At 51.1% G+C, this 144,179-nt stretch overlaps 1 long non-coding RNA gene across 1 annotated transcript; it reads right to left on the reverse strand.

Annotated features, from left to right (window-relative positions):
• Positions 1–56,172: 56,172 nt before the first annotated feature.
• On the reverse strand, positions 56,173–77,304 carry LOC144724760 (uncharacterized). Its single transcript, XR_013586575.1, has 3 exons — positions 77,196–77,304; positions 76,377–76,497; positions 56,173–56,591 (listed from the first exon to the last, which is right to left on the reverse strand). It is a non-coding gene; the product is annotated as an uncharacterized LOC144724760 (long non-coding RNA).
• Between the last annotated feature and the right edge of the window lie 66,875 nt (positions 77,305–144,179).

The raw sequence follows: 144,179 nt of genomic DNA on the forward strand, positions 1-144,179 counted from the left end.
CTACACACACACCTACACATGCACCTCTATACACTTACACAACTACACACACACCTCTATACACTTACACACACCTACACACAAAACACCTCTATACACTCACACACACCTACACACACCTCTAGACACTTACACACCCCTACACACACACCTCTATACACCTAAACACACCTACACACACCTCTATACACTCACACACACCTACAAACACACACACCTCTATACACTTACACACACCTACCTCTATACACTTACACACACCTAAACACACCCCTATATACACTCACACACACCTACACACACACCTCTATACACTCACACACACCTACACACACACCTCTAGACACTTACACACACCACCGACACACACACCTCCACACACTTACACACACACCTCTATATACTTACACACACCTACACACACACCTATATACACACACCTACACACAGACCTCTATACACTCACACACACCTACACACACACCTCTACACACTTACACACCCTTACACACACACCTCTATACACTTACACACACCTAGACACAACACACCTCTATACGCTCACACACACCTACACACATCTCTAGACACTTACACACCCCTACACACACACCTCTATACACCTACACACACCTACACACACCTCTATACACTGACACACACCTACACACACACCTCTATACACTCACACACACCTACACACACACACCTCTATACACTCACACACACCTACACACACACACCTCTATACACTCACACACACCTACACACACACACCTCTATACACTCACACACACCTACACACTCACAAACACCTACACACACACCTCTATACACTCACACACACCTACACACACACACCTCTATATACTTATACACACCTACACACACACCTCTAGACACTTACACACACCTATACACACCTCTATACACTCACACACACCTACACACACACACCTCTATACACTCACACACACCTACACACACACACCTCTATACACTGACACACACCTACACACACACCTCTAGACACTTACACACACCTATACACACCTCTATACACTCACACACACCTACACACACCGCTCTATACACTTACACACACACCTCTATACGCTTACACACTCCTACATACACACACACCTCTATACACTTACAAATACACCTACCTCAATACACTTACACACACCTAAACAGACACCTATATACACTCACACACACCTACACACACACCTCTATACACTCACACACATTACCGACACACACACCTCCACACCCTTACACACACACCTCTATATACTTACACACACCTACACACACCTCTATACACTCACACACACCTACATACTCACCCTTACACACACACCTCTATACACTTACACACACCTAAACTCACACCTATATACACTCACACACACCTACACACACACCTCTATACACTCACACACACCTACACGCACACCTCTAGACACTCACACACACCTACACACACACATCTATACACTTACACACACCTACACACACCTCTATACGCTTACACACTCCTACATACACCTCTAGACACTTACACACACCTACACACACACACCTCTAGACACTTACACACACCACCGACACACACACCTCCACACACTTACACACCCTTACACACACACCTCTATATACTTACACACACCTACACACACCTATATACACACACCTACACACACACCTATATAGACTCACACACACCTACACACACACCTCTACACACTTACACACCCTTACACACACACCTCTATACACTTACACACACCTACACACAACACACCTCTATACGCTCACACACACCTAAACACATCTCTAGACACTTACACACCCCTACACACACACCTCTATACACCTATACACACCTACACACACCTCTATACACTGACACACACCTACACACACACCTCTATACACTCACACACATCTACACACACACCTCTATACACTCACACACACCAACACACTCACAAACACCTACACACACACACACCTACACACACACACCTCTATATACTTATACACACCTACACACACCTCTATACACTGACACACACCTACACACACACCTCTAGACACTTACACACACCTATACACACCTCTATACACTCACACACACCTACACACACACCAATCTATATACTTACACACACCTCTAGACACTTACACACACCTCTATACACTTACACACACCTACACATACACCTCTATACACTTACACAACTACAAACACACCTCTATAAACTTACACACACCTACACACAACACACCTCTATACACTCACACACATCTACACACACCTCTAGACACTTACACACCCCTACACACACACCTCTATACACCTAAACACACCTACACACACCTCTATACACTCACACACACCTACAAACACACACACCTCTATACACTTACACACACCTACCTATATACACTTACACACACCTAAACACACACCTATATACACTCACACACACCTACACACACACCTCTATACACTCACACACACCTACACACACACCTCTAGACACTTACACACACCACCGACACACACCTCCACACACTTACATACCCTTACACACACACCTCTATATACTTACACACACCTACACACACCTCTATACACTTACACACATATACACACACCTCTATACGCTTACACACTCCTACATACACCTCTAGACACTTACACACACCTACATACACCTCTATACACTTACACACACACACCTCTATCCACTTACACACACCTACACATGCACCTCTATACACTTACACAACTACACACACACCTCTATACACTTACACACACCTAAACACACACCTCTATACACTCACACACACCTACACACACACCTCTATACACTCACACACACCTACACACACACCTCTAGACACTTACACACACCACCGACACACACACCTCCACACACTTACATACCCTTACACACACACCTCTATATACTTACACACACCTACACACACCTCTATACACTCACACACACCTACACACACACCTCTACACACTTACACACCCTTACACACACACCTCTATACACTTACACACACCTACACACACACCTCTATACACTTACACACATATACACACACCTCTATACGCTTACACACTCCTACATACACCTCTAGACACTTACACACACCTACATACACCTCTATACACTTACACACACACACCTCTATCCACTTACACACACCTACACATGCACCTCTATACACTTACACAACTACACACACACCTCTAGACACTTACACACACCACCGACACACACACCTCCACACACTTACACACCCTTACACACACACCTCTATATACTTACACACACCTACACACACCTCTATACACTCACACACACCTACACACACACCTCTATACACTTACACACACCTACACACACACCTCTATACACTTACACACACCTACACACACCTCTATACGCTTACACACTCCTACATACACCTCTAGACACTTACACACACCTACATACACCTCTATACACTTACACACACCTACACACACACCTCTATACACTTACACACACCTACACATGCACCTCTATACACTTACACAACTACACACACACCTCTAGACACTTACACACACCACCGACACACACACCTCCACACACTTACACACCCTTACACACACACCTCCACACACCTCTATACACTCACACACACCTACACACACACCTCTACACACTTACACACCCTTACACACACACCTCTATACACTTACACACACCTACACACACACACCTCTATACACTTACACACACCTACACACACCTCTATACGCTTACACACTCCTACATACACCTCTAAACACTTACACACACCTACACATACACCTCTATACACTTACACACACCTACACATACACCTCTATACACTTACACAACTACACACACGCCTCTATACACTTACACAACTACACACACGCCTCTATACACTTACACACACCTACACACAAAACACCTCTATACACTCACACACACCTACACACACCTCTAGACACTTACATACCCCTACACACACACCTCTATACACCTAAACACACCTACACACACCTCTATACACTCACACACACCTACAAACACACACACCTCTATACACTTACACACACCTACCTCTATACACTTACACACACCTAAACACACATCTATATACACTCACACACACCTACACACACACCTCTATACACTCACACACACCTACACACACACCTGTATACACTCACACACACCTACACACACACCTCTAGACACTTACACACACCTACACACACACCTCTAGACACTTACACACACCTACACACACCTCTATACACTTACACAACTACACACACGCCTCTATACACTTACACACACCTACACACAAAACACCTCTATACACTCACACACACCAACACACTCACAAACACCTACACACACACACCTACACACACACACCTCTATATACTTATACACACCTACACACACCTCTATACACTGACACACACCTACACACACACCTCTAGACACTTACACACACCTATACACACCTCTATACACTCACACACACCTACACACACACCAATCTATATACTTACACACACCTCTAGACACTTACACACACCTCTATACACTTACACACACCTCTATACACTTACACACACCTACACATACACCTCTATACACTTACACAACTACAAACACACCTCTATAAACTTACACACACCTACACACAACACACCTCTATACACTCACACACATCTACACACACCTCTAGACACTTACACACCCCTACACACACACCTCTATACACCTAAACACACCTACACACACCTCTATACACTCACACACACCTACAAACACACACACCTCTATACACTTACACACACCTACCTATATACACTTACACACACCTAAACACACACCTATATACACTCACACACACCTACACACACACCTCTATACACTCACACACACCTACACACACACCTCTATATACTTACACACACCTACACACACCTCTATACACTTACACACATATACACACACCTCTATACGCTTACACACTCCTACATACACCTCTAGACACTTACACACACCTACATACACCTCTATACACTTACACACACACACCTCTATCCACTTACACACACCTACACATGCACCTCTATACACTTACACAACTACACACACACCTCTATACACTTACACACACCTAAACACACACCTCTATACACTCACACACACCTACACACACACCTCTATACACTCACACACACCTACACACACACCTCTAGACACTTACACACACCACCGACACACACACCTCCACACACTTACATACCCTTACACACACACCTCTATATACTTACACACACCTACACACACCTCTATACACTCACACACACCTACACACACACCTCTACACACTTACACACCCTTACACACACACCTCTATACACTTACACACACCTACACACACACCTCTATACACTTACACACATATACACACACCTCTATACGCTTACACACTCCTACATACACCTCTAGACACTTACACACACCTACATACACCTCTATACACTTACACACACACACCTCTATCCACTTACACACACCTACACATGCACCTCTATACACTTACACAACTACACACACACCTCTAGACACTTACACACACCACCGACACACACACCTCCACACACTTACACACCCTTACACACACACCTCTATATACTTACACACACCTACACACACCTCTATACACTCACACACACCTACACACACACCTCTATACACTTACACACACCTACACACACACCTCTATACACTTACACACACCTACACACACCTCTATACGCTTACACACTCCTACATACACCTCTAGACACTTACACACACCTACATACACCTCTATACACTTACACACACCTACACACACACCTCTATACACTTACACACACCTACACATGCACCTCTATACACTTACACAACTACACACACACCTCTAGACACTTACACACACCACCGACACACACACCTCCACACACTTACACACCCTTACACACACACCTCTATATACTTACACACACCTACACACACCTCTATACACTCACACACACCTACACACACACCTCTACACACTTACACACCCTTACACACACACCTCTATACACTTACACACACCTACACACACACACCTCTATACACTTACACACACCTACACACACCTCTATACGCTTACACACTCCTACATACACCTCTAAACACTTACACACACCTACACATACACCTCTATACACTTACACACACCTACACATGCACCTCTATACACTTACACAACTACACACACGCCTCTATACACTTACACACACCTACACACAAAACACCTCTATACACTCACACACACCTACACACACCTCTAGACACTTACATACCCCTACACACACACCTCTATACACCTAAACACACCTACACACACCTCTATACACTCACACACACCTACAAACACACACACCTCTATACACTTACACACACCTACCTCTATACACTTACACACACCTAAACACACATCTATATACACTCACACACACCTACACACACACCTCTATACACTCACACACACCTACACACACACCTGTATACACTCACACACACCTACACACACACCTCTAGACACTTACACACACCTACACACACACCTCTAGACACTTACACACACCTACACACACCTCTATACACTTACACACCCTTACACACACCTCTATATACTTACACACACCTACACACACCTCTATACACTCACACACACCTACACACACACCTTTACACACTTACACACCCTTACACACACACCTCTATACACTTACACACACCTACACACACACCTCTATACACTTACACACACCTACACACACCTCTATACACTCACACACACCTACACACACACCTCTACACACTTACACACCCTTACACACACACCTCTATACACTTACACACACCTACACACACACCTCTATACACTCACACACACCTACACACACACCTCTAGACACTTACACACACCACCGACACACACACCTCCACACACTTACACACCCTTACACACACACCTCTATATACTTACACACACCTACACACACCTCTATACACTCACACACACCTACACACACCTCTACACACTTACACACCCTTACACACACACCTCTATACACTTACACACACCTACACACACACCTCTATACACTTACACACACCTACACACACCTCTATACGCTTACACACTCCTACATACACCTCTAGACACTTACACACACCTACATACACCTCTATACACTTACACACACCTACACACACACCTCTATACACTTACACACACCTACACATGCACCTCTATACACTTACACAACTACACACACACCTGTATACACTTACACACACCTACCTCTATACACTTACACACACCTAAACACACACCTATATACACTCACACACACCTACACACACACCTCTATACACTCACACACACCTACACACACACCTCTAGACACTTACACACACCACCGACACACACACCTCCACACACTTACACACCCTTACACACACACACATCTATATACTTACACACACCTACACACACCTCTATACACTTACACACTCCTACACACACCTCTATACGCTTACACAATCCTACATACACCTCTAGACACTTACACACAGCTACACATACACCTCTATACACTTACACACACCTACACACACACACCTCTATACACTTACACACACCTACACACAACACACCTCTATACGCTCACACACACCTACACACATCTCTAGACACTTACACACCCCTACACACACACCTCTATACACCTACACACACCTACACACACCTCTATACACTGACACACCTACACACACACACATTTAGACACTTACACACCTACTCACACACCTCTAGACACTTACACACACCTCTATACACTTCTACACACTAACACACACACCTCTATACACTTACACACACCTACACACACCTCTATACACTTACACACACCTACACATACACCTCTATACACTTACACAACTACACACACACCTCTATACACTTACACACACCTACACACAACACACCTCTATACACTCACACACACCTACACACACCTCTAGACAATTACACACCCCTACACACACACCTCTATACACCTAAACACACCTACACACACCTCTAAACACTCACACACACCTACAAACACACACACCTCTATACACTTACACACACCTACCTATATACACTTACACACACCTAAACACACACCTATATACACTCACACACACCTACACACACACCTCTATACACTCACACACACCTACACACACACCTCTAGACACTTACACACACCACCGACACACACCTCCACACACTTACATACCCTTACACACACACCTCTATATACTTACACACACCTACACACACCTCTATACACTTACACACATATACACACACCTCTATACGCTTACACACTCCTACATACACCTCTAGACACTTACACACACCTACATACACCTCTATACACTTACACACACACACCTCTATCCACTTACACACACCTACACATGCACCTCTATACACTTACACAACTACACACACACCTCTATACACTTACACACACCTAAACACACACCTCTATACACTCACACACACCTACACACACACCTCTATACACTCACACACACCTACACACACACCTCTAGACACTTACACACACCACCGACACACACACCTCCACACACTTACATACCCTTACACACACACCTCTATATACTTACACACACCTACACACACCTCTATACACTCACACACACCTACACACACACCTCTACACACTTACACACCCTTACACACACACCTCTATACACTTACACACACCTACACACACACCTCTATACACTTACACACATATACACACACCTCTATACGCTTACACACTCCTACATACACCTCTAGACACTTACACACACCTACATACACCTCTATACACTTACACACACACACCTCTATCCACTTACACACACCTACACATGCACCTCTATACACTTACACAACTACACACACACCTCTAGACACTTACACACACCACCGACACACACACCTCCACACACTTACACACCCTTACACAGACACCTCTATATACTTACACACACCTACACACACCTCTATACACTCACACACACCTACACACACACCTCTATACACTTACACACACCTACACACACACCTCTATACACTTACACACACCTACACACACCTCTATACGCTTACACACTCCTACATACACCTCTAGACACTTACACACACCTACATACACCTCTATACACTTACACACACCTACACACACACCTCTATACACTTACACACACCTACACATGCACCTCTATACACTTACACAACTACACACACACCTCTATACACTTACACAACTACACACACACCTCTAGACACTTACACACACCACCGACACACACACCTCCACACACTTACACACCCTTACACACACACCTCTATATACTTACACACACCTACACACACCTCTATACACTTACACACCCTTACACACACACCTCTATACACTTACACACACCTACACACACACACCTCTATACACTTACACACACCTACACACACCTCTATACGCTTACACACTCCTACATACACCTCTAAACACTTACACACACCTACACATACACCTCTATACACTTACACACCTACACATGCACCTCTATACACTTACACAACTACACACACGCCTCTATACACTTACACACACCTACACACAAAACACCTCTATACACTCACACACACCTACACACACCTCTAGACACTTACATACCCCTACACACACACCTCTATACACCTAAACACACCTACACACACCTCTATACACTCACACACACTTACAAACACACACACCTCTATACACTTACACACACCTACCTCTATACACTTACACACACCTAAACACACATCTATATACACTCACACACACCTACACACACACCTCTATACACTCACACACACCTACACACACACCTGTATACACTCACACACACCTACACACACACCTCTAGACACTTACACACACCTACACACACACCTCTAGACACTTACACACACCTACACACACCTCTATACACTTACACACCCTTACACACACCTCTATATACTTACACACACCTACACACACCTCTATACACTCACACACACCTACACACACACCTTTACACACTTACACACCCTTACACACACACCTCTATACACTTACACACACCTACACACACACCTCTATACACTTACACACACCTACACACACCTCTATACACTCACACACACCTACACACACACCTCTAGACACTTACACACACCACCGACACACACACCTCCACACACTTACACACCCTTACACACACACCTCTATATACTTACACACACCTACACACACCTCTATACACTCACACACACCTACACACACCTCTACACACTTACACACCCTTACACACACACCTCTATACACTTACACACACCTACACACACACCTCTATACACTTACACACACCTACACACACCTCTATACGCTTACACACTCCTACATACACCTCTAGACACTTACACACACCTACATACACCTCTATACACTTACACACACCTACACACACACCTCTATACACTTACACACACCTACACATGCACCTCTATACACTTACACAACTACACACACACCTGTATACACTTACACACACCTACCTCTATACACTTACACACACCTAAACACACACCTATATACACTCACACACACCTACACACACACCTCTATACACTCACACACACCTACACACACACCTCTAGACACTTACACACACCACCGACACACACACCTCCACACACTTACACACCCTTACACACACACACATCTATATACTTACACACACCTACACACACCTCTATACACTTACACACTCCTACACACACCTCTATACGCTTACACAATCCTACATACACCTCTAGACACTTACACACAGCTACACATACACCTCTATACACTTACACACACCTACACACACACACCTCTATACACTTACACACACCTACACACAACACACCTCTATACGCTCACACACACCTACACACATCTCTAGACACTTACACACCCCTACACACACACCTCTATACACCTACACACACCTACACACACCTCTATACACTGACACACCTACACACACACACATTTAGACACTTACACACACCTCTATACACTTACACACACTAACACACACACCTCTATACACTTACACACACCTACACACACCTCTATACACTTACACACACCTACACATACACCTCTATACACTTACACACACCTACACATACACCTCTATACACTTACACAACTACACACACACCTCTATACACTTACACACACCTACACACAACACACCTCTATACACTCACACACACCTACACACACCTCTAGACACCTACACACCCCTACACACACACCTCTATACACCTAAACACACCTACACACACCTCTAAACACTCACACACACCTACAAACACACACACCTCTATACACTTACACACACCTACCTCTATACACTTACACACACCTAAACACACACCTATATACACTCACACACCAACACACACACCTCTAGACACTTACACACAGCTACACACACACCTCTAGACACTTACACACACCACCGACACACACACCTCCACACACTTACACACACCACCGACACACACACCTCCACACACTTACACACCCTTACACACACACCTCTATATACTTACACACACCTACACACACCTCTATACACTCACACACACCTAAACACACACCTCTACACACTTACACACCCTTACACACACACCTCTATATACTTACACACACCTACAAACACCTCTATACACTCACACACACCTACACACACCTCTACACACTTACACACACACCTCTATACACTTACACACACCTACACACACACCTCTATACACTTACACACACCTACACACAACACACCTCTATACGCTCACACACACCTACACACATCTCTAGACACTTACACACCCCTACACACACACCTCTATACACCTACACACACCTCTATACACTGACACACACCTACACACACCCCTCTATACACTTACACACACCTACACACACCTCTATACGCTTACACACACCTACATACACCTCTATACACTTATACACACCTACACACACACACCTCTATACACTTACACACACCTACACACAACACACCTCTATACACTCACAGACACCTACACACACACCTCTATATACTTATACACACCTACACACACCTCTATACACTCACACACACCTACAAACACACACACCTCTATACACTTACACACACCTACCTCTATACACTTCCACACACCTATATACACTCACACACACCTACACACACACCTCTATACACTCACACACACCAACACACACACCTCTAGACACTTACACACACCACCGACACACACACCTCCACACACTTACACACCCTTACACACATACCTCTATTTACTTACACACACCTACACACACCTCTATACACTCACACACACTTACACACCCTTACACACACACCTCTATAAACTTACACACACCTACACACACAACTCTATACACTTACACACACCTACACACACACACCTCTATACACTTACACACACCTACACACACCTCTATACGCTTCCACACTCCTACATACACCTCTAGACACTTACACACAGCTACACATAGACCTCTATACACTTACACACACCTACACACACACATCTATACACTTACACACACCTACACAAACCTCTATACACTTACACACACACACCTCTATACACTTACACACACCTACACACAACACACCTCTATACGCTCACACACACCTACACACATCTCTAGACACTTACACACCCCTACACACACACCTCTATACACCTACACACACCTCTATACACCTACACAAACCTCTATACAATGACACACACCTACACACACACCACTCTATATACTTACACACACATCTAGACACTTACACACACCTCTATACACTTACACACACTAACACACACACCTCTATACACTTACACACACCTACACACACACCTCTATACACTTACACACACCTACACATACACCTCTATACACTTACACAACTACACACACACCTCTATACACTTACACAACTACACACACACCTCTATACACTTACACACACCTACACACAACACACCTCTATACACTTACACACACCTACACACAACACACCTCTATACACTCACACACACCTACACACACCTCTAGACACTTACACACCCCTACACACACACCTCTATACACCTAAACACACCTACACACACCTCTATACACTCACACACACCTACAAACACACACCCCTCTATACACTTACACACACCTACCTCTATACACTTACACACACCTAAACACACACCTATATACACTCACACACCAACACACACACCTCTAGACACTTACACACAGCTACACACACACCTCTAGACACTTACACACACCACCGACACACACACCTCCACACACTTACACACACCACCGACACACACACCTCCACACACTTACACACCCTTACACACACACCTCTATATACTTACACACACCTACACACACCTCTATACACTCACACACACCTAAACACACACCTCTACACACTTACACACCCTTACACACACACCTCTATATACTTACACACACCTACAAACACCTCTATACACTCACACACACCTACACACACCTCTACACACTTACACACACACCTCTATACACTTACACACACCTACACACACACCTCTATACACTTACACACACCTACACACAACACACCTCTATACGCTCACACACACCTACACACATCTCTAGACACTTACACACCCCTACACACACACCTCTATACACCTACACACACCTCTATACACTGACACACACCTACACACACCCCTCTATACACTTACACACACCTACACACACCTCTATACGCTTACACACACCTACATACACCTCTATACACTTATACACACCTACACACACACACCTCTATACACTTACACACACCTACACACAACACACCTCTATACACTCACAGACACCTACACACACACCTCTATATACTTATACACACCTACACACACCTCTATACACTCACACACACCTACAAACACACACACCTCTATACACTTACACACACCTACCTCTATACACTTCCACACACCTATATACACTCACACACACCTACACACACACCTCTATACACTCACACACACCAACACACACACCTCTAGACACTTACACACACCACCGACACACACACCTCCACACACTTACACACCCTTACACACATACCTCTATTTACTTACACACACCTACACACACCTCTATACACTCACACACACTTACACACCCTTACACACACACCTCTATAAACTTACACACACCTACACACACAACTCTATACACTTACACACACCTACACACACACACCTCTATACACTTACACACACCTACACACACCTCTATACGCTTCCACACTCCTACATACACCTCTAGACACTTACACACAGCTACACATAGACCTCTATACACTTACACACACCTACACACACACATCTATACACTTACACACACCTACACAAACCTCTATACACTTACACACACACACCTCTATACACTTACACACACCTACACACAACACACCTCTATACGCTCACACACACCTACACACATCTCTAGACACTTACACACCCCTACACACACACCTCTATACACCTACACACACCTCTATACACCTACACAAACCTCTATACAATGACACACACCTACACACACACCACTCTATATACTTACACACACATCTAGACACTTACACACACCTCTATACACTTACACACACTAACACACACACCTCTATACACTTACACACACCTACACACACACCTCTATACACTTACACACACCTACACATACACCTCTATACACTTACACAACTACACACACACCTCTATACACTTACACAACTACACACACACCTCTATACACTTACACACACCTACACACAACACACCTCTATACACTTACACACACCTACACACAACACACCTCTATACACTCACACACACCTACACACACCTCTAGACACTTACACACCCCTACACACACACCTCTATACACCTAAACACACCTACACACACCTCTATACACTCACACACACCTACAAACACACACCCCTCTATACACTTACACACAGCTACCTCTATACACTTACACACACCTAAACACACACCTATATACACTCACACACACCTACACACACACCTCTATACACTCACACACACCTACACACACACCTCTAGACACTTACACACACCACCGACACACACACCTCCACACACTTACACACCCTTACACACAAACCTCTATATACTTACACACACCTACACGCACCTCTATACACTCACACACACCTACACACACACCTCTACACACTTACACACCCTTACACACACACCTCTATACACTTACACACACCTACACACACACCTCTATACACTTACATACACCTACACACACCTCTATATGCTTACACACTCCTACATACACCTCTAGACACTTACACACAACTACATACACCTCTATACACTTACACACACCTACACACACACCTCTATACACTTACACACACCTACACATGCACCTCTATACACTTACACAACTACACACACACCTCTATACACTTACACACACCTACCTCTATACACTTACACACACCTAAACACACACCTATATACACTCACACACACCTACACACACACCTCTATACACTCACACACACCTACACACACACCTCTAGACACTTACACACCCCTACCCACACACCTCCATACACCTAAACACACCTACACACACCTCTATACACTCACACACACCTACAAACACACACACCTCTATACACCTACACACACCTACCTCTATACACTTACACACACCTAAACACACACCTATATACACTCACACACACCTACACACACACCTCTATACACTCACACACACCTACACACACACCTCTAGACACTTACACACACCACCGACACACACACCTCCACACACTTACACACCCTTACACACACACACCTCTATATACTTACACACACCTACACACACCTCTATACACTCACACACACCTACACACACACCTCTACACACTTACACACCCTTACACACACACCTCTATATACTTACACACACCTACACACACCTCTATACGCTTACACACACCTACATACATCTCTATACACTTACACACACCTACACACACACACCTATATACACTTACACACACCTACACACACACACCTCTATACACTCACACACACCTACACACACACACCTCTAGACACTTACACACACCACCGACACACACACCTCCACACACTTACACACCCTTACACACACACCTATATACACACACCTACACACACACCTCTATACAATCACACACACCTACACACACACCTCTACACACTTACACACACCTAGACACAACACACCTCTATACGCTCACACACACCTACACACATCTCTAGACACTTACACACCCCTACACACACACCTCTATACACCTACACACACCTACACACACCTCTATACACTGACACACACCTACACACACACCTCTATACACTCACACACACCTACACACACACCTCTATACACTCACACACACCTACACACACACAACTCTATACACTCACACACACCTACTCACACACACCTCTATACACTCACACACACCTACACACACACCTCTATACACTCACACACACCTACACACACACCTCTATACACTCACACACACCTACACACACACCTCTATACACTCACACACACCTACACACACACACCTCTATACACTCACACACACCTACACACTCACAAACACCAACACACACACCTCTATACACTCACACACACCTACACACACACACCTCTATATACTTATACACACCTACACACACACCTCTAGACACTTACACACACCTATACACACCTCTATACACTCACACACACCTACACACACACACCTCTATACACTCACACACACCTACACACACACACCTCTATACACTCACACACACCTACACACACACACCTCTATACACTCACACACACCTACACACTCACAAACACCAACACACACACCTCTATACACTCACACACACCTACACACACACACCTCTATATACTTATACACACCTACACACACAACTTTAGACACTTACACACACCTATACACACCTCTATACACTCACACACACCTACACACACACCTCTATACACTCACACACACCTCTATACACTGACACACACCTACACACACACCTCTAGACACTTACACACACCTATACACACCTCTATACACTCACACACACCTACACACACCGCTCTATGCACTTACACACACACCTCTATACGCTTACACACTCCTACATACACACACACCTCTATACACTTACAAACAGACCTACCTCAATACACTTACACACACCTAAACACACACCTATATACACTCACACACACCTACACACACACCTCTATACACTCACACACATCACCAACACACACACCTCCACACCCTTACACACACACCTCTATATACTTACACACACCTACACACACCTCTATACACTCACACACACCTACACACACACCCTTACACACACCTCTATACACTTACACATGTAGTGGTGGTGTTGACGTGCGCCAACTGTGACAGTGATGGATCACGTGGCGGCACGGGGTGCGGGGTTAGGCACGCGATGTGGGCGTGGTATGGACGCGCGCGCAGGGAGTGAGGGATGACGGGCGGCGCGGCGTGGGTGTTGAGGCGCGCTGACACGAGATGGGGAAAAGAGGATCGTAGCCAGCGCCGGGTGATTGGTCGAAGGGGAGGGGCTCTCAGCGACGTCCGCAGGAGGGGTATAAAGGGTTACGCGCAAGAGCACTCGAGGCAGTTAGCCAGTTAGAGATCAGAGACGGAGTGGAAGGGGTAGGGCCTGTGTGGCTCGAAGGCGAGACCGTGGGACCCGAGGTTCGACGCCCATGTGGGTCGAGACTGTGGGACCCAGGGTCGAGACGGACACCCCAGCTGGGTGTGTTCCGAGAGGCTACGGGGCGTTAGTCGCCCGTGTAGCTAAGTGGGCGTTAGTCGCCCGGGTAGCTAAGTGGCGTTAGTCGCCCGTGTAGCTAAGTGGGCGTTAGTCGCCCGGGTAGCTAAGTGGCGTTAGTCGCCCGAGTAGCTAAGTGGCGTTAGTCGCCCGAGTAGATAGTCGAGTAGCTAAGTGGGCGTTAGTCGCCCGAGTAGATAGTCGAGTAGCTAAGTGGGCGTTAGTCGCCCGAGTAGATAGTCGAGTAGCTAAGTGGGCGTTAGTCGCCCGGGTAGATAGTCGAGTAGCTAAGTGGGCGTTAGTCGCCCGGGTAGCTAAGTGGCGTTAGTCGCCCGTGTAGCTAAGTGGGTGTTGGTTAGCTAAGTGGGCGTTAGTCGCCCGGGTAGCTAAGTGGCGTTAGTCGCCCGAGTAGCTAAGTGGGTGTTGGTCACCCGTGTAGCTAAGTGGGTGTTGGTCACCCGTGTAAATACAGTTGGTTCAATAAAAGAGTGTGCTACCCGTGAAGTCGTCTCCCGCCGAGTTACTACATTACAACTGGCGTCAGAAGTAAACCTGTCTTCAAGAAGGATGGACACTAGGAAGACTACCCGTACCCACGAGCGAGGTCGGGAAGACGACGGCGTACCGGGGACACCAACCTCGGGAGGAGAGGACGAGGAGTTGCCGCCGATGCAGCCCTTCGCAGAGATGGCCGGCGCTCCGCTCGCCTCCGACATCAGCCTGCAGGACGCACACTCCCGGTTGGCGGAGTTGCTGCTCGCCGCCGCTGCAATCTTGGCGGAGATCTCCGTTCCAGCGGGCGAGAAAACGGCTGCGGGGTTGGAGGAAGGAGCGAGGCTGGCGGGATCCCGCCAAAAGGCGCTTCGCGCCAAAAGTTTTGAAGTTGGCGCCGTTTTTGAGGGTCCGCCATCGTTTGGCGGGAAACATGGACACCACGTGGCCGGAGACCTCCACTCAGCGCAGCCCACGTCATCAGCGCGCGCCGGAGCTCTCCATTTTGCGCCTGCAGACGGAGCCGACATTTTCTACAACCACAGCGGGGCGCGGGAAAATCTCTCCGACATCGACGACGATCGGGTCCTCCAGCAAAGATTGCCCGCGCTGTCGGCGTTCAAGGCGGATGGGGGCGACTGGGGAGCCTTCCAACGAAGATTCCTCGCACATCAGGAAATGTCGGGGTGGTCCGACACCACTGCCCTGCGTGCGCTGCCGGCGATGCTCGACGACGACGCGCTTGCAGCCTTCACATCTGCTGCGAGGTCGTCCCGCTCAACGCTCCAGGCCGCACTACACCTAATGGCGAAGGTGTTCGGGCCGCCCTCCACCTGTCGCCACCAGTTCTACGATCGGCGAAAGGCGGTTGGAGAAACGACGCTCGCCTATCGTACGGCGCTGCTCGCCTTGGCGGATGCAGCTTTTCCCCGCATGAACAAGGAGGGGAAGGACGCCATGGTGACGGAGCAGCTGCTGGCGTTGGCTCACAATTTGGGAGTCCCCATTAATGTGGCGGACGAGATGGACATTTGTTCCCTGGAGATCGCCACGAGCATTCATGCCTACGAAGTCCTCAAGCGAAAGTCGACGGTCGTCTGTGCATTGGCGGGGAACGGGCCACCGACCGCCACGGTCACCGAGCCTCAGCCTGCTGCGGCTCGGGAGGAGGCTTTCACCGTATCGAGACCGGGGGACTGGAGGACGGGGGGTCGTTCGCCCACACGCTCATCCCGCAAGCTGGAGCAACCGAAACCTACGACGTCCCTCATCGTCTGCTACAACTGCGGGCTTCGGGGTCACGTCGCGTCCGGGTGCCGGGCTCGGCGTCAGCGCGCTGCGGGACCACGTCCGGACGAGGACCAGGGCCACAAGCCGTCCCAGCTAAACCCGGCAAGTCGCGGCACCTCACACGCTCGGTCCACGCACGGGGCACGTTCGGGTCCGCGTATGGGCACCGGGGGTTCGGTCCGGCGAGGGGGGTTCGTACACGGCCCGAATGCAGTTCAATGGTCCGAATTGGCCCATAGGATGGTGGCTGCGTCGGCCGGGTCGTCCGTGGTAACGGGGTTTATTGACGGGGTTGAGGTCCGGGTGCTTGTGGATACGGGTGCGTCGGCCACTATCATTTCGGACCTTATTTATAACATTCTTCCCGTCCAATGTCGACCCCTTCTGCCTGTAGACGTGCCATTTTACGCGGCGAACGGGGGTTCCTTGGGGATTATCGGCCAGATTCGGGCGTCTATTTGTATTGGCGATATCAAATTGGCGGGTCCTATTTTTGTATCATCATCGCTGGCCGTTCCTTGTTTGCTAGGCACGGACTTTCTGTCTAAAATGCCCATCAAAATTCTCATAGATCAGGCCTGCATCGAGCTTCCATCGGGTCGGCAGGTTGCGTTTTTGACGAGTCCTACTAAGATACGCACGGTTTGTGCGACGGTGCAGGCGTTGGCGACTCGGACCGTACGGGTGCCCCCGGGATCGCAAATGTTGGTACCCCTTCGGTTGAGGAAACCCCTCAAGGTGTAAGCGGGGGCACAGGGAGTTCTGTTGGGGCCGTCTAATAGGGCACAAGGGGGCCTCGGGTTGGCGGTAGCTCAGACCATGGTGAGGGGGGACAGTGAGCCGTTCGTTATGGTCCTGAATACGGGGTCGCGGCCGGCCGTGATTACACAGGGAACGGTGCTGGCTCACGCCGCGCCGCTTCCCGAAGTGGAACAGCTCGTTGCTCACACAGATTCGGGTACCGATACGCATCCTCAAAGCGAGGAGGGGACTGAGTGGTTGGACTCGTTGTGCGCCGGGTCTGGTAACTTGTCCAGTGTGCAGTTGGGAGCATTGCGGGCCTTGCTGCTTGAGTTCGCTGACGTGTTTAGCAGACACAAATATGATATTGGCTGCACAGACCTTTTGCGCCACCACATAGCTACGGGGGACGCGGCCCCCATTCGACAGAATCCCTTTCGGCTCAGCCCGGCCGAAAAGGAGCATGTGCAATCGGCGGTTAATGACATGTTGGCGGCAGACATCATTTCGCCCTCCTCCAGTCCGTGGGGGGCTCCCATCGTCCTTGTTAAAAAACAGGACGGATCCTTGCGCTTCTGTGTCGATTTCCGCCGCCTAAACAAAATCTCGATGGCCGATGCTTATCCGCTCCCCAGAATGGATGAGTCGCTGGATGCCTTGGCGGGAGCACAGTTTTTTTCGACGCTCGATTTGCTTTCGGGTTTTTGGCAATTGCCCCTCGATGACGAATCGAAACCTAAAACCGCTTTCCGGACACCGGGTGGCCTATTTGAATTCAATCGTTTGCCCATGGGCTTACATTCCGCTCCCGCCACGTTCCAGAGGCTCATGGAATTGGTTTTGTCAGGCCTCCAATGGGACACCTGCTTGATCTATCTCGATGATATCATCGTTTTCAGCCGGACTTTTGAGGAACACCTCCAGCGGTTGAGAGGGGTGTTCCTCAGGATGCGTTCCGCCAAGCTTAAATTTAAACCGGCTAAATGTTTCCTGCTTCGGGAATCGGTCAGGTACTTGGGCCATATAGTTAGTCGGACAGGGATATCGACAGACCCTGCTAAGACGAAATGCGTCAGCTCGTGGCCAACGCCAACCTCGGTCACTGAAGTCCGCAGCTTCATGAGGATTCGCTTCCTATTACCGATGTTTTGTTAAACAGTTTGCCACCATAGCCAGGCCCCTACACGCTTTGACGGCTAAAGGTGTGCGCTTTCACTGGGGGCCCGAGGAGGAGGCTGCCTTCTGCTCCCTTCGTGACGCCTTGGTGCAGGCTCCCCCCCTGTGTTACCCCGATTTTACGCAGCCGTTTTTGCTCGATACGGATGCCAGTGACACGGGTATCGGGGGAGTGCTCTCACAGGTGGTCGGGGGTGTAGAACGGGTGGTCGCCTACGGTAGCAGGGTCCTGTCCCCTGCGGAACAACGCTACTGCGTGACACGTCGTGAATTGCTGGCAATTGTATTTTTCATACAGCAATTCAGGCCGTATCTTTACGGGCGTCATTTTACGGTTCGTACGGACCATGCGGCTCTCCAATACGCGATGCGGGTGGCGCAGCCGTCCGGCCAATTGTCCCGATGGCTGGAGGTCCTTTAGGACTACCAATTCACGACGATTTACCGCAAGGGTTTGCGCCACTCGAATGCGGATGCCTTGTTGCGGTTGCCACCACGCAAGGAATGCGCGTGCCTGCTGGGATCGGCGCGGTGTAGACCTCCTGTCGCCGTATCCGGGGAAGTTGTGCTCGCCGCCACTCACACTACGGGAGTCGACGCTCCCGCGGAGAAGGACTCGCTGTTAGCGTTACCTCTCATCGAGTGGGGCCGTCTTCAGATGGCCGACAGCTCCCTACTCACGCTACGTCGGAAGGTTGACGCGTCGGAAGGGGGGGAAACGCGGCTGGGTTCCTGGGTGTGCAGGCAGGGCCTCTTGATGAAGTGGGACAACATGTCCCGGCGTCACGCGCTCGTTGTGCCTTTTGCCATGCGGGGTAGAGTCGTCCTGGCTGCCCATGAACGCCTCATGCATCTGGGTTTTCACAAAACGCTCGCCCTAGTTCAGCGAGACTATTATTGGCCGGGGATGGGCAACGACGTGGCGAACATTCTTAAGGGTTGTGTAGGGTGCAACCAGAGGAAACCGCCACCGATTGCGGCTAATCCGCCACTGCAATCCATTCAGGTTTCGCGCATAAACGAATTGGTTGCGTTAGACATCTTGGGGCCCTTTCCCGCTACACCCAGGGGAAATAAGTTCCTGCTGGTTGGCGTAGAGTATTTCACACGCTGGCCCATGGCATGGCCACTCGCCAACCAGTCGGCTGCGGCGGTGGCGGACGCCTTTGTCCAAGGTTATGTCATGGACAAGGGCGCCCCCGAACGCTTGCTGACGGACCAAGGGAAAAATTTTGAGAGCGGTTTGTTGCGCGAGGTGTGCGACCTGTTGGGTGCAAAGAAGGTTCGTACCTCCCCGTACCACCCGCAGACTGACGGAATGGTTGAACGTCTGAACAGGACGATTACGTCTATGCTGTGCCAACAGGTCTGTGACGATCAGGTGGATTGGGACTTACAGGTACCGGGGGTACTCGCGGCCTATAGAATGGCCCCTCATGCGGCGACGGGGTTTTCCCCACTTTTTCTTATGTACGGGCGGGAGGCCGATCCGGCCATGGACGTCCAGCTGGGGATTTCCCAGCCACGTGCAAAATCTAAATTGGCAGACCACATCAAGTTTAATATCGCCAGATTGGCTGAAGCGCGAGAGGCTGCGAGATTGAATTCGCGGTCTCGGCAGATCGCGAACGAGAGATTGCATGCACGGAGGGTGCATACGCACGATTGGAAACCAGGCGATAAGGCCTGGCTGCATTGTCCACATGCACCGTTGGCTACGTCCCCCAAATTGTTGAGGCCATGGAGGGGACCGGTGGAAATTGTGCGGGTTGCACGACCCCAGAGTGTACTGATTAAACGGGAAAAACGCCGTTGGTACGTGCACGCCTCCCGACTGAAACCCTACGCGGCACCGCGTGACCCCGCTTTGTGCCGTAGCGACCGGGCGTGTGACGTGACCGTCGACTCGGGGGGGGATGTGTCGCAGGCTGATCCTCACGTGTCTCCACCTGACCCACCCCCAGGTGACTCGGGCTTGACGGCTGCAGACCGTCGGGAGCCGGAACCCCGCTGCACGCGTGGATCCCCGATGCCTGGCCCGTGCCTTCCTGAACCGCCGGAACCATCGGGCGGTCAACCACGTCGGGTGCCATACGACGGACCGGCTAGGCGGACTCGGGCTAGGACACGACACTTTTTGTGAAAAAAAAAAAAATAATATTTTTGGTGTTCCCTCTTCTTCAAACCTGAGCTCGCCGCCGTGTTCCCCCTCTCCCGGGGTAATGTCCCGTTCAAGGGATGCTCGGAAGGAGGGGGACGCTACACGAGCCGAGGAAACACATTTTTTTCCGCATACACATTTATTGTTGTCACTCGCCGGATTGTACATATTGTCTTGTTGCTGTAGTGGCATTTGCAGATCCTTGCGGACTGCGGCGTTCGTGTTGTGTTATGTTGTGTGGTTATGGTTGTTGTTGTGTTACGGGGCACACATGGGGGATAAGGGAGTGTTGTTATTTTGTAGCAGCCGGGTCGGCTGCGAGCTATGTGGTAGGGGGTGATGTAGTGGTGGTGTTGACGTGCGCCGACTGTGACAGTGATGGATCACGTGGCGGCACGGGGTGCGGGGTTAGGCACGCGATGTGGGCGTGGTATGGACGCGCGCGCAGGGAGTGAGGGATGACGGGCGGCGCGGCGTGGGTGTTGAGGCGCGCTGACACGAGATGGGGAAAAGAGGATCGTAGCCAGCGCCGGGTGATTGGTCGAAGGGGAGGGGCTCTCAGCGACGTCCGCAGGAGGGGTATAAAGGGTTACGCGCAAGAGCACTCGAGGCAGTTAGCCAGTTAGAGATCAGAGACGGAGTGGAAGGGGTAGGGCCTGTGTGGCTCGAAGGCGAGACCGTGGGACCCGAGGTTCGACGCCCATGTGGGTCGAGACTGTGGGACCCAGGGTCGAGACGGACACCCCAGCTGGGTGTGTTCCGAGAGGCTACGGGGCGTTAGTCGCCCGTGTAGCTAAGTGGGCGTTAGTCGCCCGGGTAGCTAAGTGGCGTTAGTCGCCCGTGTAGCTAAGTGGGCGTTAGTCGCCCGGGTAGCTAAGTGGCGTTAGTCGCCCGAGTAGCTAAGTGGCGTTAGTCGCCCGAGTAGATAGTCGAGTAGCTAAGTGGGCGTTAGTCGCCCGAGTAGATAGTCGAGTAGCTAAGTGGGCGTTAGTCGCCCGAGTAGATAGTCGAGTAGCTAAGTGGGCGTTAGTCGCCCGGGTAGATAGTCGAGTAGCTAAGTGGGCGTTAGTCGCCCGGGTAGCTAAGTGGCGTTAGTCGCCCGTGTAGCTAAGTGGGTGTTGGTTAGCTAAGTGGGCGTTAGTCGCCCGGGTAGCTAAGTGGCGTTAGTCGCCCGAGTAGCTAAGTGGGTGTTGGTCACCCGTGTAGCTAAGTGGGTGTTGGTCACCCGTGTAAATACAGTTGGTTCAATAAAAGAGTGTGCTACCCGTGAAGTCGTCTCCCGCCGAGTTACTACATTACACACACACCTACACACACACCTCTATACACTTACACACACCTAAACTCACACCTATATACACTCACACACACCTACACACACACCTCTATACACTCACACACACCTACACGCACACCTCTAGACACTCACACACACCTACACACACACCTCTAGACACTTACACACCCTTACACACACACCTCTATACACTTACACACACCTACACACACCTCTATACACTTACACACACCTACACACACCTCTATACGCTTACACACTCCTACATACACCTCTAGACACTTACACACACCTACACACACACACCTCTAGACACTTACACACACCACCGACACACACACCTCCACACACTTACACATCCTTACACACACACCTCTATATACTTACACACACCTACACACACACCTATATACACACCTACACACACACCTCTATACACTCACACACACCTACACACACACCTCTACACACTTACACACCCTTACACACACACCTCTATACACTTACACACACCTATACACAACACACCTCTATACGCTCACACACACCTACACACATCTCTAGACACTTACACACCCCTACACACACACCTCTATACACCTACACACACCTCTATACACTGACACACACCTACACACACACCTCTATACACTCACACACACCTACACACACCTCTATACACTCACACACACCTACACACACACACCTCTATACACTCACACACACCTACACACACACACCTCTATACACTCACACACACCTACACACTCACAAACACCTACACACACACCTCTATACACTCACACACACCTCTATATACTTATACACACCTACACACACCTCTATACACTGACACACACCTACACACACACCTCTAGACACTTACACACACCTATACACACCTCTATACACTCACACACACCTACACACACCGCTCTATACACTTCCACACACACCTCTATACGCTTACACACTCCTACATACACACACACCTCTATACACTTACAAACACACCTACCTCAATACACTTACACACACCTAAACACACACCTATATACACTCACACACACCTACACACACACCTCTATACACTCACACACATCACCGACATACACACCTCCACACCCTTACACACACACCTCTATATACGTACACACACCTACACACACCTCTATACACTCACACACACCTACACACACACATTTACACACACACCTCTATACACTTACACACACCTACACACACACCTCTATACACTTACACACACCTAAACACACACCTATATACACTCACACACACCTACACACACACCTCTATACACTCACACACACCTACACACACACCTCTAGACACTCACACACACCTACACACACACCTCTAGACACTTACACACCCTTACACACACACCTCTATACACTTACACACACCTACACACACACACCTCTATACACTTACACACACCTACACACACCTCTATACGATTACACACTCCTACATACACCTCTAGACACTTACACACACCTACACACACACACCTCTATACACTTACACACACTAACACACACACACCTCTATACACTTACACACACCTACACACACACCTCTATACACTTACACACACCTACACATACACCTCTATACACTTACACAACTATACACACACCTCTATACACTTACACACACCTACGCACACCTCTATACGCTTACACACACCTACATACACCTCTATACACTTACACACACCTGCACACAACACACCTCTATACACTCACACACACCTACACACACACCTCTATACACTCACACACACCTCCACACACTTACACACCCTTACACACACACCTCCATATACTTACACACACCTACACACACCTATATACACTCACACACACCTACACACACACCTCTATACACTCACATACACCTACACACACACCTCTATACACTCACACACACCTACACACACACCTCTAGACACTTACACACACCACCGACACACACACGTCCACACACTTACACACCCTTACACACACACCTCTATATACTTACACACACCTACACACACCTCTCTACACTCACACACACCTACACACACACACCTCTACACACTTACACACCCTTACACACACACCTCTATACACTTACACACACCTACACACACACCTATATACACTTACACACACCTACATACACCTCTATACGCTTACACACTCCTACATACACCTCTAGACACTTACACACAGCTACACATACACCTCTATACACTTACACACACCTACACACACACCTCTATACACTGACACACACCTACACACACACACATTTAGACACTTACACACCTACTTACACACCTCTAGACACTTACACACACCTACACATACACCTCTATACACTTACACAACTACACACACACCTCTATACACTTACACACACCTACACACAACACACCTCTATACGCTCACACACACCTACACACACACCTCTACACACTTGCACACACCTACACATACACCTCTATACACTTACACAACTACACACACCTCTATACACTTAAACACACCTACACACAACACACCTCTATACACTCACACACACCTACACACACACCTCTACACACCTACACACCCTTACACACACACCTCTATACACTTACAACAACAACAACAACAACCGCCATTCGCCACTAAGTGGCGGTGACGTCACCACGACGCTTGTGCCAGGCCAAGTGCACCTTGAGGCCACGTGAAGTGTCGAACGCCCGCTGGCAGGAAGTCACGGGCAGACCCAGCAGGTGCCACGGGTCGACTGACCGAGTTGACCGTGATGACTGGCTGATGCACCACCTGTGCTCCCTACTGTGCCAACACTTACACACACCTACACACACACCTCTATACACTTACACACACATACACACACTTCTATACGCTTCCACACTCCTACATACACCTCTAGACACTTACACACAGCTACACATACACCTCTATATACTTACACACACCAACACACACACACCTCTATACACTTACACACACCTACACACAACACACCTCTATACGCTCACACACACCTACACACATCTCTAGACACTTAAACACCCCTACACACACACCTCTATACACCTACACACACCTCTATACACTGACACACACCTACATACACACCTCTATACAATTACACACACCTACACACACCTCTATACGCTTACACACACCTACATACACCTCTATACACTTACACACACCTACATACACCTCCATACACTTACACACAACACACCTCTATACGCTCACACACCTACACACATCTCTAGACACTTACACACCCCTACACACACCCCTCTATACACCAACACACACCTACACACACCTCTATACACTGACACACACCTATACACACACATTTAGACACTTACACACCTACTCACACACCTCTAGACACTTACACACACCTCTATACACGTACACACACTAACACACACACCTCTATACACTTACACAACTACACACACCTCTATACACTTACACACACCTACACACAACACACCTCTATACACTTACACACACCTACCTCTATACACTTACACACACCTAAACACACACCTATATACACTCACACACACCTACCTCTATACACTTACACACACCTATATACACTCACACACACCTACACACACACCTCTATACAATCACACACACCTACACACACCTCTAGACACTTACACACACCACCGACACACACACCTCCATATACTTACACACACCTGCACACACCTCTATACACTCACACACACCTACACACACCTCTAGACACTTACACACACCACCGACACACACACCTCCATATACTTACACACACCTACACACACCTCTATACACTCACACACACCTACACACACACCTCTATACACTTACATACCCTTACACACACACACCTCTATACACTTACACACACCTACACACACGCCTCTAGACACTTACACACAGCTATACATACACCTCTATACACTTGTAGTGGTGGTGTTGACGTGCGCCGACTGTGACAGTGATGGATTACGGGGCGGCGCGGGGTGCGGGGTTGGGCACGCGTTGTGGGCGTGGTGTGGACGCGCGCGCCGGGAGTGACAGATGACGGGGCGGCGCGGCGTGGGTGGTGAGGCACGATGAGATGTGGGAAAACAGGATCGTAGCCAGCGCCGAGTGATTGGTCGAATAAGATGGGTGCTCGCAGCGACGTCCGCAGGTGGGGTATAAAGGGGGAAGCGCGAGAGCACTCGGGGAGAGTTACCCAGTTGAAGACCCGAAGACGGAGCTGAAGACCTAGTGCCCCGAGACCCCTAGTCCCGCCGCCCTTGTGGGGACCGGGGCCCTGTGTGGCTCGGAGGCGAGGCTGTGGGACCCGGGGTCCGACGCCCACGTGGGTCGGGCTGGGGACCCACAGTCAAGACGGATACCCCGGGCAGGGAGTGTCCCGAGTAGCTCAGTGGCGTTAGTCGCCGAGTAGCTAAGTGGGTGTTGGTCACCCGAGTAGCTCAGTGGCGTTAGTCGCCGAGTAGCTAAGTGGGTGTTTGTCACCCGAGATACTAAGTGGGTGTTTGTCACCCGAGATACAAAGTAGGTGTTAGTCACCTGTGAACGAGTTTGGTAAAATAAAGAGTGTGTTACCCGTGAAGTCGTCTCCCGCCGAGTTACTACATTACACACTTACACACACACCCCTCTATACACTTACACACACTTACACATAACACACCTCTATACGCTCACACACACCTACACACACACCTATATACACTTACAGACACCTACACATACACCTCTATACACTAACACAACTACACACACACCTCTATACACTTACACACACCTACACACAACACACCTCTATACACTCACACACACCTACACACACCTCTATACACTCACACACACCTACACACACACCTCTATACACTTACATACCCTTACACACACACCTCTATACACTTACACACACCTACACACACACCTCTATACATTTACACACACCTACACACACCTATATACGCTTACACATTCCTACATACACCTCTAGACACTTACACACAGCTACACATACACCTCTATACACTTACACACACACACCTCTATACACTTACACACACTTACACACAACACACCTCTATACGCTCACACACACCTACACACATCTCTAGACACTTACACACCCCTACACACACACCTCTATACACCTACACACACCTACACACACCTCTATACACTGACACACACCTACACACACACCTCTAGACACTTACACACACCTATATACACTTACACACACCTACATACACACCTCTATACACTTACACACACCTACACACACACCTCTATACACTCACACACACCTACACACACCTCTAGACACTTACACACCCCTACACACACCTCTATACACCTAAACACACCTACACAGACCTCTATACACTCACGCACACCTACAAACACACACACCTCTATACACTTACACACACCTACCTATATACACTTACACACACCACCGACACACACACCTCCACACACTTACACACCCTTACACACACACCTCTATATGCTCACACACACCTACACACATCTCTAGACACTTACACACCCCTACACACACACCTCTATACACCTACACACACCTACACACACCCCTATACACTGACACACACCTACACACACACACATTTAGACACTTACACACCTACTCACACACCTCTAGACACTTACACATCTACTCACACACCTCTATACACTTACACACACCTACACATACACCTCTATACACTTACACAAACCTACACATACACCTCTATACACTTACACAACTACACACACACCTCTATACACTTACACACACCTACACACAACACACCTCTATACGCTCACACACACCTACACACACCTCTATACACTTACACACACTAACACACACACCTCTATACACTTACACACACCTACACACACACCTCTACACACTTACACACACCTACACATACACCTCTATACACTTACACAACTATACACACACCTCTATACACTTACACACACCTACACACAACACACCTCTATACACTCACACACACCTACACACACACCTCTACACACTTACACACCCTTACACACACACCTCTATACACTTATAACAACAACAACCGCCATTCGCCACTAAGTGGCGGTGACGTCACCACGAAGCTTGTGCCAGGCCAAGTGCACCTTGAGGCCACGTGAAGTGTCGAACGCCCGCTGGCAGGAGGTCACGGGGCAGACCCAGCAGGTGCCACGGGTCGACTGACCGAGTTGACCGAGATGACTGGCTGATGCACCACCTGTGCTCCCTACTGTGCCAACACTTACACACACCTACACACACACCTCTATACACTTACACACTCCTATATACACTTCTAGACACTTACACACAGCTACACATACACCTCTAGACACTTACACACACCTACACACACACCTCTATACACTTACACCCACCTACACACAATACCCCTCTATACGCTCACACACACCTACACACACCTCTATACGCTTACACACACCTACATACACCTCTATACACTTATACACACCTACACACACACACCTCTATACACTTACACAAACCTACACACAACACACCTCTATACACTCACACACACCTACACACACACCTCTAGACACTTACACATACCACCGACACACACACCTCCACACACTTACACACACACCTCTATACACTTACACACACCTACACACACCTCTATACGCTTACACACTCCTACATACACCTCTAGACACTTACACACACCTACACACACACACCTCCAGACACTTACACACACCACCGACACACACACCTCCACACACTTACACACCCTTACACACACCTCTATATACTTACACAGACCTACACACACACCTATATACACACACCTACACACACACCTCTATACACTCACACACACCTACACACACACCTCTATACACTTACACACACCTACACACAACACACCTCTATACGCTCACACACACCTACACACAACACACCTCTATACGCTCACACACACCTAAACACATCTCTAGACACTTACACACCCCTACACACACACCTCTACACACCTACACACACCTACACACACCTCTATACACTGACACACACCTACACACACACCTCTATACACTCACACACACCTACACACACACCTCTATACACTCACACACACCTACACACACACACCTCTATATACTTATACACACCTACACACACCTCTATACACTGACACACACCTACACACACACCTCTAGACACTTACACCCCTACACACACACCTCTATACACCTACACACACCTACACACACCTCTATACACTCACACACATCTACACACACACACACCTCTATACACTTACACACACCACCGACACACACACCTCCACACACTTACATACCCTTACACACACACCTCTATATACTTACACACACCTACACACACCTCTATACACTCACACACACCTACACACACACACACACCCTTACACACACACCTCTATACACTTACACACACCTACACACACACCTCTATACACTTACACACACATACACACACCTCTATACGCTTACACACTCCTACATACACCTCTAGACACTTACACACACCTACATACACCTCTATACACTTACACACACCTACACACACACCTCTATACACGTACACACACCTACACACACCTCTATACGCTTACACACTCCTACATACACCTATAGACACTTACACACACCTACATACACCTCTATACACTTACACACACCTACACACACACCTCTATACACTTACACACACCTACACATGCACCTCTATACACTTACACACACCTACACATGCACCTCTATACACTTACACAACTACACACACACCTCTATACACTTACACACACCTACCTCTATACACTTACACACACCTAAACACACACCTATATACACTCACACACACCTACACACACACCTCTATACACTCACACACACCTACACACACACCTCTAGACACTTACACACACCACCGACACACACACCTCTATACACTTACACACACATACACACACCTCTATACGCTTACACACTCCTACATACACCTCTAGACACTTACACACACCTACATACACCTCTATACACTTACACACACACACCTCTATCCACTTACACACACCTACACATGCACCTCTATACACTTACACAACTACACACACACCTCTATACACTTACACACCCTTACACACACACCTCTATATACTTACACACACCTACACACACTTCTATACACTCACACACACCTACACACACACCTCTATACACTTACACACACCTACACACACACCTCTATACACGTACACACACCTACACACACCTCTATACGCTTACACACACCTACATACACCTCTATACACTTACACACACCTACACACACACCTCTATACACTTACACACACCTACACATGCACCTCTATACACTTACACACACCTACACATGCACCTCTATACACTTACACAACTACACACACACCTCTATACACTTACACACACCTACCTCTATACACTTACACACACCTAAACACACACCTATATACACTCACACACACCTACACACACACCTCTATACACTCACACACACCTACACACACCTCTAGACACTTACACACACCACCGACACACACACCTCCACACAATTACACACCCTTACACACACACACATCACTATACTTACACACACCTACACACACCTCTATACACTTACACACTCCTACACAGACCTCTATACGCTTACACAATCCTACATACACCTCTAGACACTTACACACAGCTACACATACACCTCTATACGCTCACACACACCTACACACATCTCTAGACACTTACACACCCCTACACACACACCTCTATACACCTACACACACACACATTTAGACACTTACACACCTACTCACACACCTCTAGACACTTACACACACCTCTATACACTTACACACACTAACACACACACCTCTATACACTTACACACACCTACACACACCTCTATACACTTACACACACCTACACATACACCTCTATACACTTACACAACTACACACACACCTCTATACACTTACACACACCTATACACAACACACCTCTATACACTCACACACACCTACACACACCTCTAGACACTTACACACCCCTACACACACAGCTCTATACACCTAAACACACCTACACACACCTCTATACACTCACACACACCTACAAACACACACACCTACCTCTATACACTTACACACACCTAAACACACACCTATATACACTCACACACCTACACACACACCTCTAGACACTTACACACACATACACACACACCTCTAGACACTTACACACACCACCGACACACACACCTCCACACACTTACACACCCTTACACACACACCTCTATATACTTACACACACCTACACACACCTCTATACACTTACACACACCTACACACACCTCAATACACTCACACACACCTACACACACACCTCTACACACTTACACACCCTTACACACACACACCTCTATACACTTACACACACCTACACACAACACACCTCTATACGCTCACACACACCTACACACATCTCTAGACACTTACACACCCCTACACACACACCTCTATACACCTACACACACCTACACACACCTCTATACACTGAGACACACTTACACACACCCCTCTATACACTTACACACACCTACACACACCTCTAAACACTTACACACACCTACACACACACCTCTATACACTTACACACACCTACACACACCTCTATACGCTTACACACTCCTACATACACCTCTATACACTTACACACACCTACATACACCTCTATACACTTACACATACCTACACACACACCTCTATACACTTACACACACCTACACATGCACCTCTATACACTTACACACACCTACACATGCACCTCTATACACTTACACAACTACACACACACCTCTATACACTTACACACACCTACACATGCACCTCTATACACTTACACACACCTACACACACACCTCTATACACTTACACACACCTACACACACACCTCTATACACTTACACACACCTACCTCTATACACTTACACACACCTAAACACACACCTATATACACTCACACACACCTACACACACACACCTCTATACACTCACACACACCTACACACACACCTCTAGACACTTACACACCCCTACACAAACACCTCTATACACCTAAACACACCTACACACACCTCTATACACTCACACACACCTACAAACACACACACCTCTATACACTTACACACACCTACCTCTATACACTTACAAACACCTAAACACACACCTATATACACTCACACACCTACACACACACCTCTAGACACTTACACACACCTACACACACACCTCTAGACACTTACACACACCTACACACACACACCTCTAAACACTTACACACACCACCGACACACACACCTCCACACACTTACACACCCTTACACACACACCTCTATATACTTACACACACCTACACACACCTCTATACACTCACACACACCTAAACACACACCTCTACACACTTACACACCCTTACACACACACCTCTATATACTTACACACACCTACAAACACCTCTATACACTCACACACACCTACACACACACCTCTACACACTTACACACACACCTCTATACACTTACACACACCTACACATGCACCTCTATACACTTACACACACCTACACATGCACCTCTATACACTTACACAACTACACACACACCTCTATACACTTACACACACCTACCTCTATACACTTACACACACCTAAACACACACCTATATACACTCACACACACCTACACACACACACCTCTATACACTCACACACACCTACACACACACCTCTAGACACTTACACACCCCTACACAAACACCTCTATACACCTAAACACACCTACACACACCTCTATACACTCACACACACCTACAAACACACACACCTCTATACACTTACACACACCTACCTCTATACACTTACAAACACCTAAACACACACCTATATACACTCACACACCTACACACACACCTCTAGACACTTACACACACCTACACACACACCTCTAGACACTTACACACACCTACACACACACACCTCTAAACACTTACACACACCACCGACACACACACCTCCACACACTTACACACCCTTACACACACACCTCTATATACTTACACACACCTACACACACCTCTATACACTCACACACACCTAAACACACACCTCTACACACTTACACACCCTTACACACACACCTCTATATACTTACACACACCTACAAACACCTCTATACACTCACACACACCTACACACACACCTCTACACACTTACACACACACCTCTATACACTTACACACACCTACACATGCACCTCTATACACTTACACAACTACACACACACCTCTATACACTTACACACACCTACCTCTATACACTTACACACACCTAAACACACACCTATATACACTCACACACACCTACACACACACCTCTATACACTTACACACACCTACCTATATACACTTACACACACCACCGACACACACACCTCCACACACTTACACACCCTTACAAACACACCTCTATACGCTCACACACACCTACACACATCTCTAGACACTTACACACCCCTACACACACCTCTATACACCTACACACACCTACACACACCTCTATACACTGACACACACCTACACACACACACATTTAGACACTTACACACCTACTCACACACCTCTAGACACTTACACATCTACTCACACACCTCTATACACTTACACACACCTACACACACCTCTATACACTTACACACACTAACACACACACCTCTATACACTTACACACACCTACACACACACCTCTACACACTTACACACACCTACACATACACCTCTATACACTTACACAACTACACACACACCTCTATACACTTACACACACCTACACACAACACACCTCTATACACTCACACACACCTACACACACACCTCTACACACTTACACACCCTTACACACACACCTCTATACACTTACAACAACAACAACCGCCATTCGCCACTAAGTGGCGGTGACGTCACCACGACGCTTGTGCCAGGCCAAGTGCACCTTGAGGCCACGTGAAGTGTCGAACGCCCGCTGGCAGGAGGTCACGGGGCAGACCCAGCAGGTGCCACGGGTCGACTGACCGAGTTGACCGAGATGACTGGCTGATGCACCACCTGTGCTCCCTACTGTGCCAACACTTACACACACCTACACACACACCTCTATACACTTACACACTCCTATATACACTTCTAGACACTTACACACAGCTACACATACACCTCTAGACACTTACACACACCTACACACACACCTCTATAAACTTACACCCACCTACACACAACACCCCTCTATACGCTCACACACACCTACACACACCTCTATACGCTTACACACACCTACATACACCTCTATACACTTATACACACCTACACACACACACCTCTATACACTTACACACACCTACACACACACCTATATACACTCACACACACCTACACACACCTCTATACACTCACAGACACCTAAACACACACCTCTATATACTTATACACACCTACACACACCTCTATACACTCTCACACACACACACCTCTATACACTTACACACACCTACCTCTATACACTTGCACACACCTATATACACTCACACACACCTACACACACACCTCTATACACTCACACACACCTACACACACACACCTCTATATACTTATACACACCTACACAGACCTCTATACACTGACACACACCTACACACAAACCTCTAGACAGTTACACACACCTACACACACCTCTATACACTCACACACTTACACACCCTTACACACACACCTCTATACACTTACACACACCTACACACACACCTCTATACACCTAAACACACACCTCTATACACTCACACACACCTACACACACACCTCTATACACTCACACACACCTACACACAACACACCTTGAAACACTTACACACACCTACAGACACCTCTATACAATCACACACACCTACACACACCTGTAGACACTTACACACACCACCGAAACACACACCTCCACACACTTACACACCCTTACACACACACCTCTATATACTTACACACACCTACACACACCCTATATACACTCACACACACCTACACACACACCTCTATACGCTCACACACACCTACACACACCTACATACACTCACACACACCTACACACCTCTATACACCTAAACACACCTACACACACCTCTATACACTCACACACACCTACAAACACACACACCTCTATACACTTACACACACACACCTATATACACTCACACACACCTACACACACCTCTATACACTGACACACACCTACACACACACCTCTACACACTTACACACCCTTACACACACACCTCTATACACTCACACACACACCTCTACACACTTACACACCCTTACACACACACCTCTATACACTTACACACACCTACACACACACCTCTATACACTTACACACACCTAGAAACACCTCTATACGCTTACACACGCCTACATACACCTCTAGACACTTACACACAGCTACACATAGACCTCTCTACACTTACACACAAACTACACACACACACCTCTATACACCTAAACACACACCTCTATACACTCACACACACCTACACACACGCACACCTCTATACACTTACACACACCTACCTCTATACACTTACACACACCTAAACACACACCTATATACATTCACACACACCTACACACACACCTCTAGACACTTACACACACTACCGACACACACACTTCCACACACTTACACACCCTTACACACACACCTCTATATACTTACACACACCTACACACACCTCTATACGCTTACACACACCTACATACATCTCTATACACTTACACACACCTACACACAACACACCTCTATACACTCACACACACCTACACACACACACACACCTCTAGACACTTACACATACCACCGACACACACATCTCCACACACTTACACACCCTTACACACACACCTCTATATACTTACACACACCTAAACAAACACCTATATACACTCACACACACCTACACACACACCTCTATACACTCACACACACCTACACACACACACCCCTAGACACTTACACACACCACCGACACACACACCTCCACACACTTACACACCCTTACACACACACACCTCTATATACTTATACACACCTACACACACACCTCTATACACTCACACACACCTACACACACACACCTCTATATACTTATACACACCTACACAGACCTCTATACACTCACACACCTACACACACCTCTAGACACTTACACACCCCTACACACACACCTCGAAACACTTACACACACCTACACACACCTCTATACACTCACACACACCTACACACACACCTCTAGACACTTACACACACCACCGACACACACACCTCCACACACTTACACACACACACCTCTATATACTCACACACACCTACACACACACCTACACACACCTCTATACACTCACACACACCTACAAACACACACACCTCTATACACTTACACACACCTACCTCTATACACTTACACACACCTACACACACCTCTATACGCTTACACACCCTTACACACACACCTCTATATACTTACACACACCTACACACACCTCTATACGCTTACACACCCTTACACACACACCTCTATATACTTACACACACCTACACACACACCTATATACGCTTACACACCCTTACACACACACCTCTATATACTTACACACACCTACACACACACCTCTATACACTCACACACACCTACACACACCTATATACACTCACACACACCTACACACACCTCTATACACACACACACCTCTATACACACACACACCTATATACACTCACACACACCTACAAACACACACACCTCTATACACTTACACACACCTACATACACATCTAGACACTTACACACAGCTACACATACACCTCTATACACTTACACACACCTACACACACACACCTCTATACACTCACACACACCTACACACACACCTCTATACACCTAAACACACCTACACACACCTCTATACACTCACACACACCTACAAACACACACACACCTCTATACACTTACACACACACACCTATATACACTCACACACACCTACACACACCTCTATACACTCACACAGACCTACACACACCTCTATACACTTACACACACCTACACACAACACCTCTATACGCTCACACACACCTACACACATCTCTATACACTTACACACACTAACACACACACCTCTATACACTTACACACACTAACACACACACCTCTATACACTTACACACACCTACACACACACCTCTATACACTTACACACCCCTACACACACCTCTATACACTTACACACACTAACACACACACCTCTATACACTTACACACACCTACACACACACCTCTATACACTTACACACACCTAGAAACACCTCTATACGCTTACACACTCCTACATACACCTCTAGACACTTACACACAGCTACACATAGACCTCTATACACTTACACACACCTACACACACACCTCTATACACCTAAACACACACCTCTATGCACTCACACACACCTACACACACACACACACCTCTATACACTTAAACACACCTACCTCTATACACTTACACACACCTAAACACACACCTATATACACTCACACACACCACCGACACACACACCTCCACACACTTACACACCCTTACACACACACCTCTATATACTTATACACACCTACACACACACCTCTATAAACTCACACACACCTACACACACACACCTCTATATACTTATACACACCTACACAGACCTCTATACACTCACACACCTACACACACCTCTAGACACTTACACACCCCTACACACACACCTCGAAACACTTACACACACCTACACACACCTCTATACACTCACACACACCTACACACACACCTCTAGACACTTACACACACCACCGACACACACACCTCCACACACTTACACACACACACCTCTATATACTCACACACACCTACACACACACCTATATACACTCACACACCTACACACACCTCTATACAACTAAACACACCTACACACACCTCTATACACTCACACACACCTACAAACACACACACCTCTATACACTTACACACACCTACCTCTATACACTTACACATACCTACACACACCTCTATACGCTTACACACCCTTACACACACACCTCTATATACTTACACACACCTACACACACACCTATATACGCTTACACACCCTTACACACACACCTCTATATACTTACACACACCTACACACACCTCTATACGCTTACACACCCTTACACACACACCTCTATATACTTACACACACCTACACACACACCTATATACGCTTACACACCCTTACACACACACCTCTATATACTTACACACACCTACACACACACCTATATACACTCACACACACCTACATACACACCTCTAAACACTCACACACACCTACACACACACCTCTATACACTCACACACACACCTACACACACCTATATACACTCACACACACCTAAACACACCTACACACACCTCTATACACACACACACCTCTATACACACACACACCTATATACACTCACACACACCTACAAACACACACACACCTCTATACACTTACACACACCTACACACACCTCTATACGCTTACACACTCCTACATACACATCTAGACACTTACACACAGCTACACATACACCTCTATACACTTACACACACCTACACACACACACCTCTATACACTCACACACACCTACACACACACCTCTATACACCTAAACACACCTACACACACCTCTATACACTCACACACACCTACAAACACACACACCTCTATACACTTACACACACACACCTATATACACTCACACACACCTACACACACCTCTATACACTCACACAGACCTACACACACCTCTATACACTTACACACACCTACACACAACACCTCTATACGCTCACACACACCTACACACATCTCTATACACTTACACACACTAACACACACACCTCTATACACTTACACACACTAACACACACACCTCTATACACTTACACACACCTACACACACACCTCTATACACTTACACACCCCTACACACACCTCTATACACTTACACACCCCTACACACACCTCTATACACTTACACACACTAACACACACACCTCTATACACTTACACACACCTACACACACACCTCTATACACTTACACACACCTACACACAACCCACCTCTATACACTCACACACACCTACACACACACACCTCTATACACTTACACACACCTAGAAACACCTCTATACGCTTACACACTCCTACATACACCTCTAGACACTTACACACAGCTACACATAGACCTCTATACACTTACACACACCTACACACACACCTCTATACACCTAAACACACACCTCTATGCACTCACACACACCTACACACACACACACACACACCTCTATACACTTACACACACCTACCTCTATACACTTACACACACCTAAACACACACCTATATACACTCACACACACCACCGACACACACACCTCCACACACTTACACACCCTTACACACACACCTCTATATACTTACACACACCTACACACACACCTCTATACACTCACACACACCTACACACACACACCTCTAGACACTTACACACCACCGACACACACACCTCCACACACTTACACAACCTTACACACACACCTCTATATACTTACACACCTACACACAAACCTATATACACTCACACACACCTACAAACACACCTCTATACACTCACACACACCTACACACACACCACTATACACTCACACACCTACACACACCTTCACACACTTACACACCCTTACACACACACCTCTATATACTCACACACACGTACACACACACCTCTATACACTCACACACACCTACAAACACACACACCTCTATACACTTACACACACCTACCTCTATACACTTACACACACCTACACATGCCTCTATACGCTTACACACCCTTACACACACACCTCTATATACTTACACACACCTACACACACACCTATATACACTCACACACACCTACACACACCTCTATACACTGACACACACCTACACACACACCTCTAGACACTTACACACACCTACACACACACCTCTAGACACTTACACACCCTTACACACACACCTCTATACACTCACACACACACCTCTACACACTTACACACCCTTACACACACACACCTCTATACACTTACACACACCTACACACACCTCTATACACTTACACACACCTAGAAACACCTCTATACGCTTACACACTCCTACATACACCTCTAGACACTTACACACAGCTACACATAGACCTCTCTACACTTACACACAAACCTCTATACACCTAAACACACACCTCTATACACTCACACACACCTACACACACGCACACCTCTATACACTTACACACACCTACCTCTATACACTTACACACACCTAAACACACACCTATATACATTCACACACACCTACACACACACCTCTAGACACTTACACACACTACCGACACACACACTTCCACACACTTACACACCCTTACACACACACCTCTATATACTTACACACACCTACACACACCTCTATACGCTTACACACACCTACATACATCTCTATACACTTACACACACCTACACACAACACACATCTATACACTCACACACACCTACACACAACACACCTCTATACACTCACACACACCTACACATACACACCTCTAGACACTTACACATACCACCGACACACACATCTCCACACACTTACACACCCTTACACACACACCTCTATATACTTACACACACCTAAACAAACACCTATATACACTCACACACACCTACACACACACCTCTATACACTCACACACACCTACACACACACACCCCTAGACACTTACACACACCACCGACACACACACCTCCACACACTTACACACCCTTACACACACACCTCTATATACTTATACACACCTACACACACACCTCTATAAACTCACACACACCTACACACACACACCTCTATATACTTATACACACCTACACAGACCTCTATACACTCACACACCTACACACACCTCTAGACACTTACACACCCCTACACACACACCTCGAAACACTTACACACACCTACACACACCTCTATACACTCACACACACCTACACACACACCTCTAGACACTTACACACACCACCGACACACACACCTCCACACACTTACACACACACACCTCTATATACTCACACACACCTACACACACACACCTCTATATACTTATACACACCTACACAGACCTCTATACACTCACACACCTACACACACCTCTACACACTTACACACCCTTACACACACACCTCTACACACTTACACACCCTTACACACACACCTCTATACACTTACACACACCTACACACACACCTCTATACACTTACACACACCTAGAAACACCTCTATACGCTTACACACTCCTACATACACCTCTAGACACTTACACACAGCTACACATAGACCTCTCTACACTTACACACAAACTACACACACACACCTCTATACACCTAAACACACACCTCTATACACTCACACACACCTACACACACGCACACCTCTATACACTTACACACACCTACCTCTATACACTTACACACACCTAAACACACACCTATATACATTCACACACACCTACACACACACCTCTAGACACTTACACACACTACCGACACACACACTTCCACACACTTACACACCCTTACACACACACCTCTATATACTTACACACACCTACACACACCTCTATACGCTTACACACACCTACATACATCTCTATACACTTACACACACCTACACACAACACACATCTATACACTCACACACACCTACACACAACACACCTCTATACACTCACACACACCTACACACACACACCTCTAGACACTTACACATACCACCGACACACACATCTCCACACACTTACACACCCTTACACACACACCTCTATATACTTACACACACCTAAACAAACACCTATATACACTCACACACACCTACACACACACCTCTATACACTCACACACACCTACACACACACACCCCTAGACACTTACACACACCACCGACACACACACCTCCACACACTTACACACCCTTACACACACACCTCTATATACTTATACACACCTACACACACACCTCTATAAACTCACACACACCTACACACACCTACACACACACACCTCTATATACTTATACACACCTACACAGACCTCTATACACTCACACACCTACACACACCTCTAGACACTTACACACCCCTACACACACACCTCGAAACACTTACACACACCTACACACACCTCTATACACTCACACACACCTACACACACACCTCTAGACACTTACACACACCACCGACACACACACCTCCACACACTTACACACACACACCTCTATATACTCACACACACCTACACACACACCTATATACACTCACACACCTACACACACCTCTATACAACTAAACACACCTACACACACCTCTATACACTCACACACACCTACAAACACACACACCTCTATACACTTACACACACCTACCTCTATACACTTACACACACCTACACACACCTCTATACGCTTACACACCCTTACACACACACCTCTATATACTTACACACACCTACACACACCTCTATACGCTTACACACCCTTACACACACACCTCTATATACTTACACACACCTACACACACACCTATATACGCTTACACACCCTTACACACACACCTCTATATACTCACACACACCTACACACACCTATATACACTCACACACACCTAAACACACCTACACACACCTCTATACACCCACACACACACCTCTATACACTTACACACACACACACCTATATACACTCACACACACCTACAAACACACACACACCTCTATACACTTACACACACCTACACACACCTCTATACGCTTACACACTCCTACATACACATCTAGACACTTACACACAGCTACACATACACCTCTATACACTTACACACACCTACACACACACACCTCTATACACTCACACACACCTACACACACACCTCTATACACCTAAACACACCTACACACACCTCTATACACTCACACACACCTACAAACACACACACCTCTATACACTTACACACACACACCTATATACACTCACACACACCTACACACACCTCTATACACTCACACAGACCTACACACACCTCTATACACTTACACACACCTACACACAACACCTCTATACGCTCACACACACCTACACACATCTCTAGACACTTACACACCCCTACACACAACTCTATACACTTACACACACTAACACACACACCTCTATACACTTACACACACCTACACACACACCTCTATACACTTACACACCCCTACACACACCTCTATACACTTACACACACTAACACACACACCTCTATACACTTACACACACCTACACACACACCTCTATACACTTACACACACCTACACACAACCCACCTCTATACACTCACACACACCTACACACACACCTCTATACACTCACACACACCTACACACACACCTCTAGACACTTACACACACCACCGACACACACACCTCCACAAACTTACACACCCTTACACACACACACCTCTATATACTTACACACACCTAAACACACACCTCTATACACTCACACACACCTACACACACACCTCTAGACACTTACACACACCACCGACACACACACCTCCACACACTTACACACCCTTACACACACACCTCTATACACTTACACACACCTAGAAACACCTCTATACGCTTACACACTCCTACATACACCTCTAGACACTTACACACAGCTACACATAGACCTCTATACACTTACACACACCTACACACACACCTCTATACACCTAAACACATACCTCTATACACTCACACACACCTCTATACACTCACACACACCTACACACACACACCTCTATACACTTACACACACCTACCTCTATACACTTACACACACCTAAACACACACCTATATACACTCACACACACCTACACACACACCTCTAGACACTTACACACACCACCGACACACACACCTCCACACACTTACACACCCTTACACACACACCTACACACACACCTCTATACACTCACACACACCTACACACACACCTCTATACACTCACACACACCTACACACACCTATATACACTCACACACACCTCTATACACCCACACACACCTACAAACACACACACCTCTATACACTTACACACACACACCTATATACACTCACACACACCTACAAACACACACACACCTCTATACACTTACACACACCTACACACACCTCTATACGCTTACACACTCCTACATACACCTCTAGACACTTACACACAGCTACACATACACCTCTATACACTTACACACACCTACACACACACACCTCTATACACACACACACCTACACACACACCTCTATACACCTAAACACACCTACACACACCTCTATACACTCACACACACCTACAAACACACACACCTCTATACACTCACACACACCTACACACACCTCTATACACTCACACAGACCTACACACACCTCTATACACTTACACACACCTACACACAACACCTCTATACGCTCACACACACCTACACACATCTCTAGACACTTACACACCCCTACACACAACTCTATACACTTACACACACTAACACACACACATCTCTATACACTTACACACACCTACACACACACCTCTATACACTTACACACCCCTACACACACCTCTATACACTTACACACACTAACACACACACCTCTATACACTTACACACACCTACACACACACCTCTATACACTTACACACACCTACACACAACCCACCTCTATACACTCACACACACCTACACACACACCTCTATACACTCACACACACCTACACACACACCTCTAGACACTTACACACACCACCGACACACACACCTCCACAAACTTACACACCCTTACACACACACCTCTATATACTTACACACACCTACACACACACCTCTATACACTCACACACACCTACACACACACCTCTAGACACTTACACACACCACCGACACACACACCTCCACACACTTACACACCCTTACACACACACCTCTATACACTTACACACACCTAGAAACACCTCTATACGCTTACACACTCCTACATACACCTCTAGACACTTACACACAGCTACACATAGACCTCTATACACTTACACACACCTACACACACACCTCTATACACTCACACACACCTCTATACACTCACACACACCTACACACACCTCTATACACTTACACACACCTACCTCTATACACTTACACACACCTAAACACACACCTATATACACTCACACACACCTACACACACACCTCTAGACACTTACACACACCACCGACACACACACCTCCACACACTTACACACCCTTACACACACACCTACACACACACCTCTATACACTCACACACACCTACACACACACCTCTAGACACTTACACACACCACCGACACACACACCTCCACACACTTACACACCCTTACACACACACCTCTATATACTTACACACAACTACACACAAACCTATATACACTCACACACACCTACACACACACCTCTATACACTCACACACACCTACACACAAACCTATATACACTCACACACACCTACACACACACCTCTATACACTCACACACACCTACACACACACCTCTATACACTTACACACACCTACACACAACACACCTTTATACACTCACACACCCACACACACCTCTAGACACTTACACACCCCTACACACACACCTCAATACACTCACACACACCTACACACACACCTCTATACACTTACACACACCTACACACAACACACCTCTATACACTCACACACCTACACACACCTCTAGACACTTACACACCCCTACACACACACCTCGAAACACTTACACACACCTACACACACCTCTATACACTCACACACACCTACACACACACCTCTAGACACTTACACACACCACCGACACACACACCTCTATACACTCACACACACCTACAAACACACACACCTCTATACACTTACACACACCTACCTCTATGCACTTACACACACCTACACACGCCTCTATACACTTACACACCCTTACACACACACACCTCTATATACTTACACACACCTACACACACACCTATATACACTCACACACACCTACACACACCTCTATACACTGACACACACCTACACACACACCTCTAGACACTTACACACACCTACACACACCTCTATACACTCACACACACACACCTCTACACACTTACACACCCTTACACACACACCTCTATACACTTACACACACCTACACACACACCTCTATACACTTACACACACCTAGAAACACCTCTATACGCTTACACACTCCTACATACACCTCTAGACACTTACACACAGCTACACATAGACCTCTATACACTTACACACACCTACACACACACCTCTATACACCTAAAAACACACCTCTATACACTCACACACACCTACACACACACCTCTAGACACTTACACACACCACCAACACACACACCTCCACACACTTACACACCCTTACACACACACCTCTATATACTTACACACACCTACACACACCTCTATACGCTTACACACACCTACATACACCTCTATACACTTACACAAACCTACACACACACACCTCTATACACTTACACACACCTACACACAACACACCTCTATACACTCACACACACCTACACACACCTCTATACACCTAAACACACCTACACACACCTCTATACACTCACGCACACCTACAAACACACACACCTCTATACACTTACACACACCTACCTCTATACACTTACACACACCTACACACACCTCTATACGCTTACACACCCTTACACACACACCTCTATATACTTACACACACCTACACACACACCTATATACACTCACACACACCTACACACACACCTCCATACACTCACACACACCTACACACACACCTATATACACTCACACACACCTACACACACCTCTATACACCTAAACACACCTACACACACCTCTATACACTCACACACACCTACACACACACCTCTAGACACTTACACACACCACCGACACACACACCTCCACACACTTACACACCCTTACACACACCTCTATATACTTACACACACCTACACACAAACCTATATACACTCACACACACCTACACACACACCTCTATACACTCACACACACCTACACACACACCTCTATACACTTACACACACCTACACACAACACACCTCTATACACTCACACACCTACACACACCTCTAGACACTCACACACACCTACACACACACCTCTAGACACTTACACACACCAACGACACACACACCTCTAGACACTTACACACACCACCGACACACACACCTCCACACACTTACACACCCTTACACACACACCTCTATATACTCACACACACCTACACACACACCTCTATACACTCACACACACCTACAAACACACACACCTCTATACACTTACACACACCTACCTCTATATACTTACACACACCTACACACGCCTCTATACGCTTACACACCCTGACACACATACCTCTATATACTTACACACACCTACACACACACCTATATACACTCACACACACCTACACACACCTCTATACACTGACACACCCTTACACACACACCTCTATACACTTACACACACCTACACACACACCTCTATACACTCACACACACACCTCTACACACTTACACACCCTTACACACACACCTCTATACACTTACACACACCTACACACACACCTCTATACACTTACACACACCTAGAAATACCTCTATACGCTTACACACTCCTACATATGTAATGTAGTAACTCGGCGGGAGACGACTTCACGGGTAGCACACTCTTTATTTTACCAAACTCGTTCACAGGTGACTAACACCCACTTAGTATCTCGGGTGACAAACACCCACTTAGCTATCCTGGCGACTAACGCCCACTGAGCTACTTGGGTGACCAACACCCACTTAGCTACCCTGGCGACTAACGCCCACTGAGCTACTCGGGTGACCAACACCCTCTTAGCTACTCGGCGACTAACGCCCACTGAGCTACTCGGGTGACCAACACCCACTTAGCTACTCGGCGACTAACGCCCACTGAGCTACTCGGGTGACCAACACCCACTTAGCTACCCTGGCGACTAACGCCCACTGAGCTACTCTGGACACTCCCTGCCCGGGGTGTCCGTCTTGACTGTGGGTCCCCAGCCCGACCTACGTGGGCGTCGGACCCCGGGTCCCACAGTCTCGCCTCCGAGCCACACAGGGCCCCGGTCCCTACAAGGACGGCGGGACTAGGGGTCTCGGGGCACTAGGTCTTCAACTCCGTCTTCTGGTCTTCAACTGGGTAACTCTCCCCGAGTGCTCTCGCGCGTCCCCCTTTATACCCCACCTGCGGACGTCGCTGCGAGCACCCATCCTATTCGACCAATCACTGGGCGCTGGCTACGATCCTGTTTTCCCACATCTCAGCGTGCCTCACCACCCACGCCGCGCCGCCCCGTCATCTGTCACTCCCGGCGCGCGCGTCCACACCACGCCCACAACGCGTGCCCAACCCCGCACCCCGCGCCGCCCCGTGATCCATCACTGTCACAGTCGGCGCACGTCAACACCACCACTACACACACACCTCTATACACTTACACACACACACCTATATACACTCACACACACCTACAAACACACACACACCTCTATACACTTACACACTCCTACATACACCTCTATACACTTACACACACCTACACACACACACCTCTATACACTTACACACACCTACACACACCTCTATACGCTTACACACTCCTACATACACCTCTATACACTTACACACACCTACACACACACACCTCTATACACTTACACACACCTACACACAACACACCTCTATACACTCACACACACCTACACACACACACACCTCTATATACTTACACACCCTTACACACACACACCTCTATATACTTACACACACCTACACACACCTCTATACACTTACACACACCTACACACACACCTCTATACACTCACACACACCTACACACACACACCTCTATACACTTACACACACCTAAACACACACCTATATACATCACACACACCTACACACACACCTCTAGACACTTACACACCACCGACACACACCACCGACACACACACCTCCACACACTTACACACTCTTACACACACACACACCTCTATACACTGACACACCTACACACACACACACACATTTAGACACTTACACACCTACTCACACACCTCTAGACACTTACACACACCTACACACACACCTCTATACACCTAAACACACCTACACACACCTCTATACACTCACACACACCTACACACACACACCTCTATACACTTACACACACCTACCTCTATACACTTACACACACCTAAACACACACCTATATACACTCACACACACCGACACACACATCTCTATACACTCACACACACCTACACACACACCTCTAGACACTTAACACACCCCACCGACACACACACCTTCACACACTTACACACCCTTACACACACACCTACACACACACACACACCTCTATACACTTACAACAACAACAACCGCCATTCGCCACTAAGTGGCGGTGACGTCACCACGACGCTTGTGCCAGGCCATGTGCACCTTGAGGCCACGTGAAGTGTCGAACGCCCGCTGGCAGGAGGTCACGGGGCAGACCCAGGTGCCACGGGTCGACTGACCGAGATACACTTACACACACCTACACACACACACCTCTATACACTTACACACACCTACACACACACACACCTCTAGACACTTACACACACCTACACACACACACCTCTATACACTTACACACCCTTACACACACCCCTCTATATACTTACACACACCTACACACACACCAATATACACTCACACACACCTACACATACACCTCTATACACTTACACACACCTACACACAACACACCTCTATACGCTCACACACACCTACACACACACACATCTCTAGACACTTACACACCCCTACATACACACACCTCTATACACCTACACACACAACACACCTCTATACACTCACACACACCTACACACACACCTCTATACACTCACACACCTCTATATACTTACACACACCTACACACACCTCTATACACTGACACACCTACACACACCTCTATACACTGACACACCTACACACACACACCTTTAGACATTTACACACCTACTCACACACCTACACACACCTCTATACACTTACACACACTAACACACACACATCTATACACTCACACACCTACACACACCACTATACACTTACACACACCTATACATAAACCTCTATACACTTACACACACCTACACACACACACCTCTATATACTTACACACACCTACACACACACACCTCTATATACTTACACACACCTACACACACCTCTATACACTGACACACCTACACACACACACCTTTAGACATTTACACACCTACTCACACACCTACACACACCTCTATACACTTACACACACATCTATACACTCACACACCTACACACACCACTATAGATTTACACACACCTACACACACCACTATACACTTACACACACCTACACACACCACTATACACTTACACACACCTACACACACCACTATACACTTACACACACCCACACATACACGTCTATACACTTACACACACCTACACACACCTCTATACACTTACACACACCTACACACACACACCTCTATACACTTACACACCCTTACACACACCCCTCTATATACTTACACACACCTACACACACCAATATACACTCACACACACCTACACACACACACACACCCTTACACACACACACCTCTATACACTTACACACACAGCTACACACATACACCTCTATACACTTACACACACCTACACACAACACACCTCTATACGCTCACACACACCTACACACACACACATCTCTAGACACTTACACACCCCTACATACACACACCTCTATACACCTACACACACCTCTATACACTGACACACACCTACACACAGCACACCTCTATACACTCACACACACCTACACACACACCTCTATACACTCACACACCTCTATATACTTACACACACCTACACACAGCTCTATACACTGACACACCTACACACACACACCTTTAGACATTTACACACCTACTCACACACCTACACACACCTCTATACACTTACACACACTAACACACACACATCTATACACTCACACACCTACACACACCACTATACACTTACACACACCTACACACACACACCTCTATATACTTACACACACCTACACACACACACCTCTATATACTTACACACACCTACACACACCTCTATACACTGACACACCTACACACACACACCTTTAGACATTTACACACCTACTCACACACCTACACACACCTCTATACACTTACACACACATCTATACACTCACACACCTACACACACCACTATAGATTTACACACACCTACACACACCACTATACACTTACACACACCTACACACACCTCTCTATACACTTACACATACCTACACACACCTCTATACACTTACACACACCTACACATACACCTCTATACACTTACACACACCTACACACACCTCTCTATACACTTACACATACCTACACACACCTCTATACATGTACACACACCTACACATACACCTCTATACACTTACACAAACCTACACACACCTCTATACACTTACACACACCTACACACAACACCCCTCTATACGCTCACACACACCTACACACACCTCTAGACCCTTACACACCCCTACACACACACCTCTATACACTCACACACACCGACACACACACCTCTACACACTTACACACCCACCTCTATACACTTACACACACACCTACACACACACCTCTATACACCTACACACACACCTCTATACACTCACAAACACCTACACACACCTCTATACACTCACACACACCGACACACACACCTCTAGACACTTATACACACCGACTCACACACCTCTACACACTTACACACCCACCTCTATACACTCACACACACCGACACACACACCTCTAGACACTTACACACACCACCGACACACACACCTCCACACACTTACACACACCACCGACACACACACCTCCACACACACCTCTATATACTTACACACACCTACACACACCGACACACACACCTCTGCACACTTACACACCCTTACACACACCTCTATATATTTACACACACCTACACACACCGACACACACACCTCTGCACACTTACACACCCTTACACACACACACCTCTATACACTTACACACACCTACACACACCTCTATTGGGTACGAGATTGAATGGGTGGCTGGCTGAGTGGTTGAGAAGATGGGTATGCGAATTTATGGGTGAGTGAGTCGGTGAGTGAATGGGTGAGTGTTTCGGAGGGTTCATGAGTGAGTGGATGGGCTATGGGTGAGAGGGTGGGTATTTGAGTAAGTGGTGCGAGTGAATCGGTGAATGGGTGGGTGTTTGAGTGAGTGAGTCAGAAAATGGGGTGCCACGGGGGTGAGATGTTAACTTCCTCACCTAGTGTATACAGAAGGTTGTCGATTCGATCCCGACCCTGTCGCAAGTATATTTGATTGTGCTTGTTCTCCTCGTGGTCGCGTAGATTTTTCTCCAGGTCCACGGGGTTTTCCCTCTGCATTGAGAATAAAATTGCATTCAGAGGATTTGGCTGCAATGCATGTGTATGTGATAAGCGACATCGTTAACCTGTCATTTGTAACAAGGTCACTTTTGAAAAAGATCTATATAGCCCTGTAGGTCTTATCTGGTAAAATAAAAACAGTTTAGTTTTTGTTTTGTGGGTGAGTGGATGAGTGAGTGAATGGGTGGGTTGGTGGTTGGGTGGTTGAATGGGGGTTGGGTGGGTGAGTTGGTGGGTGGCTGAGTCAGTGGCTGGGTCATTGTGTGAGTGGATGGGTATTTGAGTAAGTGGTGTGAGTCAGTAGGTGAATGGGTGGATGTTTGGGTGAGTGGCTGGTGGGTGGGTGGGTAAGTTAGTGTAGGAGGTTGAGTGGATAAGTTAGTGTGTGAGTGGGTGGGTGGGTGAGTGAGTCAGAGAATGGGGCACCACGGTGGTGAGATGTTAACTACCTTGCCTAGTATACAGGAGGTCATGGAATCGATCCCGACCCTGCCGCCTGTATATTTGGAGTTTGCATCTTATCCCTGTGGTCACCTGGATTTTTCTCCGGGTCCTCCTGTTTTTCCCTCCACATTTATAATCAACACACGTTTGGAGTATTTGGTTGCTATGCATTTTTACGTAATTAGCCACTTCGTTGAGCTATCATGTGGCCAAGTTGATTCTGAAAGAAGAGCTGCATAGCTCAGTGAGCCTTACCTGCTAAAATATATATTTTTTCATTCCCCCTCCCTCTGTCCACTCAGCAGTATAAATGGGAACAGTGCAGTCGATGGGCAATTTGTGTGTAGTGGGATACAGTGTGGGTAATCCCACCTCCTATACAATGTCTGGCCAGCAGGGAACAGGAGGCCAAAACTATCTCGAGGGGCTTTCTCGAGCTCCTCGAGTGGAGGTCCATCTGTCAGCATTGAGGAAGCAATTGCTGGGCTGCATGCACTTCAACTTAAGTAGTGCCACCTCAGGTGATATCAATACGCGAATAAGTAGAATAGTTGCTTAAACTGAGAGTGGCTGTTTAGAATAAACTATTAAACAAAATGAAAATGGCTTCAAGTGGAAATGTGTAGCAATGTATAGCACTCTTTAAACACATTTTTTTTTATGTGGAGGTAAAAATTGGAGTACCCAGAGAACAATCCACACCACCACAGAGAGAACATGCAAACTCCAAATACACAGGTGGCAGGGTCGGGATCAATCCCACGGCCTGTATACCAGACGAGGTATTTAACATCTGTACCAGGGCAAGCCATACATGGAGCTGGAGTGGACCGTGTGCCCCACTGCACTATGAACCCAACATGACCAGGCTGTGGTCCCTCTCGCCTGGCTCGTTGAGAGGCTCGCCCACCCCACGGGCGTCGTCATGAAGAAGCTGCTGGAAGGAAGAATATCTCACAATACCAGAAGAGGTGAGCACTACACATAGAGTGGGTGATTAACTGGGTGGGTCTGTGAGTGAGTCAGTGGGTCAGTGGTTGAGGGAGTCGGTGAGTGGGTGAGTGTGTTAGAGATTAAGTGGGTTGCAGGGTAAGTGGGTGGGTGAGGTAGTGAGTCAGTGGGTGGGTGAATAGATGAATAGATGGGTTTGTGAGTGGGTTGATGATTGCGTTAGTGGATGGATGGGTGAGGGAATATGGGAGGTTGAGTGGGTGAGTCAGAGATATACAGGAGGTTGTGTATTTTATCCCAGCCCTTCCGCCTGTATATATGGAGTTTGCATATTCTCCCTGTGGTCACGTGGTATTTTCCCGGTTTTCCGGGTTGTCCCTCCACATTTGAAAATGCATTTATAGAATTTGGTTGATATTCTTGGTTCTTTCAATAAAGTCACGTAGAAGGGAAATAATAAAATTATTAAAATAAAACAATAAAATTCTCACATTTCAATTGCAACACAAGCAATCATCAGGTGTGAAAACCACAGCAAGAACATTTCTGAAAAAAGTGGCGTTTTTTTTTACTTTAGTACAACGGACAGCGACGAGTGTTGTTCAGACGGACGAGTCCATCTATGCTCGGAACGGAGAAGGGTGGAGAGGAGAATGGAATGCGGTCTGAAATTCACCGTAAACGTGAATACAATAAATCAAGACCCGAAATGGTTTATCACATCCTTGCAATGATTGCTAAGCCAGAATCCATCTACTCGGTTGAAATTGTGTGTGTTTGTAGATGTGGATCGCCTCATGAACGAATCTCTCATGGTAGCCGGATGGCTTGCACAGAACCTCCATCTTGGAGAAGTCAATGTCATGTGAGCCCACTGAATTCTAACAATGGTCTGCCATGGCTGAGGTGTTGGTCCAACAGTGTTTTAGGTCTGCCCTTGTGTTCACGGATGCGGTCTGAGACAAGTCGTTTGGTTTTCCAATGTAACTGCCACCACAGAGGCGAGTTGAGGTGATAGGTGAAGAAGACAAGGTGAGGTGATGGTTGAGGTGGGGGACGAGCTGAGGTGATGGGTGACGAGGTGAGGTGATGAGTAAGGACAGACGAGGTGATGGAGCTTAACGAGACGAGGCGATGAGTGAGGAGGATGAGGTGAGGTGATGAGTGAGGAGGGGGACGAAGTGAGGTGATGGGTGAGGAGAGACGAGGTGAGGTGATGGTTGAGGAGAGACGAGGTGCGGTGATGTGTTAGGACAGACGAGGTGAGGTGATGGGTGAGGAGGGGGACGAGGTGAGGTGATGGGTGAGGAGGGAGAAGAGGTGAGGCGATGGTTTAGGTGAGGTGATGGGTGGCGAGGTGAGGTGATGGGTGAGGAGGGGGACGAGGTGAGGTGATGGGTGAGGAGGGGGACGAGGTGAGGCGATGGGTGAGGAGGGAGACGAGGTGAGGTGATGGTTTAGGTGAGGTGATGGGTGGCGAGGTGAGGTGATGGGTGAGGAGAGACAAAGAGAGGTGATGGTTGAGGAGGGGGACGAGGTGAGGTGATGGTTGAGAAGAGACGAGGTGAGGTGATGGGTGAGGAGGGGGACGAGGTGAGGTGATGGGTGAGGAGGGGGACGAGGTGAGGTGATGGGTGAGGAGGGAGACGAGGTGAGGTGATGAGTGAGGAGGGGGACGAGGTGAGGCGATGGGTGAGGAGGGAGACGAGGTGAGGCGATGGGTGAGGAGGGGGACGAGGTGAGGTGATGGGGGAGGAGGGGGACGAGGTGAGGTGATGAGTGAGGAGGGGGACGAGGTGAGGTGATGGGTGAGGAGGGAGACGAGGTGAGGTGATGGGTGAGGAGGGAGACGAGGTGAGGCGATGGGTGAGGAGGGGGACGAGGTGAGGCGATGAGTGAGGAGGGGGACGAGGTGAGGCGATGGGTGAGGAGGGGGACGAGGTGAGGTGACGGGTGAGGAGGGAGACGAGGTGACGTGATGGGTGGAGGGGGACGAGGTGAGGTGATGAGTGAGGAGGGGGACGAGGTGAGGTGATGGGTGAGGAGGGAGACGAGGTGATGGGTGAGGAGGGGGACGAGGTGAGGCGATGGGTGAGGAGAGGGATGAGGTGAGGCGATGAGTGAGGAGGGGGACGAGGTGAGGCGATGGGTGAGGAGGGGGACGAGGTGAGGCGATGAGTGAGGAGCGGGACGAGGTGAGGTGATGAGTGAGGAGGGGGACGAGGTGAGGTGATGGGTGAGGAGGGGGACGAGGTGAGGTGATGGGTGAGGAGGGGGACGAGGTGAGGTGATGGGTGAGGAGGGAGACGAGGTGAGGCGATGGGTGAGGAGGGAGACGAGGTGAGGTGATGGGTGAAGAGGGGGACGAGGTGAGGTGATGGGTGGGGAGGGGGACGAGGTGAGGCGATGGGTGAGGAGGGGGACGAGGTGAGGCGATGGGTGAGGAGGGGGACGAGGTGAGGTGATGAGTGAGGAGGGGGACGAGGTGAGGTGAGGGGTGAGGAGGGGGACGAGGTGAGGCGATGGGTGAGGAGGGGGACGAGGTGAGGCGATGGGTGAGGAGGGGGACGAGGTGAGGCGATGGGTGAGGAGGGGGACGAGGTGAGGTGATGGGTGAGGAGGGGGACGAGGTGAGGCGATGGGTGAGGAGGGAGACAAGGTGAGGTGATGAGTGAGGAGGGGGACGAGGTGAGGCGATGGGTGAGGAGGGGGACAAGGTGAGGTGATGAGTGAGAAGGGGGACGAGGTGAGGCGATGGGTGAGGAGGGAGACAAGGTGAGGTGATGGGTGAGGAGGGGGACGAGGTGAGGCGATGGGTGAGGAGGGGGACAAGGTGAGGTGATGAGTGAGGAGGGGGACGAGGTGAGGCGATGGGTGAGGAGGGGGACGAGGTGAGGTGATGAGTGAGGAGGGGGACGAGGTGAGGTGATGGGTGAGGAGGGGGACGAGGTGAGGCGATGGGTGAGGAGGGGGACGAGGTGAGGTGATGGGTGAGGAGGGGGACGAGGTGAGGCGATGGGTGAGGAGGGAGACAAGGTGAGGTGATGAGTGAGGAGGGGGACGAGGTGAGGCGATGGGTGAGGAGGGGGACAAGGTGAGGTGATGAGTGAGAAGGGGGACGAGGTGAGGCGATGGGTGAGGAGGGAGACAAGGTGAGGTGATGGGTGAGGAGGGGGACGAGGTGAGGCGATGGGTGAGGAGGGGGACAAGGTGAGGTGATGAGTGAGGAGGGGGACGAGGTGAGGCGATGGGTGAGAAGGGGGACGAGGTGAGGTGATGAGTGAGGAGGGGGACGAGGTGAGGTGATGGGTGAGGAGGGGGACGAGGTGAGGTGATGGTTTAGGTGAGGTGATGGGTGGCGAGGTGATGGGTGAGAAGGTGAGGTGATGGGTGAGGAGAGACAAGGTGAGGTGATGGTTGAGGAGGGGGACGAGGTGAGGTGATGGGTTAGGTGAGGTGATGGGTGGCGAGGTGATGGGTGAGGAGAGACGAGGTGAGGCGATGGGTGAGGAGGGGGACGAGGTGAGGCGATGAGTGAGGAGGGGGACGAGGTGAGGCGATGGGTGAGGAGGGGGACGAGGTGAGGCGATGGGTGAGGAGGGGGACGAGGTGAGGTGATGAGTGAGGAGGGGGACGAGGTGAGGCGATGGGTGAGGAGGGAGACGAGGTGAGGCGATGGGTGAGGAGGGGGACGAGGTGAGGCGATGAGTGAGGAGGGGGACGAGGTGAGGCGATGGGTGAGGAGGGGGACGAGGTGAGGTGACGGGTGAGGAGGGAGACGAGGTGACGTGATGGGTGGAGGGGGACGAGGTGAGGTGATGAGTGAGGAGGGAGACGAGGTGAGGTGATGGGTGAGGAGGGGGACGAGGTGAGGTGATGAGTGAGGAGGGGGACGAGGTGAGGTGATGGGTGAGGAGGGGGACGAGGTGAGGTGATGGGTGAGGAGGGAGACGAGGTGATGGGTGAGGAGGGGGACGAGGTGAGGCGATGGGTGAGGAGGGGGACGAGGTGAGGCGATGAGTGAGGAGGGGGACGAGGTGAGGTGATGGGTGAGGAGGGGGACGAGGTGAGGTGATGGGTGAGGAGGGGGACGAGGTGAGGTGATGGTTTAGGTGAGGTGATGGGTGGCGAGGTGATGGGTGAGAAGGTGAGGTGATGGGTGAGGAGAGACAAGGTGAGGTGATGGTTGAGGAGGGGGACGAGGTGAGGTGATGGGTTAGGTGAGGTGATGGGTGGCGAGGTGATGGGTGAGGAGAGACGAGGTGAGGCGATGGGTGAGGAGGGGGACGAGGTGAGGCGATGAGTGAGGAGGGGGACGAGGTGAGGCGATGGGTGAGGAGGGGGACGAGGTGAGGCGATGGGTGAGGAGGGGGACGAGGTGAGGTGATGAGTGAGGAGGGGGACGAGGTGAGGCGATGGGTGAGGAGGGAGACGAGGTGAGGCGATGGGTGAGGAGGGGGACGAGGTGAGGCGATGAGTGAGGAGGGGGACGAGGTGAGGCGATGGGTGAGGAGGGGGACGAGGTGAGGTGACGGGTGAGGAGGGAGACGAGGTGACGTGATGGGTGGAGGGGGACGAGGTGAGGTGATGAGTGAGGAGGGAGACGAGGTGAGGTGATGGGTGAGGAGGGGGACGAGGTGAGGTGATGAGTGAGGAGGGGGACGAGGTGAGGTGATGGGTGAGGAGGGGGACGAGGTGAGGTGATGGGTGAGGAGGGAGACGAGGTGATGGGTGAGGAGGGGGACGAGGTGAGGCGATGGGTGAGGAGGGGGACGAGGTGAGGCGATGAGTGAGGAGGGGGACGAGGTGAGGCGATGGGTGAGGAGGGGGACGAGGTGAGGTGATGGGTGAGGAGGGGGACGAGGTGAGGTGATGGGTGAGGAGGGGGACGGAGTGAGGTGATAAGTGATGAGGGAGACGAGGTGAGGTGATGGGTGAAGAGGGGGAGGAGGTGAGGTGATGAGTGAGGAGGGGGACGAGGTGAGGTGATGAGTGAGGAGGGAGACGAGGTGAGGTGATGGGTGAGGAGGGGGACGAGGTGAGGTGATGGGTGAGGAGGGAGACGAGGTGAGGTGATGGGTGGGGAGGGGGACGAGGTGAGGTGATGGGTGAGGAGGGGGACGAGGTGAGGCGATGGGTGAGGAGGGGGACGAGGTGATGAGTGAGGAGGGGGACGAGGTGAGGCGATGGGTGAGGAGGGAGACGAGGTGAGGCGATGGGTGAGGAGGGGGACGAGGTGAGGCGATGGGTGAGGAGGGGGACGAGGTGAGGCGATGGGTGAGGAGGGGGACGAGGTGAGGCGATGGGTGAGGAGGGGGACGAGGTGAGGTGATGAGTGAGGAGGGGGACAAGGTGAGGTGATGAATGAGGAGGGGGACGAGGTGAGGCGATGGGTGAGGAGGGGGACGAGGTGAGGTGATGAGTGAGGAGGGAGACGAGGTGAGGCGATGGGTGAGGAGGGGGACGAGGTGAGGTGATGGGTGAGGAGGGGGACGAGGTGAGGTGATGGGTGGGGAGGGGGACGAGGTGAGGCGATGGGTGAGGAGGGGGACGAAGTGAGGTGATGAGTGAGGAGGGGGACGAGGTGAGGTGATGGGTGAGGAGGGGGACGAGGTGAGGCGATGGGTGAGGAGGGGGACGAGGTGAGGTGATGGGTTAGGTGAGGTGATGGGTGGCGAGGTGATGGGTGAGGAGAGACGAGGTGAGGCGATGGGTGAGGAGGGGGACGAGGTGAGGCGATGAGTGAGGAGGGGGACGAGGTGAGGCGATGAGTGAGGAGGGGGACGAGGTGAGGCGATGGGTGAGGAGGGGGACGAGGTGAGGCGATGGGTGAGGAGGGGGACGAGGTGAGGCGATGGGTGAGGAGGGGGACGAGGTGAGGCGATGGGTGAGGAGGGGGACGAGGTGAGGCGATGAGTGAGGAGGGGGACGAGGTGAGGCGATGGGTGAGGAGGAGGACGAGGTGAGGCGATAAGTGAGGAGGGGGACGAGGTGAGGCGATGGGTGAGGAGGGGGACGAGGTGAGGCGATGGGTGAGGAGGGGGACGAGGTGAGGCGATGGGTGAGGAGGGGGACGAGGTGAGGCGATGGGTGAGGAGGGGGACGAGGTGAGGCGATGGGTGAGGAGGGGGACGAGGTGAGGCGATGGGTGAGGAGGGGGACGAGGTGAGGCGATGGGTGAGGAGGGGGACGAGGTGAGGCGATGGGTGAGGAGGGGGACGAGGTGAGGCGATGGGTGAGGAGGGGGACGAGGTGAGGCGATGGGTGAGGAGGGGGACGAGGTGAGGCGATGGGTGAGGCGATGGGTGAGGAGGGGGACGAGGTGAGGCGATGGGTGAGGAGGGGGACGAGGTGAGGCGATGGGTGAGGAGGGGGACGAGGTGAGGTGATGAGTGAGGAGGGGGACGAGGTGAGGTGATGGGTGAGGAGGGGGACGAGGTGAGGTGATGGGTGAGGAGGGGGACGAGGTGAGGTGATGAGTGAGGAGGGGGACGAGGTGAGGCGATGGGTGAGGAGGGGGACGAGGTGAGGCGATGGGTGAGGAGGGGGACGAGGTGAGGTGATGGGTGAGGAGAGACAAGGTGAGGTGATGGATGAGGAGGGGGACGAGGTGAGGTGATGGGTTAGGTGAGGTGATGGGTGGCGAGGTGATGGGTGAGAAGGTGAGGTGATGGGTGAGGAGAGACGAGGTGAGGCAATGGGTGAGGAGGGGGACGAGGTGAGGCGATGAGTGAGGAGGGGGACGAGGTGAGGCGATGGGTGAGGAGGGGGACGAGGTGAGGTGATGGGTGAGGAGGGGGACGAGGTGAGGTGATGGGTGAGGAGGGGGACGAGGTGAGGTGATGGGTGAGGAGGGGGACGAGGTGAGGTGATGGGTGAGGAGGGGGACGAGGTGAGGTGATGGGTGAGGAGGGGGACGAGGTGAGGTGATGGGTGAGGAGGGGGACGAGGTGAGGTGATGGGTGAGGAGGGGGACGAGGTGAGGTGATGGGTGAGGAGGGGGACGAGGTGAGGTGATGGGTGAGGAGGGGGACGAGGTGAGGTGATGGGTTAGGAGGGGGACGAGGTGAGGTGATGGGTGAGGAGGGGGACGAGGTGAGGCGATGGGTGAGGAGGGGGATGAGGTGAGGCGATGGGTGAGGAGGGGGACGAGGTGAGGTGATGGGTGAGGAGGGGGACGAGGTGAGGCGATGGGTGAGGAGGGGGACGAGGTGAGGCGATGGGTGAGGAGGGGGACGAGGGGAGGCGATGGGTGAGGAGGGGGACGAGGTGAGGCGATGGGTGAGGAGGGGGACGAGGTGAGGTGATGAGTGAGGAGGGGGACGAGGTGAGGCGATGGGTGAGGAGGGGGACGAGGTGAGGTGATGAGTGAGGAGGGGGACGAGGTGAGGCAATGGGTGAGGAGGGGGACGAGGTGAGGTGATGGTTTAGGTGAGGTGATTGGTGGCGAGGTGAGGTGATGGGTGAGAAGGTGAGGTGATGGGTGAGGAGAGACAAGGTGAGGTGATGGATGAGGAGGGGGACGAGGTGAGGTGATGGGTTAGGTGAGGTGATGGGTGGCGAGGTGATGGGTGAGAAGGTGAGGTGATGGGTGAGTAGAGACGAGGTGAGGCGATGGGTGAGGAGGGGGACGAGGTGAGGTGATGAGTGAGGAGGGGGACGAGGTGAGGCGATGGGTGAGGAGGGGGACGAGGTGAGGTGATGGGTGAGGAGGGGGACGAGGTGAGGTGATGGGTGAGGAGGGGGACGAGGTGAGGTGATGGGTGAGGAGGGGGACGAGGTGAGGTGATGGGTGAGGAGGGGGACGAGGTGAGGTGATGGGTGAGGAGGGGGACGAGGTGAGGTGATGGGTGAGGAGGGGGACGAGGTGAGGTGATGAGTGAGGAGGGGGACGAGGTGAGGTGATGGGTTAGGAGGGGAACGAGCTGAGGTGATGGGTGAGGAGGGGGACGAGGTGAGGCGATGGGTGAGGAGGGGGACGAGGTGAGGCGATGGGTGAGGAGGGGGATGAGGTGAGGCGATGGGTGAGGAGGGGGACGAGGTGAGGTGATGGGTGAGGAGGGGGACGAGGTGAGGTGATGAGTGAGGAGGGGGACGAGGTGAGGCGATGGGTGAGGAGGGGGACGAGGTGAGGCGATGGGTGAGGAGGGGGACGAGGTGAGGCGATGGGTGAGGAGGGGGACGAGGTGAGGTGATGGGTGAGGAGGGGGACGAGGTGAGGTGATGGGTTAGGTGAGGTGATGGGTGGCGAGGTGATGGGTGAGAAGGTGAGGTGATGGGTGAGGAGAGACGAGGTGACGTGATGGGTGAGGAGGGAGACGAGGTGACGTGATGGGTGGAGGGGGACGAGGTGAGGTGATGAGTGAGGAGGGAGACGAGGTGAGGTGATGGGTGAGGGGGACGAGGTGAGGTGACGGGTGAGGAGGGAGACGAGGTGACGTGATGGGTGGAGGGGGACGAGGTGAGGTGATGAGTGAGGAGGGAGACGAGGTGAGGTGATGGGTGAGGAGGGGGACGAGGTGAGGTGATGAGTGAGGAGGGGGACGAGGTGAGGTGATGGGTGAGGAGGGGGACGAGGTGAGGTGATGGGTGAGGAGGGAGACGAGGTGATGGGTGAGGAGGGGGACGAGGTGAGGCGATGGGTGAGGAGGGGGACGAGGTGAGGCGATGAGTGAGGAGGGGGACGAGGTGAGGTGATGGGTGAGGAGGGGGACGAGGTGAGGTGATGGGTGAGGAGGGGGACGAGGTGAGGTGATGGGTGAGGAGGGGGACGGAGTGAGGTGATAAGTGATGAGGGAGACGAGGTGAGGTGATGGGTGAAGAGGGGGACGAGGTGAGGTGATGAGTGAGGAGGGGGACGAGGTGAGGTGATGAGTGAGGAGGGAGACGAGGTGAGGTGATAGGTGAGGAGGGGGACGAGGTGAGGTGATGGGTGAGGAGGGAGACGAGGTGAGGTGATGGGTGGGGAGGGGGACGAGGTGAGGTGATGGGTGAGGAGGGGGACGAGGTGAGGCGATGGGTGAGGAGGGGGACGAGGTGAGGTGATGAGTGAGGAGGGGGACGAGGTGAGGCGATGGGTGAGGAGGGAGACGAGGTGAGGCGATGGGTGAGGAGGGGGACGAGGTGAGGCGATGGGTGAGGAAGGGGACGAGGTGAGGCGATGGGTGAGGAGGGGGACGAGGTGAGGTGATGAGTGAGGAGGGAGACGAGGTGAGGCGATGGGTGAGGAGGGGGACGAGGTGAGGTGATGAGTGAGGAGGGGGACGAGGTGAGGTGATGGATGAGGAGGGGGACGAGGTGAGGCGATGGGTGAGGAGGGGGACGAGGTGAGGTGATGAGTGAGGAGGGAGACGAGGTGAGGCGATGGGTGAGGAGGGGGACGAGGTGAGGTGATGGGTGAGGAGGGGGACGAGGTGAGGTGATGGGTGGGGAGGGGGACGAGGTGAGGCGATGGGTGAGGAGGGGGACGAAGTGAGGTGATGAGTGAGGAGGGGGACGAGGTGAGGTGATGGGTGAGGAGGGGGACGAGGTGAGGCGATGGGTGAGGAGGGGGACGAGGTGAGGTGATGGGTTAGGTGAGGTGATGGGTGGCGAGGTGATGGGTGAGGAGAGACGAGGTGAGGCGATGGGTGAGGAGGGGGACGAGGTGAGGCGATGAGTGAGGAGGGGGACGAGGTGAGGCGATGGGTGAGGAGGGGGACGAGGTGAGGCGATGGGTGAGGAGGGGGACGAGGTGAGGCGATGGGTGAGGAGGGGGACGAGGTGAGGCGATGGGTGAGGAGGGGGACGAGGTGAGGCGATGAGTGAGGAGGGGGACGAGGTGAGGCGATGGGTGAGGAGGAGGACGAGGTGAGGCGATAAGTGAGGAGGGGGACGAGGTGAGGCGATGGGTGAGGAGGGGGACGAGGTGAGGCGATGGGTGAGGAGGGGGACGAGGTGAGGCGATGGGTGAGGAGGGGGACGAGGTGAGGCGATGGGTGAGGAGGGGGACGAGGTGAGGCGATGGGTGAGGAGGGGGACGAGGTGAGGCGATGGGTGAGGAGGGGGACGAGGTGAGGCGATGGGTGAGGAGGGGGACGAGGTGAGGCGATGGGTGAGGAGGGGGACGAGGTGAGGCGATGGGTGAGGAGGGGGACGAGGTGAGGCGATGGGTGAGGAGGGGGACGAGGTGAGGCGATGGGTGAGGAGGGGGACGAGGTGAGGCGATGGGTGAGGCGATGGGTGAGGAGGGGGACGAGGTGAGGCGATGGGTGAGGAGGGGGACGAGGTGAGGCGATGGGTGAGGAGGGGGACGAGGTGAGGTGATGAGTGAGGAGGGGGACGAGGTGAGGTGATGGGTGAGGAGGGGGACGAGGTGAGGTGATGGGTGAGGAGGGGGACGAGGTGAGGTGATGAGTGAAGAGGGGGACGAGGTGAGGCGATGGGTGAGGAGGGGGACGAGGTGAGGCGATGGGTGAGGAGGGGGACGAGGTGAGGTGATGGGTGAGGAGAGACAAGGTGAGGTGATGGATGAGGAGGGGGACGAGGTGAGGTGATGGGTTAGGTGAGGTGATGGGTGGCGAGGTGATGGGTGAGAAGGTGAGGTGATGGGTGAGGAGAGACGAGGTGAGGCAATGGGTGAGGAGGGGGACGAGGTGAGGTGATGAGTGAGGAGGGGGACGAGGTGAGGCGATGGGTGAGGAGGGGGACGAGGTGAGGTGATGGGTGAGGAGGGGGACGAGGTGAGGTGATGGGTGAGGAGGGGGACGAGGTGAGGTGATGGGTGAGGAGGGGGACGAGGTGAGGTGATGGGTGAGGAGGGGGACGAGGTGAGGTGATGGGTGAGGAGGGGGACGAGGTGAGGTGATGGGTGAGGAGGGGGACGAGGTGAGGTGATGGGTGAGGAGGGGGACGAGGTGAGGTGATGGGTTAGGAGGGGGACGAGGTGAGGCGATGGGTGAGGAGGGGGACGAGGTGAGGCGATGGGTGAGGAGGGGGACGAGGTGAGGCGATGGGTGAGGAGGGGGACGAGGTGAGGCGATGAGTGAGGAGGGGGACGAGGTGAGGCGATGGGTGAGGAGGGGGACGAGGTGAGGCGATGGGTGAGGAGGGGGACGAGGGGAGGCGATGGGTGAGGAGGGGGACGAGGTGAGGCGATGGGTGAGGAGGGGGACGAGGTGAGGTGATGAGTGAGGAGGGGGACGAGGTGAGGCGATGGGTGAGGAGGGGGACGAGGTGAGGTGATGAGTGAGGAGGGGGACGAGGTGAGGCAATGGGTGAGGAGGGGGACGAGGTGAGGTGATGGTTTAGGTGAGGTGATTGGTGGCGAGGTGAGGTGATGGGTGAGAAGGTGAGGTGATGGGTGAGGAGAGACAAGGTGAGGTGATGGATGAGGAGGGGGACGAGGTGAGGTGATGGGTTAGGTGAGGTGATGGGTGGCGAGGTGATGGGTGAGAAGGTGAGGTGATGGGTGAGTAGAGACGAGGTGAGGCGATGGGTGAGGAGGGGGACGAGGTGAGGTGATGAGTGAGGAGGGGGACGAGGTGAGGCGATGGGTGAGGAGGGGGACGAGGTGAGGTGATGGGTGAGGAGGGGGACGAGGTGAGGTGATGGGTGAGGAGGGGGACGAGGTGAGGTGATGGGTGAGGAGGGGGACGAGGTGAGGTGATGGGTGAGGAGGGGGACGAGGTGAGGTGATGGGTGAGGAGGGGGACGAGGTGAGGTGATGGGTGAGGGGGACGAGGTGAGGTGATGGGTGAGGAGGGGGACGAGGTGAGGTGATGAGTGAGGAGGGGGACGAGGTGAGGTGATGGGTTAGGAGGGGAACGAGCTGAGGTGATGGGTGAGGAGGGGGACGAGGTGAGGCGATGGGTGAGGAGGGGGATGAGGTGAGGCGATGGGTGAGGAGGGGGACGAGGTGAGGTGATGGGTGAGGAGGGGGACGAGGTGAGGTGATGAGTGAGGAGGGGGACGAGGTGAGGCGATGGGTGAGGAGGGGGACGAGGTGAGGCGATGGGTGAGGAGGGGGACGAGGTGAGGCGATGGGTGAGGAGGGGGACGAGGTGAGGTGATGGGTGAGGAGGGGGACGAGGTGAGGTGATGGGTTAGGTGAGGTGATGGGTGGCGAGGTGATGGGTGAGAAGGTGAGGTGATGGGTGAGGAGAGACGAGGTGAGGCAATGGGTGAGGAGGGGGACGAGGTGAGGTGATGAGTGAGGAGGGGGACGAGGTGAGGCGATGGGTGAGGAGGGGGACGAGGTGAGGTGATGGGTGAGGAGGGGGACGAGGTGAGGTGATGGGTGAGGAGGGGGACGAGGTGAGGTGATGGGTGAGGAGGGGGACGAGGTGAGGTGATGGGTTAGGAGGGGGACGAGGTGAGGTGATGGGTGAGGAGGGGGACGAGGTGAGGCGATGGGTGAGGAGGGGGATGAGGTGAGGCGATGGGTGAGGAGGGGGACGAGGTGAGGTGATGAGTGAGGAGGGGGACGAGGTGAGGCGATGGGTGAGGAGGGGGACGAGGTGAGGCGATGGGTGAGGAGGGGGACGAGGGGAGGCGATGGGTGAGGAGGGGGACGAGGTGAGGCGATGGGTGAGGAGGGGGACGAGGTGAGGTGATGAGTGAGGAGGGGGACGAGGTGAGGCGATGGGTGAGGAGGGGGACGAGGTGAGGTGATGGGTGAGGAGGGGGACGAGGTGAGGTGATGAGTGAGGAGGGGGACGAGGTGAGGCGATGGGTGAGGAGGGGGACGAGGTGAGGTGATGAGTGAGGAGGGGGACGAGGTGAGGCAATGGGTGAGGAGGGGGACGAGGTGAGGTGATGGTTTAGGTGAGGTGATTGGTGGCGAGGTGAGGTGATGGGTGAGAAGGTGAGGTGATGGGTGAGGAGAGACAAGGTGAGGTGATGGATGAGGAGGGGGACGAGGTGAGGTGATGGGTTAGGTGAGGTGATGGGTGGCGAGGTGATGGGTGAGAAGGTGAGGTGATGGGTGAGTAGAGACGAGGTGAGGCGATGGGTGAGGAGGGGGACGAGGTGAGGTGATGAGTGAGGAGGGGGACGAGGTGAGGCGATGGGTGAGGAGGGGGACGAGGTGAGGTGATGGGTGAGGAGGGGGACGAGGTGAGGTGATGGGTGAGGAGGGGGACGAGGTGAGGTGATGGGTGAGGAGGGGGACGAGGTGAGGAGATGGGTGAGGAGGGGGACGAGGTGAGGTGATGGGTGAGGAGGGGGACGAGGTGAGGTGATGGGTGAGGAGGGGGACGAGGTGAGGTGATGAGTGAGGAGGGGGACGAGGTGAGGTGATGGGTTAGGAGGGGAACGAGCTGAGGTGATGGGTGAGGAGGGGGACGAGGTGAGGCGATGGGTGAGGAGGGGGATGAGGTGAGGCGATGGGTGAGGAGGGGGACGAGGTGAGGTGATGGGTGAGGAGGGGGACGAGGTGAGGTGATGAGTGAGGAGGGGGACGAGGTGAGGCGATGGGTGAGGAGGGGGACGAGGTGAGGCGATGGGTGAGGGGGACGAGGTGAGGCGATGGGTGAGGAGGGGGACGAGGTGAGGTGATGGGTGAGGAGGGGGACGAGGTGAGGCGATGAGTGAGGAGGGGGACGAGGTGAGGTGATGAGTGAGGAGGGGGACGAGGTGAGGTGATGGGTTAGGAGGGGAACGAGCTGAGGTGATGGGTGAGGAGGGGGACGAGGTGAGGCGATGGGTGAGGAGGGGGATGAGGTGAGGCGATGGGTGAGGAGGGGGACGAGGTGAGGTGATGGGTGAGGAGGGGGACGAGGTGAGGTGATGAGTGAGGAGGGGGACGAGGTGAGGCGATGGGTGAGGAGGGGGACGAGGTGAGGCGATGGGTGAGGGGGACGAGGTGAGGCGATGGGTGAGGAGGGGGACGAGGTGAGGTGATGGGTGAGGAGGGGGACGAGGTGAGGCGATGAGTGAGGAGGGGGACGAGGTGAGGCGATGGGTGAGGAGGGGGACGAGGTGAGGTGATGGGTGAGGAGGGGGACGAGGTGAGGTGATGGGTGAGGAGGGGGACGAGGTGAGGTGATGGGTGAGGAGGGGGACGAGGCGAGGTGATGGGTGAGGAGGGGGACGAGGTGAGGTGACGAGTGAGGAGGGGGACGAGGTGAGGTGATGGGTTAGGAGGGGAACGAGGTGAGGTGATGGGTGAGGAGGGGGACGAGGTGAGGCGATGGGTGAGGAGGGGGACGAGGTGAGGCGATGGGTGAGGAGGGGGACGAGGTGAGGCGATGGGTGAGGAGGGGGACGAGGTGAGGTGATGAGTGAGGAGGGGGACGAGGTGAGGCGATGGGTGAGGAGGGAGACGCGGTGAGGCGATGGGTGAGGAGGGGGACGAGGTGAGGTGATGGGTGAGGAGGGGGACGAGGTGAGGTGATGAGTGAGGAGGGGGACGAGGTGAGGCGATGGGTGAGGAGGGGGACGAGGTGAGGCGATGAGTGAGGAGGGGGACGAGGTGAGGCGATGGGTGAGGAGGGGGACGAGGTGAGGTGATGGGTGAGGAGGGGGACGAGGTGAGGTGATGGGTGAGGAGGGGGACGAGGTGAGGCGATGGGTGAGGAGGGGGACGAGGTGAGGCGATGGGTGAGGAGGGGGATGAGGTGAGGCGATGGGCGAGGAGGGGGACGAGGTGAGGCGATGGGCGAGGAGGGGGAGGAGGTGAGGCGATGGGTGAGGAGGGGGACGAGGTGAGGCGATGAGTGAGGAGGGAGACGAGGTGAGGCGATGAGTGAGGAGGGGGACTAGGTGAGGCGATGGGTGAGGAGGGGGACGAGGTGAGGCGATGGGTGAGGAGGGGGACGAGGTGAGGCGATGGGTGAGGAGGGGGACGAGGTGAGGCGATGGGTGAGGAGGGGGACGAGGTGAGGTGATGAGTGAGGAGGGGGACGAGGTGAGGCAATGGGTGAGGAGGGGGACGAGGTGAGGTGATGGTTTAGGTGAGGTGATTGGTGGCGAGGTGAGGTGATGGGTGAGAAGGTGAGGTGATGGGTGAGGAGAGACAAGGTGAGGTGATGGATGAGGAGGGGGACGAGGTGAGGTGATGGGTTAGGTGAGGTGATGGGTGGCGAGGTGATGGGTGAGAAGGTGAGGTGATGGGTGAGTAGAGACGAGGTGAGGCGATGGGTGAGGAGGGGGACGAGGTGAGGTGATGAGTGAGGAGGGGGACGAGGTGAGGCGATGGGTGAGGAGGGGGACGAGGTGAGGTGATGGGTGAGGAGGGGGACGAGGTGAGGTGATGGGTGAGGAGGGGGACGAGGTGAGGTGATGGGTGAGGAGGGGGACGAGGTGAGGAGATGGGTGAGGAGGGGGACGAGGTGAGGTGATGGGTGAGGAGGGGGACGAGGTGAGGTGATGGGTGAGGAGGGGGACGAGGTGAGGTGATGAGTGAGGAGGGGGACGAGGTGAGGTGATGGGTTAGGAGGGGAACGAGCTGAGGTGATGGGTGAGGAGGGGGACGAGGTGAGGCGATGGGTGAGGAGGGGGATGAGGTGAGGCGATGGGTGAGGAGGGGGACGAGGTGAGGTGATGGGTGAGGAGGGGGACGAGGTGAGGTGATGAGTGAGGAGGGGGACGAGGTGAGGCGATGGGTGAGGAGGGGGACGAGGTGAGGCGATGGGTGAGGGGGACGAGGTGAGGCGATGGGTGAGGAGGGGGACGAGGTGAGGTGATGGGTGAGGAGGGGGACGAGGTGAGGCGATGAGTGAGGAGGGGGACGAGGTGAGGCGATGGGTGAGGAGGGGGACGAGGTGAGGTGATGGGTGAGGAGGGGGACGAGGTGAGGTGATGGGTGAGGAGGGGGACGAGGTGAGGTGATGGGTGAGGAGGGGGACGAGGCGAGGTGATGGGTGAGGAGGGGGACGAGGTGAGGTGACGAGTGAGGAGGGGGACGAGGTGAGGTGATGGGTTAGGAGGGGAACGAGGTGAGGTGATGGGTGAGGAGGGGGACGAGGTGAGGCGATGGGTGAGGAGGGGGACGAGGTGAGGCGATGGGTGAGGAGGGGGACGAGGTGAGGCGATGGGTGAGGAGGGGGACGAGGTGAGGTGATGAGTGAGGAGGGGGACGAGGTGAGGCGATGGGTGAGGAGGGAGACGCGGTGAGGCGATGGGTGAGGAGGGGGACGAGGTGAGGTGATGGGTGAGGAGGGGGACGAGGTGAGGTGATGAGTGAGGAGGGGGACGAGGTGAGGCGATGGGTGAGGAGGGGGACGAGGTGAGGCGATGAGTGAGGAGGGGGACGAGGTGAGGCGATGGGTGAGGAGGGGGACGAGGTGAGGTGATGGGTGAGGAGGGGGACGAGGTGAGGTGATGGGTGAGGAGGGGGACGAGGTGAGGCGATGGGTGAGGAGGGGGACGAGGTGAGGCGATGGGTGAGGAGGGGGATGAGGTGAGGCGATGGGCGAGGAGGGGGACGAGGTGAGGCGATGGGCGAGGAGGGGGAGGAGGTGAGGCGATGGGTGAGGAGGGGGACGAGGTGAGGCGATGAGTGAGGAGGGAGACGAGGTGAGGCGATGAGTGAGGAGGGGGACTAGGTGAGGCGATGGGTGAGGAGGGGGACGAGGTGAGGCGATGGGTGAGGAGGGGGACGAGGTGAGGCGATGGGTGAGGAGGGGGACGAGGTGAGGCGATGGGTGAGGAGGGGGACGAGGTGAGGTGATGAGTGAGGAGGGGGACGAGGTGAGGTGATGAGTGAGGAGGGGGACGAGGTGAGGCGATGGGTGAGGAGATGGGTGAGGAGATGGGTGAGGAGATGGGTGAGGAGATGGGTGAGGAGATGGGTGAGGAGATGGGTGAGGAGATGGGTGAGGAGATGGGTGAGGAGATGGGTGAGGAGATGGGTGAGGAGATGGGTGAGGAGATGGGTGAGGAGATGGGTGAGGAGATGGGTGAGGAGATGGGTGAGGAGATGGGTGAGGCGATGGGTGAGGCGATGGGTGAGGCGATGGGTGAGGCGATGGGTGAGGAGATGGGTGAGGAGATGGGTGAGGAGATGGGTGAGGAGATGGGTGAGGAGATGGGTGAGGAGATGGGTGAGGAGATGGGTGAGGAGATGGGTGAGGAGATGGGTGAGGAGATGGGTGAGGAGATGGGTGAGGAGATGGGTGAGGAGATGGGTGAGGCGATGGGTGAGGCGATGGGTGAGGCGATGGGTGAGGCGATGGGTGAGGCGATGGGTGAGGCGATGGGTGAGGCGATGGGTGAGGAGATGGGTGAGGAGATGGGTGAGGCGATGGGTGAGGAGATGGGTGAGGAGATGGGTGAGGAGATGGGTGAGGAGATGGGTGAGGAGATGGGTGAGGAGATGGGTGAGGCGATGGGTGAGGCGATGGGTGAGGCGATGGGTGAAGAGATGGGTGAGGAGATGGGTGAGGAGATGGGTGAGGCGATGGGTGAGGCGATGGTGAGGAGATGGGTGAGGCGATGGGTGAGGCGATGGTGAGGAGATGGGTGAGGAGATGGGTGAGGCGATGGGTGAGGCGATGGGTGAGGAGATGGGTGAGGCGATGGGTGAGGCGATGGGTGAGGAGATGGGTGAGGCGATGGGTGAGGAGATGGGTGAGGAGATGGGTGAGGAGATGGGTGAGGAGATGGGTGAGGAGATGGGTGAGGAGATGGGTGAGGCGATGGGTGAGGCGATGGGTGAGGAGATGGGTGAGGAGATGGGTGAGGCGATGGGTGAGGAGATGGGCGAGGCTATGGGTGAAGAGATGGGTGAGGCGATGGGTGAGGCGATGGGTGAGGAGATGGGTGAGGCGATGGGTGAGGAGATGGGTGAGGCGATGGGTGAGGCGATGGGTGAGGAGATGGGTGAGGAGATGGGTGAGGAGATGGGTGAGGAGATGGGTGAGGAGATGGGTGAGGAGATGGGTGAGGAGATGGGTGAGGCGATGGGTGAGGCGATGGGTGAGGAGATGGGTGAGGCGATGGGTGAGGCGATGGTGAGGAGATGGGTGAGGAGATGGGTGAGGCGATGGGTGAGGAGATGGGTGAGGCGATGGGTGAGGCGATGGGTGAGGCGATGGGTGAGGAGATGGGTGAGGAGATGGGTGAGGAGATGGGTGAGGAGATGGGTGAGGAGATGGGTGAGGAGATGGGTGAGGAGATGGGTGAGGCGATGGCTGAGGAGATGGGTGAGGCGATGGTGAGGAGATGGGTGAGGAGATGGGTGAGGAGATGGGTGAGGCGATGGGTGAGGAGATGGGTGAGGCGATGGGTGAGGAGATGGGTGAGGAGATGGGTGAGGCGATGGGTGAGGAGATGGGTGAGGCGATGGGTGAGGAGGCAGGTGAGGTGATGGGTGAGGAGGGGGACGAGGTGAGGTGATGGGGAGAGGTTGATGAGGTTGTGAGGATGGTGAGGAACGAGATGCACAGATTCCAACCTTACTGATGTCGATGGCGGTCCGCGGGGCCCCCGTGGTGCCCGAGGGCGGCATCGCCGAGGCGGCGCTTGGGCCTCCACGCGGGCGGTGGCGACCACGAGGACGACTCGGAGACAGCCGCCATCGCTGAGGGGGGGGGGGGGTTTCCCGCGCTTTTAGAGACGTGTGACGTCACCCCCTTGCCCCCGTTCACCCCCTCCCCTCCCTTCGTCGCTAAGCGATGGTGACGTCACCCCCTTGCCCCCGTTCACCCCCTCCCCTCCCTTCGTCGCTAAGCGATGGTGACGTCACCACGGTGCCTGCTGTGCCAGGCGAGTTGCAGGATGAGGTCACGGGACAGGTGAGGAGATGGGTGAGGAGATGGGTGAGGAGATGGGTGAGGAGATGGGTGAGGAGATGGGTGAGGAGATGGGTGAGGAGATGGGTGAGGAGATGGGTGAGGAGATGGGTGAGGAGATGGGTGAGGAGATGGGTGAGGAGATGGGTGAGAAGATGGGTGAGGAGATGGGTGAGGAGATGGGTGAGGAGATGGGTGAGGCGATAGGTGAGGAGATGGGTGAGGAGATGGGTGAGGCGATGGTGAGGAGATGGGTGAGGAGATGGGTGAGGAGATGGGTGAGGCGATGGGTGAGGAGATGGGTGAGGCGATGGGTGAGGAGATGGGTGAGGAGATGGGTGAGGCGATGGGTGAGGAGATGGGTGAGGCGATGGGTGAGGAGGCAGGTGAGGTGATGGGTGAGGAGGGGGACGAGGTGAGGTGATGGGGAGAGGTTGATGAGGTTGTGAGGATGGTGAGGAACGAGATGCACAGATTCCAACCTTACTGATGTCGATGGCGGTCCGCGGGGCCCCCGTGGTGCCCGAGGGCGGCATCGCCGAGGCGGCGCTTGGGCCTCCACGCGGGCGGTGGCGACCACGAGGACGACTCGGAGACAGCCGCCATCGCTGAGGGGGGGGGGGTTTCCCGCGCTTTTAGAGACGTGTGACGTCACCCCCTTGCCCCCGTTCACCCCCTCCCCTCCCTTCGTCGCTAAGCGATGGTGACGTCACCCCCTTGCCCCCGTTCACCCCCTCCCCTCCCTTCGTCGCTAAGCGATGGTGACGTCACCACGGTGCCTGCTGTGCCAGGCGAGTTGCAGGATGAGGTCACGGGACAGGTGAGGAGATGGGTGAGGAGATGGGTGAGGAGATGGGTGAGGAGATGGGTGAGGAGATGGGTGAGGAGATGGGTGAGGAGATGGGTGAGGAGATGGGTGAGGAGATGGGTGAGGAGATGGGTGAGGAGATGGGTGAGGAGATGGGTGAGGAGATGGGTGAGGAGATGGGTGAGGAGATGGGTGAGGAGATGGGTGAGGAGATGGGTGAGGAGATGGGTGAGGAGATGGGTGAGGAGATGGGTGAGGAGATGGGTGAGGAGATGGGTGAGGAGATGGGTGAGGAGATGGGTGAGGAGATGGGTGAGGAGATGGGTGAGGAGATGGGTGAGGAGATGGGTGAGGAGATGGGTGAGGAGATGGGTGAGGAGATGGGTGAGGAGATGGGTGAGGAGATGGGTGAGGAGATGGGTGAGGAGATGGGTGAGGAGATGGGTGAGGAGATGGGTGAGGAGATGGGTGAGGAGATGGGTGAGGAGATGGGTGAGGAGATGGGTGAGGAGATGGGTGAGGAGATGGGTGAGGAGATGGGTGAGGAGATGGGTGAGGAGATGGGTGAGGAGATGGGTGAGGAGATGGGTGAGGAGATGGGTGAGGAGATGGGTGAGGAGATGGGTGAGGAGATGGGTGAGGAGATGGGTGAGGAGATGGGTGAGGAGATGGGTGAGGAGATGGGTGAGGAGATGGGTGAGGAGATGGGTGAGGAGATGGGTGAGGAGATGGGTGAGGAGATGGGTGAGGAGATGGGTGAGGAGATGGGTGAGGAGATGGGTGAGGAGATGGGTGAGGAGATGGGTGAGGCGATGGGTGAGGCGATGGGTGAGGCGATGGGTGAGGCGATGGGTGAGGCGATGGGTGAGGCGATGGGTGAGGCGATGGGTGAGGCGATGGGTGAGGCGATGGGTGAGGCGATGGGTGAGGAGATGGGTGAGGAGATGGGTGAGGAGATGGGTGAGGAGATGGGTGAGGAGATGGGTGAGGAGATGGGTGAGGAGATGGGTGAGGAGATGGGTGAGGAGATGGGTGAGGAGATGGGTGAGGCGATGGGTGAGGCGATGGGTGAGGAGATGGGTGAGGAGATGGGTGAGGAGATGGGTGAGGCGATGGGTGAGGAGATGGGTGAGGAGATGGGTGAGGAGATGGGTGAGGAGATGGGTGAGGAGATGGGTGAGGAGATGGGTGAGGAGATGGGTGAGGAGATGGGTGAGGCGATGGGTGAGGCGATGGGTGAGGCGATGGGTGAGGCGATGGGTGAGGAGATGGGTGAGGAGATGGGTGAGGAGATGGGTGAGGAGATGGGTGAGGAGATGGGTGAGGAGATGGGTGAGGAGATGGGTGAGGAGATGGGTGAGGAGATGGGTGAGGTGATGGGTGAGGTGATGGGTGAGGAGATGGGTGAGGCGATGGGTGAGGAGATGGGTGAGGAGATGGGTGAGGCGATGGTGAGGAGATGGGTGAGGAGATGGGTGAGGCGATGGGTGAGGAGATGGGTGAGGAGATGGGTGAGGAGATGGGTGAGGCGATGGGTGAGGAGATGGGCGAGGCGATGGGCGAGGAGATGGGCGAGGAGATGGGTGAGGAGATGGGTGAGGAGATGGGTGAGGAGATGGGTGAGGAGATGGGTGAGGCGATGGGTGAGGAGATGGGTGAGGAGATGGGTGAGGCGATGGGTGAGGCGATGGGTGAGGAGATGGGTGAGGAGATGGGTGAGGCGATGGGTGAGGCGATGGGTGAGGCGATGGGTGAGGAGATGGGTGAGGCGATGGGTGAGATGGGTGAGGAGATGGGTGAGGCGATGGTGAGGAGATGGGTGAGGAGATGGGTGAGGCGATGGTGAGGAGATGGGTGAGGCGATGGGTGAGGCAATGGGTGAGGCGATGGTGAGGAGATGGGTGAGGAGATGGGTGAGGCGATGGGTGAGGCGATGGGTGAGGCGATGGTGAGGAGATGGGTGAGGCGATGGGTGAGGCGATGGGTGAGGCGATGGGTGAGGCGATGGGTGAGGCGATGGGTGAGGCGATGGGTGAGGAGATGGGTGAGGCGATGGTGAGGAGATGGGTGAGGCGATGGGTGAGGCGATGGGTGAGGCGATGGGTGAGGAGATGGGTGAGGAGATGGGTGAGGCGATGGGTGAGGCGATGGGTGAGGAGATGGGTGAGGAGATGGGTGAGGCGATGGGTGAGGCGATGGGTGAGGAGATGGGTGAGGAGATGGGTGAGGCGATGGTGAGGAGATGGGTGAGGCGATGGGTGAGGCAATGGGTGAGGCGATGGTGAGGAGATGGGTGAGGAGATGGGTGAGGCGATGGGTGAGGAGATGGGTGAGGCGATGGTGAGGAGATGGGTGAGGAGATGGATGAGGCGATGGGTGAGGAGATGGGTGAGGCGATGGGTGAGGAGATGGGTGAGGAGATGGGTGAGGAGATGGGTGAGGAGATGGGTGAGGCGATGGGTGAGGAGATGGGTGAGGCGATGGGTGAGGAGGCAGGTGAGGTGATGGGTGAGGAGGGGGACGAGGTGAGGTGATGGGGAGAGGTTGATGAGGTTGTGAGGATGGTGAGGAACGAGATGCACAGATTCCAACCTTACTGATGTCGATGGCGGTCCGCGGGGCCCCCGTGGTGCCCGAGGGCGGCATCGCCGAGGCGGCGCTTGGGCCTCCACGCGGGCGGTGCGACCACGAGGACGACTCGGAGACAGCCGCCATCGCTGAGAGGGGGGGGGTTTCCCGCGCTTTTAGAGACGTGTGACGTCACCCCCTTGCCCCCGTTCACCCCATACCCTCCCTTCGTCGCTAAGCGATGGTGACGTCACCCCCTTGCCCCCGTTCACCCCCTCCCCTCCCTTCGTCGCTAAGCGATGGTGACGTCACCACGGTGCCTGCTGTGCCAGGCGAGTTGCAGGATGAGGTCACGGGACAGGTGAGGCGATGGTGAGGAGATGGGTGAGGAGATGGGTGAGGCGATGGTGAGGAGATGGGTGAGGAGATGGGTGAGGCGATGGGTGAGGAGATGGGTGAGGAGATGGGTGAGGCGATGGGTGAGGCGATGGTGAGGAGATGGGTGAGGAGATGGGTGAGGCGATGGGTGAGGAGATGGGTGAGGAGATGGGTGAGGCGATGGGTGAGGAGATGGGTGAGGCGATGGGTGAGGAGATGGGTGAGGAGATGGGTGAGGCGATGGGTGAGGAGATGGGTGAGGCGATGGGTGAGGAGATGGGTGAGGAGATGGGTGAGGCGATGGGTGAGGAGATGGGTGAGGCGATGGGTGAGGAGATGGGTGAGGAGATGGGTGAGGCGATGGGTGAGGCGATGGTGAGGAGATGGGTGAGGAGATGGGTGAGGAGATGGGTGAGGAGATGGGTGAGGCGATGGGTGAGGAGATGGGTGAGGAGATGGGTGAGGCGATGGTGAGGAGATGGGTGAGGAGATGGGTGAGGCGATGGGTGAGGCGATGGTGAGGAGATGGGTGAGGAGATGGGTGAGGCGATGGGTGAGGAGATGGGTGAGGCGATGGGTGAGGAGATGGGTGAGGAGATGGGTGAGGCGATGGGTGAGGAGATGGGTGAGGAGATGGGTGAGGCGATGGGTGAGGAGATGGGTGAGGCGATGGGTGAGGAGATGGGTGAGGAGATGGGTGAGGCGATGGTGAGGAGATGGGTGAGGAGATGGGTGAGGAGATGGGTGAGGAGATGGGTGAGGCGATGGGTGAGGAGATGGGTGAGGAGATGGGTGAGGCGATGGTGAGGAGATGGGTGAGGAGATGGGTGAGGAGATGGGTGAGGCGATGGGTGAGGAGATGGGTGAGGAGATGGGTGAGGCGATGGTGAGGAGATGGGTGAGGAGATGGGTGAGGCGATGGGTGAGGCGATGGTGAGGAGATGGGTGAGGCGATGGGTGAGGAGATGGGTGAGGCGATGGGTGAGGAGATGGGTGAGGAGATGGGTGAGGCGATGGGTGAGGAGATGGGTGAGGCGATGGGTGAGGAGATGGGTGAGGAGATGGGTGAGGAGATGGGTGAGGCGATGGGTGAGGAGATGGGTGAGGCGATGGGTGAGGAGATGGGTGAGGAGATGGGTGAGGCGATGGGTGAGGAGATGGATGAGGCGATGGGTGAGGCGATGGGTGAGGAGATGGGTGAGGAGATGGGTGAGGCGATGGGTGAGGCGATGGTGAGGAGATGGGTGAGGAGATGGGTGAGGCGATGGGTGAGGCGATGGGTGAGGAGATGGGTGAGGCGATGGTGAGGAGATGGGTGAGGCGATAGGTGAGGAGATGGGTGAGGAGATGGGTGAGGCGATGGGTGAGGCGATGGTGAGGAGATGGGTGAGGAGATGGGTGAGGAGATGGGTGAGGAGATGGGTGAGGCGATGGGTGAGGAGATGGGTGAGGCGATGGTGAGGAGATGGGTGAGGAGATGGGTGAGGAGATGGGTGAGGCGATGGGTGAGGAGATGGGTGAGGCGATGGGTGAGGAGATGGGTGAGGAGATGGGTGAGGCGATGGGTGAGGAGATGGGTGAGGCGATGGGTGAGGAGATGGGTGATGCGATGGGTGAGGAGATGGGTGAGGCGATGGGTGAGGAGATGGGTGAGGCGATGGGTGAGGAGATGGGTGAGGCGATGGGTGAGGAGATGGGTGAGGCGATGGGTGAGGAGAGACGAGTGGACGGCGGGGGACAAAGCCTGGCTTGATTGCCCCCAGGTGCCAGTGTCCACGTCAACCACACTTCTTAAACCATGGCGGGGCCCCGTCGAAATTGTTGAGGTTCGGCCCCACTGCATTAAAATCCGATGGGGAAAGCGTCGTTGGTTTGTCCACCCCTCCCGGTTGAAGCATTTCGTTGCGCCGCGCGTTCCCACGTCACACACATCATGGGGGCCGAGCGTGCGACGCATCCGACGAGCCGAGTGATGCCTCGTTGGTGCCTAACCCTCAGCGCAGACGTGTCATCCTTCCTGCAGGAGACGTGGGAGTAATGGGGCTGTGCAGGGCACAGTTGCCCGCTGTGGACGCTGAGTCCTCACGGCCCCCCCAGGCATGCCTGCTGACTCACCCGGCCCGCCGACTCACCCGGCCCGCTTGTCGCCTCACCCTGCCCGCCTGTACCGCGAAGGAAACCGCCCGTCCCCTACGACGGGCCAGCAACACGCACTCGCGCTAAATCTCGGGTGTTTTCATGAGGACCTCGTTCGTTCCCTCACACATACGCGGTCTGGTTGATTGATGCCTTGTGCCGCGTTTTGCTGCGTGTCTGTGGGGGGTACTTACCTTCCATAGCACGGAGATCCTGTTACAATTCGGTTTTCTTTCATTGGCCGTTGGCTTGTTGTTACCGCGTTATGCGTGTTTGCTCGGTGTTCTCGTGTTAATATGTATATATGGTGTGTCCTTGTTGGGGGGGGTATTTATGTCGGCATCTTCTTGTTGTGTTTTTGCGAGGCACATGCGTTCTTGCAGTCATGTTTTTTTTTTAATGTTCATTCAATTATTACAGCCAGGGACGGCTGTGGTCTCTAAAGGGGGGGGGGGGGGTGATGTAGAGGTGATTGTCACTCACCATTTGGCAAGTCAGTAGTTCCCCTTAAGGTCGATCGGGGGCAGAAGCAGTACCTCGCCAGAGCACATGTCCATGGTGCCAGAGAGGGGCCAATGGCGGATCCCAGTGAACGGATCCTGGCACACATTCCCTAGGCCCCCGGGTGGGGGGGACCGGGGGAATAATGTCATCTTCCAGGATGGTCCAGAGTGTTCCAGAAGGAAGGCGTGGCTCAGGCGGTGCAAGCCACGGACGAGTATATAAGCCAGAGCACTCAGAGCTCTGGCTCAGTTATCTACACGCCAAAGACTGAAGCCCGGGCTGGAGAAGAGGACACTGGACCCCAAGCTCCGATGTCCTTCTAAGGGCCGGAGCTCAGTGAGGCCAGTGGTCAGGGGAGAATAGGTCCCTGGCAGAGAGGACCCTGGACCCCAAGCTCCGATGTCCTTCTAAGGGCCGGAGCTCAGTGAGGCCAGTGGTCAGGGGAGAATAGGTCCCTGGCAGAGAGGACCCTGGACCCCAAGCTCCGATGTCCTTCTAAGGGCCGGAGCTCAGTGAGAAGGTCGGGTCAGATAGCCTCCCTTAGGTCCCAGCCGGAGGACGATAGGTTACGGGTTACCAGTGTTAGGTCCCGCAGAGTCCGGAGGCCATACTTCCCCAGGAATCGGGTAAGGGGACTGTTATACCCCTTGTGTGTTAGGGACCGTGTTGAGAAAAGACAATAAATATTGTGTTGCCTCGAAGTTTATTCGTCAATATATACAACACTACACAGGACTTGAGTGGAATTGTTGATGACCGGTACCAAAAGTGTCAGGATCGGCCTTTATAGAGGAGGCTCGTGAAGGACGCTACTGGGCGTTTGGAGGCAGTCTCCATCAACAGCGGATGGCAGAGGAGCAACGCTCACAACAGCAAGTGGAGCGCCGGGCGAATAAATGGCAGAAAGTTGGCAAAGCTGGTGCCTCTGCCAGTCATCTCAGTCAGCCCATGGCACCTGCTGGGTCTGTCCCATTACCTCCTGCCAGCGAGCCATCGAAAAAAGACGGTCACTGCATCGCTTTCAGATGCGTTTCTGTGACTGTCTATAGAACGCTCTTCCAATATTAGGAAACCCCTGGGAGCTATTCACTTTAAATAAACAGTTTGAAAACGGATTAGCTACGTATGGTGCGAAAGAAGTTAAACAGTACATGTAGCCTTTCGATTTAAAGCTTTCGTGACTGCAGGGATTCATCTTCTTGGTTCTTTCGGTAAAGTCACGTAGAATGGAAATAATAAAATAATAAAAATAAAACATAATAAAATAATTCTCACGACGTTTCGGCCACAACGCAGGCAGCCGTCCTCAGGTGAAGAACAGTTCTGTCAAGGAGACAGAGTCTGAATGACAACCCCAGGCTTGGAGCGTCTTTTTTAAGCTGGGATGGAGGGGGGGAGAGCGCCTTGACAAAATAATTAGCATATCAAGAGGATTTTTTTGGTCCCGTCTGTAAAAGATGTGGTTCCAGACATACAGTACCCTGGCGGCTACAAACTAAGTTGCCTCTGTGGTAGCAGTTACATTGGAGAAACCAAACGACATGTCTCGGACTGCATCCGTGAACATAAAGCAAACTTAAAACACGGTAGGACAAACACCTCAGCCGTGGCAGATCACTGTTACAATTCAGTGGGCTCACATGATATTGACTTCTCCAAGACAGAGGTTCTCTGCAAGCCATCTGGCTACCATGAGAGATTCGTTCATGAGGCGATCACATATACAAACAGAGACAATTTCAACCGAGAAGATGGATTCTGGCTTAGCAATCATTGGAAGGAAGGACGTAATAAACCATTTCGGATCTTTAACTGATTGTGTTCACGTTTACGGTGACTTTCAGACCGCGTTCCACTCACTGGCATTGTATTCTCCGCAGGGAATGGATTCTTTGCTCCGCTGCAAGTTTCCCTCCCCCTACTCTCCCATTGACATATTTCGTTGCTTTCTCTTAGTATCTTTCACACGACGGTCAATGGTACAGTGTATAATAACAAATAGAAAAATGTATATGCTTAATACAATGTACAAAGCAATATATAGTATCGTAATTGTATAGTGAATATACAGCAGTATGATATACATTAGGGTGGGTAGAATAATACATAGTGTAATATTACAATGTATATAGTTTATAGCAATACAGTATATAATTTAATGTTGGGTTTGTCTATGGCAGTATATAGTACGGTGTAGACTCGTGTGATGTAAGAGAATAAAGTTTAAATGGAAGCATATTATATATTTCTTACGATGTAGAATTGTAATGTATTACATACTGTTAGTAACTCAGCTTATTGTAGAGTATATTTAGCATACTGATGATACTATGTAGTTTATACTTTAGTTGTTTACGTGGTGGTTTTAGTTACTGCAGCTACATACTATTAACACTTCTTCCCCTCCCTTTGATGCTGCTAATCCTGCATAATGCACGGGCATAAGTAGTACTAATCACATTCCTGCATTTCCCAGATCCCCTCCCTTTGATGCTGCTAATCCTGCATAATGCATGGGCATAAGTAGTACTAATCACATACCTGCATTTCCCATATCCCCTCCCTTTGATGCTGCTAATCCTGCATAATGCACGGGCATAAGTAATACTAATCACATACCTGCATTTCCCATAAATATGCTAAATTCCTCTTGATATGCATATTATTTTGTCAAGGCGCCCTTTCCCCCCCTTCCAATCCAGCTTATATATAGTCTCCAAGCACGTGTGCTGTTTCATTCAGACGCTGTCGCCTCGACAGACCTGGTTTTCACCTGAGGACGGCTGCTTGCGTTGTGGCCGAAACGTCCTGATAATTATTTTATTATGTTTTATTTTTATTATTTTATTACTTCCTTTCTACGTGACTTTACCGAAAGAACCAAGAAGATATCAAGAGGAATTTAGCATATTTATGGGAATGACAGACCTGTTCTTCATTTGAGGACAGCTGCTTGCGTTGTGGCCGAAACGTCGTGAGAATTATTATGTTTTATTTTTATTATTTCCATTCTACGTGACTTTACCGAAAGAACCAAGAAGATGAGTACATGTAGCCGTAAGATGCACCTAGCCTGGCACAAGCGCTGTGGTGACGTCACCACCACTGAGTGGCGAACGGCAGCTCTCTTGGAAATCAATTGTCGTCGGCTTCGAATCGATTCAAGTGTTGTTAATCGATGTCTCCCCACTCGCGTCATCACGCCGAGATGGCGTGCAAGCGGTTGTTTTCCGCCTCCGGGACAAAAAATGAAGTGATCTTGTCATACGCTCAAATGTTTTTAAAGGACGTTCTCAGAGTTTGAAAATATTAAGTTGAGTCAAATCGAATTACAATTTACGTTAACTCCAAAGTCGCATTCAATGTTACAAAAGTAGTGCGCACAACCTGCTGGGGTGGGGGTGTGGCAAGGCGCTGTGTGATTCGCCGCTCGCCCATTGATCGGGACTCGATGCGTGACGTCGCCGCGCGGTTGGTTGCCGGAGAGACGCGGGGCGAGTGGAGACAGCGGTGCAGGTAACAGTCAACTAAAACTATTCAAAACTATATTCAGTATTTTTTATATTTTACCAGCTAAGGCTCCACACTGAGCTGTATTATAGCTCTTTTTCAGAATCGACCTGACTACCACATTATACCTCAACGGAAGTGGCGTATCATCGCGTGTAAATTTATAGCAGCCAAACGCGCGTTGATTCTTAATGTGGAGGGGAAAACCCGGAAAAAAATCCACGCGAACACGGGGAGAGAGAGAGACACGCAAACTCAAAATATACAGCCGAAGTCGGGGTTGGGATAGAACCGACGACCTGTATACCAAGCGACGTAGCTACCATCTCGCCAGCGCGTCCACACACGCGGTGCGACACGAGAACACCACGGGCAGTGAGCGTCCCGCATCAGTCAGAGCCAGAATTGTGTGTGCGTGGGGAGGGGTAGCGTCGTGGTTAGCGGTCCTGGGCCTCTCCTAGGTCGACTCGGTTTCAATGTAAGAACCTGGTACGGTGTGTAGAAACATCGCCACTGGGAGACAAACGCGGTCGCGCGTGGTGTTGGCCGCCCCCTCGTGTGGCCTTCGTGGGTGCTGCTCGCTACCAGCACTTGCCCCGACAGTCTGTTAAGGCGACATGGAGGATCTTTTTTGCGTGCTACCAGATGTTGATTGGCGAATGGACGCTCTGTTCGAATCGGGTCAACCTCGACATCTGTAAATACGCGACACGCAAATGAGCACTCGTCGACAGTGGAAATTGCTACTAACCATTTAGAAAGTTTCAGCTGTGGTTTCTTCCATATCGGACTGCTGATGGAGACACTGAATGTCAAAACCGGTCCAGAGTTTGCTTGCGTTGAACCCATGCTGTCTGAGATGCGCTCCCAAAAGGCCGATATACATAGTTGTTTTGTACGTAGAGGGACATATATATGTGCAGGAGGCGTGTAATGTCTTTTGTTACAGCAGAAATCCAATAATTCGCGATGTGGTAATCTACAAATCCCTGTAATTCGGGGATTTGTGATTCGCGATTTGCTTCCGTAATCCAGCAATGTCGTCTTTTGGGTTTGTATCAGTATAGACTAGCTGTGCTCACGCGATCTGTTAGGAAGTATTTAGCATGTATTTACTTGGATATCAAGTATCATAAATACAACACCGGTACAGCATAACATAACGGTGGTCACTCTTTGGTTCTTTCGGTAAAGTCACGTATAAAGATAAAATAATAAATTAAATAATAACATACAGGTATAAATGCGAACCTCATTTGCCAGTAAAAATATGATAATTGGTTTTTTACCCTTCTATCTGGCAACAAAACTGACACCTTTTTATCAACTTCAAGGACAGTGCACATTATCAGAGTTATGTCTTTTGTTTGTATTATGACTGCAGGTATTGCGGTCTATGCAAACATGACTCCTTGTAAAAACGTGTCAGTTTTGTTGCCAGATAGAAGGGTAAAAAACCAATTATCAGGTATAAATGAAATAGCAACAAAAATCTAACCAGAAAACTATAAACAGACATATAAGCAGAAAGATATCACCAAGATACATAGAGAGAGAGTAACACATAGGCACAGAGAGGAAAGTAATTGTTGGAGGCAGTACAGAAAGTAGGCTTCCATCCTCTGTGAATGCTTCTCAGGCTCATGCTCTGCACCCTGCCTCGTCAGAATCTACGTTCACTTAGCTGCCCTAGGTAAACTCGGCCAAAAATGTATACTTTATACAGTCGGGTGTGTCAACATTAGAAAGACATTGTTTTTGCAACAGCAACCCAATAAACATTCTGCCAGCCTTCAGGGTTGCTCGCCTAGAATACCCCCCCCACCAGCCAGAAGGCTATATGGCTTAAAGGTGGATCTTATTATCCCTTTTATGATTTAGCATTATCCCTGCTGGGTCCACCATCGGAGATCCATCGCTCTCATTTACAGGCACGCCGAGCCGGGCTGGCCGGTCGGCATGGTGCGGTGAAGTCGCTTCGTGAACCAGCCACGTGCGGGAGAATATGGCGAAGGCACGAACACTTATTGACCCGTAGTGGGATGTTTTTGTTTGTTTTGTACCGGGTCACTGGGGTTGTCTGCCGCTTTTATCACAAAGAGCCACGGAGTCTTCTTTAATGTCCACGTGGGTAGACGCGAGATCGGTTGAAACGTCTCGCGTGAAGGATGGCTCCGCTGACTCTGCGCACACACGGGTTGTTCGAGTCCAGGCCAGGGGGGAGAGACACCAACCGACTACCGATGATGTCATGGCACAGGGCGATGGGCGATCGTGCGCGTGGTGGGCGCGTGTCCACTGTTGGCTGTGGTGGTGGACGCGGTAGCGTGCGACTTGGCGATTGTTTCTACGATCTGGGCGGCGTCTGTGTAGAAGTATGGCGGATTTTGCACTGCGCGACAAATCCGTTGACCTGATTCCCGCTCACGGCCAACATTGGTGGCAAATATTTCCACCGGTGCTGAACTCCCCCGCCCCCCCATATATACTCAAAGTGAAATGAGTTCCTGGTGTGGTGTGTAATATCACTAGATAAATGTGTCCAAAACACCCCATTTTATGCCGTGTTGGCGTTCATAGGTGTTCAATAACAGCACTTGCCCCTGCGGTCTGTTGAGGCTATGCAGGGATCTTTTGTCTTTGTTACATTCTGCCCGACTGAAATGCCCATATACCGTAGCAGCCATTGGAATCAACATGAATGTCAGAATATTATAGCTTAATGAAACCGGTTGTGTGATTTTTTTATATTCTAGGAATACCTGTTTTAAATACAACAGGATGTTTCACAGATAAAGTTACGTTAGTAATGATGATGTTGATGGTAGTGATAGCATTGTGAGTGATGATTGTATTTATTTTGGTAGGGGTAATGATGTTGATGATGGTGGTTGTTGTTTGGGGTAGTTATGATGATGATGGTGTTGGTAATGGTGACAATCGTTCATGATTTACATGATTATGATAGTCACAATAATGATTATGACGTTCATGATCACGATGATAATGGCGGTGATGACTATGATGATGTTGATTGTTGGAGGAGGTTATGAGGATGCCGACAATGGGGGAGATGATAATGATGTAATGACAACAATAGTCATGCTGTTGGTATTGGTATTGCATTGTTATGGTGATCATGATGATTTTCCCACGTGTACACGTGCAGCCCTTTGATCAATCCACAGCTGAATGAGTGCTTTCCCACACCATACAGATTATGGGGACTATTTGACGATCGTCTCTGTGGCGAGGCCTTAAATATGAAGTATTGGAAAATGACGGCAGGAAACTCCTTGACGGGAACACACTTCTTTTATTAAATCTTGACTTGTAACAATACAACGCGTGGCCTCTCTTCTTCACAATGCGCTTCTCTTGACTCTGGATTCTGTGCTGCCGGCTCTCTGTGCCTCGTGTAGACTCCGCGCCTCGGCTACACTCCTCTCTCGCCTCGTGTAGACTCTGCGCCTCTGCTACACTCTCCACTCGCCTCGTGTAGACTTTGCATCTCTCTCTCTGGCTACACCGTATGCATACTCGGCTCGTGTAGACCTTCCTCTCTCTCTGGCTACACCGTATGCATACTCGGCTCGTGTAGACCGTTCTCTCTCGCTGGCTACACACTATACATTACTCAGCTCGTGTAGACCGTTCTCTCTCGCTGGCTACACACTATACATTACTCAGCTCGTGTAGACCGTTCTCTCTCGCTGGCTACACACTATACATTACTCAGCTCGTGTAGACCGTTCTCTCTCGCTGGCTACACACTATACATTACTCAGCTCGTGTAGACCGTTCTCTCTCGCTGGCTACACACTTATACCTTACTCTCCTCTACTCTCCATTACTCTCCATTACTCTCCTCTCCGGGCTCTATCTCTGCACCTTCGTCTTCATTCTTAGATGGTTCCACTTCTGCCCCTGCTCCTCTGTGCATCACCTTATATACCCCTTCTTCCCGGGAGACGGAGCGGATGCGGACCTCAACGTCGGCACCGCTCCTCAGTTACCCAATCCCCACGCGCTATCCCTACGATCCGGTTCCGCTCAGCGCGTGTTTCCACTCCCCGACCAATCACACCGCGCTGCTACCCGATCACTCCCTCTGGGCGCGTCACCGGCACACAGCCAATCAGCAGCACTACCCCCACCCGCGCACTGACGCCTGCTCCTCCCCGTCAGCGCGCGTCACCACACACACACCCGTACATACGCGCTGGCACACGACATATACACCCAGCGCGTATCACCACTACATCACCCCCTCCCACATAGCTCGCAGCCGGCCCGGCTGCTAACAACAACCAACCGCGACGATAAAACGACAACCAACAAAAAAAAACCCCGTAACCCCCCGAGTGTGCCCCGTAACATAACACAACAACAACAACAACAAGAATAACTATGTACAGATTGACAATGAACCCGAAAAGTCAACAATAACACGATACGAGCAAATTCGAAACGAACGCGCCCCACGTCCCTGCGACTACACGCAGTGACGAGGCGCTCCAACTGCCCCGACTCCTCACGAGGCAGGTCATGCAGAGTAGCACGACCTGGCGCGAGTCCGTCTGGCTGGTCCATCGTATGGGGCGGGACACTGACGACCGTCCGGCGGTTCCGGCTGCTCCAGACGGCGCGGAACGGGCCTGAAAGGGCCGGCCCCGCCGCGGAGATCCGGCCGCCGGTGATCGGCAGCTGTCAGTTCCGAGACACCTGGGAGCAGATCAGGCGAAAATACGTGTGGATCAGGCAGAGACAATTCCCCCTCTGAGTCGCCGGTCACGTCACACGCCCGGCCATCACGACACAAGGGGAGGCCATATGGAGGCGAGAACGGTTTCAGTCGGGAGGGGTGAACGTACCACCGGCGCTTTCCCCACTTTATCTGAACGCACTGGGGCCGTGCAACGCGCACGACCTCCACGGGTCCCCTCCACGGTCTCAACAATTTAGGCGACGTAGCCAAGGGTGCCTGAGGGCAATGCAGCCAGGCCCTGTCACCTGGTTTCCATTCGTGCATGGACACCTTCCGTGCCCGCAACCGTTCATTAGCAATTTGGCGAGCCCGCGAATTAAGCCGCGCGGCCTCCCTCGCCTCTGTCAGCTTGTGAATATTAAACTTAATATGTTCTGCCAAATTAGAATTAGTTCGTGGAGCGGACAGGCCAAGTTGCGTTTCTATTGGCGGGTCAGCTTCCCGACCGTACATCAAATAGAATGGGGAAAACCCCGTAGCTGCATGGGGGGCCATTCTATACGCGGCAAGGACTCCCGGGACCTGCAGGTCCCAATCTACATGTGCCTCGCACACCTGCTGGCACAGCATGGAAGTCAAGGTTTTGTGGAGTCTCTCCACCATCCCGTCAGTCTGCGGGTGGTACGGGGAGGTACGCACCTTCTTGGTACCCAACAGATCGCACACCTCTTGCAACAATTTACTCGAAAAATTTTTACCTTGGTCGGTCAGCAGGCGTTCGGGAGCCCCCTTGTCCAGGACATAGCCCTGGACGAAGGCATCCGTCACAGCCGCTGCCGACTGGTTAGCGAGAGGCCACGCCATAGGCCATCGGGTAAAGTATTCGACCCCCACTAACAAATATTTATTCCCTCTCGGCGTGACTGGGAAGGGCCCCAAAATATCGAGTGCAACGAGCTCGTTGGTACGCGAGACCTGAATAGATTGCAGCGGTGGATTAGCTGCCACGGCCGGTGGTTTACGCCTGGCGCACTCAACGCACCCCTTCAGAATATGCACCACATCACTTCCCATTCCCGGCCAGTAATAGTCACGCTGAAGCAGGGCAAGCGTCTTGTTAACTCCCAAGTGCAAGAGGCGTTCGTGTGCCGCCAAGACAACCCTCCCCCTCACAGCGGAAGGCACCACGAGTGCGTTCCGCCGGGACAAACTGTCCCATTTCAATAACACGCCCCGCTCAAGTACATAGGAGCCGGTACGCTCCTGGTCCCCCTCGGGACCCCCAACCTTGCGGCGCAATGCTAGCAGCGAGCTGTCCGCCATCTGGAGGCGGCCCCATTCGCTGAGCGACAGCGAGAGCAGCGAGTCCCGACCCTGAGAGGCAGTGGAATCATCCCCGATCGGTGCGCCCGCTGTCGCAGCCAGTGCCCCCATCTCCCCCGCAAGCGTCGGTTTACAGCGCGCCGATCCCGACAAACACGCGCATTCATCACAAGGCAACAACCGCGACAAGCAATCGGCATTCGTGTGTCGCAACCCCTTACGGTACGTAGTCGTAAACTGATAGTCCTGGAGGACTTCCAACCAACGCGACAACTGGCCCGAGGGCTGGGCGACCCTCAATGAATACTGTAGCGCCGCGTGGTCCGTTCGGACTGTAAAGTGACGACCATAAAGATATGGCCTAAACTGCTGCACAAAAAAAACAATGGCAAGCAGCTCGCGACGGGTGACACAGTAGCGCTGCTCCGCCGGAGACAACACCCTACTACCGTAGGCGACAACTCTTTCGACACCCCCAACGACTTGGGATAGCACCCCCCCAATGCCCGTGTTGCTAGCATCCGTGTCCAGCAAAAAGGGACTGGCAAAATCGGGATAACACAAGGGTGGGGCACCCACCAAGGCGTCCCGGAGGGAGCGAAACGCGGCCTCCTCCTCCGGTCCCCATTTGAACTTCACTCCCTTCGCCGTTAGAGCGTGCAAGGGTTTTGCAATAGTGGCGAAGTGCTCAACGAACCGCCGATAATAAGAAGCAAACCCGATGAAACTACGCACGTCGGAAACGGACGTAGGTGTCGGCCACGAACCGACACAATCCGTCTTCGCGGGATCGGTGGAGATCCCCGAAGAATCGACAATGTGACCCAAGTATCTAACGGACCTACGAAGGAGGTGACATTTGGCCGGTTTAAATTTCAACTTAGCCGATCGCATTCGCAAGAACACCCCTCTCAATCGCCGGAGGTGTTCCTCAAACGTTTTACTGAAAACAATGACATCGTCCATATAAATCAAGCATGTATCCCACTGCAAGCCCGACAAAACCAGCTCCATAAGTCGCTGAAACGTCGCTGGAGAGGAGTGAAGTCCCATGGGTAACCGGTTAAACTGGAACAGCCCCCCTGGAGTCCGAAATGCTGTCTTAGGTTTCGACTCTTCGTCGAGCGGCAACTGCCAAAACCCCGATAACAAATCAAGAGTCGAAAAATATCGCGCACCAGACAATGCATCGAGGGACTCATCCATCCTGGGGAGCGGATACGCGTCAGCCACAGAGATCTTATTCAGGCGACGGAAATCAACGCAGAATCGCAGGGACCCGTCCTGCTTCTTAACCAGCACAATAGGCGCTCCCCACGGGCTAGAGGAGGGCGAAATAATATCGGCTTCTAGCATATCGTTAACAGCCGACTGAACATGTTCCTTCTCCACGGGACTCAGTCGGAAGGGATTTAGCCTGACCGGCGCCGCATCGCCCGTTTCAATGTGATGGTGCAACAAATCCGTGCACCCAATGTCATACTTATGTTTACTGAATACATCAGAGAATTCAATGAGCAACTCGCGCAGCGCACCCAACTGCGCCGCCGACAAATCGTCCGAGGCGGCACATAACGAATGGACCCACTCAAGGTCTTCCCTTGGCTCAACGTTCTGCGCGGGGCTCGAGCCCACCTGCGCAACCAACCCATCATCCCCAGGGACCTGCGCCGCGTGAGCCAGCACGGTGCCCTGCGGAATGACAGCTGGTCGCGACCCCGCGTTCAAAACCATCACAAACGGATCCCTGTCAGCCCGCACCAAAGTGTGAGCCACCGATAAATCAAGACCCCCGACAGCCTTGTTAGAAGGACCCAAAAGCATACTCTGTCCCGAAGCCTCCCTCACCCATGGTTTCCGCAACCGGAGGGGAATCAACATCTGTGAACCCGGGGGCACTTGCACTGTCTGCGTCGCCACCGCTTGTATCGTAGCGCACGCCGTCCGAATGTCAGTAGGGCCCGTCAAAAATGAAATCCGGCGACCCGATGGCAGTTCAATGCATCGTTGATCGATAAGAATTTTAATGGGCATTTTAGCCAAAAAGTCAGTGCCCAAAAGACACGGAACTGCCAAAGAAGACGAAACGAAAACGGGTCCCGACAATTTGATATCTCCAATGCAAATGGACGCCCTAACCTGACCGATAATGCCCAACGATCCCCCATTAGCGGCGTAAAATGGCACATCCACTGGAAGCAGCGGACGACATTGGACCGGAAGAATATTATAAATGAGGTCCGATATAATAGTTGCCGATGCCCCCGTGTCCACTAACACCCTAATCTCAACCCCATCAATAGATCCCGTAACAACGGACGAACCCGCCGAAGCAGCCACAATTCTATGCCCCAATTCCGCCCATTCAATGTCTCCCTGGTCCCGGCCGAACCCCTCTCGCCGAACCGAATCCCCGAACCTTAACCGGCCCTCCTCCGCCGCAACGCGGCGTCCCATGTGTGCCGAATAAACAGGCCGAGCGTGTGAGGTGCCGCGACTTGCCGGGGATTGTAGAGATGACTTGGGCTCTCGGTCGTCGTCCAGCCGAGCTCCCATGGCGCGCTGCCGCGGAGCGCGGCACCCGGACGCCACGTGGCCCCGGAGGCCGCAGTTATAGCACGTGACGAGGGTCGGAGTAGATCTTGGTTGCTCCGACTTTCGGCCCGATCGCAGAGGCGACCGGGCCCCCGGCCTCCAGTCCCCTGGTCGTCCCGTGGCGAACGCCTCCTCTCGTGGGCTGACGACTTGGGGTTCGGCGACCACCAAACCCGGGGCTGCGACGACAGCAGCGTTGCAACCAACGCCTTGCTTCCGTTGTAGGGCCTCGTGCGCTTGAATACTCGTGGCGACTCTCAAAGAAGAAATATCAATGTCGTCAGCTGTGTTGATAGGGACCCCCAGGTCCTGCGCCAACTTGAGCAGCTGCTCCAAAACCATCGCGTCTTGGCCCTCCTCGTCCATCCGAGGGAACGCAGCATCAGCAAGAGCCAGCAACGCCGTGCGATAGGCCAGCGCGGTCTCCGTGGCCGCTTTCCGTCTTGCGTAGAACTGATGGCGGCACGTAGAGGGAGGCCCGTAGACCCTGGCCAACAAACCCAGCGCATCCTTCAGCGTGGAGCGGTCCGACTTCCGTGCAGCCCTGAAGGCCGCGAGCGCATCGTCGTCCAGCATGGCGGGCAATGCCCGCAGCGCCGTAGCATCGGACCACGCTGACATCTCTTGATGCGCCAAAAACCTTCGCTGAAATTGGCCCCAGTCTCCGCCTTCCGCCTTGAAGGCTGACAACGTGGGCAGGCGCTGCTGAAAAATGAAGTCATCCGCCTCGTGGTTCCTCTCCGCCTGTCCGTCGGTGTCTAAGATGGCGGCTCCAGCAGCAGACGTAAGATGGCGGACCCCCTCGCGCGCTGATGACGTCGATGCGCGCGCTTGGGAACCCACCACCACGTGGCGCTCGCCGTTCCCGCCAAAAGTAGGCCCAGGCGCAATGGCGGGAATCCCCCATTCGTTTTGGCGGGAATCTGCGGGGCGACCTTGTAAAATGTCCCCCACCGTCCCCGCTCCTCCCGACGAGCTGATCTCCGCCAAGATGGACGCGGCGGCGAGCAGCAGCTCCGCCAGTCGGGAGTGCGCCTCACGAAGCCCGGCGTCTGTCCCCGGTCGCACGGCCGGCGCCGTCGACGGACCCTGCAGCGTGGGCAAGTCCTCTTCCTCACCCCCCGCCACCAGCGGCCCCGAGTCGTCCAGGTCTTCCTCGCGGTCAATCCCGTGGGTCCTACGGGTCTTCCTCGTCTCCATACTTGGAAGCCCGTTTCACTTCTGACGCCAGATGAAGTATTGGAAAATGACGGCAGGAAACTCCTTGACGGGAACACACGTCTTTTATTAAATCTTGACTTGTAACAATACAACGCGTGGCCTCTCTTCTTCACAATGCGCTTCTCTTGACTCTGGATTCTGTGCTGCCGGCTCTCTGTGCCTCGTGTAGACTCCGCGGCTCGGCTACACTCCTCTCTCGCCTCGTGTAGACTCTGCGCCTCTGCTACACTCTCCACTCGCCTCGTGTAGACTTTGCATCTCTCTCTCTGGCTACACCGTATGCATACTCGGCTCGTGTAGACCTTCCTCTCTCTCTGGCTACACCGTATGCATACTCGGCTCGTGTAGACCGTTCTCTCTCGCTGGCTACACACTATACATTACTCAGCTCGTGTAGACCGTTCTCTCTCGCTGGCTACACACTATACATTACTCAGCTCGTGTAGACCGTTCTCTCTCGCTGGCTACACACTATACATTACTCAGCTCGTGTAGACCGTTCTCTCTCGCTGGCTACACACTATACATTACTCAGCTCGTGTAGACCGTTCTCTCTCGCTGGCTACACACTTATACCTTACTCTACTCTCCATTACTCTCCATTACTCTCCTCTCCGGGCTCTATCTCTGCACCTTCGTCTTCATTCTTAGATGGTTCCACTTCTGCCCCTGCTCCTCTGTGCATCACCTTATATACCCCTTCTTCCCGGGAGACGGAGCGGATGCGGACCTCAACGTCGGCACCGCTCCTCAGTTACCCAATCCCCACGCGCTATCCCTACGATCCGGTTCCGCTCAGCGCGTGTTTCCACTCCCCGATGTTGTATATGTTGGGTGTGAATATTTTGATGTGTTGTATGCGTGCGTGGGTGAAATTATTATGTTGTATATGTGGGTTATGAATATTCAGTGAAAATAATAATAATCAATCGAAATTTGGCCAAAGGTGTAATTATCCGGAAATACTTTAATCCATGTAATTACGCACATTTAATTATGCCAATTCGAGAGGTAATTGTAGTAATTATGCGAGTGGGTGTAATTATGATAATGCAAGTCGTTATGATAACCAGACCCCGCCTCGGTGACGAGGGTGGGTTATCGATCGGAATAAGGCAATTAATCGTATGCAGTTATGCAGGTGTGGTGTAAGTATACAAGATTAACTTAGATTAACTCGGCCTCGTTGTCTAGGTTCGTCTCACTCTCGCTTATTTAGGTCCCCGGTTCGCCCCGTTATCGCTTTAACATTTACTGAGTATGTGTTAGTGTGTTTATTAAGGTCACCAAGTTCAGATCTCAACGCAGAAGCAGATCTTATGCATAGATTTCAGGAAGGAATCACACCACCACTTCTGTATTAATCAATTTATTACTAATTCAACCTCAACTATGATATAGTATGCGAACTCTCAATCTCGGAACGTCAATACGGCATCAATACAGTATCATCAACGATTGTCTGATTTCACTTGACAACGGCACATGGATCCCGCGTAACGCGATGGTTGTTAGTGAGAGAGAGAGTCGTTAAAACATGCAAATACTATGCTAAGAAAACCTTAACGTTAATGAATGAAAGATGCTTGAAAGATTATACGGCGATAAAACACAATCAAAACAGTTATTATTCTTAAAGGCACCAATCTCAACAGATACATCGCAGGTTATCTGACAACAGAGTGGCTCGGCGGAAGGAGGTGCCAAGAATCAAATCGTATTGATGGATCTGTTGGGAATTTATGCGATTAAGAGTACAGTCCACTAAATATTAAAGATAATACTCTTACAAATGACGGATGGCCATCACTCGGTCTCGAGTTTTTCTTCACAGCCACGGATGGCTTATGGGTTCGAGTGGGTTTGAGTGGTAAGAGTTGTCTTCAATAGTCAGTGTTCGGAGTCGGTTCTTTATGTCAAACAGATGCCTGGGGGTCGTGTGGTGAGGGGGCGGTGCGCGTCATACGTATTAGTCGCTCCTCTGTCGTCGTGGGGAATTGGTTGGATGCCTGTTGATACGCTGTCGTAGTTCGGAACCCGGTCGGTAGGTGGCGCCCGCAGCTCGCTCGCAGCGCACCGTCGTCCTCTCGTCACCAGACCGCGACCCTGGCTGCCAGCAGGGGCTTCTGACGCGGCAGGTTGAACTGTCAAGCGGGTCTTGCCCGCCTGCAGAGGCGACGGGGAGCTGCTTGAGTCGAGCCCCGAGAGCCAGCTGAACTCGGCTGAGTCCCAGAAGCTGAAGAGTCGAGCCGACCCGTTAGTCGCAGCTCGGCTGGTGAGTTCGACCCTCTTGGTCGAACTCGGCTGATGAGTCGAGCCAACCCTTCCGGTCGAGCTCGCTCATGAGTCGACCCGTTGGTCGCCCTCGTGATGAGTTGACTCCTCTGGTCCAACTCGGCTGATGAGTCGAGCCGACCCTTCCGGTCGAGCTCGCTCATGAGTCGACCCTGTTGGTCGCACTCGTGATGAGTTGACTCCTGGTCGAACTCGGCTGATGAGTCGAGCCGACCCTTCCGGTCGAGCTCGCTCATGAGTCGACCCGTTGGTCGCCCTCGTGATGAGTTGACTCTCCTGGTCCAACTCGGCTGATGAGTCGAGCCGACCCTTCCGGTCGAGCTCGCTCATGAGTCGACCCGTTGGTCGCCCTCGTGATGAGTTGACTCTCCTGGTCCAACTCGTTTCCAATGCTCAGAGTCCTTTCTTTTATGCCGAAAAATCCCTTTGGGTCCTGCCCACAAGGCGGGGTTTTCTTTTGATTTACTGTGTCAGGATCTGTCCGTGTGTAGGTGTGTTCATGTGTGTGTCCGTACGTCCGTGTGTCCTTGTGTGCATCACCCACGATATATCCCGTGGTCATATTCCCTCCATAAAATCCACGAGCAAACAATCAGGTGTTACAAATTGCCTCGAGGTCGTCTCTCTGTCTGGGTGCAATATTATCCCTTGTTTGGCCTTCTTCATGAACCAAAACACAGACGTTACAAATCGTCTCATAGGCATCTTTGTCCGTGTTGCACCACCTGGAGGGAGGGGCACACTCCCTCCGACCTTCGCTGACGCACGAAGAAATGATTAAAAGTTTTAACATTTGTCCCTTACCATTTCCCAGTTATGATTCTATGTGTAACCTAAGGTCTGTCATTTCCCATCGTGGTGCTTGACTCAAGTGGAGGTTTCCCCGAGCGTGTACACACTCATATCCCGCGCTGCGGGGATACAAAGACGGCCGGGATCTCCCTTTCTCTCCGACCCTGGGTTTAACATCGCTCTTTTATTATGTATTTTATTTCGACCTGGTGGTGATTTATCCCGTTATGCTTCGGGTCGAGTTGTATCAATAACTTTAGCCTACCCTGTTGTTAAACTCCGACTTTAACGTTATTTTAATAGCAATACAGAATAATTGAGCTTTTCGACTTAACTAGGCGAACACGAACTTTTGGTAACCCCCCCCCCGCAGCCTCGCTGTTCAGCTGAGCCTGCAGCCTTGAGAGAGAGAGCAACACCCTTATTTTCGTCTCACTGTGGTCATCCAACCTTCTGCTCTGGGAGTGTGATTAATTTCAGGACAAGGCCCCCTCACGTTCAGACGTGCAGTGGTTGTTAATCAGCCCCCTCTCCTGTGTTCACAACCTTGAGCTGAGTTTATCTTTCAGCTGCAGAGAACAAGGCGTGTTCCTCCTCCCTGTGTGCACGTGTTCCAATTAGCTCGAAATCCCTAACACACAATCAGTGATGACCCCCCCGGCCTTCTGTGGCCGTGATCCAGACAAAGGCGCCTCTGCTCCTTTCATTGCCCAATTATTTGCCCATGTGCTGAGGTCATAGATGGTTGGGCTTTTTGCTTTAACTGTCTGGCTGACTCTCCCACTGCCTCTGCCCTTGCACGGGTGACATGCCCGTTTCTCAGGCCTTATCTATCCCTGAAGCAAGGTTGCAATTCTGCCATCTTAGCCCTCCTCCCGTTCATTACTACAACACCTGGTGTTTTGCAGTTTGCTGCGCTTTAGTGTTTTCATTCATTATATATCAATGATGATAATATATAAAAATATCAAGTTTGGAAGAAGGGTTAGGATACAACATTCCGCCCTTTTAAAAATGGCCAGTGGTCAAATGGCCACGGGTTATTTTTAAAAAAAATGTATACCCTTCTTCCATCATGAACCATCGATTGTCCTCAAGTTTTGCTGCTATTTCCTTACAACGCGCGCGTACGTGTCACAACTTACATGGTTATATGTGACAAGAGAAAAAAAAAATTCTAAAGGAAGGTAAAACGATAAGGGAGGGAGAAATTATTCTATTGACTACGTGTTATAGGAGATATCGTTAAAAATATAGTTTCTACGGTTATTCTTGGGTGGCATCATCAGGCCTTGGCTCTATCTAGCTTGGCAAGGTACGTTAGCAGGAGCGTGAGCAGGAGGGCTGCCATTTCCTGGAAAACATGTTACACATTATCGTAGTGTGATATGCCCATTAGTTTAGTTCCCCAGAGATTGGTGTTTTATTCTGAGTTAATTTTTTTTATGTCCTAAGGTTAAGCGTTATTATGTTTCCACTTAAGCTTTCTGGAATTCGTACCCTTTAGTTTTTATTTTTATTTTTTTTGGAAGGTCGTATAGGTAGGAAACATATAATAATAAAGTATTGTTTGTTGGTTAATTATCTTTGTTAAGTTTCTACTTTTCGGTAAGGAAAACGTTAAGAAAACGCGAAGTTCCAATTGTTATTTATTCTGCCCTTTTCTGTATATCTCCAGATGTCTTGGGAGGCTAGTCCATACATCTTTTGTCCATTTGTATGTCCATGACCTCTTTGTGACCGAACTCTCAACATTTTAACCGCCCTCCATGTTTCATGGATTCCTGGTGTTCCTGTGAGGAGAAGTGAGTTGTTTTCATTAATTAATTAAAAAGGTATATATATAGATTTAAAAAAATTATTATATATTTTTTTGAATTGTTCTTAATTAAAAAGAAAAATAGACACAACAATTCGCCCGTTTGAAAATTATCAGGGGTCGATTTGGCCACTGGCGAATTTTCAAACCACGTAAATGCCCCTTTTTTTGTGTTATTAATCTATAAGCCGCCCTCACTCTCGGCGGTTATTTCTTACGACGCGCACATATGTATCACAATCGTAACATGGTCACTTTTGAAATAAGCAAAAAAAATAAAACACCACGTTAAACATCGGTACTAATCCATAACGCATTCCTTCCAAAGCGCGCGCATGTATCACAATCTTAACAAGGTTACATTTGAAATGAACAAAAAAAATACCACAAAACTTTAACATCGATATCCCCAGTTACATGGTTCTCATCCCTCATAACTCCGACGGATATTAATTTTTTTTGGTTTTGTTAAATCCTGGGAAACGATAGGTAGCGGTTTCGAACGCATTTTTGCGTTAATTCCCTCCTGTTACATCCTTGCAATCTTTTTACCAAGTTCTGAGTGTCTGGTTTACCACTTATCACTTTGATCATTCGATCACGGTTTTCCGGTTCGTTTTTGTAATTTCCCCTCTCACTCTCTCGCGTCGTGGGAGTGTGTGGTGTAAAATTGTGCTGCACATAATCGGAATTCGCGCACACAACCAACTTCTGTACTCCGTCCTCACTGGCATTCGCTCTCTCTGCGATTACATGCACATTTGCCGAGTCAGTGTGTCGATTTAATTCTGTCCCTCGTAATGTTGCCCTCTTTGCTTTTACGAGTGTGTTGGATTTCAACACCATTCCCGATACGTCATGGACATTCGTCTCCATTTTAGCACTCTGATCCACATAAATTTTGGTTTCCCTTGGATATTTTCCATTCAAAGGCTCATGCCTGCGCTCCTCAGGGCGTGTCCCTGCTGTCGGTTTTTGTACTGTCCGATCACGCTTCAATGCAACCCTGTCCTTGTATTCGATCCGCGCGTCATTTACGGTAGTACTGTCCACGTTTCTGCCCGCCCTGTCACCTGCAGCCTGCCCGTATTTCTCATTGAGTTTCGGGTTTAATACCTCGGCGGGTGGGACGCGTGTTGGCCGCTCGCTCGCGCTCACTATGGGTAGTTCATCAAGTCTTTGGACCGCATTCTGTGTTATTCCTCTATTCCCTCCTGGTATAGCCGGTGGAGGAATTGGTCGGAATTGGATCGATTGTGTTTGACCTCCCATCCCGCGATTACTCTGAATGTTCGCATCCATACCTCCGCGGTCTGTGTAACACCTCCCCGCTAGGTGGTTATCTCGCCATCTCTGTGCGTAATTTGAACCTTGCGTGTGTCGTGGGATGGGGTGTTGATATGGTTCTGTTCCGAACCTCCCCCCCCTGCGATTCCTCTGAATGTTCGGCTTTATGCCGCTCTCATTCTCGTGCCAACCTCTCTCTGGGTTATTTTGCCATGTGTGCGTGCGCCCTTGCTCCGTCCTGCATTGTGGGACTGCTCGGTGATTTTTATTCCTCTCTGAGAGGCTGGGTTCTTTATCCCTCTCCCTGTGTTCTGGATCCGAATTATGATTCTTAGCTCTGTATAACCATGCCATGTACGCCTTGCTCTCTATGCGGCGTAATGATGCGGTTTCTGGATTCACAACCATTCTCACCCTTTCTGTAATCTCTGGGCTCAAGGATTCAAAAAACATAGTTTTGAACATTTTATCTCCTTCGTGGTATTGATTCACATCGCCTGCGTAATACGCTCTTTTAAATTGTACGAGGTAGTCACGTGGATCTTGGTCCATGCCCTGGGTCATCGATTTTACAGCATAAAACCCCTCAGTAAGTGTCGAATATTCTCCAAACTTCCGAATCACTGCCAGGCTCAGTTGTTTAAAATCATTTCTAACCTTGTGTGGTAGTGACTTTACCCATGGAATAGAATCTTTATTTAAGCTTCGTTTCAACAAACTCGCTTTTTCATCCCGTCTCATCAACCCTCTAATCATTGCCTCCTCTTCCACTGTCGCGATATGTGTGTGGATATCCATAGTCTTATTGTGGGGGTCAAAATCGGGAATTCTGACTAGAGCCTTGTCCATCAATTTAAGGGTTTTACTGTTGAAAAAGTATTCCGAAAGTTGATCGCCGTCAGCGTCATCATCAAACAAGTTATCATCAGGCAATCTGTCACTTTTATCTGTTCTGTGTGGGGCGTGATTAAGCGGTGTGCATTTTCTGTGTGCGTGCCCAGTGCCGTGTCGCTCGTGTTGCCATTTCCCTTCAGTTTCTTCCTCTGCCCTTAGCGGAACACGTCCTGTCAACTTTACTTTAACATTTTGCTTCCCTCTATCTGTGAAGTTGTCAATCTCACATGTTTTTGTTTGCATATGTATCTCTCCCTCCCTTCTCTCGAATGAGTGTGATTTAATGTTACTTCCACATTTATTCTGTGGATCCCCGTCTGTGAGCTCCGCTGGTGTCGCGAGCCCTGATTTCTCCTCCCTTACAATGGTGTGAGGACATTTTTCCTCGTTTATTAGAGACGATTTATCTCCCGTTTCCTTTCCAAATTTTCCTTTATTCCACCATCCCTGACTGTATGCCTGTGTGAGGAGGAATGAGTCCTGTCCTGCCTTCTCTGCAGCTTTTGCATCGTGTTCGCCTCTGTTACATTTTATCCAGTCAATTAGTTTCCTCCGAGGTGTGTTCGTGTTATCGATACAGCTCCCTCCCCATATGTCTCTCTGACTGTACTGCTTTGTAACAGATTGGTCGGTACGTTTTAATACGAGCTCCCCGTACCCCGTCACCCATTCAAAAATTATTCTTAATCCTATCATCTCAAGTGGCGGAAGTTACTCTAGACATTCCTTTTCAGAGCACTTATACACAATTGTATCACAGGATGCGTCAGTTCAACTCGAGCAAATAATTTCAGCCCAGCTGTCTTTGTAACACTCTGCTACTCTGGTATTTCCCTTCAGAGCGCGTTTTGTTTTGTTTTACGCCCGTTTACAATCACAAGGCAACGTTAGTTCACAACTCTTTGATTAACACAACAGTGATTCGTTCCTGAATTCATGCACAAACTGTCTGCGAGAAATCCCGGACGAGCCCCCATTATGTTGTATATGTTGGGTGTGAATATTTTGATGTGTTGTATGCGTGCGTGGGTGAAATTATTATGTTGTATATGTGGGTTATGAATATTCAGTGAAAATAATAATAATCAATCGAAATTTGGCCAAAGGTGTAATTATCCGGAAATACTTTAATCCATGTAATTACGCACATTTAATTATGCCAATTCGAGAGGTAATTGTAGTAATTATGCGAGTGGGTGTAATTATGATAATGCAAGTCGTTATGATAACCAGACCCCGCCTCGGTGACGAGGGTGGGTTATCGATCGGAATAAGGCAATTAATCGTATGCAGTTATGCAGGTGTGGTGTAAGTATACAAGATTAACTTAGATTAACTCGGCCTCGTTGTCTAGGTTCGTCTCACTCTCGCTTATTTAGGTCCCCGGTTCGCCCCGTTATCGCTTTAACATTTACTGAGTATGTGTTAGTGTGTTTATTAAGGTCACCAAGTTCAGATCTCAACGCAGAAGCAGATCTTATGCATAGATTTCAGGAAGGAATCACACCACCACTTCTGTATTAATCAATTTATTACTAATTCAACCTCAACTATGATATAGTATGCGAACTCTCAATCTCGGAACGTCAATACGGCATCAATACAGTATCATCAACGATTGTCTGATTTCACTTGACAACGGCACATGGATCCCGCGTAACGCGATGGTTGTTAGTGAGAGAGAGAGTCGTTAAAACATGCAAATACTATGCTAAGAAAACCTTAACGTTAATGAATGAAAGATGCTTGAAAGATTATACGGCGATAAAACACAATCAAAACAGTTATTATTCTTAAAGGCACCAATCTCAACAGATACATCGCAGGTTATCTGACAACAGAGTGGCTCGGCGGAAGGAGGTGCCAAGAATCAATTCGTATTGATGGATCTGTTGGGAATTTATGCGATTAAGAGTACAGTCCACTAAATATTAAAGATAATACTCTTACAAATGACGGATGGCCATCACTCGGTCTCGAGTTTTTCTTCACAGCCACGGATGGCTTATGGGTTCGAGTGGGTTTGAGTGGTAAGAGTTGTCTTCAATAGTCAGTGTTCGGAGTCGGTTCTTTATGTCAAACAGATGCCTGGGGGTCGTGTGGTGAGGGGGCGGTGCGCGTCATACGTATTAGTCGCTCCTCTGTCGTCGTGGGGAATTGGTTGGATGCCTGTTGATACGCTGTCGTAGTTCGGAACCCGGTCGGTAGGTGGCGCCCGCAGCTCGCTCGCAGCGCACCGTCGTCCTCTCGTCACCAGACCGCGACCCTGGCTGCCAGCAGGGGCTTCTGACGCGGCAGGTTGAACTGTCAAGCGGGTCTTGCCCGCCTGCAGAGGCGACGGGGAGCTGCTTGAGTCGAGCCCCGAGAGCCAGCTGAACTCGGCTGAGTCCCAGAAGCTGAAGAGTCGAGCCGACCCGTTAGTCGCAGCTCGGCTGGTGAGTTCGACCCTCTTGGTCGAACTCGGCTGATGAGTCGAGCCAACCCTTCCGGTCGAGCTCGCTCATGAGTCGACCCGTTGGTCGCCCTCGTGATGAGTTGATTCCTCTGGTCCAACTCGGCTGATGAGTCGAGCCGACCCTTCCGGTCGAGCTCGCTCATGAGTCGACCCTGTTGGTCGCACTCGTGATGAGTTGACTCCTGGTCGAACTCGGCTGATGAGTCGAGCCGACCCTTCCGGTCGAGCTCGCTCATGAGTCGACCCGTTGGTCGCCCTCGTGATGAGTTGACTCTCCTGGTCCAACTCGGCTGATGAGTCGAGCCGACCCTTCCGGTCGAGCTCGCTCATGAGTCGACCCGTTGGTCGCCCTCGTGATGAGTTGACTCTCCTGGTCCAACTCGTTTCCAATGCTCAGAGTCCTTTCTTTTATGCCGAAAAATCCCTTTGGGTCCTGCCCACAAGGCGGGGTTTTCTTTTGATTTACTGTGTCAGGATCTGTCCGTGTGTAGGTGTGTTCATGTGTGTGTCCGTACGTCCGTGTGTCCTTGTGTGCATCACCCACGATATATCCCGTGGTCATATTCCCTCCATAAAATCCACGAGCAAACAATCAGGTGTTACAAATTGCCTCGAGGTCGTCTCTCTGTCTGGGTGCAATATTATCCCTTGTTTGGCCTTCTTCATGAACCAAAACACAGACGTTACAAATCGTCTCATAGGCATCTTTGTCCGTGTTGCACCACCTGGAGGGAGGGGCACACTCCCTCCGACCTTCGCTGACGCACGAAGAAATGATTAAAAGTTTTAACATTTGTCCCTTACCATTTCCCAGTTATGATTCTATGTGTAACCTAAGGTCTGTCATTTCCCATCGTGGTGCTTGACTCAAGTGGAGGTTTCCCCGAGCGTGTACACACTCATATCCCGCGCTGCGGGGATACAAAGACGGCCGGGATCTCCCTTTCTCTCCGACCCTGGGTTTAACATCGCTCTTTTATTATGTATTTTATTTCGACCTGGTGGTGATTTATCCCGTTATGCTTCGGGTCGAGTTGTATCAATAACTTTAGCCTACCCTGTTGTTAAACTCCGACTTTAACGTTATTTTAATAGCAATACAGAATAATTGAGCTTTTCGACTTAACTAGGCGAACACGAACTTTTGGTAACCCCCCCCCCGCAGCCTCGCTGTTCAGCTGAGCCTGCAGCCTTGAGAGAGAGAGCAACACCCTTATTTTCGTCTCACTGTGGTCATCCAACCTTCTGCTCTGGGAGTGTGATTAATTTCAGGACAAGGCCCCCTCACGTTCAGACGTGCAGTGGTTGTTAATCAGCCCCCTCTCCTGTGTTCACAACCTTGAGCTGAGTTTATCTTTCAGCTGCAGAGAACAAGGCGTGTTCCTCCTCCCTGTGTGCACGTGTTCCAATTAGCTCGAAATCCCTAACACACAATCAGTGATGACCCCCCCGGCCTTCTGTGGCCGTGATCCAGACAAAGGCGCCTCTGCTCCTTTCATTGCCCAATTATTTGCCCATGTGCTGAGGTCATAGATGGTTGGGCTTTTTGCTTTAACTGTCTGGCTGACTCTCCCACTGCCTCTGCCCTTGCACGGGTGACATGCCCGTTTCTCAGGCCTTATCTATCCCTGAAGCAAGGTTGCAATTCTGCCATCTTAGCCCTCCTCCCGTTCATTACTACAACACCTGGTGTTTTGCAGTTTGCTGCGCTTTAGTGTTTTCATTCATTATATATCAATGATGATAATATATAAAAATATCAAGTTTGGAAGAAGGGTTAGGATACAACACCGACCAATCACACCGCGCTGCTACCCGATCACTCCCTCTGGGCGCGTCACCGGCACACAGCCAATCAGCAGCACTACCCCCACCCGCGCACTGACGCCTGCTCCTCCCCGTCAGCGCGCGTCACCACACACACACCCGTACATACGCGCTGGCACACGACATATACACCCAGCGCGTATCACCACTACAAATAGACAGAGGGGGCGGAGAGAGGGAGGGGTTAGAGAAACGTCGTATGCTAGTATTTAATTTATTATTTTATCTTTATACGTGACTTTACCGAAAGAACCAAAGAGTAATTCCTGCAGTCACGAAAGCTCCAAATTAAGATAACGGTGGTCCTCATGAAGCAGTCTGACGATGTCGCTGTTGCCCCTTGAGTGAGCTGCAGAACTCTCCATCACAAGGTGCACTTAGATTCAGTGGCTACTTTCCCCATTCGAACATGTGATGACACCCTGAGTCCTATAATATTTTAATACCACCGTCCGACGAGCAATGATTCCAGAAATTATTCGAAGAACCGTCCGACCAAGTCTAGGGCACGAGGAGTCAAATCTTGCCTTTGGAACACGGAGCCAGTCAATCGCAATCAGACTGGGTGCTGCTATACGGCAACAGACTGTGAAGTTTTGTGTTCAGCTGCTCATAACATTGGTCTTCCGATTGATTTTGACGCACAGACGCAATATTTTCTGACCAGGGTTGTGAATTGCGGGAAAATTAAAATGTATTCCAAATTTTTTGTTATGATACTGTACCGCGCACCAGCGGTGTACCGCCAATACGGTGTAATGCAAGGACATCTTCTAATATAGACCCACATGAAACATTTAACACGTAGGCTTTCGCGACCAATATAATTCATAATAGAGGTTTTTGGGAAACGTCGTACTCAGATTGTCAACGTTGTGGCTTGGCTCTCCAACAAACTGGTGTGATGTACTCGTGACGTATTGGCATGTTCTGTTTACGTGACAACCCTTACTACTTTTCTGTGTCGGGTGGTGGCGGGTTTAACGACACATTTCTGTATTTACGTGATCTAACCCAAAAAACCTCTTATAAACTTGGAAGATGTTGCACCATTTGGGTGTTAGAAAACGCGTAATAAAAAAATCAGTGATTTTATTTCATGTAATGAATGCAACTGTGCAGTTAATTCATCCCATAATCCATAGCATACGTCAGCGTAAACATGTTTTCACGGGGATTGTTTAACGACTCTCCACGGTGTACCGCAGGTTACAGGACCCACGATTTGATCCCCCACAGGAACGCGGATTATTGGATTATTATTGGACTTACATTTTTCACAATGACGATACAGTATTAATTATTTTATTTAGTATACTATATAATATTGTATATGTGTACAGCTAATTATCATACTCCACATGTACATTACTACTAATATAGCACTATATAGCACTTTATAAGTGGCTCTACATGTGGAGAATGTTATGCATGCCAGACAAAATTATTTGTAGCATCGTTGTGCAGAATATAAGTACAGTAATAATAAATAAGCAATGTCTCCTTCAAATATCTGTCCCTCTACGTAATTTTATTTTTTATATTAACCAAGTGTACTGATGTACCAATGAGCTCAAACAACAATAATTAGCACGTTAAATGCTTGTGGACATGACAATTCACCTTTTTGGAGAGTCTTATGACATAATCTTGGCTAGTTTGTTATGTAGTCTAACCAAAATAACTATTGTAAATAACCACCCAGGAATGTCTGTCCTTAACGCTCGTGACCTCACTCCACATCGACCAGCCCGCCTCATTAATATTCATGAGCAGGTGACGTCCTCCAAATGGACCCCCCACCCCTCCTCACTGGCGGAGCTAGTGGGGGGTGGGGTGGCACGTGCCCCCCCAATTATCCGATCTAAATCCCTCATTTCGATCGGATCATTGGGGTTTATTAGTAATAAATCGGCATTTTGCGACCCCCACTGCCACTGTATAGCATACTATTATGTGCCAGGGACTCTATGAGATGATAGGACAATAGTCTGAGTCCATAATTGGCAATAAGTAACGTCAAAGCAGTTATAAGTGACTCACAGAATTGTGCGCAGTTGCGTATACAGTACACGACTTCCCTGAAGGCATATCTTAAGTGAGCGTGATGCCGATCACACACAGTTCGAATTCGACCCTCGATTGATGGCTGCACACATCGCCGCACACGCGTCGAATAAAAAGCAAGGGACAAGTCCTTACTTACTAACAACTATCATTTTTCATTGCTGGAGGAGTTGCCACCCCTACCTGAAAATCCCGGCTCCGCCATTTCCCCTCATTAATAATCCAAAACGGGTAACTTCACTCAATATGGAGTACTCCCCCTGCCCCTTACTAATAACACTGTAAGAAAAATTGTCCCTGGGTCGTAAGTGTTATTTTCTAATTGCGTATGCCTCAAAAGTACAGAAAATGGCTATTCCCCCCAAAAACTTCGCTTTTGTGACCAGGACAGTGATATTTTTAAATGTACCTATTTTCATTGAGCATTCCAGATAGATTCAGTGCGGAGTAAACTTGGAGTAACTTCGAGAACATTCTAGAACTTTCCAGTAATATAAATACTAGTATAAATACAGGGGCCTTAAGCCCACCAGTTCAGTTTAGTTCCAGCTGCCGAAGTGGATATATATCTGCATTTTTCTGAGATGGCATTAAGCGGCTGCAAGCATCCGGCAGACGCATTTTGCTATGTTTGCGGCCAATTTATCAATACAAGAGCGAAAAAGTACCTGTTGAAGCATTTGCTAAGATGTGTGAGGCCCACAAGGCATATTTACGATATTTCGGCATGCCTGTCGGGGATCAAGACAAACCCTGGGCACCTCATTTCACCTGCCAGCAATGCAAAAAAACTATGGAATGTAAGATGGACAATTGTTGCTCGGAATTTTATATTATAAAATATAAAAAATTGTAAAACTTTTTTATTTTAAAATGTTTTACAATTTTCAATGCAAGTCAGAGAGCGAGGAAGATGTAGATCCAGATGACATTTTCAGAGGTGGAGCCGAGGAGAGAAACCAAAAAGACCTCAACGACTTGATCAGAGATCTTGGTCTCACCAAGTCCAATGCTGAGCTTTTGATGTCTCGGCTCAAGCAGTGAAACTGGTTGAATGCAAGTGTGCAAGTCGCAGATCAGAGGAAGCGTCACCAACCTTTTTGCAGCTTCTTCACCCGTCAAGATGGGCTCTGCTTCTGCCACAATGTGACCAGTCTGTTCGAGGCAATCGGAATCGCCTGTAACCAGAATGAGTGGCGCCTCTTCATTGACAGCTCATCCAGGAGCCTCAAAGCCGTGCTGCTCCGTAATGGTAATAAGTACCCGTCTCTTCCCCTGGCTCGCTCGGTGCACCTCAAAGAGGATTACAACAGCATCAAGACCTTGCTGGATGCCTTGAAGTATGATGAGTATGGCAGGGAGGTCATCGTAAACTTAAAAATGGTGGCATTCCTGAAAGGTCTCCAAGGCGGTTTTACCAAGTTTCCCTGCTATTTTTGCCTTTGGGACAACAGGGACACCAAGGCGCACTACCACAGGTGGGACTGACCACAGCGGACCGAGTTCTCTGTGGGGAGGAACAACGTCAAGTGAGAGCCACTGGTGGACCCCCGGAAGGTGCTGATGCCACCACGGCACATCAAAGTGGGCCTTATGGAACAATTTATCAGAGCTGTAGATAAGGAGTCGGCAGCCTTCAAGTACCTTCAAGACTACAGTGGAACCTCGGTATACGTCGTTAATTCGTTCCAGAAGGTAGGACTTATACCGAAAATGACGTATACCAAACGATTTTTTCCCATAAGAAATAAAGGGAAAGGAAATAATCCGTTCCAGAGGAAAATAAATTATATTTTATATGGCATATTATACATTAATGGGGTTGTATAAAATAATTTAGACACTAATTACGAAAATGCTTACAGAAGCCACGTGACCGCGCTGCTGGCAGCTGGGCTGGCCACGTGGCGTGTCTCAACCCCGCAAGTAGCACGCGCCTCGACCTGGGGCCCTCCATGGGGGCAGCCCTCCACGTCCCCCGCCCCTCTCCTCTACGTCCCCCGCCCCTCTCCACCACGCTACCCTGCCCCTTTTCCCCACATCCCCCGCCCCTCTCCCCCACGCCACGACACCCCGCCCCTCCCCCCCACGTCCCCCGCCTCCCCCCGCTACCCCACCACTCTCGCTTTGTTTCAGTCGTGAACGGGGCATACGCGGGTACTGTACGCGGTGACTCATCCCGACCCACACAAGTTTTAGCAAAGGCGTCGTATCCCAAGCAAGACGTCGTATCCCAAGATATATTTTTTATACGTATACGACGTATACCAAATTCGACGTATTCCAAAGCGGTTGTATACCGAGGTTCCACTGTACTTCCCGAAGCTGTCTGAGGCAAAGGTGAAAGCTGGTGTTTTCGTCGAATCACAGATAAAGAAGATCCTGGAGTGCAATGAATTCCCCAAGAAGCTCACAAGTAAGGAGAAAGCGGCTTGGAACAGCTTTGTCGCAGTCGTTCGGGGCTTCCTGGGAAATCACAAGGCCGAAAACTATGTGGAGCTGGTTGAGACTCTGGTGAAGAACGATGGCACAATGGGCTGTAGGATGGCCCTCAAAGTCCATTTCGTTTATGCTCATCTTGATAAATTCAAGGAGAATATGGCAGCGCACTCGGAGGAAATGGGCGAGCGCTTCCACCAGGATATACTGGACTTTGAACGCCGCTACCAAGGACAGTATAATGAGAACATGATGGGAGGCTACATTTGGGGGCTGATTCATGAAAGTAATTTACAGTATAATTGTAAATCTTCAAAAACTACTCACTTCTAAATCTTTTGTAATAATTTTTGTATTACTTTAGTATAAATACATGTTAATTTCGATTCATATGTTTTTTTTCTGACTTTATGTGAACGAAAAGACACAAATTCGCCCGTTTTCTCATTGAAAATAGGTACATTTCTAAATATCACTGTCCTGGTCACAAAACCAAAGTTTGTGGGGAATAATAGCCATTTTCTATACTTTTTAGGCAGAAGCAATTAAAAAATAACACTTACTACCCAGGAACAAAAATTGTGTTACACATAGTGTAGTCATGCGTAAGTGATGTCACTCCACATCGAACAGCCCCCCTCATTAATAATCATGAGCAGATGACATCACTCCACATGGAGCACGCACCCCCCTAATTAATAATCATGAGCAGGTGACGTCACTCCACATCGAACAGCCCCCCTAATTAATAATCATAAGGTGACGTCCTCCAAATGGACACCTCCCCCCATTCATAATAATTAGCGGCTGACGTCACTCCACATGGGGGGCCGAGGTGCCTCCTCCCCCCTCTTCAGCGTTAACTTACAAATCTCACTACAAAGGCAAAACCCTCAAGTCAAGCAATCTCCGTAATGCTATTGAGACATCAAAGTAAAAAGGACGTCATGATGAACAAGGGATTATAACCTTAAAATGAAATAGGTCTGTGTCACTGCGCCCTTACAGATTGCACACGCATTGATGCAATGAATATCACGTCGCGGTCTGCTTTTCACTTGCAAGTTTCAGATTAACTGCAATACACCCGTCCTTGGACGGGCTAAAGGCTAGTTGTAAATAATTGAGCAGTTTTACATACAGTGAGGGAAAAAAGTATTTGATCCCCTGCTGATTTTGTACGTTTGCCCACTGACAAAGAAATGATCAGTCTATAATTTTTATGGTAGGTTTATTTGAACAGTGAGAGACAGAATAACAACAACAAAATCCAGAAAAAACGCATGTCAAAAATGTTATAAATTGATTTGCATTTCAATGAGGGAAATAAGTATTTGACCCCTCTGAAAAACATGACTTAGTACTTGGTGGCAAAATCCTTGTTGGCAATCACAGTGGTCAGACGTTTCTTGTAGTTGACCACCAGGTTTGCACACATCTCAAGAGGGATTTTGTCCCACTCCTCTTTGCAGATCTTCTCCAAGTCATTAAGGTTTCGAGGCTGACGTTTGGCAACTCGAACCTTCAGCTCCCTCCACAGATTTTCTATTGGATTAAGATCTGGAGACTGACTAGGCCACTCCAGGACCTGAATGTGCTTCTTCTTGAGCCACTCCTTTGTTACCTTGGCCGTGTGTTTTGGGTCATTGTCATGCTGGAATACCCATCCACGACCCATTTTCAATGCCCTGGCTGAGGGAAGGAGGTTCTCACCCAAGATTTGACGGTACATGGCCCCGTCCATCGTCCCTTTGATGCGGTGAAGTTGTCCTGTCCCCTTAGAAAAACACCCCCAAAGCATAATGTTTCCACCTCCATGTTTGACGGTGGGGATGGTGTTCTTGGGGTCATAGGCAGCATTCCTCCTCCTCCAAACACGGGAGTTGAGTTGATGCCAAAGAGCTCCATTTTGGTCTCATCTGACCACAACACTTTCACCCAGTTGTCCTCTGAATCATTGATAAACTTCAGACGGGCATGTATATGTGCTTTCTTGAGCAGAGGGATCTTGCGGGCGCTGCAGGATTTCAGTCCTTTACGGCGTACTGTGTTACCAACTGTTTTCTTGGTGTCTATGGTCCCAGTTGCCTTGAGATCATTGACAAGATTCTCCCGTGTATTTCTGGGCGGATTCCTCACCGTTCTCATGATCATTGCAACTCCACGAGGTGAGATCTTGCATGGAGCCCCAGGCCGAGGGAGATTGACAGTTCTTTTGTGTTTCTTACATTTGCGAATAATCGCACCAACTGTTGTCACCTTCTCACCAAGCTGCTTGGCGATGGACTTGTAGCCCATTCCAGCCTTGTGTAGGTCTACAATCTTGTCCCTGACATTCTTGGAGAGCTCTTTGGTCTTGGCCATGGTGGAGAGTTTGGAATCTGATTGATTGATTGGTTCTGTGAACAGGTGTCTTTTATACAGGTAACAAGCTCAGATTAGGAGCACTCCCTTTAAGAGTGTGCTCCTAATCTCAGCTTGTTACCTATATAAAAGACACCTGGGATCCAGAAATCTTTCTGATTGAGAGGGGGTCAAATACTTATTTCCCTCATTGAAATGCAAATAAATTTATAACATTTTTGACATGCGTTTTTTCTGGATTTTGTTGTTGTTATTCTGTCTCTCACTGTTCAAATAAACCTACCATTAAAATTATAGACTGATCATTTCTTTGTCAGTGGGCAAACATACAAAATCAGCAGGGGATCAAATACTTTGTTCCCTCACTGTATATAAATTGCATTGGCATATGTGGTCATTGACACGGTAAAACTAGTCAAGATGGTGTGGTGATGTTGGAGTGTCAAGAAAAGTGCTTCATGGTGTCTTAAACTCTCTTCTCATTTGACAGCAATTGGAGAGTACAGCCATGTCTTTAGCTGCATGCAGTGAGGCATGGGGCGTCTGCGAGAATGCCGGCAATTCACGGAGCAAGACCAGAGGTCGAGCCATGCTGCCCACGTCTAGAGAGGTATTTGTATGCTTGAATAATAATAGTGAAAATTATTGTACAGGCAGACCTCGCTTAGCGCTCAAAATGTGTATGCTGGAGAAGTGGCCACTAATCAAATCGGCGCATAAAGGAGTTCATTAGACAATTGTATATATGGGGATGCATTCCCAACAGCTTTAATTCTTACATGTGTAATGCGAGCGTAGGCTGGGGCTTCGCCGCCCCAGCCCCTAAGCCATCAAGGCGACACGAGCCATCGGGTAAAGGGTTCAAGGGTGGAGCCCGCGGGCGCTAGGGGGTGGTATTATCTGGAAAGTTCTTAAGGGGTGTGGTGAAGGGCAGAGTCTGGGTGACGCGGGATGGGGATATAATGGAGAGCCGGAAGGGGCTCGAGGTCAGTTGGTGAGAGCTGGAAGCTGGACCACGTCGCGGGTCTCCGTGAGCCATCGGCCACGTGGCGACGCGGAGACGGCTCCCAGCGCGCCGTCTGCCAGCGGTGCGCGGGAGCGGGGAAGCGGGACGCCAGCTCACGCGACGCGCCGTGAGCGAGAGAATGGCGTGAGAGCGGGACGCCAGCTCACGCGACGCGCCGCGGAACGTCCGAGAGAGCGGAACGCGAGCTGTCCATATAACGAAGAAATAAACAGACGGAGACACAGTCGCTTCTTCTTGGTTCTTTCGGTAAAGTCACGTAGAAGGGAAATAATAAAATAATAAAAATAAAACATAATAAAATACAATTTTCACGACGTTTCGGCCACAACGCAAGCAGCCGTCCTCAGGTGAAGAACAGGTCTGTCGGAAAGACAGCGTCTGAATGAACACAGTCGCTTGTCATCGACCTGTATTATTGCACATGTATGAGCAATATATGAGGGCTTCATTGAGGTATTGGTAACAGCACTAATAATACAGATGCTAAAACTTATTTTGAATAAGTAATATTTTAAAATACTTTTTTTTAAACACGCTTTAATGAAATGTACCGTATGAGTAATGGCAGAACTCCACAACTCCAGGAAGTGGCCCCGAGGCTTGCCATAATGTAAGGGACCGTGGTCAATTACAGCCTACGTAAGTTGAGCGTTGACAACTCGACCCAAGCCGAAACATAACATATAAAAAAGATTGTTTCAAAATATATTTTTTATTTTTTTTGATAGAGTATAGTATTGTCATTGATATGGCTATTTTAATACACACAATGGACTGGAAGGACAAGATTAAAGGGCTCGTATAATGCACATGCATAATGTACGTTGACTCCTTAATCGCCCCCCCCTCCACTTTGCGCAAGAGCGTGAAGTGTGGTCACCACATCTACGCCTCTATATAAGGAACAAAACAGGTGGACTTCTCCACAAATCTGTCTGTCGCCTGATGAAGCTAGTTGTAATACTGGCAAAACATCGTACTCAGATTGTAAATGTTGTGGCTTGGCTCTCCAACACACCAGTGTGCTGTACTAGTGACAAATTGGCATGTTCTGTTTACATTACAACCCTTACTAGTTGGCTGTGTCGGGTGGTGGTGGATTTTAACGACACATATATTTACACGATCTAACAAAAAAACCTCTTATGGATGATATTCGTCGTGAAAGCCTACATGTTAAACGGGATATTCGATGTCCCCTGTGAAGCCGATGGCGTTTATTTTACGGCTCGTACATCTTAGTATTAACCAGGACGGCCTGTCGGAATAGAACCGCAAACCTCTGCAACAAGTGGCAAATGCACTACCGCTGAGCCACGTCAATTATTTTATTCATAAACTTAGGTTTCCACGGCCAGCGTTATGATGCATAGTTGATTTGTGGGCTTAATTGAGGAGTGTGTATGTTCTCCACCTGCTGTACATGGACGACTCGTAGACTGAACTCTTAGTAAGGGCTTGCGTCAGTTTATTAACACAGAGGTAACAAAACACATCAGAGGTAGGTGTCCCTACACTCAGTCCTTGACGCGGACGTCAGGCTCTATCTATTCCTAGCCTGGGCTATCTCTTGGCCTCTCACTCGAGTTGGGATGGGGGCTTATCCAACACCACCCGACCGAGGAGAGCAGCACCCCACGTAATCTTAACCGGCTCTTGCAGACTTCTCTGAGCCCTACCCCTGGCTGTATCTTCGGCTCTCCTACTCGTAGAACCCGGACGGGGGATCAGCCAACACCGTCCGGTCACGAGCAGGAGAGACCTTCTTAAGACGCTCACCATCCCGGGCTCCCACAACGACCCCGCTTTCGCCACGGGGTCCCCCTTAAGTATTTCCCGTGACATGACGTCATTGCGCCTCACAGCGCTCATGATGTCATGTCGTCATACTACTCTACACATGTGTAGTGAGTGACATTGGGGATGTCACTGTATGGTGCCGGACAGCATCGTGTGTGTTGCAGAGTGATGCCGGCTCTAGCAGAGCACGGCGTGCGATGCACTGTGTTGCCTCTGAAGAAGAACTTCTGCAACTCAGTTGGACTCACTACACATGGATTTCCTCCCATATAAAAAACCCCTTCCAATTGAACATGTATTGCTCATCTATCCAAATGCTGGAAATTACTTGCAAAATTACTGAATTCGGATGACAGATGCAATCATCATCCCCTCCTGCTGCCAAAAAAATGGCATGACCCTCGTTAAAAATATTCTTGAGACTTAGGATTTTGTGGGTCAGGAAGTGTAACAATAATAAAAATGTCCTTGTCCCTAACTCTTGTTTCTGTCCTCCTGACAGGTGGAGGTGAATGTGAGTGCGCGCCACATGTACCTGTACAGCCGCGAGGTGCGTGGGGTGGTGGCACGTCTCCGCGCCGAGTGTGGGTCACTGTCCGTGCACGCAGTTGCCTTGGCCCACACTCAAGGTGATCTGAACAAGGCCTTGGGACATGTTCGTAATGAGAAACAGGCAAATGTGCAAGCTTCTAGCATGCGATCGTGACGACCTACACGTGAGGTGGTAAGTCTTGAATAAAAATTAATTTAGTTGACAGTAATACCCCGGTTTATGTCGGGGATGCTTTCCTTAAATGTGCGACAACGAATACCGAAACGACGTAAATCAACGCAATTTTGCCACGAGGACTAAACAATGCTGAAGCCGTGTTAATGCGTGCATCTTCATCCTAGACGTATCCGCAACATTACATTCAATTACTAAAAATACTACACTCAATACTAGTTTCGGCAGTAAACGTTAAAACATTATTAGCAGTACATTATGAAAATAAAATCACTAAAATATGCGTAATTACTATATTGTACTCCACAGTACAGAACATTTCTTTATGCGCGATGCAAAGTAGTTTGTGTACAGGGTTAGGTGGAGGTGAAGGTTGAGAGGCGACGGTTACGAGAAAGGGCAGACGATGCTCTCAGCGACATGAGTGTGGGTTGAGGCAACGCTAGTCGGGTAGCGGTGGTGTTGATAATGAAGTGACAACGTATTTTCTAAACGATATAAAAGGGGGAGGTGTAAAATCGCAAGGCTTACAGCGCAAGGCTATCACGAAGGCGCAGTACAGCACATACAGTAGTCTGCAGTAGCTACATGTTGTGATGTTCCTTTGTGGAATGCCAATTGAGGAATTTGTCGGTCATTTGTGAATTTGGAAAATTTGAACCGTGACAGCAACACACATTGGCCTACTCTTATCAAACTAGCTTCTTTGCCCATTCTAGGACGGAAGCTGTAATATTTACGAAAAAAATTAGCGGAGTATAATTGTATCTTGTGTTAATTGAATGGCAGTGAATCTTGCACGAAATTATGTCATAAAACACTTCACTGCATTTCACTGTAGCACTGTATATAACTGACCTTCAATTTGTTCTAATTCACTGCTCTGATACTTTATTATTTTCTGCTTTCGGTCGCTGGGGTGCAAATAAATTGGATTGCAATACAATATCTGGAAAATCACCGAGAAATGTCTATTTAACCAAAATGTAGAAGCATAAATTAGACTTATCTTAGTGTAATAAACGACTGGACCACGATGTCTGGCTCAGTGTCCTTTATTCGGTTCGTGCTGTACACCCACACGGCTGTCTTTACTCTGTAGCTTCTCCACGGTGCTGACTCCAATGTCGGCCCGATCCACAACAGCAGCCCCGCTGCTGTTACTCTCACACAGCCCCCCTTGGCTGTACTCGCTGCAACTCCTCTCCCTTTCGTCCTCTCTGCAGCTCTGACAGCTTCGTGCTGTCTCTCTCTCTTCTCTCCCGCCTCAGCTGGCAGCCACACCGCTGCCTCTAACACGCAGCTCTTCTGGCTGTCTTCTCCGCAGCTACACACTACTCCGTAGCTTCCACCTCTCTTCGGGGTTGGCTCCCGATGGCCGTCGGTGCCCCCCTCTTCTCACTCGCCCGCGTGGCCTCTCTCTTTTCCGCTCACACCCCGACTGACTTCCCCTTCCGGTTTACCCGCTTAAGGACCCGAACCTTCCACCCACGTCACATGACTCCACCCCCCGTGACGTCACATCCGGAAGGTCGCTTACGCCCGCATTACACCACCCTCCCCCGTAGAAAAATCCCAGCCGACCTCGGCTGACCAATAGCAAATCGTAATGCGGCGAACCGAGCTTCCCCCCCTAAAGGACACTAAGCATACAATGTAACAGCAAGAACTACAAAAAACAACGCAATTAACATCAACAAACGTACAAAAAGCATGCAATAAATACAACTGTAAGAAAAAGATAACACAGCAACAATCAACGAAACGTAAGCGATTTGGAATGTGTGCGGGTCGCCGGCCCGTCCCGGACGGTCGGCGGCCCACTCGCAGAACGGGAATGCGATGAAAGTCGAGGAATGACAGGGGGTAATCCCCCTGTCGCAGCTGGAAGTCCACCGACGTCCCGTGTCCCTAAAGAGTTAGTCTTGGGCTTGTCCTGTGACCGTGCCCGCAGCTGGGTCGGAAGGGCTGCAGGGCTCGAAGGTCCCGCAGACCTGGCAGGCGTCCTCCGAGCAGGGCCCCTCGTCCCCCGCAATGTCATGGCCGGCCTGTCTGGAACAGGTACGACAGGCGCTCTAGCAAGATCAATGGACGCAGGCAGGGGAGAGTCAGCAGCAACAGACCCCGGCAAGGCAACATTGGGGGATGAAGCATCATGTAAGGGAGCAACATATGGTTTCAAGCGCGACGTATGCACAACCCAGCGACGAGACCCAATCTGGACGCGTGCTGACTGTGGGTTGGGAACCGCAATGAGGCGTACGGGACCATGCCAGGGTTTGTGCAATTTCGGCGAGGTTCCCGGACGTACCTGTGGACAATGAAGCCAGGCTAGGTCCCCAACCTTCCAAGGGCACTCCCCCTCGGACCGTCGCGCATATCGCTCGTTCCGGGCCTGGGCTTTGGCCGTAGCCACGCGGGCATTCTCCCGTGCCTCCGTGACGCGGCGAACCGTGTCCTGAATGTATTCAGGAAGTGGTTTACGAGGTCCCTTCACCCCAGTTCCCAATTGCACATCCACTGGCGGCACGTTTTCCCGACCATACATAAGGTAAAACGGCGAATACCCTGTAGCCGCATGAGGCGTCATCCTGTACGCCGAAAGCACCCCGGGGATGTGCAGATCCCAATCTGATTGTTGTTCACTCACGGTATGGCAAAGCATGGCAGACAATGTCCTGTTCAGCCGTTCAACCATACCATCCGTCTGCGGATGGTATGGGGATGTCCGTACTTTCTTAGTCCCAAGGCCCGCGCACACTTCCGCCAATAATTTAGAAGAGAAATTTCTGCCCTGGTCCGTGAGGAGTCTCTCAGGCGCCCCCTTGTCCATAATATACCCAAACAAAAAGGCGTCGGTAATGGCCGCGGCCGACTGATCGGGCAACGGCCAGGCCATCGGCCAACGGGAGAGGTACTCAACCCCTACCAGCAAATATTTATTTCCCCTCGCCGATGGTGGAAAAGGTCCCAATATGTCCAGTGCCACTAATTCATTGACTCGAGACACCTGAATCGACTGGAGAGGCGGCACGTAAGGATGTTTCGGCGGCTTACGTCGTGCACACGCAGGGCACGCGCGCACGTGCCCTACGACATCTGTCGCCATGCCGTGCCAAAAATAATGACGTTGCAACGTCAACAAGGTCTTCTGCACCCCTAAATGTAAGAGAGTGTCACAATGGAGAGTTCTAATCAACTCGAATCGCAAGGACGTTGGTACCACCAGGCGCCAACGTTCCTGGAACCCCTCCCGCCACATAAGCAGACCATCTCGGAGAGCGGTTTGCGGCCCCACAGCCGCACTCGGACTCCCATTGTCCCTAGCAGACCGCTTCCGCAAGGACACCAACGACTCATCCATCATCTGTTCCCGGATCCAGACAGACCGCGGCAGATTCAAAACCCCGTCAGCCGGTCCCGGTTCCATCGGAGTATCCGACTTCTCGACGGCCAACGTAAGCGGCTGAGGGGGGTTTGGAATCGGCGAACACCTATGCGTCCCCAACTCACATTTACAAGGGGCGCGCCTCGGTAATCTGGAAAGTGCGTCAGCGTTCGCATGGCGCACTCCCTTCCGATGTTGAATTTGGAAGGAAAATTCCTGTAGCGTGTCCAACCAACGTGCCAACTGTCCGGATGGCTGGTCAATTTTAAGGGCATATTGCAAGGCCGCATGATCCGTACGCACAATAAAAGAACGACCGTAAAGGTATGGTCGAAATTGCCGTAGGAAAAAAACAACCGCCAATAGTTCTCTGCGAGTGACACAGTAGCGGGTTTCCGCAGGAGACAAGACTCGGCTACCATACGCCACGACGCGCTCTACACCCCCTTTAGACTGTGATAATACCGCCCCAATACCCGTGTCACTCGCGTCCGTATCAAGAATGAATGGGTGATCGAAATCGGGATAATCCAATGTTGGGGCCGTGGCCAATAGATCACGCAGACTCCGAAAGGCCGCCTCCTCCGGCTGTCCCCAACCAAACTTCCGTCCTTTACCCGTAAGGAGATGCAAGGGCCTCGCAATCGTCTCAAAACCCGGCACAAATCTTCGGTAATACGAGGCAAATCCCAAAAACCGCCGAACATCCCCCACGGTGGCCGGAGTCGGCCAATCCCGGACGCACGCCGTCTTTTCCGGATCCGTGGACACCCCCTCAGCACTCACAATGTGCCCCAAATAGCGGACGGACCGTTGCAGTAGGTGACATTTCTTTGGTTTGAATTTCAATTTGGCAGAACGCATCCTCGTGAACACTGTCTCCAGCCGCGTCAAATGTTCATCAAATGTGCGGCTGAAGACAATAATATCATCCAAATATATAAGACACGTCTCCCACTGCAACCCCGACAAAACGAGCTCCATCAATCTTTGAAATGTAGCAGGGGCCGCATTCAATCCCATCGGGAGACAGTTGAATTGAAATAACCCCTGCGGCGTACGGAATGCGGTTTTCTCCCGTGAGGACTCGTCAAGGGGAAGCTGCCAAAATCCCGAAGAGAGGTCCAGTGTGGAAAAGAACTTAGCCCCCGACAATGCGTCGAGGGAGTCATCCATACGCGGCAGGGGGTACGCATCCGCCACCGATATTTTATTCAATTTCCGCAAATCAACACAAAATCGCAATTTGCCATCCTTTTTCTTAACCAAGACGACCGGAGCGCCCCATGGGCTGTTAGATGGCGATATAATGTCCGCAGCCAACATGTCTTCCACTGCCCCCCGCACGTGTTCTCGCTCCGCAGGACTCATCCGATGCGAATTTAATCGAATAGGGGCAGCATCGCCCGTCTCAATGTGATGGTAAAGCAACGATGTGCAGCCCAAATCCAAATCATCGGAGCTGAACACATCGGAATATGTCAACAACAATTTACGCAGCGCACCACGTTGCTCCATGGACAGGGAAGAATTTCCGTCACATAAGTCAGCAACCCAACGATTATCCGAACCCCTTGGCTCGGAAACCCCAGCAACCACTCCCCGGCTATGCGGACAATCATGCGTCGCAAACGCCGTAGTGGCATGTGCCACAACCGTACCGGCCGGAACACGGACGTTTTCCCCCCCCGCATTAAGCACCTGTAAAAACGGTAATTGATCCGGCCGGACGATGGTCTGTGCCCCCACTAACGCCAACCCGGTTGTTATCGTGGCGGACGGTGACAACAAGACCCCTACTGCTCCTAGCCGATCAGGCAGGGGCTTCCGATACCGCAAGGGTATAAGCATCTGTGTACCAGGTGGGATGTCCACAGATGCGACGGACAGCGCCTGCACTTGTACGGCCGAAGCAGGTCGCCCCCAGGGCGACGGCAGAAACGAGATTTGACGGCCCCCCGGCAGTTCAATACAATTCTCATTGATTTTGATCAAAATGGGCATCTTAGCCAAAAAATCGGTGCCTAACAAACAAGGAACCGCCAAAGATCTCGATATCAACACAACGCCCGAGGCCGACACATCCCCAATAGATATCTTAGCATCCACCTGACCCACGATACCCATGCTACCCCCGTTCGCAGCGACGCACGACCCATAAACCGGACGCACAGCCCCCGGCGGGATGCCCAACAGATGGAAAATGACATCCGAAATAATAGTCGCAGACGCGCCGGAGTCGACCAAAATGCGTACGTCCACCCCTTGTATAGACCCCGGTACAGTGGACGAGCCTGTAGCGGCCGCGACAACTCTCCGTGCCAACTTGCGCCACTGCGTGACCGAGCGAGAAGGCCCCGTCGAAGGGCATGCTTTAACCACAACGTTAGGATGGCGCAACGACGGTGATGGGTGAGGTGTAAAGCCTTGCCGAGTGTCTGGTGCGTGCCGACATGCCTGTTTCGGAGGATCTTTAGCCGACTTGTCCGGTGCCGAGGCCTCCTGCTGCGGCGGAGCCGGGAAGCGGGCCCAGCAGTCTCTGGCGTAGTGGCCCCTACGCCCGCAGCGGAAACATTCGGCCTCGTTGCGCCGAAACGCAGGCCTTGCCTCCTGACGGCCCCGTTCTGGTAGCGCCGCGCGCGGTCTCGGCCCGCCGCGTCCCGTCCATGGAGCGGAGGCGGCCGTCAGCTGTTGAGGGCCCCGGTCATCCGGAACATAGACAGCCTGCGCAGGGTTCCACCCCAGCGCATCCCCTTCTTTGACGGGCCCCCCCGTCCACGCCGTCACTTGTTTCCAGCGACGGAGGTTGAATTGCGCATCGACACACTTAGCAGCCGTCCGGGAAGTTAGCTTCTCATGCCCACACACAGGCATGGGGATCCCTAGATCCCGAGACAGCTCCAACATTTTCCCTAATATGAGAGGCTCGAGCAGGTCCTGTGGCGTCTCAGGATAAGCTGCCATGGCCAGCTCCAGCACCGCACCCCTGAACGCCACGGGCGACTCCTCTGGTGCTCGTTGTCGTTGAGCGAATCGCCGATGTGCATCATCTGGTGGCTCATAAGCATCGGCCATTTCTTGAAAAACACCACGTAAAGTTGCCTTCTTATCGGTCGTTATGGAACGGAAGAATCGGACAGATTCGTCGTCCAGGAGAGTCGGCAACACCTCCAAAGCCTCCGCATCGGTCCATCTTGCAGTGCGTACCGCCGCCAAGAAGCGGCAGGCGAACGCGCTCCAAGATGGCGGTTGGCGCCGCGGAGCGCGCAAAATGGCGGCCTCTTGCCGCGTGGGCAATGGCGGCGGCAGGACAGGCAACGTGGCGGCCCGCGGAGCACCAACTGCGTCCTCCATCGTCCCTGGCGCGACGAGATGGCATAGATGCGCCAGGACGTCCTTAAGTGCCTCCAGTTGTACCGCCATCGCTTGCCATCGTTGATCCGCGTCTGATGATGTCGACGGACCCGCCACCGCGCCAACATCCTCCACTCCCGTTCCCGTGGTCGCCTCAGCCGGGCTCTCCCCCACCACCCCAACAGGATCCGTGGTTGGAGGGAGTTCGTCGTCGTCGGACGAAGAAGCCGATGCAGGCGCCGGATTAACTTTCTTCCTCACTTGTTTCGACATGCCGTTGCACTTCCGACACCAGTGTAATAAACGACTGGACCACGATGTCTGGCTCAGTGTCCTTTATTCGGTTCGTGCTGTACACCCACACGGCTGTCTTTACTCTGTAGCTTCTCCACGGTGCTGACTCCAATGTCGGCCCGATCCACAACAGCAGCCCCGCTGCTGTTACTCTCACACAGCCCCCCTTGGCTGTACTCGCTGCAACTCCTCTCCCTTTCGTCCTCTCTGCAGCTCTGACAGCTTCATGCTGTCTCTCTCTCTTCTCTCCCGCCTCAGCTGGCAGCCACACCGCTGCCTCTAACACGCAGCTCTTCTGGCTGTCTTCTCCGCAGCTACACACCACTCCGTAGCTTCCACCTCTCTTCGGGGTTGGCTCCCGATGGCCGTCGGTGCCCCCCTCTTCTCACTCGCCCGCGTGGCCTCTCTCTTTTCCACTCACACGCCGACTGACTTCCCCTTCCGGTTTACCCGCTTAAGGACCCGAACCTTCCACCCACGTCACATGACTCCACCCCCCGTGACGTCACATCCGGAAGGTCGCTTACGCCCGCATTACATTAGGAATAAATATAGACCCCAAATCCAATTTGTTGCCGCGTAGAATTATTTATTAGATTCATTTTAAATAAAGAAACGTGAAACTTAAAGCGAATTTGCAACAAATAATAATTCTGCTCTACCTTAATGACGGGGGTGCGGCATGTGGAGTGACGTCACGCGCGGGACACAAACTCCCTAATTAATAATCATGAGCGGATGATGTCACTGATGTGGACCACGCCACCCACCCCCTCATTAATAATCAAGAGTGGATGATGTCATTCCACATGGAGTTCCCCCCCCTGATCAATAATCATGAGCGGATTCCGTCACTCCACATGGAGCTCCCCCCCCCTCATCAATAATCATGGAATGATGACGTCACTCAAGTGGACCCTGGCCCCACCCCCTCATTAATAATCATGAGCGGGTCTTTATTTTCGATTGAATATTTCAGATTAACTGCAATACACCCGTCCTTGGACGGGCTATAGGCTACTTTTATAATAATTTAGAAGCAAAAATTAGACTTACCTTTTGTTTCAAGTGCTGAAGAAATAAATAAAGACACCAAATACACTTTGTTGCTGCATAGAAATATTGATTTGATTACATTTCAATAAAGAAACGTCAAATTTAAAGTTAATTTGCGTAAAACAAATTATTTCCAATCAACCTGCGGGAATGTAAAAATCCACCCGCTCATGATTATGAATGAGGGGGGGGTGTCTCTTTTGCAGTGACGTCACGTACGGATTTAGCACTGCTGCATATATTTATTTTTTACTTTCTGTAAAGAAACGTCATATTTGAAGCAACTTTGCGAAAAAACTATCTTTCCACTCGGCCTTCCGCGTGAGTGTAAAAATCCACCCGCTCATGATTATTTTATTATTAATGACGGGGGAGGGGGTATGTGGAGTGACGTCACGTGCATTACACACATTTCTGGGCTATTATAGTAGTAATGCCATCAGCGGGAATTGTAACGTCCACTGTGAAGCGTCACTTTCATGTAAATTGCATCATCAGAATCGCTGATTTAGATCTCTGTGTCGCGAGAAGAAAGCTCAAAGTGGTCCATGGGCGACCGGGATTTTGCTTCGGTGGCCATTGGACTTTGGAACTCTCTGTCAAAGTTGGTCAGGGAGTCTAGTTCAGTTTGGGCCTTCAGGTCCCCCCTAAACATATTTATCTTTTAAGAAAGCATCTCGAATTTTAACTTAGCCACTTGTTACCCCCCCCCCCCCATTGTAAGGCACCTTGATGTTTTTTGCATGGGGTCAGTAAAAGAGAAGAAGCAGAAAGAGAAGTGTTGTGAGCTGCGGTCCTGAGTGAATGTGTGTACAGGTGAGCGTGTAGCTCGGTGAGTGAGCGTGTGGGTGATTTGCCACAGTGTAATGGTTAGCACACTGGATTTGCGATGATCCTAAGGTCACCAGTTTGTTTATATGGCAGTTGAAACAACGGTGCAAGTCTCTCGAATTCCCCCCCCTCCACTTGTGTAAGAACTCATCATTCATTCGTCGAAAATGTAAAAAAACAATTCAGGACCTGACTGTGACTCAGTGTGGATCTCCTGGAGTAAGTCTATTTTATTATTATAAAGAATTAAAGGGGCTGTTTGATGACACGACTAGAGAGCTTGCTTGCACTGCAGGGAACTTAATATTCAACTTGGATTCCGCAACCCTCAATGGCCTTTTAAAGTTAAATTTGTGCATGTAAGACTCGCACAAACAACCATACCCAGAAACCCATAGACTCCAACAGAGACTCATACATTACTACAGACACTCAGACTCACACAGCGACCCCATACTCACAGAGACCGATAGACATGCACAGAGACCCATAGCCTCACACAGAGATCCATACACTCAAAGGTCCAAAAACTCACAGAAATCCATAGATTCGCACAGATGTCAATAGAATTTGAATTTGAATATTTATTTATACTGGATGAATCTGATGAGCTATAACGATGTTTTCACAGACGTCCAATCGGGTGGGTCAGAAAATAACAACAAAAATACAATACAAAAACATCACAGGAAAGGTAAACAAATTGTTTCGAAATATACAAATTAAACTGAACTCTTTTTATCTTACCATAGACTCATACAAACATGTTGGACTCGCACAGAGACCTTAACCACTAAACCTCGAACAATTAAAACCCTCTAAACCCCTAACTATCTAAATCCATAACCATCTAAACTGCTAACCCTCTCAACCCATTTACCCTTACAACCCTAATCTTTAAACCCCTCGCCCTCTAAAAGCTTAAACTCTATTCCACCAAAACACTAACCATCTCAACCCCTAACCCTCTAAATTCCTATACCCCTAACCCTCAACCCCTTTACCCTTAAAACCCTAACCCACCAAAACCCTCACTCTCTAAACCCCTTATTCTTTTAACCCTAACCGTCTAAGCCATTAAAAACCAAAACTTCTAAACCCTCTGAATCCCTAACCCTCTAAACCTTGAAACCCTAACCTTCTAAAACCCTAAATCCTTAACATTCTAAATACCAACCAATCTAAACCACTACCCTCTAAAGAACTAACCCTCTAGACCCCTAACCCTCTGAACTCATAACCTCCTAAATCCTCAACCTCTAAAACCCTAACCCTCAAACCCCTAACGTTCTAAAACCCTAAATCTGTAACCTAATCCCAACACATTTAAACCCCAACCCTCTAAAGAACGAACCCTCTAGACACCTAACCCTTAAAACACCTATGCCCCTAAAATGCTAACCCTCTAAACACATAATCCACTACACCCGGAACCCTCTAAACCCATAAAGGTTTTTTTTTGTTAGATTATGTAAATATAAACGTGTCGTCAAACCAACCACCACCTGAAACAGCCAATTAGTAAAATTTGTCACATCAACAAAAAGTGCCATTTAGTGTTAGAGACTAAACCAAAAAAACCTTTATTATGGACAATATTAGTTGTGAAAGTCTACGTGTTAAACCCTCAACTCTCAAACCACTAAACCCCTAACACTGTAAATCACTAACCCTTGAAACCCCGATACCTCTAAACCCCTAAACACATACCCTTATAACCTCAACTACTAACCATCTAAACCATTCAACATCCAACAATCGAAACACAAAAACCTCTAAACACGTAACTCTCTAAACCCCTAACCCTCTAAAACCCATAAACCTCTAAACACGTAACTTTCTAAACCCTCTAAACTCAAAACGTTCTAAACTCTAACCCTCTAAACACCAAATCTTCTGAAGGACTTTCCCCTTAAGACCCCAACCGTCTAAACCCCTCAACCTGTAAAACCGTAACCCACTAAACCCCTCACCTTATAAACCCCTAATCCCCTAAACATCAACACCTCTAAACCCATAACCTTCTAAAACTCTTCTGTGAACAGGTGTCTTTTATACAGGTAACAAGCCGAGATTAGGAGCACTCCCTTTAAGAGTGTGCTCCTAATCTCAGCTCGTTACCTGTATAAAAGACACCTGGGAGCCAGAAATCTTTCTGATTGAGAGGGGGTCAAATACTTATTTCCCTCATTAAAATGCAAATCAAGTTATAACATTTTTGACGTGCGTTTTTCTGGATTTTGTTGTTATTCTGTCTTTCACTGTTCAAATAAACCTACCATTAAAATTATAGACTGATCATTTTTTTGTAAGTGGGCAAACGTGCAAAATCAGCAGGGGATCAAATTCTTTTTTCCCTCACTGTAAACCCAAAACCCTATAAACTCCCAACCCTCTAAACCCCTTTACCCTCTAAACTCCTTTACCCTTAAACCCCTTTACCCTGAAAACCCTAACCCTCTAAACCCTATACCCCAAATAGCCTAATCCTCTAAACACCTAACCCTCTAAACCCCAACCCTCTAAACCCCTAACTCTCGAATCCCCTCAACCCCTAAACCCTATAACCCTCGAAATCCCTAAACCTCTAAACCCCTTATCCCTGAAATAACCCAAAACCTCTAAACCCTTAACTTTATAAATCCCTAACCCTCTAAACCCCTAACCCTTTGTGTGGAATGTGGTGGGGGTGGGATCATGGGGTGGGTGGGTGCAGGGTGTGTGTGGTGTGCGTTGGGTGGTGGGTATCACAGGGGGGTGAATGGGTGCAGGGTGTGTGTGGTGGGTATGGTGATAGTGGTCATGGTTCACAACGATCCGTGACCACAACCACCACCTCTACTGTGTGGTGGACCGGCCACCACACAGCAGCACGCGTCGAAGGAGTGAACGGATGGTTCCCCCTATGCGGGCCAGACTCCCTCGCTTCCTCTTCTCCTGCATCACCATCGCCTGATCCTCTTTCCTTGTCATCTCCTTCTCCACCATCTTCTCCACCAATGTCTCCTCCACCTGCACCACCATCTCCTCCTCCTGCTCCTTCGTCCATACCTCCTCTGTCTCCCCCCTCATCTCTTCCTGCACCACCAGCTCTTCCACCAGGGTCTCCTCCTCCAGCACCACCAGCTCCTCCACCAGGGTCTCCTCCTCCTGCACCAACAGCTCCTCCACCAGGGTCTCCTCCTCCTGCACCAACAGCTCTTCCACCAGGGTCTCCTCCTCCTGCACCACCAGCTCCTCTACCAGGGTCTCCTCCTCCTGCACCAACAGCTCCTCCACCAGGGTCTCCTCCTCCTGCACTAACAGCTCCTCCACCAGGGTCTCCTCCTCCTGCACCAACAGCTCCTCCACCAGGGTCTCCTCCTCCTGCACCACCAGCTCCTCCACTAGGGTCTCCTCCTCCTGCACCAACAGCTCTTCCACCAGGGTCTCCTCCTCCTGCACCACCAGCTCCTCCACTAGGGTCTCCTCCTCCTGCACCAACAGCTCTTCCACCAGGGTCTCCTCCTCCTGCACCACCAGCTCCTCTACCAGGGTCTCCTCCTCCTGCACCAACAGCTCCTCCACCAGGGTCTCCTCCTCCTGCACCAACAGCTCCTCCACCAGGGTCTCCTCCTCCTGCACCAACAGCTCCTCCACCAGGGTCTCTTCCTCCTGCACCAACAGCTCCTCCACCAGGGTCTCCTCCTCCTGCACCACCAGCTCCTCTACCAGGGTCTCCTCCTCCTGCACCAACAGCTCCTCCACCAGGGTCTCCTCCTCCTGCACCAACAGCTCCTCCACCAGGGTCTCCTCCTCCTGCACCACCAGCTCCTCCACCAGGGTCTCCTCCTCCTGCACCACCAGCTCCTCCACCAGGGTCTCCTCCTCCTGCACCACCAGCTCCTCCACCAGGGTCTCCTCCTCCTGCACCAACAGCTCCTCCACCAGGGTCTCCTCCTCCTGCACCAACAGCTCCTCCACCAGGGTCTCCTCCTCCTGCACCACCAGCTCCTCCACCAGGGTCTCCTCCTCCTGCACCACCAGCTCCTCCACCAGAGTCTCCTCCTCCTGCACCACCAGCTCCTCCACCAGGGTCTCCTCCTCCTGCACCACCAGCTCCTCCACCGGAGTCTCCTCTTCCTCCACAACAACCGTCAGCCATTTAGAGGCCTGGGCGAGCGCGGAGGATGGGGGCAGCGCCGGCTCCGCTCTGTTAAGAGATGCGCACGACACCGTTCCAACTTCCTGCTACAGCAGAGATCGCACTCCCCGCCCCCACCATCGTGCGGAGATAGATTAACCAGGTTAATAACGATGCTGCAGTAACACAGCATACCTTTGCCCATCGTGGGTCTGGTTACAAAATGGGCATTAGTCTTGCGATATCACACTGGATGAAAGGCTACATGGCAAAGATATGGCTGCTTCATTATTTGTCCTCACCCAGAAACCAATTATAAAAATACATCCGTATATAACCGAATGTACACGTGGGGTTTGAACTGTACATGTGTTCGTTTGCAGGCGGCAGGGCTGGAACTCACAGAGGGACCTGGGTTTGATGCCCAAACTTGGGCCACTTTCTCCGTGTGGAATGTGGAGTGTGTTCTACCCCCCCCCCCCCCCCCGGTTTATCCTGCATTGGTTTCCAAAATCAGAATAAATTATTTAGACTGGATGAAGAGGAATCCGATAAGCTATGAAGCTCTTCTTTCACAGATATGCAGTCGAGGCACAGGGTCAGCAAGTTTCAACAACAAACAAAAGAAAATGAGTGCAAAGTGTAAAAATGTAGGCAAGTCACAAAATAACTGAGCATATAAGCACAAAGTACGTAAAATCCTGCCAGTTTTTCAACACTAAATACAAATTTAGGGGTTGTTACGGGAAGAAAGGCGGACAAACACAAGGGTGTTTGGACCCACACACGGGTGTCTACATCCACGTCCGCATCGGTTAACCCTGGGGGGGCATGGGGGCGTTGTGATCCCCCATAGCCCCACCCCTCGGAGAGGATTCTTATAAAAGGCGGGGAGCCAGAGAGCTCGGGTCCAGTGTGTGAGATGCTTACCAGGGAGACTGAAGACCAGCAGAATAGGCCCTGGAACACCCCTGGCTCGCTGTCCTTGTCAGGGCCGAGCAGGGCAAGCCAGTGGCGCGGCCCCAAGAGCTCCAGGACCGCTGCTCTTGTAAGAGCACGGCCTGGTTAGCTGGGTGCCGGGATCCGTGCTTGACCAGGGCCGGATCAGATAGCCTCCCCTAGCACTCATAGCGGAGGACTGGGAATAGGAGAAGTCAGGGGATAGTGCTAGGGGTGTTTCCCATTGAGTACGGGTGAAGGGGCCGTTACCCCTTCAAGTAATGTTACCCGCCTTTTGGTTAAATAAAAGAGTGTGCCTCAACTACGTCGTCTGTCTCCCTGAGAACTCACTACACTTGTATAAGTGTAGTGTATCGTGTAGTGTATCGTGTCGTGTATAGTGTAATGTGTAGGTTAAACGTTGAGTTTTATAAGGGCACCACGGGGTGACCAGCCCCTCCCCACCCAGCCCCACCCCTCCCACCCCCCCACCCAGCCCCACCCTCCCCACCCTGCCCCTCCCCTCCTCCCCCAGCCCCTCCCCACCCTCCCCTCCCTCAGCCCCTCCCCACCCTCCCATCTCCACCCAGCCCCACCCCTCCCACCCCCACCCTCCCCTCCCCATATGCACGACAGACAAATAATCCCTGGTGGGCAGTGTGGAACCTGTTGTTCCTACCGGTATAACAGTGGGAAATATCTGAACCGGTCCTGGGCCTCCCCTTGATCGACTCAACCTCAAATGAGTACCTGATACAGTGTGTACACATCACCACGAGGGACACAAATGCGTGGTGTTGGCTACCCACTCCCCTGTGTACTGTGCCCGTCCTCTGTAGGTCCTCACTAACACCACTTGCCTCAAAAATCTGTTAAGGCTATGAGGGGGATCTTTGTCTTTGTACAATGGCATTGGCTACGTATAAACTGATACTTTGAACGGAGTTTATAATACAGCATGGCCTATGTGTAACGCATCATATACCGTGAACACAGCACCATGAAAGTGTGTGCTGTATAATACAGAGTATGTGTAAAGGAGCATAGCCTGTGCACGTACTGCAGCGTTACTTTCAACTGAAACGTGGCATGGCCGTTATGTGTAGAACAGCATTTCTTGTGTATATGTAGTGGGTTCCCACGGAGACTGGAGACGTAGCTTAGAGGCAACACGGTTAATTTAAATCTTATAACAGAAGCCCCTTTTACTCCCACTACTTGGGGAGGTATGGCCTCCGGGCTAACGTGCCCTATCACTGGGGCTACGGGCTCTGAGTCCTCCGACTAAGGGTGGCCTAGGGGAGGCTATGCTGACCCGACCCAGCCAAGGTGCGGGTCTCGACCACTGGTCCGTGCTCGGCCCCCGCCCATAAAAGGACGTCGGGTCCCAGGGTCCCAGGGTCCCAGGGTTCCAGGGTCCCAGGGTTCTAGCCTAGCCGGTCTTCAGTCTTCGTCTTCAGAGCACTGCCTCGGGCCGTCCTGGGGTCCGTCTTTTATACCCACCTCGGGGACTCTCCACCCCCGGTACCGCCCCCTTTTTGGAACCTTCCAGGTGGCTCTGGAATAACCCCCCAACCCCTCACCTGGGGTCGGGGGGGGAACTCGGCCTCTCAACGGTCCCGGTTCTCTCTCTAACTCAGGGTGGCACCCCCTGTCGACTCGTGCCCGCAACTACAGGTAAGCATACAGTGTGGTGTGTGCTTTGCATTTCCGACGCTACATATACAGCAAGAAATACTCTACATAGAGAGAGCATTGCATCTGTGTGTGTGTACTGCATGACACACGGTGTACGGTGTGTAATGCACAGTGTTGGGCTGCTGCTGCTGCACCTGTTGACGTTGATGTCGGGGCAGGCAGAGTCCTCGCTCCGGGTCCCGGTGGCGTTGCTCCGGGGGAACGTGCAGAAGAAGGCGTTGGCCAGGAGGCAGGCGGCCTGCTCCTGAGACATCGTCAGCATCAAGCCGGTGTCCCGGCGGAGCAGCGGCAGGGGCTGGGGACACGTGCGGTGCACAGGGTGCAGCGACGTCACACGCGGCAACGGGTGGCACGGGGTTGCAGAGGAGCAACGGCGCAATGGTAACACCGATGCAGAGCACTGAGCCTGCAGCACTGGGATGCTGGGGTCTGGATCAAGGAGTTCTGAAATGCACGTAAACCAGATGATTGTTGTACACGTGAGGTTAATGGTGCAGCCCTGCAATTACTTGCTCATGCAACTGCTGGTGAAAGAACCCCCACTAGAGGGAGGTCTAGAGTGCCGATCCGGTGGGTATGTTTTGGCCAACTTTTCCACACTGACCATTCGTCTTGAAAGAGGTGGGAGTACTCGCCATTTAGCCCACTGCACGCGACCCACCGATGGACTGTGGGTGGACAAAACAGAACCCTGGTCAATGTTTTCAAGGCCAGGCTGGGAGATCGAACCGCGACATTTGAAGTCAATCGTGACAACCATCCCACAGTCATGGCAGCAGCCCTTTTGCAGAAATAAAATAAAATATTGGAGAGGGCTTCACACAAGAAACAAGAAGATTTAGTGGTTTGGACGTGGCTCTCCAATGAGTACAGAGAGGGTACCACAAGTAGCGGTGCATACTCGGGCGCAAGGAAATAGAAGCAGCGACAAAGAATGAGATAGATCGATGCAATAAAGAATTGGCAGTGGTGCACCAAGCACGACCCCTTGCTGAGCGCTGAAGCAGCAGCCCCCATCCCCGGACCCCTCCCCCCACCCCCCACCCTCCCCCCACCCTCCCCCCACCCCCCACCCTCCCCCCACCCTCCACTTCTCACCCTGACGCCACACAACCCGTGGGTAGGCGATGCCCTCTGGTGGACAAGGCGCGGTACAGGCGGCAGCACGAGACGCCAGCAGTGTTGCTCTGCCAGGGTTACTCACCCGAACACCTCCGTACACTTACCTACACACACCTCTATACACCTCTATACACTCACACACACCTACACACTTACAAAGACAAAGATCCCCCGTATAGCCTTAACAGACTGTAGGGGCAAGTGCTGTTAGCGAGCACCTATGAACTACGCTGTCGAAATAGATGTTAAATAATGTGGGAGCCTGAGGACATCCCTGTCACACCCCAAGGTGTACAGGGGAAGGCTCTGATTCCCAGCCACGTAGTTTTACCCGGGCCCGCTCACCATCATGAAGGTCCTTAATGATCGTGAGCAGAGGGTCAGGGACTCCGAAAGCACGAAGAACAACCCAGAGCCCAGGCCTATTGATGGTATCATAGGCCTTGACCAGGTCAATAAAGCAGAGATGAAGGTCTTGTTGGAATTCCCTATACCTCTGCTGTAGCAGACGGACAGAAAATTTGGCATCTGTACAGGACCGCCCTTTCCTGAAACCGCATTGGGGTTCTGCAAGCCTCTCCTCAGCGTGCCTAGCAAGGCGATGTTGAATAATCCTTGCCAGGACCTTTCCCGGCACACTTAGGAGTGAGATGCCTCTGTAGTTGTTACAGTCTGTGCGGTCCCCCTTCTTAAAGAGGGGGACCACCAGGGCATCCTTCCAATCCTGCGGTACCCGTCCAGCGGTCCAGACTGTTGTTATGATGTCATATAGGGCAGTCTGTGCACAAGCGCCACCCTCCCTCAGCATTTTGCTTGGGAGATCATCTCTGCCCGGTGCCTTTCCTGGTCTCAGACTCCGGATCGCCTTCAGTACTTCCTCAACAGATGGCACCTCAGCCAGCCACTCACAGGGGGTGACCTCCTCCAATATTTGAGGCACCGCAGCCTCAGCAGGGTTATCCCCACTTTGTGCCATGATGTTTTCCTGGCTGAGAGATTTCCCCTCCCCCAGGACCTCACACACACCTATATACACTTACACACACACCTCTATACACTTACACACACATACACACACACCTCTACACACCTACATACACACCTCTATACACTTACACACACCTACACACACACCTCTACACACTTACACACATCTACACACAAGTGCCTCTATACACCTACACACACACCTCTATACATCTACACACCTACACAGACACCTCTATACACTCACACACACCTACACACACACACTTCTATACACTTACACACACCTACACACACACCTCTAGACACTTACACACACCTACACACACCTCTATACACTCACACACACCTACACACACCTCTACACTCACACACACTGACACACACCTCTATACACTTACACACACCTACACACACACCTCTACACACCTACACACACCTATACACACACCTCTATATACTTACACACACCTACACACACACCTCTATACACTTACACCTACACACACCTCTATACACCTAAACACCTACACACACACCTCTATACACCTAAACACCTACACACACACCTCTATACACGTACACACACCTATACACACACCTCTATACACTTACACACACCTACACACACACCTCTATACACTTACACACACACCTCTATACACTTACACACACACCTCTCTACACCTAAACACCCACACACACACCTCTATACCCTTACTCACACCTACACACATACCTCTATACACTTACACACACACCTCTATACACCTAAACACCTACACACACACCTCTATACACGTACACACACCTCTATACACTTACACACACACCTCTATACACCTAAACACCTACACACACACCTCTATACACGTACACACACCTACACGCAGGAGGAGGTGGTAGTGCGGGAACGAAAGGGCCTGGCTCGTGCGGCGAACGCGGTCCGTGCGCTCCTCCGCAGCATGATGCTGTTTTGTTGCGACCGGTGGACCGCACAGTTGGGGTGATGGAGGTGGTGTGGTGCTTACCATGACCGCTATCACCACATGCACCACACCATCTACCCACCCACCCCGTGATACACACCACACACACCACAAACACCACACACACCACTCACACCACACACATCACTCACACCATACACCACACACACCACACACACCACAAACACCACACACACCACTCACACCACACACACCACTCACACCACACACACCACACACACGACAAACACCACACACACCACTCACACCACACACACCACAAACACCACACACCCCACTCACACCACACACACCACTCACACCACACACACCACACACACTACACACACCACAAACACCATACACACCACACACACCACACACACCACAAACACCACACACACCACTCACACCACACACACCACACACACCACACACCCCACTCACACCACACACACCACACACACCACACACACCACAAACACCACAAACACCACACACACCACACACACCACAAACACCACACACACCACACACACCACTCACACCATACACACCACACACACCACACACACCACACACACCACAAACACCACACACACCACACACACCACACACACCACACACCCCACTCACACCACACACACCACACACACCACACACACCACAAACACCACAAACACCACACACACCACACACACCACAAACACCACACACACCACACACACCACTCACACCATACACACCACACACACCACACACACCACACACACCACACACACCACAAACACCACTCACACCACACACACCACTCACACCACACACACCATATACACCATATACACCACACACACCAGACACACCGCACACACCGCACACACCGCACACACCACTCACACCACTCACACTACACACACCACACACACCACTCACACCACTCACACCACACACACCACACACACCACTCACACCACACACACCACACACACCACACGGTTCCCCGGAAAGACGGTGCCACTGGGACCCCAGCCGGGGAAGGAAACTGAGCAGCAGATGCCAGGACTGGACTGGACAATGACTGCTGCCAACAGACTAACTCTGTTCAGAGATAGGATCAATCCAATGTATTATGTAATACTTATCATTGTTGTTTTTATTATTAACGTCATGACATGAACTTATGAGGAAACAATGTAACTTTGCATTGCTTGTGAGTGCTGCCTGGGTTTGTTAAATGTGCCTTGGCTCGTGTGCAGTGTCCCGGCTGTGTGTGCGGCGGTACAATGACAACGATGTCATGAGAGAAGTTTCAGGCAATGGTCCTTCTTCAGAACGTGTACAGGCAGTGGTGGGAAAAGATAATCAGGCGATTCGTCTGACACATCCGCCCCCTAACTGCCCCACTGCCCCTCTGCCAAGCTGCTCCGCTGTCCTGCTGTCCCAATGCCCTCTGCCCCACTGCCCCTCTGCCCCTCTGCCCCACTGCCCCTCTGCCCCACTGCCTCAATGCCCCTATGCTCCGCTGCTCCACTGCGCTGGTGCTACTCTGCCCTAATGCCCCGCTGTTCCATTGCCCCACTTTCCCACTGCCATCACATCCATCACGAAGCAGCGAGACGTCCACACCACCTCATTAAATATTACCCTGATGTACACGCAGAGAGAGAGAGAGAGACCCTCGTTAAACATTAAATACTGGAGGGGGCTGCTGTGATGCAATGGCTCGTAAAATTCACTGGCAAGAGAGAGATTGCTGGTTCCACCTTCTGGCACAGCAGTTGAAACAAATGGTCGAGTTCTAATAGGGGTTTTCCCATTTTTTCTGGCAACAAAACTGACACCTTTTGCAAGGCATCATGTTTACATTAACCACAATACTTGCAGTCAAATGTTGCCAGAAAAAAGGGGAAAACCCCTATTAGTATATTTTGGTACTGGCAAAGGAGGTCCCAAAATGGTCGAGTATCTTAAGTTCCCCTGCCTCTGTCCGCCAAACAGTACAACTGGGTACACCAAAATCGAGTGGCAAGTTGGGTGGGTAGGTGCTGGATGAATGAGTGCATCGGTGTGTGGGTAATTGGATGAGTTGGTACCTGGGTAAGTGGATGGTAGGTGGTTGAATGGGTGGATGGGTAATTGAATGAGTGGGTCGGTGTGTGAATGAGTGGGTGGCTGGGGGTGTGGTAGGTGGATGGATGAGTGGGTAATTCAGTGTGTAGATTGGTGGATGTGTGAATGTGTCAATGAGTAAGTTGGTGGTTGGTGAATGATTAGGTGGGTGGATGAGTGAGTGGGCGGGTCAGTGAGTTAGTTTAAATGAATGAGTGGTTGAATGGGTAATTAAATGAATGGGGAGATGGATACATGATTTGGTGCTTGGGTGGGTCAGTGGGGAATTGAGCGAGCGGGGAATGAGAACGTGGGTGAGTGGATTTTTGAATGAGTGATTGGGTGAGTTCGTGAGTCTGTGTGTGAGGGGATAATTGAGTGGTTGGATGAGTGAATGGGTAAATTAGTGGATATTTGAGTGAGTGGTTGGATGGGTGAGTGGGTAAATGAGTGGGTGAATGAGTGGTGGGTGAATGGAGAGGTGATTGGGTGGGTGGGTGAGTGGGTGCGTGCGTGGGCGGGTGGGTGAGTGGATGGGTGAGTTAGTAAGTGGGCGAGTGGGTGGATGAGTGGGTGGATACGTGGGTGGGTGAGTTAGTAGGTGGGTAAGTTAGTAGGTGGGTGAATGGATGGGTGAGTGGATGGGTGAGTGGGTGGGTGAGCGAGTGAATGAGTCGGTGAATCATTGAATTAGTGGGTGAGTAGGTGACCGAGTGAGTACTTGAGTGGGTGAGTGGGTGGGTGAGTAGTTGAGTGGGTAATTGAATTAGTGTGTGAATACGTACGTGGGTAATTGGGTATTTGAATGATTGAGTGATTGGGTGAGTGGTGGGTGATGAGGTGCGTGAGTGGGTGAGTGAGAGTGGGTGGGTGGGTGAGTGGGTGGGTGAGTGGGTGGGTGAGTGGGTGGGTGGGTGGGTGGGTGAGTGGGTGGGTGGGTGGGTGGGTGAGTGGGTGGGTGGGTGAGTGGGTGGGTGGGTGGGTGAGTGGGTGGGTGGGTGAGTGGGTGGGTAAATTAGTGGATGAATGAGTGGGTGGGTGGGTAAATTAGTGGATGAATGAGTGGGTGGGTGAGTGAGTGGGAGAGTGGGTGGGAGAGTGAGTGGGAGAGTGAGTGGGAGAGTGAGTGGGAGAGTGAGTGGGAGAGTGAGTGGGAGAGTGAGTGAGTGGGTGGGAGGGTGAGTGGGTGTGTGGGTGGGTGTGTGGGTGTGTGGTAGGTGGATGAATGAGTGGGTAATTCAGTGTGTAGATTGGTGGATGTGTGAATGTGTTAATGAGTAAGTGGGTGGTTAAGTTGGTAAATGATTAGGTGGGTGGATGAGTGAGTGGGCGGGTCAGTGAGTTAGTTTGAATGAATGAGTGGTTGAATGAGTAATTCAATGAATAGGGAGGTGGATGCATGATTTCGTGCTTGGGTGGGTCAGTGGGTAATTGAGCGAGTTGGGAATGAGAACGTGGGTGAGTGGAATTTTTAATGAGTGATTGGGTGAATGGGTGAGTTCTGGAGTCTGTGTGTGAGTGTATAATTGAGTGGTTGGATGGGTGAATGGGTAAATTAGTGGATATTTGAGTGAGTGGTTGGATGGGTGAGTGGGTTAATGAGTGGGTGAATGAGTGGTGGGTGAGTGGGGAGGTGATTGGGTTCGTGGGTGGGTGGGTGAGCGGATGGGTGGGTTAGTAAATGGGCGAGTGGGGTGCGTGGGTGGGTCAGCGGGTGGGTGAGTTAGTAGGTGGGTGAGTGGATGGGTGAGTGGGTGGGTGAGCGAGTGAAAGAGTCGGTGAATCATTGAATGAGTGGGTGAGTAGGTGACTGAGTGAGTACTTGAGTGGGTGAGTGAGTGGGTGGGTGAGTCGTTGAGTGAGTGGTTGAGTGGGTAATTTAGTGAGTGGGTGAATATGTCCGTGGGTAATTGCGTATTTGAATGATTGAGTGATTGGGTGGGTGGGTCTGAGGACCAGACACGGTTGTGACCACTCCGTCCCCTTCGAGCGCCTTGCTGGCCTTCATCGGGACTCACTACCAACACGAGCTGCCCTAGATATGTAAATGAGAATCAAAATCTGAATATGTAATCATACTGGAGGAATCTGATGAGCTATAAAGCTTTTTTTCAGAGATGTCCAGTAGGGGCGGGTTTGAACGTTACAGCAACAAACAATCCAAAAAATACGATCGTAGTGCAAGGTATAGGAAAAGTAAACAAATCAGTAAAAAAGTTACTAAGCAATTTTTGTTATCTTATCAGGCAACATCCAATGAGGTATTAGCTTATAGTTCAGAAGCCACTTGACCACAAATGATAACTCATGTCTGGGGGCAGCTATTGAAGGCAGCCTGAGATGAACATGATGTATGCTGAACTTCTTTCGCTCCGTACATAGCCAACCGTGCTAATCCGAAGTGCCGGGGAAGGGCAACAACAGTATTAGGTTAGGGACAGGGCTATAGGCTCAGGGCTATAGGATGTAGGGGCACTGCAGGTGTTCCACAAGGCACGTGATGCCCTCTAGTGGACGAACGCACAACTACAGCTGCTGCTGCTGCAACGCAAGGAACAAGACAACCGGCTGTACAGCCTCCACATCGCCACTTCTCCACGCACACAACGCGAGTGGTGCTTCTCAGCCGCACAACATTCTCAGAGTGCATCTCATCATCAACATTAACTCAGCACAAACAGCACCCTGAAACAGGCTTCGTCTCTCAGTGTCTCATCAGCAGTCAGGCTCGCTGGAACCAACACTGGTGAACTGCCAGATGTTACTGACAGGGAACCACTCTGTTAGACGAGCCTTTTGCCCGTCCAAGGACGGGTGTATTGCAGTAAATCTGAAACTTGCAAGCGACAAAGCAGACCGCGACGTGATATTCATTGCATCCATTCGTGTGCAATCTGTAAGGCCGCGGTGACACGGACCTATTTCATTTACAGGTTATCATCCCTTGTTCATCATGACGTCCTTTTTACTTTGATGTCTCAACTGCGTTATGGAGATCGCGTGACGTGAGGGTTGTTCTGCCTTTGTCGTCAGGGTTGTGAGTTGACGCCGAGGAGGGGGGAGGAGGCGCCTCGGCTCCCCATGTGGAGTGACGTCACCCACTAATTATTATGAATGGAGGGGGGGGTGTCCATGTGGAGGACGTCACCTGCTCATGAATATTAATGAGGGGGGCTGGTGGATGTGGAGTGACGTCACGAGCGTTAAGGACAGACATTCCTGGGTGATGAGAGTAGATCTATGGGCCTGGTTCAGCACAGGACCGTGTAGCGCAGTGGCAGGAGCCTGGCGCTGCTGCTGCTGCTGCCACTGCGGTGCACGGCGGAGACGCGGCGCCCTCTCGTGGGCGAGTCTCTGGGGCTGCAGATTATTGGGTGAAGCTGCGTTGGCAGCGACGCACGAACGCAATTCAAGACGACAAACTCAACACATTGGCCAATAACCCTGTGGCCTGAAAGAACCTCGACAGGCGGGAAAGTCGGGCCATGGGACTTGTGTCCAGCCCAGCGGCTCTTCTCGTCACCAGCGGGGGGACGACCTCGCGAGAAGCCGCCTCGTCCCGCGACCTCTGCCGCTGGTGGTGGTGGAGGTGGTGGAGGTGGTGGTGGAGGTGGTGGTGGTGGAGGTGGTGATGGAGGTGGTGGTGGTGGTGGAGGTGGTGGTGGAGGTGGTGGTGGAGGTGGTGGAGGTGGTGGAGGTGGAGGTGGTGGAGGTGGTGGTGGTGGTGGAGGTCGTGGTGGAGGTGGTGGTGGTGGAGGTGGAGGTGGTGGTGGTGGAGGTGGTGGTGGTGGAGGTGGTGGAGGTGGTGGTGGAGGTGGTGGTGGTGGTGGTGGTGGAGGTGGTGGTGGAGGTGGTGGTGGAGGTGGTGGAGGTGGTGGTGGTGGTGGAGGTGGTGGTGGAGGTGGTGGTGGAGGTGGTGGTGGTGGTGAAGGTGGAGGTGGTGGTGGTGGAGGTGGTGGTGGTAGTGGTGGAGGTGGTGGAGGTGGTGGTGGTGGAGGTGGTGGAGGTGGTGGTGGTGGTGGAGGTGGTGGTGGAGGTGGTGGTGGTGGAGGTGGTGGTGGTGGAGGTGGTGGTGGAGGTGGTGGTGGTGGAGGTGGAGGTGGTGGTGGAGGTGGTGGTGGTGGTGGAGGTGGTGGTGAAGGTGGAGGTGGTGGTAGAGGTGGTGGAGGTGGTGGTGGTAGAGGTGGTGGTGGTGGTGGAGGTGGTAGTGGTGGTGGTGGAGGTGGTGGTGGTGGAGGTGGTGGTGGTGGTGGTGGAGGTGGTGGTGGTGGTGGAGGTGGTGGTGGTGGAGGTGGAGGTGGTGGAGGTGGTGGTGGTGGTGGTGGAGGTGGTGGTGGTGGAGGTGGTGGTGGTGGAGGTGGTGGTGGAGGTGGTGGTGGAGGTGGTGGTGGTGGTGGAGGTGGTGGTGGTGGTGGTGGTGGTGGAGGTGGTGGTGGTGGAGGTGGTGGTGGTGGTGGAGGTGGTGGTGGTGGAGGTGGTGGTGGTGGAGGTGGTGGTGGAGGTGGTGGTGGTGGAGGTGGTGGTGGTGGTGGTGGAGGTGGTGGTGGTGGTGGTGGAGGTGGTGGTGGAGGTGGTGGAGGTGGTGGAGGTGGTAGTGGTGGTGGAGGTGGTGGTGGTGGTGGTGTTGATGGTGCTGGTGGAGGTGGTGGTGATGGTGCTGGTGGAGGTGGTGGAGGTGGGAATGGGACGCGAACCCTGGAGGAGGTCTCCTCCTCCTCCTTCTCGTGAGCTAAACGACCTCACCCGCTAAACTTTAACCGAGTGTCCATGCCGTGAGGTATCCGAACTCTGCTCACTGCAAGGGAGTAAAAATCGACGGACGCTCTGCACGCGTGACGTCATTTGTCCGCCCTCGCTGCTTCCTATTGGAAACCGCATTGCTTACGATCTACGAGTTTATAAAGGTATTTAACATAGTTGTAAGTGATCATACGGATTCAACATTTGTCGTAGTTATTCTATACGAGCAGATTCGTACACAAGTATTCACCAATCTATAGTCAAATGTAGAGTATAATTTCACACATGTATAAATCA

Source organism: Lampetra planeri, chromosome 21 (genome assembly GCF_965212315.1).
Source record: "Lampetra planeri chromosome 21, kcLamPlan1.2.h2, whole genome shotgun sequence".
NCBI classification, from domain to species: Eukaryota; Metazoa; Chordata; class Hyperoartia; order Petromyzontiformes; family Petromyzontidae; genus Lampetra; species Lampetra planeri.